Source organism: Lepisosteus oculatus, chromosome 4 (genome assembly GCF_040954835.1).
Source record: "Lepisosteus oculatus isolate fLepOcu1 chromosome 4, fLepOcu1.hap2, whole genome shotgun sequence".
Lineage (NCBI taxonomy): Eukaryota > Metazoa > Chordata > Actinopteri > Semionotiformes > Lepisosteidae > Lepisosteus > Lepisosteus oculatus.
Genome location: NC_090699.1, coordinates 51,803,809 through 51,947,987, shown reverse-complemented (window position 1 = coordinate 51,947,987; position 144,179 = coordinate 51,803,809). Strand labels below are relative to the sequence as shown.

The following is a 144,179-nucleotide window of genomic DNA, read 5'->3' as shown; positions in this document are numbered from 1 at the left end:
GGAATCAGTCTTACTTCCATGTTTTTATTTATAGCAAAATCTACTCATGTAACAGCTGTTAATAAATAAGGCACTTACCTTTTGTGCAAAAAAGCGGTCTTTAGGGGATAGCTGACCAGTGCTGACTTGCAATGTTTAATGCAATTTATATTTTTATTAGTTAACATATTTTATTAGTGAACATATTGTTCGAATTTTAAGTTCTGTCACTTATAATAAGCATAAATGTAGTCCAAACCCAAAACAGAGCAGATCCTGTCAAAACAATGTAAAGGTCAGCTTTAATGTGACACTATCCATCCGTATGTAGTAGAAAATATATTTATTTAATTGGAAGGGACACAGCCACCTCAAACTGTTATGAGATTACTAATAGGGATACAACAGTGTTATAAATATACATTCAACCAATCATGTTCTTTTTGATTGCTATTAGCTTATTGATCCATCTTATCATTATGGTGTTATTTAACAGAAGTGCAGAAGAAGGTCAAATTGTAATTTCCCTCTCCGGTGTATGCAGACTATCTGGCTGCCCACAGCCTTGTGTGTCCTTGTGCAGCCCTAGCTTTTTTGGTGGCTCTAAGGAAAGATCTTGAAAATGGAACCCCTCCACATCAAAATTTGTGCATACACTACTATTATCAACTCCCATCCCAAACTTACTGTATTATACTATTTAGAACAATTAAGCAGTACAGTAAGTAAATTAAGTTTATAACCAGAAAATGTTTATTAACCAGCTCTGAAGAGGACAAAATAAATAACAAGCATGAACACGAAGCACACATTTTACAAAGATAACGTATTTAATATTGAATGTAATGAGAAACCTTAATCAGTTAACTTATTGTATAACACCTCAAGTAGTCTGATAGTGTCATCTTACAGCAAAGATGAGAGTCATTTACTACACCAACACTGACTGAAACCACTACACTTACATTCACAACTAATAATACTAATGATATTATCATTATTATCAATACTATCAAACTTTAACAGCCTAGATTAGCACGTCAGCATTAGAAAGAGACTGGCGGGAATTTTTTATTCATATTTGAATGTACCATTAAAAAGTGTTGCATTGCACATTTAGGGGGCCTGCTGGTGGCCTCGGGGACCTATAGTAGGCAGTCATTGAGTTCATCTAAGACAAGGGGCGACACTGCCTCCTTTCACCCCAACTAAACCCCTGTAGCAGCTCCCTAGTTCATTCTTCATAAGGGAGGGGATGTGACACCTTTGGCCTTCTGCTGGCACAATAACTTCCTCAGCCAGAAGAGATAACATCAAAGCACAAGTACACTACTGTATTCCTTTGTAATCAACCACTTTTTTGTCATTATTAGACTGAACTATTGAGCCTACAGAACAGGCAATTGGTTTCAACAAAGTGTCTTGGCACAAAAAGTGTCTCCTTGTGTCGTGTCCTTGTGTTCTTGTTTTTCCCTCTAAAGTAATTCATTGTCACTACCTTTCACACATACTTTGTTTTAAGTACATAGGTAATCTTCTCTGCCCAAAACTGTAAACATTCAGTTCCTTTATTTACTGATGTGTGTGACACTGCTTTTTAGCACTGGAATTATTCATTCTGATCTTCTTTGAACTCTTTCGATAACAAGTGAAGGACAAAATCTGTTTTTTTTACAAAGGATCACAGGAATTTATTCCTGTAATATATTTACATTTCCAAGGAAAAAATATAACTTACTCTAGGTTATTGTCTCAAATTAATTGGTGACTAGATACTTGTTTTTCATAATTTTTCATAAAAAAAGAAAATAATCTTGTTAAATTAGTGTAATGTCACAATATGTCTGTGTGCTCATATTGGGTTTTAGTTGCCTTGTGCTGCTAAACATTCTAACAGAAGATTCATTATTTATTATATCATTAATCTATGAAAGACTACAGAATATTACTATTTTCCACACAAAGTGTCATAAATGACAGAATGCTTAATACTTAGAGCACTTTGTAATAACTCAAACTCAATGTCATGCTCTAGTGAAGTGACATCCAGTGAAGATTACAAAAGCTTGTAAAATCTACTTCCTCCTGCTTCATGACTATAGTGGGATTACAAGACTGCATGACGAATTAAAGAAATTATATTATGAATCTTTCTGGTCAGTTCTGGTCAGGTCTTCATTTGTATCATATTTTTTTTTTTTGAAAACATTCAAAAGCTAAAAATTGTCACCATGAGTATTCTGCATTGTTTGAAAATATACGCAAAAGTACTCAATCTTAAAATTATGAAACTGCAGAAAACGTTTTGCAGAAGAATGGAAATATAGTCAAAACAGAGCACATAAGAACACGTAGGTTCCTATATTTTTTACCTATATTTTATCTTTTTCAGTCAAAAAGAAGAGTACTAAGTATTTATTTCCAAATTTAAAAAGCTTTGACCTAATGCTCTTATCTCTTGGGGTGTCAGATACAGCCTTGTACAGCCTAAGCACAAGTCAAGTTACACAAGATGAGAGTCAGCCATCTAACTAACACAGGTAATACAAGTAGATTCCACCCCACAGATATGAGAATTTTATTTAAATTTTTATATTGCTATTATTTTGGTCAATAATGTTAATGTTAAATTAAAGATTGTGGTTTGTTGTACCGAGACAAGAAGGAAATGCGAAATAAAATCATTGGTAACTTGAGTCTACATCATCTCTTTCATTTTTAATCTATTTTTTAAATCTGCATACAATGTCACTCCAAATGGAACCGGAGCTTGCCAAGTCTCAATTTCATGCCAAAAATGCATTCTAATGAGTTCAATGACACAAATCTGTATTTGATAGAACACCTGTTTATGATGCTCCTCTGATTAAAAAGTTTGGTCCCAGAACACCCAAGAAAATCAAACCAAATGCAAAACTCCTGGTGGATTTGCAGATCTGCAGGGAAATGACTTCAGCTTCTCTACTGCACAGAAAGAGAAATGATTTCACCATCCCTACTGCACAGAGAAATAGATTGGGAAGACGGTCCATTTACTTTGATTATGAAGAGCAGTATACACAGTATACTGAATACACATCATTTAAAAAATACGTGTATTTTTTGTCAGGCACATTTTTCACATGAAGGAAGTACTATATTTAATATAATAAATTATAATAATAAATTTAAAGATTTTAATACAAGACATTGTCTTTTATTGTGTTCGAGGCTGTCTTTTGAGGGGTCTCTGAAAGATTAATATTGTAAGTCCACAAAAAAATTATGGAAACTGTATTCTTCTAACTGAATTGTAATCCTTAAGTAGTGTGATAGTGATTGTCTAAGATTAACATTATTGAGGGGGTTTGCAAAGCTGATTTAAAGAATTATGAATCTTGAAATGATTCAGTGCGGTACAGAAGTGCTGTTGAAGGGGCCAGAACTGATTGCATTACAGAATGGGCTGATTGAAGCAATATGGTACTCAAAATATGTGAATAGTTCCTTTAGAACGTCTTACTTATAGCAAACTTTAGGTTTTCTTCGCTTTAAGAAAAGATAAACTTTTTGCAACACATTACTTTATATATCATTTATAACGTATCATGAGCCCCTTATTACTGGAAAATTATATCTGCTTATTACTGCTTGTTATTTATATTGTGAATGTGTAATATACTGTATGAAGCATGAGCAAATTCAAAAATTAAACAAACTATAATTTAAAGAAAACAGGTATAAAACCAAATAAATCTTATAAACAGTAAAAGTGTTTGAGACTTTTAAATGAGAGGAGGGCATTCAAAACATCTTCAGTAACTTATTAGGTTTTTAGCAGCTAATTGATCTGAGGATCTTATCCAGCTGTTTCTTAAAAGAAGACTCATACTTACACATTTGCTATCCATGATGTGCCAAATATTATTATGTAAATAAATACCTCTTACAGTAATTTTCTTAAAAGCAATACCTAAAACAATGCTTTGGCAGTGCTTTTTGGTGCCAATTTAAACCTCAACCTCATACGTCTTCTTTTGTGTGCAAGTTGTAATAGAGATAAACAAATTAAATTTGCTTGCCTCAAGGAATTACATCAAGCAGGAACACGTTGCAGTATCAGTGCAACGTCTTGTTTCCTGTTACTCAGTTTCCAGATGAGTGAGTCATGAAAGCACATAAAATAGGTGACAGAACCCTTATTTCTCCTTTGCTTTCCTGACCTTCTTGAGTCCCCTTGAATGTGCTCTGTTGAAGGGTCGAATAAAACAGATAACAGGGCTCTTCCTTGATTGCATCTGAGAAAATCTGTCTGCTTGCTGTTTTTATGAAGAGCCCCATACCAACTGTGACTGATGCAAGTAACTGAAGCTGTGGTCATTCAAACAGTGAGTTTGATTAGCTTATTAGCCACACTTGGGGCTTTTAGAAAACAGCAAGCTGAGTGCCCAACTGAGAGGCTATAAAGGCTATGAGCTAAACCCAGGCTTTGGAACACTGTCAGCAGGTTTCTATGTTGCTAAGGCAGAGAAAACAAAAAAAAAGTTGTCATTATCTAACCTTGGTAAGGATGTTTTTTAGATAACTTTGTCCATACAAATGTAGCCATCTAGAATGTGTGAGGTGTCAGTCGCTATACTGCTGTAGGCACCGTAACATCATGGACAGCTGTGTGTCATGTTTTTTTTTTAATGATATTTGGCCAGCAACCACATCACCCTGCAACTCACAACTGGCTACCTACTGAAGCTAAGCAGATGCTGGAAGTGGTATTAGCTGGACTGTAGGGGGTGCTCACCCTATGGCCTGTGTGGGTCCTAACACACCAGTAGAGTGACAGGGACACTATACTGTAAAATGGTGCTGTCCTTCGGATGAGACGTAAAACCAAGGTACTGACTCTCTGTGGTCAATAAACATCCCAGGGCATTTTTCTAAAAGAGTAGGGGTGATACCCCAGTGTCCTGGCCATATTTTACATGGCCTTTATCAATTATGGCCTCCTTATAATCCCCATCTATGAATTGGCTTTATTGCTCTGTCCACCTCTCCACTGATAGCTGTTGTGAATCATAGTTTGTATTGGGGACATATCAGATACTTACTGTACTGTACTGTATATCACAGAGAATAAAACATTTTTTTTAAATCATCATATATCTACAGTACAATGTATTGCATGAAATGTACTAGGTTTAAGTTGCATTTTCCATTACACCTTATTTTCGCATTTTGACAACAAACATGGTTGTAAACTGCTCCAAAGCCTAATAGCTGGCTTTGCAGAAGAAATATCTCTTGGTTTGTGTTTTAGTTTATATAATGTTCGATTTAAGCCTCTGTTTTTGTTTTATTACTGTTACAGTTGCCCTGCTGTATCACAGTGGGGTGTTGTTATGCTCGCCCACTATACCACAGTAGGGTATGTCACAGCCTGCCATGCTTCTGCTCTGCCCAGATCACTGAAGAGACAGGATATGGGCAGAGCACCTTGCTGTAGTGAGAAGTCTCAGGGGTAGTGAAATCCTGCTAAGTCTCTTCTTGGTGATCTGCCACTGATGTTAACATCACTTCGCTCCTGAGTCACCTAACAGTATCCTAGTGGAGCCCTTCTTGTTCCTGGCTTCCAGTTTCAGTGCTGGGCTTCACCTGGAAGCTCTGCCCTTGCCTGTGCTGTCCAGAGCTCCTTCAGGCTTCTGAGCACATAAGAGAAGCTGGGACCCTACTTCAGATCCAAACTCAGCAGATGACTCTCTCAGCTCAGATATCTGGAGTGCCCCTGAAGTTCACCCTGACGGCATGTTGGTTTGGTCTCAGCCAGAAGGCTGTAAGAGCAAGGTGACTTTCTGCTCAATTAAATAAAGCTACAGTACAGACAAATTTTAAATTAATCAAGGAAAATTAGCTGTTTGTCAAAATCAGCTACTTTGCAAGCAGTACATGCCTTCTCAGAAGGTACCTTTTGTCTTTTGTGCAAACACACATGCAGTATATATTTTTTATAATTCCGAAATTTGAATGATATGCCTATTGCATTGTAGCAAATAAAGTTCAGGCAGGAAAATCAAAATACCATGGCCCCCACCCATCTCTGCTGGGTCTCACCAAAGGTTTCAAGTTATTAAACCAATCTATTTTTACTCATCTGGCTATGTAAAAAAATATAGCCAAAAGGATCACTGTTAATTGTGGGATGTATCAAGGGTGAGCAGGAGGAGGAGTACAGAGGACTGGTCAGCAGCTTTGTGGAGTGGTGTGGGGTGAACCACTTGGAACTGAATGTTACAAAGACAAAGGAACTGGTGGTAGATTTCAGGAGGAAAAAGGTCAAACCTACTCCTGTCTACATCCATGGGAGTGGCGTGGAGATGGTGGAGTCGTACAAGTACCTGGGAGTGCACATCGACGATAGACTGGAATGGTCTAAGAACATCGAGGCCATCTATAAGAACGGACAGAGCCGACTTTACTTCTTGAGGAGGCTCAGGTCCTTCAATGTGTGTAGTAAGATGCTACACATGTTTTATCAGTCGGTGGTAGCGAGTGCCATTTTCTACGCAGTGGTGTGCTGGGGCTCTGGGATTAGAGCAGTAGATTCCAAAAGGCTGAACAAGCTCATCAGGAGAGCAAGCTCTGTCATTGGGTCTGACCTGGACCCCTTGGAGGTAGTGGCTGAGAGGAGAATGATGTCCAAACTAGAGGCCATCATGGACAACTTCTCCCATCCCCTCTATGACAGGCTTGCAGGAATGAAGAGCACGTTCAGCAATAGACTGATTCATCCACGGTGCGACAGGGAGCGCTACAAGAGGTCATTCTTGCCGTCTGCCATAAGACTGTACAACGCATCCACCTTGCGTCTTGGCAGAGGCAACATCGAAAGTGACCTGTTTCTGGACTAAACGCATATACACATCTACTGCTACATCTGTTCTCTTTCTATTTCTTTTTCTTTTTCCCGTTTACAACCACTTTTGTGCAATATATGCCAGGGACCTGTGCAATACATTTATATTTATATTTATATCTTTGGTTACATCTATATTTATATTCATACGTGTGATACGATTTTCTGTGTACTGTTCTGTTCTAGTTTGCTCTTGTGTGTCCAGACTGTGAGTAACTCTTGTATTGTTTTGTATGTATTGTACTATTATTATATAATTTGTTACACTGTGGCTGTGTTGTGTGTGTTAAGCTGCTGTTGCACTGCAATTTCCCTCATGGGATCAATAAAGTATCTATCTATCTAAAGGTTAAATTCCAAGCCAAAAAGACAAGACTCAACGTGTCTTCTCTAACTCTTCAGTTTAAAGCTCGTCCATGGTAATTCGTTGTTAATATTGTAACGAATGGCAGGCATACAGATGGTACAAGCCGGCTGTAGCACGGTGACAGTACAGCCCTCTACTCCTGGGCATAACAGGGATGTTGGCTGCCTGGGTTGAAGGTCTTCTGTAGCTCAGCTAGAAAAACCTCTGTCGAGTGATGCAGGAGACCTGGTTTCGAGCCCATGTGGTGAAGGATGAAGTGAGACAGGAGCAGGAAGAGCACAGGCCCAAGAACCTGAATTTCTTACAATACTATTAATAACATATTTTGTATTGCATTTAAATAATTTATAACGAACGTCAAATGTTTCCAAAATGTCCTCTTGTGATATTTTAGCTGCTTAGTTACACGACTCCAAATTAATATTACTATCAAGAGGTATTAAATCAGTACAACTTTTATGAAATTCAAGTATTTTAAACGTTTAATTTAAAAGTAAAAATCATACAGCGTCCACAAAGATTCTGAGCTGATCACGAGGAAGAAAAGATAATAAAAACTGGTTTTTAACTGTATCTAAACCAGTTTTTACAGCTTTTAAAGTCATGCAATGTTTGAGTTTTGGCAGGAACACATCATCGTATCTTATTCTTTATTTAATTTGTAAAAATTAAAAAAAGCTGTTCCCTGATGACTGGCAATTGTAAAAATTAACCCTTCCCCCCTCCCTAGTTTAATTTAAAGATTTAAAGAAATCCTTAAACATAACACCATCATGTTTAATAATTCATCCAGCTGGTTCCCTGTTGAATGACTCTGTCAGACAGGTGGTGTACTATATAGTACAGCTTATTTATTTTTTTAATTCCAAATTGAAATTGTTAAATTTTAAATTGTTGGCTAATTGCTGGCTGCTAACATTTGGATTAAGACAAAAAATAGATTTTCTCAATTTGGATGTAAACCTGAAAGAAACACATCATGTTCTCAATAATCTATAATACTGGACTATTTTTATGCATTTGGCTATGTGAGAAACAAACCAAAAATAATGCTCTGATCATGCTTTGAACCGCCTGGGTGCAGCTCACCACATTACAGTGCTCACTACAAGGACAATATATTTTTTTTTTAAAGACAACTCAACATTTTTCCAAAAGTCCACTTGTGAAACTGTAGCTGCTTAGATATTAATATTAATATAACTCTCAAATCATGTTAAATCACAGCAACATTTATCTTTTTACAATAAAAGCAAGTGGTGTTCTTACTACAGATGCAGCCATTCAAAGTGCACGGTACAGACACGTACCGGAGGTAATTGGCTACGGCCTCGCGCAAAATACAGCGGTACGTGATTGGTTGACCAACAGGGGCACTCGTGGTCCATTGGTCGGTCGTAGAAAGATTTAAATGTCTTTACTGTGCCTGTTTTAGTATTGAATATTTATATGGAATTTTACCACTGTAGTGTGCTCTCTGAAGGAACCAGTTCTGTAGGGTTTGGGCATTTACTGGGACAATTATTAATTGTACCAGTAAATCACAAAATTGTTTCTTTTGATGGCTTTAGAATCCAACCATGCGATATAACTCAAACAACGCACAAACACAGGTACTAATACATGAGGATACATTTATTAATACATAAAATATGCATGTAAACCTAACAGATCATATCGAGAGGGTTATCAGAGTACAAAAGGTATATATTCAGTCAGTTACAAAGTGTTACACATATCAAGAGGACATACGTTCAGTATATAATTCATTTAGACCGTTTCATAAAGTGAACTTGGTTACAACTTCTACATTAGATACTGAAAACAAGTACATAACTCTTAGGAATTAAATTAATATCAACTGGTTGGGATAACAATTGAATTCTCGAGCGGTAATGCATTGAAGTTGAATACTCATCCAATCTCTGGGGATTCAGATCACCTGAGGGCTCTCTGGCTCCGTATCAGGCTGTGCGGCTTGCGACGGTGCGCTGCTGATGCTCACTGACCGGCTAGTAAGTGTTGGCTTTAACTAGCAAAGTTTGCGCACAGGAGAAAAGATGACTGTGGGTCCCAGCAAGCCAGGAAGAGGACCGGTTCGTTCCTGATGAAGCGCTAGTTCTGAATAGTGATTCAGCTCTCCACAGTTCCGACCTGTTCACGAGGCTTGCTGCTGATGCTAACCTCGGGTGGATCCTCTGGTTACTCTCTGGCAACTTCCGCTCTAGACTCTTAGAACAGAGGAAAGTTCTGGCACTCGGACACACTGGCCGTTCCGTGATTGTCCGGGCTGAGTCTCAGGATGGTCAGGAGGCGCGCTGCGAGAATGTCCTGCCCTTGGGAGCCTTCTGCTCCTGGGCCATCCTGCCCTGGAATTCTCCTTTGAGATTCTCTTTAGAAAAGTCCACAATAGTCTCCCAGGCCCTCTGTGTTGCCTGTTTTTACCTGGAGGAACTTCAGCTCATTCATCGGCTGAAAGTTCTATGGGCATCACAGTCCCACGTGGGTTACTCGGCCCTACCAGTCCCTGATTGGTTGATCAAGGTGAGATATGAGTCACTTACTCCTGACACTTAGGAATGCAGTCCAGATGTCCATCTGGCACTCCCTAGACAGATAGGCGCCAATGGATGACCATTGATCATGATAGCCAGGCTTAGCTAAGTACATCCCCATTTGGGAGCTGTCCCTTATCAAATTAAACCTTAAATCAGCCTGCATGAACAGAGAGATGGGGCCTCATTTGGGAAATCACAGCAACACTTAATTCTGTCTTATTAACAAGCATTGCCGCTACACCACTGAAGGGAAATCTTAGTGGCTGGGCATAAAAAGAATAGGAGCATACTATAACGCGTGTGAAGGCCATAAACGATATTAATTTTTATTTCAAATTTAAAGAAAAAATACACACCAGTATTCCATTTCTCCCTAAATATTTTAAGCATCGAAGTCTTTAACTGACGTGATACTGGAGTCAACAAGCATACTTTTAGAATTTGATTAAAAAGGGATTATAATATGGAATCGCGTATCTAAAGAAATTAATAACGATATAATTATATTCATGTACCGCAACACAAGAATAGTACACACTGTACGATGTCTGTTGATAATGTTTGTAGAGCTTTTTCAACAGTCCTCATGTGACCTTGCCGGGGGCGCTGTGGGTTAGGTTCCTGACTCCTACATCACACGTTGCGTGTTAGAGTCCAGCTGAAGCCATGACTTTTTTTTTACAAACATTTCTTTGAAAAATTAAACGATTCCCTGGGTTAAAAAAGATTAAATAAAACTTCACTTGCACCAAACAAATTTATATTTCTAAATATCACAACATGATCGAATAGTCACCTATGCGTTACAATATAAACATTTACAGTGCCTTGCGAAAGTATTCGGCCCCCTTGAACTTTTCAACCTTTTGCCACATTTCAGGCTTCAAACATAAAGATATAAATTTTTTATTTTATGTGAAGAATCACCAACAAGTGGGACACAATTGTGAAGTGGAACGAAATCTATTGGATTTTTGAAACTTTTTTAACTAATAAAAAAATGAAAAGTGGGGCGTGCAAAATTATTCGGCCCCTTTACTTTCAGTGCAGCAAACTCACTCCAGAAGTTCAGCGAGGATCTCTGAATGATCCAATGTTGTCCTAAATGACTGATGGTGATAAATAGAATCCACCTGTGTGTAATCAAGTCTCTGTATAAATGCACCTGCTCTGTGATAGTCTCAAGGTTCTGTTGAAAGCGCAGAGAGCATCATGAAGACCAAGGAACACACCAGGCAGGTCCATAATACTGTTGTGAAGAAGTTTAAAGCCGGATTTGGATACAAAAAGATTTCCCAAGCTTCAAACATCCCAAGGAGCACTGTGCAAGTGATCATCTTGAAATGGAAGGAGTATCAGACCACTGCAAATCTACCAAGACCTGGCCGTCCCTCTAAACTTTCAACTCAGACAAGGAGAAGACTGATCAGAGATGCAGCCAAGAGGCCCATGATCACTCTGGATGAACTGCAGAGAACTACAGCTGAGGTGGGAGAGTCTGTCCATAGGACAACAATCAGTCTTACACTGCAAAAATCTGGCCTTTATGGAAGAGTGGCAAGAAGAAAGCCATTTCTCAAAGATATCCATAAAAAGTCTCGTCTAAAGTTTGCCACAAGCCACCTGGGAGACACCCCAAACATGTGGAAGAAGGTGCTCTGGTCAGATGAAACCAAAATCGAACTTTTTGGCCACAATGCAAAACGATATGTTTGGCGTAAAAGCAACACAGCTCATCACCCTCAACACACCATCCCCACTGTCAAACATGGTGGTGGCAGCATCATGGTTTGGGCCTGCTTTTCTTCAGCAGGGACAGGGAAGATGGTTAAAATTGAGGGGAAAATGGATGCAGCCAAATACAGGACCATTCTGGATGAAAACCTGTTGGAGTCTGCAAAAGACCTGAAACTGGGACGGAGATTTATCTTCCAACAAGACAATGATCCCAAACATACAGCAAAATCTACAAAGGAATGGTTCACAAATAAACGTATCCAGGTGTTTGAATGGCCAAGTCAAAGTCCAGACCTGAATCCAATCGAGAATCTGTGGAAAGAGCTGAAAACTGCTGTTCACAAACGCTCTCCATCCAACCTCACTGAGCTCGAGCTGTTTTGCAAGGAAGAATGGGCAAGAATTTCAGTCTCTCGATGTGCAAAACTGATAGAGACATACCCCAAGCGACTTGCAGCTGTAATCGCAGCAAAAGGTGGCTCTACAAAGTATTAACGCAAGGGGGCCGAATAATTTTGCACGCCCCACTTTTCATTTTTTTATTAGTTAAAAAAGTTTCAAAAATCCAATAGATTTCGTTCCACTTCACAATTGTGTCCCACTTGTTGGTGATTCTTCACATAAAATAAAAAATTTATATCTTTATGTTTGAAGCCTGAAATGTGGCAAAAGGTTGAAAAGTTCAAGGGGGCCGAATACTTTCGCAAGGCACTGTATATTGATTTAAATCGCGTTTAAATCGCCTTTATTTAAAACCCATAAATAAAGCTGATACCGTTTAGACTTTTAATTATTTAAAACTGTATTACAGCACCACAATGCACAATGCAAGGTAAATCGCTATCTTTGTCTTCTGCATTATAATGTTCACCTCTCTGTCCAGCAAATTAACAATAGTAATACTGTACTAATGAACTTTATTGTATATGGTGCCTTTAAAGGTGGCTCCTCAAAGCGCTTTACAGGATAAAAACAATAACAACAATACTGTTAGGCTGGGCAAACTATTTTTTTTAAAGAAATACAAAATGAGATATAATGATGTGTTCCGGCTTAGACATTAACAAAGAGCATAACGAAGGTCATAAAGGCCATAAACGATATTAATTTTGGAACATCAACATATTATGTGAACTGTATGTTGCTGTTATTGGTATTTTAAAGAAAAAATACTGTAAAATCCTGGGTTCGGTACAATGATTCAGGCATTCATGTGAAGGACAACAGAGCTTTCAATAGCTCAAAAAGACAAAAAGAATAACGGACACAGCGCGAGCCTGCATTCTCTCCTCAGCCGTCCACACCACACTTTTCCCTGGGTCGGATTTTAAATAAAACTTCACTCGCACCAAACAAATTACCACACACTGAACACTGAACATGTTAACCCAAATCTGTCTCACAATACTTTTATGGTACATTACTTTGCTAAAATGTATTTAAAAATAAAAACGATTACAAACACCAGCAGAGAGAGAGACACACACACACAGTTCTTCATTGTCAAAAAGTAATTGTTTTTTACTTTGTCAGCACCCAAAAAAAACACAAACGCGTTATTAATGAAATGCTTTAATTCATTCTTAATCGAACTCACAAGTTGTCATCTGCTGTTGAAGCTGTGAGACTAGACTCACACATGGCTAGACTTGACTCGGCTCTGGCTTTCCCATCTACTGTATACCGATGCACTGCAAGTACAACCCCCCTCTCTGAGGGAGTGCTGGCTGTGACGATTTAAACCGGTTTCACAGGTATTTTCAAAGTAGAAGGGGGCGAGATTTCCAGCGAAAGACACTTCCCCCCCTCCAAAACCCAGTAAGTACAGTACTTACTAGTAAAGAAAGCTAGGCTTCTCAATGAAATCGCTTTAACATGCTAATGAGTTGGTGTAACAGTCCGGGGGTGGCAGGCTTCTAATGTCTCCCGACTACGGCGAAAGGAACTCTTCTTTCATTGGAAGACAATGAGCATATTCTACCCGTACATGAGAATAGAATAGAATTTTCCTTTGACAAAACAAGGCTTGCCTGATAATGTGAATCGAAACCTGTTTTTCTAGCTTTTAAAGTCGTGCGATGTGTAAGCAGGAACACATCATTATATCTTACATATGAAAAATACATAATATAGCTCCCAAACAAATGCAAACGTGTTTTTAATAAAATGCTTTTATTCACTCATAATCTGACAATTTCAGGAAGACTAAGGAAGGACTAAGGAAATTGTCATTCGTTGTTGAAGCTCTGTGAGCTCGGTGACTTTGAGACCACTTGTTATCCCAAGTTGTTCGCCACAATTCTAATAGAGAAAAAAGAGCTGACAGACAAGATTTAAGATGTGGCTGTCAATGTTGGATTAAAAAAAACACATTGCCCGACGTTAGTTGCATTGCTTGAAAAATAATTGTATTTCAAGAGACTGGATAAGTAATTCAAGTAATTCAAGTGTTTTTTTAACTTCCTGAAAAACAAGTAATAATTTAACAATATGAGCAAATGTTTTATGATATGTCGCTGTTGTGAATGTCTGTGGAGTGTATCTTATTTGCCTGTCTGTCCTGGCTGTGCTCTCTCGCTCGCCCTCCCCCCCCCCCTCTCTCAATTCAATTCAATTCAATTCAAGGTGCTTTCTTAGCATGACAGATGGGTACAATCAGTGTTGGGTATTTACTTTGTAATCTGTATTGCTTTGTGATGCCACTTTTAAAGGTGATATATAAAATCAAGGCTTTAACTTGCTATAACTCCGCAAGTCTGAGTTCTTGTGTCCGTCCTATCCGAGCCCAAAAGTATTACAATACATGTATGTATCTTTATAGCAGGTGGTGTACAGCTTTTTAGTATAGATTACACTTTTCTAAAATGTATTTAAAAAATAAAAACGATTACAATCTAATCTTTCCACGTTTGATCCCAGGATCCCAAGATCCCAAGAAAAATAAATCTAAACAGGGAGAAAGCTATGCTGAAAGTTTATTAAGATACTTAGAAGACTACACAGCCCAATTTATGTTGCGTTTGTCTGATTGTGAGGCGAAACAGCCCTACACAGCCCTGTCGCAGTACACGAATATAATCATATCGTTATTAATTTCTTTAGATACGCGATTCCATATAATATTAGCAGAAAAGCTTAAAACTACTACTTTTTTACACGCTATTTCACATGTTAGTAAAAGACCTCGATGCTTAAAATGTTTAGGGAGAAATGGAATACCAGTGTGTATTTTTTCTTTAAAGTACCGATTCCTGGAATTTGACTGGCTGACACCTTTCTGAAGTGGTTCCATAATATCTGGTATACGGAAAAGAAAGCGTTGATAAAAAAGCTTGGATTCTCATGTATCTGATACAAGTATCTTTTAATACAATCTTTGATGTGCTCTTGAGGATCCTTATGATAATTTGAGCTCTGGTTGAATGATAAGTGTCACAGTTTAAATAATTTCCGTAGTTAGAAATTATGAAACGCTCTGTTAAAAGCAAGGGAATTTTTATGTCCGTTGCAGTAAAAGAAAATGCCTGACAAAGTAGGGCTTGGACAGATTCCAAGTGCTTGTACAAATCTGCTAAAGAAATTAGCAAATAAAGTTGTATTTTATCGTATTGGCTAGCTAATGTCCTATCCTCGTTAGTTAGATCCACGAAATGCTGTGGTGTTTGTCAAAGAAAAAACTAAAAGTATTTTCGTTTAAAATGACGGTTAGAAAGAATGTGGACCAGCGTAATACTTTGAGTTTACAGCTTGTCCAAAGTCATTCATTATTAATACTATTAGTAATATCTTCGGTAAAGGCTTTGATGCATAAATATTTCTGATAAAGGTATGTTGTGTACTTTTGTCCAACTGAGCAATCTTGCTTTCATAAAATATACCAACTTTTTAATGACTGATGATTAACATGCTGTAATACACAGTTTAAATTTAAAAGCTCAAATGCTGTACATGAGAGGTAAGTTTTATTGGCTCCTCCTGGCGGTTTTACAAGGTGATTCCAGATACTTTCCGGCATGACGTCAAATGACGCGATACACCGCGTGATACTGCATGATACTGCGTTTTGATGCGATATGCCCACTGGGGTATACCGTGAAATACCCCACCCAATTTGAATGGCTGCATCTGTATGTATTCTTAGAGAAGGATAAAACCTTATAACTTTTTATGAAGTACAGAATATAAGCTTAATAATGTTAGAACAAGCACATTAAAACCAGAACCCACTGTAAGTTACCAAGTTAAAGACTTTGATGCATAAAATATTTATGCATAATTTAAATTATTTATGATGAAGGTGGAAGGTTGTGTACTTTTGTCCAACTGAGAAATCTAGCTTTTATAAAATATACTGACTTCTTCATGTTTAGTGTTTAACATGCTGTAATACACAGTCTAAAATTAAGTCTGAACAGTATACAACTAATTCTTAATTGGAAAAAGATGCCCCTCAGCAGTGACTGATATTTGAAATCGGGCGTTTTTTGGCGACAGCTCAAATGCTGTACATGAGAAGTTCAGCTTTATTAGCTCCACCTGGTGGTTTTACAAGGTACGTCAGGATACTATTATCCTATTTAAATACACATGCAGTAAGTTGCAGTATGTTGCACTACAGTATGTCCATAGCATATTAACACAACGTACCTTGCCCTTTTTGAATGGCTGGATTTGTACACTACACATCATTGCAGTAATACATTACTTTGATTGGATGACTAAATTTGTGGGAGGTAGGAAGGGGGTATATACTCTGTGCCATGAGCTATATTAAATATATATTAAAAACTACAACCCTTTCTTAGTGCTGGGTTTATTTATAATGCAATTTTTTTCCACTGCAAAGAAACATTATATATACTATATATAAATAGTATATATGCACAACAAATAATTTAGATTACTGATGTTATACTCTAATTGGTTTCACCAAACCAAATGAATCAGATTTTAAAATTAAAATGAAAAGAATCAAAATGTATAGTGAAATTACTCAGAAAACATCAAAACAGCATATTATAACTCATAAACACGATTATTTAAAACAAGTGCCCCAAAACTTAGTAAACGTAATCTTTTTTATAAGTATCCTCTGCTTTTCCAAATTTGTATTTATAGTTCAGTTTCTCCCTTCTTATCAGCAATAAGGATTGAACATCCCCAGGTATCTCAATTTTACCTCCTTCCCAAAATTCACAAACCGGACACCCCTGGACACCCCTTTGTATGAGCATGCAACTGTCTGACTACTTACATCTCGGCCTTTCTTGACAGCTTTATGAGACCGCTGGTTGAAGGTCTTCCTTCTTACATCAAGGACACCAACCACACTCTCCAACTTTTTAATGATTTACAATTTCAGGGCCCCAAATGCTACATTTTTACCATGGACATCACATCTCTTTACACCATCATTCCTCATTATGACAGTCTTACAGCCCTCAACTACACGCTGGACAAACACACAGTACTTGATCCACCCACCCACACCCTGGTATGCCTTGCAGAATTGGTTCTCATGCTGAATGCCTTTTTTATCAACATGTTAGTTGAGTCACCATGGGCACCAGAATGTGACCCAGCTATAACAATATTTTTGTCGGCTGGGTAGAAGAACGCTTCTTCGCTTCCTACATTGGTTTTGTCCCTGACCTCTACAAGTGATACATTGATGACTGCGTTAGTGCTGCCACATGCTCTAACGACCAGCTTGAGCACTTTCTGCATCATTTTACCCACTTCCACCTGTCCCTCAAACATAAAGTTAACATATCTTCCACTACTCTTCCATTTCTAGACATCAACTTCTCCATTAACTACCCCCAACTCTTTACTTCAGTCTATTACAAACCCACTGATCCGTACAACTACAGTATATCCTGTATAGCTTATTTCACCCCAAACACACTAAAAACTCTCTACCTTTTTCACAGTTCCTTTGGCTACGATGACTCTGCACTGAGATTTCCAGAACCAAGCCCTCAAAATGTACTCTTTTTTCATCAACAGAGGATACCCTAACAGTATTATTGACAGGGCCCTTGCCCGAGCCAAAAACACCCCTCGGACCATCAACTCGAGCAACTCCCGCCGTAACAACTCCATTTCTTTGGTGCTTCCCTACCACCCCAACACACTTCCTATCCCTAGAACTATTAATGACAACTTTTCCATCCTACAGGATGATCCCTCCATTGGGGCCCTCTTTTCTGACCACCCCATCATCTCATACCGCCGAGCACCTAATCTGCATAATCTTCTTGTTCACAACTCCCTTGACCACCCTCAGCAACCATCCACACCAGGCGCTTTCCCTTGAAACAGATCTTGCTGTATCATCTGCAAGTACATATCTAACACCACACTCATTCAAGGCCCCTCAGGAAAATTCCAGAACACTCAGATGACATCTTGTACCTCCAGAAACCTTATTTACTGTATCTCTTGCAGTAAATGCCCTGCCATCTACACTGGGGAAACAGGAAGGAGATTGGGAGACCATTTCAGAGAACGTGATAGGGCTGTGAAGATTAAAGATCTCTCCAAGCCCATTGTTTCCCATTTCACCTCTGATGGCCATGACCACTATAATCTCTCCGTCTGTGTTCTCAAAGACGGTTTTCCAAACTCACACATCAGAAAGACTACAGGAACCAAAATTATCCTGCAGCTAGGATCACACCTTCCCCCTTCTCTTAATGACAGACTTCTTTTTTTCTACATTTTCTCCATCCACTGGAGGTTTCATTTCACACCTCTCTAAACCTATTCTGACTTCACACCTCTTGATTGGCCTCTCTTTCTGTCCCCTGCTCCCACCACTTGCTCCTCCTATCTCCCAGCCTTTGTTCTCCCGCTACATTACCTTTGGTTACTGCCTTGTCTTTCTCACACCTGAAGAAGGCTCCACGGCTGAAACGTTGTGTTTTCTTTCTTCTTTTTTTCAGTATGGAATAAACCTATTACTTGTTCCTATATATTTTTATAAGTTATATTGTCAAGAAATATGATTATTAGGTTAAGAAAAAATGAAATGAAGCTACTGTTTCAGTAACACAACTCTAACACATCACATACTGTACCAATTCAATTCAATTCAATTCAAGGTGCTTTATTAGCATGACCGATAGGTACAATCAGTGTTGCCAAAGCAAATAAAAATAATAAAATTAACATAGAACAAAACAAAAAATAGAAGTAAAATAAAATCTACAGACATGTTACAGACATTTACAACAAAGACATATTATATAATATCGACATATACTGTAGGCGGCTGGAGCATTTTTGGGAGACGGACTCACTGTTCCTCCGGGTGTGACAGGAGATCACATACTGGGCTGCCAGATCAACTGAGTTCCCTCCTCCCTCTCCCAGTAGGATTGGGACCTGTTGTGGTTTTGGCAGGTGTGGGAACTCTGGGATTAGATTTCTGAATTTCGGGAAGAATGTTTCTCTAATCCCAGAGTATCTGTCACAGTGCAGTAGGAAGTGCACCTCTGTCTCTATTTCTCCCTGCTGGCAGTGGGAGCACAGCCTGTCCTCTCTGGGCAGCCAGGTCTGCCTGTGTCGCCCAGTTTCTATGGCCAGGTTGTGGTCACTGAGCCTGTACTTCGTCAGGGTCTGTTTCTGTTTGTTATTTTTTATTTTGGTCAAATATTCAGCTAGTGTGTATTGTCTGTTTAAGGTTCTGTAGCATTCCAGTTTATGTTGTGTTTGTGTGTGTGTGTCCCAGTGTGTGAGATATTGCTGTTTGATCTGTGCTGTGATGTGGTTGAGTCTGGGTTGTGGTGCTCTAGCAGTGCTGTCCTGAGGCTGGTTAGTGTTGGTGTGGCTCAGGTCGGTGAGCCTCAGGACCAGCTGGCTCAGGGGGCTCTGTTTTGGGTTCAGCTCTTGGCTGAGCAGGGCTTTGTGGTGGTAGGAATTTTGGTCACTGTTTTTTAGGTGTAGCCAATACTTTAATATTCTTTTCTGTATGTTTATCAATAGTGGGTACTGGCCTAATTCGGCCCTGCACCCGTTGTTAGGAGTTTTTCTCTGCACACGGAGGATGATTCTACAGATCTCCATGTGCAGAGTTTCTGTGGGGTGTTTGTCCCATTGGGTGTAATCCTGGTCTGTGAGGGGACCCCAAACTTCACTGCCGTATAGGGCAATGGGTTGGATTACACTTTCAAATATTTGGAGCCAGATTCTTGTTGGTGGGTTGATGTTGAAGAGCCTCCTTCTTATTGCGTAGAAAGCCCTGAGTGCCTTCTCCCTCAGTGCCTTCACTGCCAGGTCAAAACTCCCGGAAGAGCTGATGGTGAGACCGAGATATGTGTAGCTGGATGTGTGCTCCAATGTGTTGTTGTTCAGTGTGAATTTGTACCTGTTTCCCTGAGGTCTGGCTTTCTTCTGGAAAACCATAACTCTGGTCTTGTCCAGATTGACTGTCAGTGCCCAGGTCTGACAGTACTGCTCCAGCAGTGCCAGGTTCTGCTGCAGCCCCTGTTCTGTGGGCGACAGCAGGACCAGGTCATCTGCGTAGAGCAGGAACTTGATTTCTGTGTCGTGTAGTGTAAGACCAGGAGCTGCAGACTGCTCCAACATTCCTGCTAATTCATTGATATAGATATTGAACAGTGTTGGGCTCAGGCTGCAGCCCTGTCTCACCCCGCGGCCTTGGGTGAAGAATTTAGTCCTTTTGTTTCCAATTTTCACTGCACATTTGCTCTCTGAATACATTGATTTAATTATGTCGTACACTTTGCCCCCTATGCCACTTTGGAGTAGTTTATAAAACAATCTCTCATGCCAAATCGAGTCAAATGCTTTTTTGAAATCGACAAAGCAGGCAAAAATTTTTCCTTTGTGTTTTTGGTGGACGTGTTTGTCTATCAGTGTGTGTAGGGTGTAAATGTGATCAGATGTGCGGTGATCTGGCAAGAAGCCAATCTGACTTTTACTCAGGACATTGTGTTCGGTAAGGAAGGCCAGTATTCGTGTATTTAGGATACTGCAGAATACCTTCCCCAGGTTACTGTTCACACAGATGCCCCGGTAGTTGTTGGGATCGAGTTTATCTCCACTCTTATAGATGGGCGTGATCAGTCCTTGGTTCCAGGCCTCGGGGAAACATCCGGCTGTCATGATGAGATTGAGGAGTTTGAGCAGGGCTTGTTGCAACTTTGGGCTGCTGTGTCTCAGCATCTCATTTATGACTCCATCATGGCCACAGGCTTTGCGTGGTCTGAGGGCCTGGAGTTTGTCCAGTAGCTCCTGCTCAGTGATTGGGGAGTCTAAGGGGTTTTGGTTGTCTTTGATAGCCAATTCCAAAATTTTGAGTTTTTCATAAATGGTGTTTTGGTCTGATTGATTTGTATTTGGGAGCTTTTCATAGAGATTTTCAAAGTATGTTTGCCAGATTGTTCCATTTTGGATGGCCAATTCTTCTGGTTTTAATTTGTTTAAGTTGTTCCACTTCTCCCAGAAACAATTCTGATTTAGTGACTCCTCAATTTCTGCAAGTTGTTTGTCTATGTATGTGTTTCTTTTCTTTTTCAGCGTGTGTTTGTAAAGTTTTACCATGTCACAGTACCTGAGTCGCAGATCTGTGTTGTGTGGTTGTCTGTGTTTTTCATTTGAGACTTTTCGTAGTGCATTTCTGATGTTTTTGCATTCCGTATCAAACCACTTTTCTTTTGCTTTTGTTTTTTGGTAGTTTTTTGATGTTGTTTTTAGCTTAGATTTTGATGCTAGTTTGTGGAATAGGTGATTTAGTTTTTGTGTGGCCAAGCTTATGCCTAATTTGTTGGTTTGATACGGAGTGTTTAGGAATGTGTCCATCAGTGTCTGAATTTCGTCATGGCCCAGTGCAGTTTGGTATCTGTCTAGGCTGTCTGTGTCCCATCTGTATGCCTGGTTGAGGTCATACAGCTGGCTGGGCTGTGTCAGTGTGTCTCTGTGCTGGTGTGTTCTCTTCATGTAGAGTGTGATCTGGCTGTGGTCGGAGAGGGGAGTTTGTGGCCTGACAGTGAAGGCACTGATACAGGAGGGGTCCAGGTCGGTGATGGCATAGTCCACCACACTGCTGCCCAGAGCTGAGCTGTAGGTGAACCTGCCTAGAGAGTCCCCTCTAGTCCTGCCGTTGACGATGTACAGGCCCAGCCCTTGACAGAGCTGCAGCAGCTCGCGCCCGGTGCTGTTGACCGTGGTGTCATGGCTGCACCTGTGTGAGGTGACCGGTGTGTGGTACAGAGGGGATTGTCCGAATATGTGAGTATTTCCCTGTGTGCTGGTGAAGTCTGCCAGTGTGCCTGTTCGTGCGTTGAGGTCACCACAGAGCAGCACGTTTCCCTGGCCCTGGAAGTGACCGATCTCCGTGTGGAGACTGGGGAGAATTCCCTCACTGTAGTAGGGGGATTCTGAGGGCGGGATGTAGACAGCACACTGTACCATCTATTGATCTTCATTGAGCAGAGAAGGGCAGAATTCAGCATGGTGAACAAAACTGAAGATTACTGCAGATTGCTTTATGCTAATATGAATTGTGACATACATTCTAGATGGCTGCATCTGTACGCGTACAAGCTATAAGCTATCATTTTCATCCTCAGAAAAATAATTGGCATTATCCAAAAAAAGAATTTAAAAAATGATTCTTAAAAATGGGTTTTCTACAAAAACATCTGCAGAAAGACAAATACAGATACAGATACCTAACACATGTGTTTGCATTCCATTTAATCATAATTTTGCCTTTAACATCTGTGATTAAAACAGCCATTGTGAAATGTTGTCAGATTTATGCAATATATCTAGAAAACTTGCAACACCCAATACCTTACTGGAGAGGAAACACAATTTTTTTCTAAACCAAGGATAATAATGTGCACCTTTCCTTGCCATACATATCTACTGTGACTTGTCGAGTGGGGTCATACTGTCTTCTCATAACACTGATTGGTGACACCTGTCTTGCTCTGCTCAGACTAATGAACTCTCTGCAGCTGTGTTCCAGAAAAGAAAAAACAAGATTTTCAAAAGAGCAGGAAATAAGTGGTGCAATAGCACAAATCTAGGTACTGTACATACTGTATAAGGAAAGAATAGTCTATTACATTTTATCCCCATCAATTGCATCCTTTTCTTGAACATTTTCATGCATAGCTATGAAGTGTGCATATGCATACATGCCTATATGTATTAGTACCTTTTCTAATTCAGATGCTTTTGTAGCAAAAGACTCATGTTGGAATGTGGAGGCATTTGTTTCTCTTGAACAGGCTGACAGATGCCTTGAACTACCACCTGATATGTGTCACACGATGATATCAGTTTCATGAGCAATTAACCTGATTGCCTCTTACCTTTTCCCTCAACTCGAGCTGATAATTAAGTTTAATTGAGGTTTGGATACTTTTTAACTTTGAAAAATAATTATTTAATTTAAATTGTATTGGTTGCAGTGACCTCTAGTGGAAATGGCACTTTACTAACACTGCTACTGTTACTACTACCTCTGATATTATGACCAATGATATCATTATCATCATCATCATCATCATCATCTTCATCATTATCAGTGTTCCTCATCTAAGTCAGAAGCATGAGAAGCCTATATTATTTTGTTTTCTTAGGAAATAGTTGTTTCCTGTGGTAACGCCCTTAGTTGTAACAGTACAAGATTAATTTAGATGTGGCAATTAAGCTTTGAAGCAAATCAAATATGTTTTTATTTAAATAGATTAAAACAGTTTATTGACTCCTGAAAAATGGACTTCATACTTTTTAATTGACTTAAGGCGCTAACAAATGAATTGCAGTTTTAGCTCTGAATGCTATTCATTTTTTCTTCACAAATCCTCCTGTACAGTACAGTATGTATAAATGTACTGTATACCATACAGATCTAAAAAGTGTGCACAGTATTGAGATATACCAATGATCTGAGACTCACAATGCATTTGGTTAGAGCAGACTGCATTCCAGGATGCCAGGTGTAGATGTAAAGAGAATTCTTCATGATCAACAGTCGCTACTTATCTCCTCATACTGAAATAGCATCTAACATAAATCTTCAAGTCTTGTATTCATCCTGCAGGCATTAGTAAATAGAGTTTGAGCTGATTGAAAGGACCAATGGAATTCATGAACATCTGCGCACTCTGTGTTACTGTGAGTTGTACTACATAGTGTTCTTTAACACACATGAAGGTCAATGATTTACATTACATCATGATGGAAACAAGTCATAAATAAGAAAACCTTAATGTCAAAAAGACTTAATTCCCTTATACTCTTAGCTATGCAACTCTTTGCATTGGATGTGCACTTTTGAAATGCTGAAATACAAATCGTTCAATAAATCCTGGCACTGTTTTGCTCAATTAACTCTATTTATCTACATAATAGTGTTTTCCACCATACTGCCTATCCTACACTTTAAATTAATGCAGCATACATGTTTTATTGATATGTGACATCTCATTTTTTTCCACTTCTGCAGTAAATCAACATGAGAAAAAATGCTCGAGTACTCAAAGATTATATATTATGCCCATTAGCATCTATGGCAGTGTAATGAACTTCTTTAAAATTCACGGTCAATATGCAGCAAAAAAAAAAGTAATAACATCTTCATTTGTTGGTGGTAAATTATTAAATGTATATAGAGTATTCACACATATATTCAGGAGGTAAAATATGGTGTAGTATTTTGAATTGGTCATTGTCATCATGAAAAAGCCAGTACTGATTACTTTCAGTGATAACGGTTTTTGTCTGCCTATACACCATTTATTTTGTGAAATGATAAGGAAAATTTTTGACCATTGACAAGATAGTTAGGTGATGTTATTGATTTAGTAATAATCCTTATATGTTTATAGCACTTTTCATTCCAAAGGATCCCAAAGCACTTTACACATAGAAGGGAATCCATTTCATCTACCACTTCTGTGTAGCACCTATGCCAGAGATTTGTAGCAACTTTTATGTGCTATCAGCCCAACTACACAGTAGATCAGGAGAAGAACTGAGAAACTAAGGGGTAACTTTGGAAAGGATAGCTTGTGTAATCCCAGTGTGGAATAATGCCAGAAATCTGGAGTTAACTCTTTCAGAACTTATTCTTTCTAAAAGTGTCATGGGAACATTCAACTGAAGTAATGCTACAAGGATGTTTAAAGAGGATAACTCTTAAATAATTCACCAGTTCTTAAAATTGCCTTTACTTCATTACATTCATAGCTCTAGGCAGTGCTGCAATTTATTCAGCAGGGTGGAATGCTGCCCACATGATCAAATGATACTTTCAAATTCCCTGCAGGATTGTTGGATTAGGTCATAAAATTTAAATCATAAATTGTTTCTCTAAGAATTACTGCCTGTATGTATATTTTACTGTTTTAAAAAAGGGGTACTAAGCACATCAGTGCATCTTGCACTGATGTCAGGTTCCTTTCCTTCAACCAGGAGTGGTCCAAATGTGGTTCTGTTACATAGCAGTGTGTAGCAAATTGCATTTTGATTTTTGTGATTAAACAATTAAATACCTCTTCAAGCACATTTGAAGAAAATGTATTTTCTTGGGGAGTTTTTTATAGATTTAAATATTAACAAATAACAATGGAAGTTGCTTCCTTTTAAGCAATGCTCTGGCCTGTGGACTTAATAAAAAAATGTTGCTGTATTTATTTAATTATATTGTTTTTTCCATTCAGAACATTCTTTTTCTAGATAAACATAAGATGAAATGTATATTTTAATGAGACATTCAAATCAGTCTATTTATAATCCTTTATGAAAGAAATTAAACTTTGATTTAGAATTTTGTAAACTGAATTCAGAATCAGCTGTTTTTTTTTCCCCAGATAGTTTCTGAAATCATTAACAATAGAATTGTTTCAGGGTATTAGGGGCAGAACCATTCATTATTATGGCAGAGATGTTCACGTTTCTTTATAGTTAACAAACCACCTGTTTGTCATTAACCCCCAAGTAAATAAGGATTTATTGTTCTCAAATTTGTTATATTATGCATTAATTGATCATACTTGAAAACCTGGCAGCCTGTGACATTTTGCTAAAATATGGACTGTAACATAAAGATAGAAAACTGATGTACTTGATTTCAGTTTAAGAAAGACCTGTAAAGACCTGCATTTGAGACCATCCACTTTTGCTGGTTAGTGGTACACTGGTTATTTTGTGTATGACTTGTGGAAATTCTATACCAGGCTGACCTCTTATTAATGCATCTCGACCTGGTTTTGAAGTCATTTGGAATGATCACACATACAGAGTCACTACTCCATCTGTCTCTGCCCTAAGGGAGTTGTCCCATCTTTGGCTAGCAATATGTATCCTCTGTGGCCTAAATTTTCAGTACTGAAGTGGTTGTACCGTTGCTGCTACAAATGAAGCCAAGACAGGGCTGCCAGGTCTGAAGAGAAACATGGAAAGCAAAAAAAGTTCTGGAGCTGGGTGGTGTTATCAATCATTCTACACAACATCAGTCATCGCAGACACTTGCCCTTCTACTTCATTATAATATTAGGATTATCTAAGCCCCCAAACAGAAATGCATGACATTTTCATTATTAAAAAGTAGGAAATGTCTAGCATTTCTATTGATTACTGGAGCAAGGAAAAATATTCATTAAATTAAGTATTCTGCAGTTTATTTCTCTGTTATTCACTAATATAATACCCCTTAACCTATGAATGTGTTTGTGCATTATACAGTACATAAGGGAAATAACCAAGCTAAATCAAAAACATCAAAAATAATGAAGATGCTGTATGGTAATCGCATAGTTGTTTATAAATAAAGCAACATCTTTGCTTTATGTGTACAATCTGCTTTCTCTTAGCAGAGATATAGCCTCAAGTATCAAGCACTCAATGGACTAGAAACAAAGTTGATTCTCAATGGCAGCTGCTCATCCAAATTTCAAAAGTTAAAGAGCAGTTTCACTTCTACCTATCTACTGTACATTGACAACCACTAAAAGGCAGGTTCCAGGCAGGCCCATGGCAATTGACATGTCACAGTCCATTGGGGAAGCGTTTTCCCAATATATTTTCCTTTTTTCACATACTCTCCTCCAAGAGTAGTGTTGTCTCTTTCCCCTTGTTGGGGAACATCTTATACTCAAGGAGTACAACGCTTGGGTCAGATAACCTATGAAACATTTTCTTCCTCTCGTTCCCTAAGCTATAACTTCACTAAGGTACAGATGCAGCCATTCAAAATGCGCGGGCGATACCGCATTATTTTGCGGTGCGCTTTATGCAGTCTACCGCGAGTTACCGGTAAATACCGCTAGTTACCGTAAATTCTCCTATAATACCGCAACCAAAATAATAGTATCCGGAATTTCTGCAAGGTGGAGCTAATAAAGCTCAACCTCTCATGTTTGAGCTGTCGCCATCAAAGTCTTTAACAAAGATATTACTAATAGTATTAATAATGAATGACCTTGGACAAGCTGTAAACTCAAAGTATTGCCCTGGTCCACATTATTTTTTTCATTGACCGTCTTTGTAAAAGTAACACCACAGCATTTCGCAATCACGCATTTGTTTCCAATCATGCAAAGTACAGTAATTTTTGAGAATCGATTCACCATGCCTTTCACATGCTCATTAAAGAGATTGATGTTGTGTGGGAAATCTGTCTGAAAGCTATGGTTGCAGTGCAAGATGTACACAACCACATGGCGAAATATACACCAATCCCTGAAAGTTGGCGGAGCAAGAACTACAGTATGCATTTGAGTTTGTAGAGTGCATTAAAGATGTAGTTAACAATAATATTATGAGTGAACTGTGCAGCACCAATTTCCATACGCTTGTGGTAGACGGGAGCACCAACATATCAGAAACAAAAATGCTTATCTTATATGCAAAGTTTTGGCCTCATGACTTTTTTTATATGACAGTGTTTGCTGGGATTGCAAGTTTAACTATGTGTGACAGTAGTTCAGTAGCATCAGCAATAGAGAGGTTTTACAAGGACAACTCGTTAAGAATGCAGAAAATGGTTATGTTTACTTCGGATGGTGCATCAGTTATGCTAGGGAAGATCAATGGCATTGCTGCAGTGCTTCGTCGTAGCATTCCACATCTGCTAGAGCAGCACTGTGTACTGTAGCTCATTGCGAAGATTTAGGTATAGAAAACCCTTGCAAATACGTATCTTTAATGGCAGACATTGAAATGTTTCTTAGAACAGTTTATACGTTGTTCAGCAGATCGTCTGTAAGGAAAGCGGAGTTCAGTGAATAAGCAAAAGTGTTAGAATGTAAGTCCATTGCTTTTAGACCTTTAAACGAAGTAAGAAGGCTCCCGAGCCACTTTGCTTTATGATCATGATGATTAACATCCAAATTTTAGTTGAGTACTGCGAGGAGCAGGTACATCTGCATAATGATCCAGTCAATAAATACTGCTTTAAGAAACTAATGAATCCGCAGTTTCAAACTGCTTTTCTTGTGTTTGATAATGTGGTGTTACGACCCCAAGTGTCTAGGGGTAAAGGGGTGTAACATTTAGGATAATTTTTTTTCTGGTAAGGGACTAACAGTGTGATAACAAAAGTGGGTGCAAAAGTGATTATTTTAAATTGAATAAGTGACCGGTAAAACACGATAACACACGGGGTAAGGAACTAAAATGGTGCCAAAGAAAATAACAAACAAAATGGAGCTGGTAGGAACGTGAGGGAAAAGCTACTTACTTTAGTTTAGCTGGCAAACTATTGCAAACTTTCATAAAATCAGCAACAGCAATACATGTCATTATGACCCTTGGGCTTTGCCTTTGGTTTTTTCGGTCAAGCACACTCAGGCATGACAAACAGAATAAGCAACCTTGCAGCTCCAATACCCTGCTCCTTTGGCGCACCTACAGAACTGGCTGTTATAAAATTCTCACAGACAGATCCCCTAGCCAACCTTGTTTTTCCTCCAGCTTCAACTTTGTCTTGTTTCTCATTTTGGATTTGGATACTCTCGACCTGACTCTTGTGATACCTGACCTAGCTATTCTACCTCGACTACGACTTTTGCCTTTTGCCCTTGGGATTTGGACACCAAACACTAGCTGCCTACAGACTCAGCACCACATAGGGTCAAACCAAGTACTCTTAATGTCATCCCTTACACCAACTGCCTGGTGGATTTTAGGTTATGGCTCCTGCCTTTCAGACAAAGAAAAAGCATAATTTTTCTATAATGACTACTTCTGTATCCTGAAGATCTCAAACTTTTTCCCAGCACCACACTATCCATAGACTTTTTGTCTTAAAGATGAAAGTGGCTTGTGTCCCCCTTGACACATTAAACTTCCCTGTTTCCTCTGTAGCATTTTGTGAGCTGAACCCTGTCATCACTACACTTTCTTGGGGTTTCACTTGGAGCCAAAATCTGTTATCATTCACTCAGTAAATCATACACATTATAGATAAACAAATAATAAATAATAATTAATAAATAATAAAAAAATGATTTTCTAAGTTAACAGTAAAATCTAAAAATCACTCAATTTCACGTCAAAATATCAGATTAAAACAGAAAGATCCCATTAATACCTTAAGCAGAACTATTCTTGTGCAAGCTGAAGCCATTCAACTGATGTTTAGAGATGCCAGCAGGAAGAGCTTGACAGAAGGTCTACATAAGTTTCTCTAATTTTTCACTTACAGTCCCTTCAGGTGGCCAGCTTTTCATAATCTGTATGTTGACACCCACCTCTGTATTTTAAAATAAATAATGTAAATCAGATTTTATTGTAATTTGCAATGTACTGTACATTAAAGTGTGTTAGTCAAAAACAGAAGAGAAAGAAAAAGAGGAGTTTTGAATGGCTGCATCTGTACTTTATCAGTAGCAATTTCCCAAGCTGCCCATCTAGCGTTAGAGGTTGAATGCAGCCAAGCGATGAACCTTTCTAGAAGCAAAATATCATGAAAATCATAAACAAACCCAAGAAAAAAAATAGCAGGTTTTATTCAACTCCTTGAGCAGTCACTGCAATCATCACTAAGAAAACTTGCTTGTCTAACACTAACATAGTGTTAGCTGAGATATATCAGAGAGTAACATAATTCCTGGTAACTGGGGGAGAATAATACCTTATCTATATATACTGTAGCCCAAAACAGACCTTACATATTTCCAGAATGCGTTAATTTTGGAGCACTTATGAAACACGGGTAAATAAATGTCCATTACCATAGTCGAAAAGAACCTTAACTGAACTCTCCTAACTGGAGTATTATAGAACCTTAAAAAAGTTGTAAATGGCAAGTTTTTGGATGATACTAACATATCACTTCTGATCACCCGCTTAATTATTCCGCTTAATCAATCAGCGCTTCATTGTAAATTAATAACAGTTTAAAAAGGGAGGGGTATAATATGGGGAGAAATATATACTGCATATTGCTAAAGCAAACATACAATATATTTTTTATTGGAGGTATATTTAAATTGATCCATCAGTGGGTAAATGAGCAGAGCTAAATCTCAAGGCACACCAGAATTGGTGACAGAGCATATGAACTATTATATTATCAACAAGGTGTTGGCAATCACATGGAGCATCCTCAATGACAAATTTTTTGCTTAGATAGAAGAAGGAAAGGTCTTGTAATTGATTAGAACGGACTATATTATCCTCTATGGGTTTCCAGTGGAGGTGTGTACCTGGACAAAAACATAGCCTGTCATGGTCTTCATCCCTCCTCTAGAGGGCGGTCTGACCTTTTTGTATTTCAGTTTCATTATTACGTGCACCTGTCTCCTATTTTCCTGTCACTACTTAAGTTTGGCTTCTCTGGGCTTCAGGGCTCAGTTTTGGAAGATGGAAGCCACAAGGCCTGCCTATCCCCTGGGCTTGAGGGTAGCCCAAGGACAAGTCTTATTCCCCAGCGCCCTGACCATCTGGGTCCGGGGCTCGGAGTACACGGCTCTGTTATGATTTTAACTTCCTTGTTCCTGATTCCTCGCCCCCATTCCTGTCTGTTTGGATGGATCTCCCGGCAATGGACTTTGGATTGCTTTCTGGTTTCCCCTTCAAGATTGTTTTGGACATGTTTGCCTGCGCCATGCCCCCCGAGCACCGGAACACGCCCCCTTGTCTGTTATCCCGTCCTGATCCTGCTGTGTTTCCCTGTGTTCCTTCTCCAGTCTCTTCTGGATTTTACTGTTTGCATAAGGTCCTAAATACGCACTACACGGGAGTCTGAACCGTCTCCCGTTACACTAACAGTCTTAAGTTGAAATTCCAAATATTTATGTTTGAAGTTTGGCAAAAACAAGTCTCTCTGTTGTTGTGGGGCACTGAAGAGTACATCAAATTCTGGAGTACTTACCCCTACAAGCAAATTAAGAACATTGTGAGTTAATATTTAAGATGAATTTGGGACAAAGTAATAGCAGTAGCTTAGCAAACAGGAAGTCAACCCACAGCAAAGCATTAATTTTTAACCACTATTGTCCTACTGTGCAAGTTGATAATCAAAGCTAGCTGCATCTTGGTCAGCTTTGGAAGTTTCCCTTTTTAATCTTAGCAACTGGGTTATAGATTTTCATATCTGAGAATGTGAAGGTGTCAGCAGAGGTAAAAACAGAATACACTGAAGCAAAGGCTCCTACCTTATAAGGTTACTTCAAAGACATGTAGATTGACTTAGCCCAGTTAGCCATGTAACAGGAAAAAGAACCTATAATTTAAAAGATGTGTAATATGCCAGAAAGAGAGCTAAAGTATAAAGTTTGGAAAACAGCAATATTTTGACAATACACAGAATTTAGATTTCTGAGTCTCAGTAGGTATATACTGTACAGTAACTTAATGCTTTGCCAAGTAGCTTGTGCTCTAACGAATGCAGTGAAATGCTTATACTGTATGCTTGTGCAAAAAGTAAGGAGCTGAGAGGAAAATCTTTTCCTGTGCCCCCTGTCAAAGGAAATGCTGAAGAAATCATCATGTCTGGTAAGACACAAGCCTACTCCACTAGATTCATCCACCAAAGGAAATTACAGCTTTACTCACTTTTCACGTACTGTATTTAATATAAAATTTCCATTACAGAATAATTTTACTGTGGGACCCATGAGAGGATTTTGAGACTTAATGAACTGGGAAACTGGGGAGGAACAGGAATCCAGATGTTGAGTCAAAAACATTGCATAATTCTAGAATCTAGATGGCTTACCTTCACTCAGAAAACAAGATATCAATGCCATTCTCTGGTATCTATGAAATGATCCAATGTACAGTGAATGATTGATCGATTGTAATGTCAATATGTATATATATATAATATCTAGATAATAATATATTATATTATTCAGTATTGTACTATATTATAATCTACCTTATTATAAGCAATGTCTTGATTAAATATTTCGAAAAATGGAAGTAATTGTTTTTGGTTTTGAACAGGATGAATATCCTTCCCCAGTAATAATTCATAATGAGTCCATTAAGGAAGTTACAGCCTACAGTATAAAATCTGGTAATATGAATCAATGTTAAAACATATTGACTTTATTTGTACTAAGGTACACAGCAAATTTACATTCTTCACAGGTTACTGTTTTTTGTTTTAGTCAGATTTTGCCTTTGGTTTAATTTCTGTGGTACAAAGTTTTATGCAGTATTAAATAACTATCTGGTACAATGATCTTTCTGTGCAAAAATAAGTCAAGATATGGAGGATCTTAAGGATGTGTTCTAAGATAGTGGGACAGCCACTTGAATAGAGCTTTCAAACTGCTTACATTAAGAATATGTTGAGACTACCTGTTAGTGTCTCCTATGATCCCTCACACATTATGCATGAAGAAAACCCACTGATACCTTCGAACAGATGTTTTAGAATGCCTCAATACAAAATGATCAATTCCTTTATCCCACATTGCACACATGTGCAAAAATTAAAGTATATTGTGTAATAATAGGGGCTTAAGGTGATTGCGTGAGAGTAAACTTACAGGTTTTGATACACTGTGAGGATTTTTATAGAAGTGGTGCATAATATCTATTTATGGTTGACATCTTTTTATAGTGTCATATTTATTTTTAATCTAAGGTTAATATGTATTGTCTGTATGTTTTTTATAAGTCTCTGTGAGTATAAAACATAGCTGCTTGGATGCAAAACAAATTTCTGAGAAATCAGACAATATTATTTTATCGTATCAAAATAGAATTGGGCCAATTTGTTGTGAAATCACAATCAAAACATATGGATGCAAGCCACCCAAAGCTGGAGCTTGGCCCTTATTCATTGATTGCACTGCACCTTTAAGATCTTGTTGTGTGAGCAGTGCAGGTAGTTCACTGTCACTGTTAAATGGATAAATGTTTAATTTTAAGATGCTCAAGAATCAATCTATAATGTTGATATCTGCCTTTGTTCCAGATGCATACAACAAATATTAACACTGATACATCATGACAAACACATCCCATTGAATCCTTAGGCATCCATAGATAGCATTAGAATTCTGAAACAGAATTATGGAGTATCTCTTATTTCTTTTGGTGGTTGCCACAGCTCTGTCCTTACAGATTGTTATGAGTTACCCCAATTGAAATAAAACTCTATTTGGGAGGAGGTCAAAACCTAATCCTACCCCTATCACACTTAATACAAACTCGCTTGCTCATTTTCTTTTTGCATCCGTGCCTCTGCCCCATCTTTGCCCTTGCAACTATTACTTGGCTAATCCCTTATGTGAGAGGATTCCAATAGCCCCATCTTTATTGATGGGATGTTGTTCTCCTCAGTCAAGAACATTGGCACAATAAAGCTCTCTCGATTCACACCTTCTCCATCTTAATTAGAGTTTGACCAAACAACTGAATTATACATTGGCAATTGTATGTTTTTGCTTTACGTTAAATACAAGTTGTAGGCATTTTAAGTTGTTTGACAGGGGGAGAAAGGTTGATGAATTAACCTCCTATATAAATTGAGTTGCTGTCAGCATGAGAGACCAGTCCACTTATTAATTTTCAGAGGAAGTACTATATGGTAAGATAATTTCTTTTGATTTGCCAAAGTACTTCAGCTTTGACCGAGTAGCAGCCCACCAGAGACATCAAAAATGTTTCAGGGAAATGCTAAATTAGTCCAATCTTCCCTTTTGAGTTTTCACTCTTCAGTTATAGTGTAAGCCTGGCAATAATAACATTTTCTTTACTTCCATATCTGAAAGCTGCTTCACGGAAAGATACTTCACCTTGATAGAGTTATAAAGTATTCTAATAGTAAAGAAATTGCTATTGCACCAGGCATGCTTTGACAAGCTCTGTGAAGCATTATTCCTCACCTTGAATGCCTAGATGAAAAATAATGGAAGCCCTAATTGTACAGTACACGTACTGGTGAAAGTTAAATACAGTTAAGCTGTAGCTATCATATCTCACTGAGTTTTCATTACAAGGTTACTAACCTGTTAAACAACTTGTTAATGCGAAACAATGGTTAAGTACAAAATCAGGATAGTGTCTCTATAGCCCCACTTTCTACCCGTTCTGGAATCTCTGTTTAATTATTTGTTTCCTCATTCCACAACTTGAACGATTCCCCACCAGTTTCATCATCAGATTTTGTAACCTTTTCTTTATATTTTTTTCAACCACTGAACACTTTCACATAGAAAACACAGGCAAAGCTTATCAATGAAATACATAGTTTAATTTCTTTGTAAATAACAGCACAGTACATTTCATGGTAAAAGACACCATTTGAAAATGTGTAACATCCATGTTTATTTAATAACATTTAGGTGTTTTAAGACATGGTCAGCAATGTAACTTTACAAATGTCAGTGTACAAACTCTAAAAAGATGGGTCAAAAGTAAACTTGATGCAAGTTCAAGGTAATGAAAAATATATATAGTACAATTTATAACACAAATCATACTTTGGTTCAAAAACAGAAATATGTTTTTTTTTCCAGTGTAGTAATGGTGTGCAAAATACATACACAAAATAATTACATTACCAAATGGCAGCTTCACATATAATAAGCCAGTGAAATACTTCATAAAAGAAAAGGAACTGCATCACTTTTTAAATAAAGTTTATACAGGAAGTTTCTCAAAATAAATTTGTTCTATCATACCAAAACCCTAAAAAATAATATGAAATTAGTATTTTGTGTGCAACATTGAACATAACTTGCTCAAAAACGTAATCAGTATGTTAAGTATTCAGCAGTGATAATATGTTCAAGACAATTTTATTGTTCAGAATATACACTGAATTAAAAAGACATTATCATTTTCAAGCCACATCATGCACAGAATGTCACAAAGGGAATACATTAATGTTCAGTCTCAATTATGAGCATTATGAGACTTATTTTTTTGAATTCTCAAAGTTCAATACATTTACATTTCTGCTGTAGCAAATATAATTTGAAAAACTCCCACTTAAAATTAGCATCTTGTTCTACGTAAATCCATTAGGAAAACGTTCCTTTAGATTAAAACCAACAAATGATCATTGATGAATTTATTTTGTAAATAAATAAGGCATGGATGGATCTTGAGAAATGTAAACCAAACAGATTATTGACTTCCAGTCCCTGTATACTGAAGAGGTCCTAGTAATATTTGCCTTTGGGATGTCCCAAATTGAAAATCTGAGTATGCACACAACATTTAGAATGTTGTGTGCATACTCAGGTTTTAACATCATTGCTTGAACAAGAGCAACATACTTCAGTGTGGAGTCCTACAAATATTTGAAAAGAGGATACCCATTCAGGGCCATCCCCTAGAAAAGAAGTGTGCATTTAACTCTCAAACTTTAATGCGTGAAACAACCTCTAACTGGAGACATCTTGTGATTTATGCCTTGGGGTAACTCATTTTTCTTCTAAGGTTAAAGCAGCTATTCATTTCAATCCTATACTATGCAAGGCTTCATCAGGCCTTTTAGTCAAATGCCTACTTTGACCTGAGTTTTACATTATTTATAACAGTTTATGAGATTTAGATGAAATAGTGTAGAAGTGCTTTGTCTCCAAATGTTCCTGCACATCTCAAAGTAGACGGTTCTGAGTGAATTTCACCTTGAGTTTCAGCTGCTGTGACCTTTTTCTCTCAGCTCTTTTTTGCTCTCCAAAATGAGCTATGATACACAGGCTAGATCTAATTCATGAAGACATATAGTATATTGTATTTGTCCCAGTAAATTACACTAAGACAAAGTAACAAGCAAATATAGAAAAAAGTGCTACATTTTTTTCCTTCTGTGTAAATACTGTTCCAAAAATGTAAAATGTACCCATGTATTAAAAATCCCTAAGCTTTTTTTTTCTAACTCAGTAGTGTTGTTTCCAAGTTAGTCATTGTCAGTTCTCAATTTTGGTTTACTAACTTCAGTGAAAGACTTAAAACAAAGCTGAAAATAAATAATACAGACAATATAAACAAATATTATTGTATTATTGAATTCAGCATCAGGATTTTATTCAACTCTATGAAAAAACACATGAAAGATCACAATGTCTTCAAGTGGGTGCACAGACCTGAAATTTTACAATGCTGTTATCTGCTATTCTGTTGATGCTAGTATGGGCTTAAAAAAGTATGCTGAATTCATATGCATGACAGAAATCTAAAGAGCTTCCTTGATACAGTTTCCATTTTTTATTCAAAATTATTTTATTTAGTGCAACCTTTGTCAACCCTTATGAAAACAAGCTTTCTCTGTATTGGATCCAATATTTCTGCACACCAGTACTACAGAGGATTAACATAAAAACATACCAAAACCAACAGAAAGACCACTGCATACTATTAGCATACTTCAGATTTTCTTATTTATGAAGTGCAAGTGTCATTCCCCAACATAAATTCTTAATATTTATGCCAGCTGTAGTTTGTTAGTGACATTTGGAAATACCATGTCTGTTTGCCTGAATAAATTGATTTAGTAAAAGTTGTAAATGATAAAAATTAAGGTTTGTATTTTAAAGCAAAACACACCCGACCAACACTTTGTCATGCCTCTAGAAGAAAGGGTATATACTGTATACAAACTTTTCTTAAACACACAGGAAACAAATGGAAATGTCAAATCGTTGTGGAATTCTTCTGTTCTTGATGAACACAACTTTTTACATTACCTGAGGTCTCAATTTAGGAATACAAAATTTTCTATGGAAAGCCACTGAAGAAAGAGAGCTTTCCTGTGATTTGTACAGTATTTGTTTTCTAATTTTCTAAATATGTACTATAGCTAATTATGATATTTTTTTGTAAAACTGCTATTAAAAAAGAACAAGAGACACAAATTAAAAGAAAAATTAACAGTGGTTCAGATAAATATTATCTGGTCTTTAACACTAGGCATGCATTGCTTTCTCTAAAGTAGTTTATTTTTATCTCAAATTGGCTAAAACAAAATCAAATCTGAGGCAAGATTTTCTAGCAATTTTAAGGTACAATTCACCTTGGGCTAATGCAATATTCAAACATAAAAGGAATATCTTTCAAGAGTATTTTTTTATCTGTGTATTTATTATACTGTCTTTATTACCCTTCGTTCTAACAGTGTCTCATTCCATGTTGTACTATACTGTGAGAGATCAATACTGTCATCATATCTGTACACACACAAACATGCCATGAGTTGGAAATGAGATATCTGAAGCTGAAATAATGCCTGTTTTTGAGATACAATTTCTTGACATAAGATTACACTTTTTTTTGTACATACAGGTATATCAATGGGAGCTAATGATCTTTTTTTGTAAAATGGAATAGAATAGAAACAGGTGCTGCATATTCAGAAATGGCAGAAGCCACTACCAAGTACCTTAAATTTACCAAAAATATAGAAAACCAACCACAAATGTAAAAAATGGAAAACAATCACTATCCCATTACATTATGCAGGCACTTTGCCATACAGCAATGTTAAGGTGGCAGTGTAACTGATAACTATACGCCACTTTTCATTCAAATAAAGTTGTGCTTTACATACAGGTAAGCCATTTTTCCCTTCAGTACATTGCATTACAGTGCTGTCCTTTTTCTATACACTTAATTGTAAATTTGTCCCTTTCGCTTATGCTTGAATTTGATTAGTTCCTTTTACTTCCATTGATCCCCTGTCTTTGCGCCCAGCATATTCACCAATAAAAGACCCATCTTCATTGAACTGGCCAGGCTCATCTTCTCCATAGTCAACCAGGCTGTCTCCACTGTCAGCAGCTTTAATGTTCCCATTGAGTGACTGAAGGCTTCCCTTCAGTGGTTTTTCATCATTGTCACTTCAAATGAAAAAAGAGAAAATAGTTTAACTACTGGATTATTATATTTAATTAGTAAGCATATCATACACCGTGATTTATTGTCTATATAATACTATATATATAGGTTAAGTATATTGTAACGCCGTTGCCCGGTGGTAAGGAGGAAGAGCACCTAGGCACTCAAGGTACCGCGAAGCAGGCTGGGAGTTGTAGCCGGGGGAGTCTGAGGGTCACAACGATGACCAGCAGCTGACCCTGCTTATGTAAATAGTATTATAGTAGTTTTAGTGTCCTGAATAGCTTTATAAGTGTATAGCCAGTACTTAACGAGTTAACACCCTATCCATGTGTACATGTTCTGTCGGTCTCCTCATGTGTGTGTATATCCTGTGTTTGGTTTTTGTGTGGTTTCGATAGGAGAATAAAGCAGTCGCTTGGTTTACTATTACGTCTCCACTTGTCCTTTGTCCTGAGGGAACCTGAAAATGCTACAATATGATTTTGAATATTTCTGTCACACAGCTCCTCAAAATGAGCCAGGAGTCAATAATAATGGGGTGGCTAGGCCCCAACAAACTGAAAGGGAAAGCTATAAGAGTATAAAAAATTAACAGAATAAAGGTAGTTCTTGATTTTTCTTGGCAGCACTTCTCTTAGCACAGATGTTACACATTATGTGTACCCAGTTGATTGCCAGGATGAATAGAGTTACTTGGTTGACACACAGACAGCTGCTCGGTTTGTCTCAGTGTTCTTCCAGCAGCAGTTCATCACCTATTGTCTCACATTGTACATTATATTATGTATTTATAGCTTATCTATAAAAAGCTTTTATTGTCTTAGTCTGTATGTTCTGTTTATATTGTATAAAACAAAAGTAAAATCAATAACCCTAAAACAAACTATGGGAGTATTTATACTTAGCAAGTGGAGTGCAAAATTAGAAATTGACCTACTACTAAACTTAAACACCATTGCAGAAGATTTGTTATATTCTAATAACAAATAAATGAGACAACAAATACACTTCAAACTTTGGTGTTAACTTGCCTGGCTAAGGAAATGACAGCTTTTCAAAAAGGATCCCCAAAACACGATGAAGATTTTGAACATTAAGCAAGTCGGTTCAACTCGGTGCAGTGTTTTGGAGAGTGTATGAGGCAGGAGATGGAACACAAGTCAGTGAAAGGTGGCAGCACCAGCCTCAGCAGTGACTACTTTGAGACTGGAGCTCTGTGGTGGGCAGTGGAAGACATTGTGGTGATCTGGAAGAGGAGCGGTCGAAAGAACAATCCGAGGTCAGAAAGCCGTAGGTAAACTAGCCGGTGCTAAAGTACAAATAACCACAGGTGGATCCGTATTCCATAAGGGAGCCGAGAGTCAAAACCAGAATAAGAGCAAAAGACCAAAACCGAAACAAGGAGACGTAGAAGGAGAACAAACCAGGGTCAGGAAGCCAAAAACCAAGTAATGAATTATATAAGACTGGGAGTAGCTCTAGCCAGGAAAACCCTAATACTGAGCACCAGGAAGAATGTGAGGCAGCATTAAATAGGCTGGGGAAAAGGGCTAATTGGGAACTGTGCTGGAATGTGAGGTGGAATGCCAATTCCTCTGGGGTCGTGGCATAACAGTGTCAGCTACTGGAGGTACCCCTGGAACGTCAACGGAAAGAAGGACTGGGGAAAAGGGGAAAGACAAAACAACAAATGTAGGCTGAAGCCAAAGGCACATTGGGCTGTATGACTGACCAGAAAGGGAGCAAAAAATCGGAAGGAAAAAGCAGAGTGATCAGGATTAGGGTAAGAGAGAAGGAAGGAAATGTGGGATGAAGCTACAATGGTTCTGCTTTTAGGAAGTAATAAGATAAAGGTAAGGACTAATGTTGAGTGTGAAACATATACAGTATGTCTCTGATGAGACTGTACTGATGAGTGCTAGAAAACATGCATGCAGAGTTGTGGAGTATTTATGTATAGGCGAGTGAAAGTGTGATGTTAGAAACTGTCATCCCCCTAAATACAGTATCTGTTAAACACCAAAATAAGCAAAATAATCTTAATTTATTGAAAAAAACAACATTTTGACAGATTTCTCATGTAGCAGAAAGGTTTCAAAACATGCACAACTTGTCATCATCAAGTATCTAGTAAAATGTGTCTAAGGACAAGTGTTTCATTTGTGTGTAATGCTAAATTTTGCTAAGAAAAACTAAATTCATAACCCTGTTTCACAGAGATTCTGTTTCACTGAACACTGCACAGTTATTTAGCAGGAGCAAAACATGAAGGAACACATTTTCCTCAACACCTTCTTACTGCTAATTAATCCTTCTTTAATAATAAGTAATGCTTTATTTTTATGTTAAGGTGCAAAGGAGGCAGAGAAAAAACAACACAAACATAATTTTCAAAAGTTGGAGCCTGTGCTTAACATTCAGTAAACAAAACAATTAAAAAATAATCATGTTACTAAACAGCTGAAACACTAAATAAAGAAAAAATACATCTGTAATGCAAAATGTCATTTAAAAGGGCATAAGTTCAGTCAAGATACCTCTTAAGACATGTGACGCATGGATTTTCCACACCATCCACCTTTAATTTAACTTTAATATTTCAACTTCCTTTCAAGTTTCACATGAAACTGATAAACATTGACATTAAGTTTAAAATGAATTTTTATATAACTATACAAATCTTACATCAATAAATGTAATTATTTTCATATGGGAGTTCAATATCTGGTTGAGATTGGGTCCTGGATAGGGGCCCAGCATTTACTGTATAGGAATTATTTGGGGGAACTAGGTTTTATTCATAATAATAATTTGGGTGGAGACATTTGGGTGGAGGTCAAATTCAAAGTTGCACTTCCACTTCAAAACGTCAAAAGCTCACTGGCTGAATACCACATGCCCTCTCCAGAGCTCTGCATACCACTTTGCAGCAGAAGGGTTCCTTTCGCCACAGTTGAGTTGACATTAGAAGCTTGCCACGCCCGGACTGTTACACCAATGCATTAGCATGTTAATGCGATTTCATTGAGGAGCCTAGCTTTCTTAACTAGTAAATACTGTACTTACTGGGGTTTTGATGTTTGGGGGTGTCTTTCGCTGGAAATCTCGCCCCCTTCTACTTTGAAAATACCTGTGAAACCGGTTTAATTCATCACAGCCAGCACTCCCGCAGAGAGGGGGGTTGTATTTGCAGTGCATCGGTATACAGTAGATGGGAAAGCAAGAGCCGACCGCTATGACACCCACGTGTTATGCTCTTCATTAATGTCTAAGCCGGAACACATCATTATATCTCATTTTGTATTTCTTAAAAAAAAATCATTTGTCCAGCCTAACAGTATTGTTGTTATTGTTTTTAACCTGTAAAGCGCTTTGAGGAGCCACCTTTAAAGGCACCATATACAATAAAGTTCATTATTATTACTATTGTTAATTTGCTGGACAGAGAGGTGAACATTATTACACAGAAGACAAAGATAGCGATTTATGTTGCATTTTGCATTGTGCTGCTGTAAAACAGTTTTAAATAATTAAAAGTCTAAACAGTATCAGCTTTATTTATGGGTTTTAAATAAAGGCGATTTAAAAGCGATTTAAATCAATATAAATGTTTATATTGTAACGCATAGGTGACTATTCATTGTTATTAAAATGACTTAAATTTGATCATGTTTTGATATTTAGAAATATATATTTCTTTGGTGCGAGTGAAGTTTTATTTAATCTCTGAGCCATACTGATTCTTATGGTAGCCAATTTCCGCCAGGGAGTTAAAAAAAAACACACTATGGTATTCTCTCCGATGCAGTGCAGTTAAAAACAAATCTCTGATGCTGTTCCTAAATGAATATCGTTTATGACCATCAGACGCTTTATGCTCCTTTTCTTTTTTCCAGTGGATTGAACAGGGAGAGGTATTTCATGATGTACTTTTCACTGATGAAACAACAGTGGCTCTGGAACAGTTTTCAACCATGTCGTTTTATAAAAAGGGGAGATATGTGAACAAGCAAAACCCAAAACAAACATGTATGCTAAAAGTTTAGCCTTTGTCACTAATGTAACCCCTAAATAAAGAAATATAGAAATCCCTACGTTACAGACTGTATATGGCTGGTATTGGTAGTTTAAAGAAATAATACACACCAGTATTCCACTTTCTCCCTAAACATTTTAAGCATCAGAGTCTTACATGTGGTTATTTCGGAAACGTTTGTATGTGCTCCTTCTGACCATGTTACTGTTTACTGTTACTGACCATATTAAGTTTAAGGGTCTGTGGGCACTTTTCCTGTCCATGGGGGGTGGACCGTCTTTCATTAGAAGGTTAGTCTGTTCTACTCTGAGAATATAGAGGGGGTGGAAAGTGCCCGCGGTCATTTAATTAGTCATTAATTAATTAGAATTAAAATTCGCACTGATTCCCTTGCGAAGATATGGGCATAGGAATATTCGTGCGTGGTCAAAAAAATGGCATAAAAACGACAAAGTGAAGGCTGTGAAAACATTCACAATGTACTTTATACATAAAGCAACTGTTCTCACAACTCTAGGAGGTTTCGTGAAAATGCTACAGGCGTGCCAAAATAGTTTTTTTTTTAATTCAAGGTGACTTTACCACGGTTTTCATTTTCAGATTGTGAATCAAAAAAGGCATTTGATTAAACACGCGATTGCGATTTTAATCAATTACTATATTGATTGAAACACACATTCTGTACAGATACAGTACAGTCACATTCTCCTGTCGTCCAGTGGTGTAAAACGAATTAGCAGGTGATTGAGATAACAATGCACCACCCACTGAGTGGAATGTTCTCATTTGATCTCAAGTGTAAAAAGAGGTGATAATTCTTAATAATTTCATTTTGCATTAACTAACCTCTTCAGTTTATTCCGCCAGACAGTACATGAATATAATTATATCGTTATTAATTTGTTTAGATATGCAATTCCATATTATATTCCCTGTTAATCAAATTCTAAAAGTATGCGTTTGTTAGATAACAAGCAAATTCACAGAAAAGGTTAAAAGACTATCACTTTTCACAAAGTATATAATCCTAATATGGTCAGAAGGAGCACGTAAAAACGTTTCCCAAATAACAACATGTAAGACTTTGATGCTTAAAATGTTTAGGGAGAAATGGAATACTGGTGTGTATTTTTTCTTTAAACTACCAAGACCAGCAATATACAGTACAGTTTACATACAGTAATATGTTTATGTTCTTAAATTAATATCGTTTATGAGCATGTGACAGGCATGGTGAATCGGAGATTCTCAAGAATTACTTTGTATGATTGGAAACGAATGTGTGATCAGATCAACTAAATGCTGTGGTGTTACTTTTTGTCAATGATTAAATAAACTCTTTTCGTTTACAAAGACGGTTTGTGGACCAGGGTAATACTTTGAGCTTACAGCTTGTCCAAGGTCATTCATTATTAAAACTATTAGTAATATCTTCGGTAAAGACTTTGATGCATAAAATATTCCTGCATAATTAAAATATTTATGATAAAGGTGGTAGGTTGTGTACTTTTGTCCAACAGAACAATCTTGCTTTTATAAAATATACCACCTTTTTAATGTTTAATGATTAACATGCTGTAATACACTGTTTAAATTTAAAAGTCTAAAGAGTATACAACTTAAATTCTTAATTGAATAAAGATTGTCCCTCAGCAGTGATCAGGATTCGAAACCGACATTTTCTGGTGACAGCTCAAATGCTGTACAGGAGAAGTTAACCTTTATTAGCTCCACCTGGCAGTTTTACAAGGTGATTCCGGATACTATTTACATAATCTAATTTTCATACGGTATGATGCGGTATACTGCAACATGCCCACCGTGTTATACTGCAGCATACCCCACTTGTTTTGAATGGCTGCATCTGTAGTACCTGCTAACTGGTAGCTCTCTTCCTGTTTCCACATTAAACTACTATAGTCTTCCAGTTGATCAGAATCTTCAATGCTCCAATCCAATTCTACTAGTTTCATACCTTCTAACTTGGAGGAGTGTCTGATGTTTGCCCAGCACTGACATATGTAAATGTATAGTATTAAGCACGTTTGTTTAATCATTATTAGAATTTGATTATTAGGATTTGACCCAATCCCAGAATTTGGGATTCTGGAGCTAACTCCATTGTCTCTTTAATAGCTGAGGCACTAAATAAGTGCTTTAACAGCAAATGTTTTGCTCCCATTGATTGTGAAAAATTCAGATCCTAGAGATCAGACAAGCTTCAAGGTAGACCTCCCACTGAAGACCAAAATTTAAATGATATATTGGCCATACCCACTAATGAACCAAGTTTCTGGCTAGGAGAAGGAAATGTAAAAGTGGTGGACCTCAATAGGTACAAAGGAACAAGTAAAGGTTTATTCCAAGCTGAAAAGAGAAGAAAGGAAAACATGACGTTTCGGCTGTGGAGCCTTGTTTGGTGTCTAACCGTTGTGTTTCCTTTCTTTCTTTTCAGCATGGAATAAACCTTTACTTCCTTTGTACCTATTGAGGTCCACATACACACTAATGTTGCCAGATTCATTTTTTCACTTTTAAAAGTGTAGACATAGATTGTTTGGGATGCCTCAAAACGTATCATTATTTTATTAATGTTGAAACCCCAAAGAACACCAATGCATATTTCTTCTAACAGAGCTACGGATGAGCTGGTTCAGCTGCAAAGTTTCTCAGGAACCAAGGAAAACACACACGTAGCATGGAATAAAGCATGGTGGGTACACTGTTACTGCTTGCTGAAGTTTGCTAGGACTGAATGTACTGTATGAGGATTCGTTCGAAGTTGAACGTCCAAAAGAAAAACAGATATCAGCTATATTTGTGGATGGAAACTTTGGGAAGGGAAAAGGTTGAGGGCTGACATTACAACAGTTGGGAACCAAGGGAGGGGAGGACCAATTCCTGTAGCAGCCAAGGACAGTGAAGGCTATGAACAAGGAGACCCAAACCCTGTGCAAACTGACACCCATAGGGTAAACTAAGAGTTAAAGACTGGGGAGGGTCCTACAGGGACAGCAAAAAGAAGGATTGGAGAAAGGGAAAAGGTTAAACAATTAATACAAGCCGGGACCATAAACAGGGGGAGAGGGCCAGCCGAACTAGCAGAAAAAAGAGAGAAGGGTAAAGCGTGACAAAGCTGCAATGGATGTTTAGAGTTCCAGGGAGGGCTGATGACATTAATGGAACTGAAAGAAAAGAAAATAGCAGATACCATGGCTGGAGCACAGCCGGTTGTTGTACATGGAGAATTTGAGACTAAACAGCTGTTTATTCAAGAAAGTGACTCTAGTTCTGGGTTGGAAGAGGAGATCACAATAATGTTAAGTTCTTAGTAATGCAGAGTGTGAGAGATGTCACTATAAGACCAAAATGTCCAGTGCTACAAAAGATCAGTGCAGAGCTGTATGTAGGGCAGTGGTGGTATGGTGGAGAGCGGTGGTGTGATATTAGAAAACCTCCTCCTTAACCTCTGCTAAATAACACCATTAGCTGCAAGTCTTCTGTCCTGTAGTTATTTGTTTGCCTTTTATTTTGCATAGTTACAAAGCTGGGGAAAAACAAAGGATAATAACTGAAATGTTGTTACTATTTTGCCTTCTAAAGAAAAACTTGTTGAGTTTAGTTGTGTTTTGTAGCTTAGTTAAGGAAAACAGAAAGCCTGCTCACATTCCTAAAAATCCATATGAGAAAATTATTCAGGAGAACCTTTCAGAAGCTATCTGGTATCCATATACCAAACTTGGTTGTCAATTCTATTTGTTACCAAAACACTTTCCAGCAAACGAGTAACACCTTTTGAGTTATGTAAGAATGTATTGAAATATTTGGAATTGAGCTGAGAAAATGTGGTTTACCAGCTGTGATAAAACAGTAATGCTGTGCTTTGCATTCACAGCTGTGCTCTTTGTTCCATGTTGCTGTGTAAATAGCTCACAGAGTTAGATAAAAACAGATATTACTGCCCCAGAGGTTCACTGTTTACAATCGTACAGATGCCATATCTGCTGTGATTTAGGCAGCCATAATTTTGGAAATAATTTTAAAAATGCTTTTTTTAACTTGCATGTTTTTTTTTCCCCAATGACTTTAACTACCACTATCCACCGATTGCACAGCACAAAACAGACACATTCTAAAAACTGATATTTAAACAACAACTTTCTATACCTGGGTATCAGTTGTTGTTTACCACCTACATTCAGCAGCGCCTCAGCTGAAAATGTGTCTTGATCAATGATGCCTGTGAGGTTCCTTATAAAATTCATGCATATAAGGTTTGCTTTCAAAATAAAAGAAATAATAAAACAGTATTATGCAAAGAAAATGAAACACTTGTCAAAGTCTAGAAAAATGGCACATAAAAGGGTAAAATGTATGTAATTCTTACCTGTATTCACAGAAAGTATCATCATTCATAACCTGGGATTCGATGTCTGGATGTAAGTCTTCTTTTTCTTTGACTGTAAATTAAACACACATGCATGCATAATTCATACATAGAGTTGTGATAGATAAATGTATATAGCTTATTTTCCAAAAAATTGTATTACTAGAGAAAAATGATGACAAAATCAAGTGCACGAACATGAAACAGAAATGCAATGTACTTCACAAACTGCACAATAAAGCAAACCTGTTTTTTATACATTTTGCTCAAAAACAGGAATAATTAAAATAACTACTTTTTATTATTTGGTGAATTATCCACCTTACTTTGAAGAACATTTTCACAAGAAACCTAATCACACTGAGATGCAATTTTGTTTTTCAAAATTAACAATATAGCCACTAGAATGCTCACCAGAATCATCCATTATTTAAATCTCTTTTTATCAGTTCTGTCTTATTTTATTACATGATTATATTAAAGACTTGAATGACATAATACCAGTGTCAACAATACAAAAGAGTCAAAATAAGTGTTGATAATGTTTTAAGATTACTTCAAGGTCATGCAAAAATAATGAAAGATCTAGCTGCATATTAAACACAAATATCTTGTTTTTACCTTACATTTTAATACCTTGTGAAGAATATGGCAGATATAACAACAAAGGCAGAGAATGTAGAAAATAACTCAATTTAATTTTCATGTTAAGTAATTATCAGCCAAAAAATAGTGTTGAAACCATTTCTCCCAAAATAATTAATGTGAAATGAACACGAGTTCTACTCTTGCTCATTTCAAAGCCGTTGGCCACTATTTCAGATGTGCTACAATGACATAAGCTCAAAAATGTTAATAATGGTATTCTTCTTTTTGTAAAAGAAACCGTTCAAACTTACCTGAATATTTTCCTCCTTTATTTCTTTTCACAAAACATGCGATTAACATTATTAGAGTTAGAAGGGCTACCGCGCACATCAGCCCAATGAACCATCCTTGTGTAGAAATCCCTTCATAAATGCCTGCAAAACCTGTAGAATATAAAATTCTACAATTATTCCTCCAGCATTATTTTTAAGACACTTATTAAAGTGTGATCAAATATGCAAAATGATCAGATTCTGGTAACCATAACTTTCGTTGTGACATTTAAGAACTGATGTAAACTCATTAAAATGCCTCCATAATATGAGGCAAAGCTTTTAAACCTACAGAGCATTAAACCAGCATTTAATAGCAAGTGGATAAATTAAAATGGAGCTCCTTTCGCCTGTAAAAATTTATAGCTGACCATATTGTTATTGAGTTAAGTAAATCAAGAATTTTTTTTATGACATTGTTGGTTTTAACGTAAAGATTTCATGTTGCCTTTGAATTAACTAGCATTGCAAAAAAACTGCCTATTTCTAATATAGTCAAAATTCAAATATGCCAACATTTGTGATACAAAGATATAATATCATAATTAACACAATAGGAATGCCATGGAAAAAGAAAAGGGAACTACTGTAAGACAAGTGAAAGATATATAAAAAAAGATATATAAAAAGTCACTTTATAAACAGTGTAACAGCATTTTACATTATATTTTACATTTTACAACATGATTTTAGCACAAGCATTATCTTAATGTTATATTGATTGTATTTATTTCTACACACATATTAACATACATTGAATGAGCCATAAAAGTATGTATTGCTTTGCACTTAAGCATGAGATTTAAAATAAATATATTTTCTTTAGTTTGTATTCATTAGGAACCCAGTGATAATAAAAAAAAACAAGCAATGATAGTTCATTCATTTTCATAATGATATAATTAGTAACTGTTTTTTTATGAATCACATACAGTATATATGTACACTGTCTAGATATTCATGAAATCCAGTTGAAACTTTTCAGCAGCTTTACTTCTCACCTTTCCCTCTGGTCTCGATAACATCTTCAAAAATACTAGCATTATCAACCCAGTTCTTAGTCAAAAGGCGGACTGTGTATTCAGATCCAGGCTCAAGCCCCTCAATGATGTGGAAATTTTTTGAAGCATTAACTGCTTCTGAAATCTTCCAGTTACCTTTACCTATGAAAGGTGCATAATTCATTCAGTCATTATGCATAGATCACATTTCTGGGTCCCCCCACTAAGGAACAAAATGGACAAATGACACTTTGCTATTTGAAACAACATCCTTAATGTATCAATCAATCTATTTTAAAACAGAAGTGCCAGTAACCTGGTCTTTTAGGTGAAGTTAAATGTGTTTATTAAAACATCACCTGCTGAAAATCTCAAGATTGAAATTTGGGCATATTAAACTCAAATGCTTTTTTTCATGTTTTATACGTGTTAAGAATTTTCCTCTTATTACCTAAACAGTTTTATTACCGACCTTTTATTACATGAACAGTGTCATGTAAAATGTTTATTGAAAAAATTAATAATGCCTGATTTTAAGCTACATACTGTACTGTAGTACTGTTTTCAACGTGCTACAGTACATACTGTACTACAGTACATGATTGTTAGTGCCTGAGAGGCGATGCCATTCTTTGGCTACCATAAAAGGCAAACCTTTAAAACTGAAACTGTCTCTGTACCTAACATTCTAAAATACTTTCCAGGTATGCACAGTCATTTTTCAGTGTAAAACAGCTACTAGCAATCATGTTACAGTTGTTTCAGGTTGTACAATTAATCTACTGTAGCTGCATAAATATGCTTCTTCAAAATGACTGATAAAGTAAAAAACAAGCACCAGTATGTTAAAAATAACACACTGGGTAACATTTTAATGGCTATAGTCTCAAATCAGCAAAGTGCATTTTAAAAACCTAAACAAAATACGGTAAGTTTTTTAATTCATAAATACAAATTAAATATTTAAAGTGAAAGAAATATTAGAATATTAAATAGAAGTCACTAAATACTGTATATATTTTATATATTTACTCCTACAGTATTGGGGACATGCCATGTTGTCAGTTTGCATATGTTGTTTTCTCAGGTTAGTACAATTTGATATATCTGCATCTGGATTTACAGCAACAGATTTGTGTTATTTTTCATATATTTGACCTTTTACTTATAAAATGTAAAGTTTTCTTTTTTACAGGTATTCAAAATTTATATAAAAACTACAAAACATGGGAGTGTTGCTGCTTTACAAAGAAACATAAAATCCAATACTTTTCATTATTACCAGGAAGAATAGCTTACGATTATTAATATATGCAACATAAAACTCTGAGTCCTTCTGTTCGTTTCCAGAAATCCAGCTGATTTTGGCATAGGTATCATTAACAGAAGAGCTAATATTGAATAAGGCAGGAACTAATGAAGAGGCAAAGAAAGAAGAAGCAGAGAGTGTTAGTGCAGCATTGTTAACGGTAAATAAACACTGTTAAATCCTAAAATATTAAAATAAGAAGAAATGCACAGCAGGAACCACAGTCACAAAGAATTCCATTACAGTGATTTGATAGTTTTGCTCTGGCTAATATATATGTGAATTAGCTCCAGATTTCAACATTTTCTGAAACAATCGCTTTAGTTTACGCTCAATGGGAGAACAAAAATCAATAGTGTGCCAACCTTTCATTTGTGTGCAATTGCATTCACTGTAGGTGACACTTTCTTCACTTTAATAATGATAAATCGTGAAATAAACAGTGCAATCTCTATTTTATGTTTAAATGTGCTATCCCTAAAAATGTTTAGTCTTTATTATCCTCGGTCTTAAAGATGTCTAATGTTCTTGGGTTGCATTTTACAAACAATAGAATTAAACAATGGATAGAGAACTGAAAACACTTTGAAGTCACAGGCAACTGGCATGTCAAGGGAGCCACTGTTGAGTGTCAAGGTGACAATAACCTTGTTGACTTAAATCAGTATGGTCCTGACACTTACTGTAGTTTTAAGAACAAAAGGAATGTTACAAAGATGATGAAGGCATTTGGCCCATTTAGATTGTATGGTTGCTGTTTTCTAAGCGATGCAAGGATCTCACCCAGCCTTATTGAAAAAGGCTAGATTGTCAGCTTCAGCAACATGACTAGGTAGTTTGTTCCAGATTCCCACAACCCTTTTACAAAAAGGTGACTTCTATCCTCAGTTCTAAATTAATGTCCCTCTAGTTTATACAGTATGTGTATCCTCTGGTTCATTCAATTGTATACCACCCTTGAGACGTCCTGGTCATATTCAGCTATTGACACAGCACAAATTCAAAACGGAAGTCTCCAGACTGTAGGTTACAAATGAAAAGTTTATACTGTAGGTGTAGCCTACAGATCTCTCATACATGCTGTATGATACTACCTTGTGACTAATAAAGAAATTCGGTGATAAATGCACTACATTACAGCTCATTCATCATATCTCTTGGGTATACCATGCAACTGACAGCTCTCGCAAGTACACAAGTTATTACATTAAGTACATTTAATTAACTAAACGTGTATAAGAAATTGTAGAATGGAAACATTTCAAATTAGCATCCAGAGGAAATGTATTTGTATAGATTGCCTTATTACAAAAACTAGTTTCCTGTGTCAGTTAAAAACAGCTTTACTATCCTTTTGTGCTTTTCTTAGTTGTCTGGCTCCCTGAGGTAACAATGTCACATGTGGTACAGTGAGTGAAGTCTCACAGTCACAGCCCATGCCCTGAGTGAGGTACAAGCAGTGAAATGCAGCCTGACCCTCTTGGCACAGCCTACACTTGGAGTGAAGGACTTGACTGGATGAGTCAGAAAGCAGCACTGTACCTTATTATATTTTCTTAAACTTTGTTCCCATATTGAGCGCAGGCTTAAACGGTTGTTTCAGAACTCCTTCCCAAACACTGGCATGCAGTCTAATCAACCATTAAAAAACTAGTTAGAAATAGTTCAACGCAGCTGATTTCTACTGCTTTCTTAGTTTAGTTTATTTCACCACTGCCAAGTATACTGGATAAACATATAGTATAAACATAATGACTGTATTTCTTATAGTTCTTGTACAATAAGACAAAGAACTTTAACATTTTCAAGAATACCCTTAAAGTTAATTTATAAACATAAGTATTCATTCAGAACAACTATATGAAAAAAGTCTGCCAAGCCAAAAAGAATGCAAATATAATGCTTGAAACAGTGTTCAAAGAATTTTTAAAATGCCAAACCATAATGGTTAAAATTGTGTATCAAATGATGGTGAGCTGCAAGACATATTGAACTTCTTATTTAGCCAAATATAAATGTATGATAACTTTAATGTGGGTGCCTAAAAGCATCAGCATCCATAGATGTCTAACATTTATGGATATAAATCATTTGAATATTAGCAATATAAATGTATACATCTAATGACCAATGCAGTATAAAACATATAAAAACATTTCTGTGTAATTGACACAAACACCCCTCTGTCAATACTACAACTACTGCAGAAAGACAAAAGGAAATACATCAGAATCAGAATCAGTTAATGCATGTACTGTATTTACAAATGACAAGCTTGTGGTGCTGTAACATTCGTAATTAAACTCATCATAGGTTTCAATTGGGAGTTAGAAAGTACACAAAACTATGATACAGGACCAAAACTAAAAATATCCATCACAGCAAGTGTTTATCATCTTCCAGCACTCACTGATATTAAATCCTGCTGGAAGCAGCTGCTGGCACAGCAGGTTGCACTATCAAGAAGCGACATCATGAAAGATGTTAGTGTCTAGTGTGAGAAATCTGACTAATAGGAGAATTGAAACTACTAAAATATTCCAATGCACAGCTTTCAGCAGCCCACATTTAAATGTGGTGTAGTCTGAACAGGATGGGATTTCCACAGAGCACGTTCTTCAATGTCACTTTATACCACTTGAAAATATAATGTACAGATTAAAAACTGGCCTTTTATCTAAATGGCAAATGGAGTCTTGGATTATTTCTTTGCTGGTATTTACTTTTTTGACACAACCTTGTGAGTTTGGATAAGTAAAATCTAACAACAGTGCAGTTCTTAACACAAACCACATTTATAGTATGTGGTAAAGAGATTCAACCCATCATAAAGATATTAAATGTACTGTATATTTGCTCAGTTCATTTCAGACATTTCAGATGCATGTGATCCATTATTTATAAAACAATACAGTTTAAAATTACTTAATAAATGTTCTTTTACATGCATTGACACGGGAATGTACTATTTACTATGCATAGAATCATGATAATTATTATGTTTATTACATAAGCTAAAAATCTGGGATCATACACACATTTACTGTATGTGTGTGCTCAATCATTTGTCAAAAATGATTAAGCAATTTGACAGAGAAACTGGTGGAAGTGCTGCATAACTGTAATAGGTAAGTAGAATTTTGGAATGTATTTTATACCTATGGAAGAAAGGGTGACATTGGCAACAGGGGAAAGAGCAGTGCTTGGACTAGAAAGAGTGGTGGGCTGCCCTGAAAAAAAGAAAGATATATGTTGAGCATCATACACAGATGAATGACTTGACAACAGAAATGGCAAAAAGTCAGAACCAATGGAAATCCATTCCTAATTCAATTGGTTAGTGTTACCAGCATCATTAACAACCACACAATGTATCTACAGTATCTAATAAGCATGGATAAACACACAACTTAGTGTATTCTAGAGAAAAAAAAATCAGCAAGGTACATTCAATTTGAATACAAAATATTTAAGGTTAGGTACATAAATACAAGTTTTAGAAAGTTTCTTATTTGCACAGAAGATTTATACATAATACTGTATGTATTTCAAGAAAAGTTACAATACATTCCCAGTATAGTACAGGGGAAAAATACAGGTACATTATACAATTTTTTATAGTTGTTTCAGTTTTTTTCTTTTCCCTACAAGAGTTAGAATCTTATCACTGATGGCTTATATTCTATTATGTCTCTTTGTGTTATTACACTAAAATTAATACCGGATTTGAAAAAGAGGACATGTGTTCTAGCCAAGCATACACAATGTCAAATAACTTAATTTCCTGTATGGGCATTTGGCACAATTACATTTGAGCAATTATGAGACTAAAGCAAAGTCAGTAAGTATTTTTGAATATTTTAACTTTTTCAAATGCACAGTATGTTCAAGGGCTGTCCTCACCGAAAATGAATTTACAGGGTGAACATCGAGATTTGTTGTGAGATTAAAATTAAATTAGATGTATGACCATGCATTTCAATATACTGAATAAAATATCTTGAGCTCTTACTGTATGTGACATGTAGCAAATGACATATTATTATTACAATTAATGTCTCTAATATGTGAAAACTTATAGTAGCTTAGTCACATAGGACACATTTTACTTTTATGAGATGTAACCTCACTTTTCCTAGATGTAACCTACTGTAACTCAGCAACACAACTTCCAATGACAAAGCATAATTTAAATAGTGTCTCAGACCTTTTAAAATCACAATGGTTTAAGTGGAGATTAAATAAGAGTACCTGTTACCTGCATACAGGCAGTACAGGAGGTCTAGACTGCTGTGTTCTGGAAGAAACCTCATAATTGTATTCCCAATTTAAAATAAAAACACATAAATATGTGTTAAAAGGTGAAACTGTGTAGCTGCTATTTTAATTTTCCCACATAGAAAACATCTTTTTGCCAGCAAGCTCCCATACTTCATGTGTTATTTTGTGTTGTACTATGTTTAAGAAAACAAAAATATACAGTATAACCACAAATGTTTAAGGCAGAAATACTGACTATTAATATTTATTATCAAACATGTTTAAGAGAAACAACAGACACTGTCACTATATAATTCAAGGGCATTTATCAAATGCTATTGGGATTTGCTACACAGTTCTGAAATAGACTGTATGTTTGTATTAAAATATATTCTCTTGCAGAATACATAAAAAATAAATAGCTTTATAATGTAAGAAGCAAAAAAACAACAATGTAAATAAATGAAAAGGCAAAATTCTCAAAACATTTAAGATTTCATTAAATATGGGTTGGATCTCAAAAATTAAAATGGTAACAGTCCTAAGTAAGATACAGTATGCTTTCTTTTGAAGAAAATGTACATGCATTTTTCCCTGCAGTTCCGTCCAGTTTTCTAGTGATTATGTGATTTCTGCTGTCAAAGCAGAACACATCAGAGCATTTGCTAATCATCCCAGTGGAATATGACAGTCCACTCATCAGAGATGCACTTAAAGTCAGCAGTTTTTTTTTAAATTTGGGGCAACCACTTGAATAAGGATTATTTGAAATCCCTTTAAATCATATTATAAAGTCAAAGAAACCTTTGACATTATAATTAAATCCAATGAAAGCATGGTCAACCTGGAACAACTATTAACAGCGACATACCAAGTTGAACACACATGTGAATACATGATCAGAAACTACTGCTTATATACTATACTGCACTACCTATCATTTGTAAAATTAATTCACAATGAAGATTCTTAATAATTGATTGTCTTAACGTGTAAGAAAGCAGTTATTACTGTTTTACTGATATTAGTAATAAGTAGACCTGGATTAGTGTTAATTACGATCTGTAAAGCCAGTATCCTTTTTTAATTTGATAAGACATCTCTGACGAAAGCAGAACTGTACCAGAGGCCTGTATTCCAGAAAAACACAAAAGTTGCCTAGAAATCTGGGATGTTATCTACTGTTATGTTATTCCTAGACTACATTTAATGGATATATTCTATTTTAATTATACCACCAGGCATATTTCATAACTCAAACATTAATAATTTAGAGATCCAATGTAATAGTCCCATTTCTGTTTCTGAATGAATAGCAGTATTCGTTCAAATTTAGAACACACTTTTTCATCATAAATTAAAGGTGCATCTTAAATTGGAGGACATCCTAAATTTGAATGAATACAGTATTTTTAATGGACTTTATGGTGCCAGTAGTAGGACTTCGAAATATATGCATATAAAAATATAATTGTACAACCACATCAGATTCATTCTCATAACCTTTGGGGCTTAGATTTTTGCTTTGTCTGATGCTTATGTACACAGTATATCTAACCCTGGATAATGTCTGTGGATATAATTAAAACAGAAATTAAAAAAAAGGTTAAAAAGGTTGTAGCTGTTTTATACTTTAATTGTAAAGAATCTGAAAACTACATACTGAAGATCACATCAGCTGCCACCTCCGTAGGTGAAGTAACATCTTTTGAAAGAAAAGAGTGAAGAATGATATACTGTATTCTCAAGCATATACTGTAGGCTAATAGCACTGCGATGATTTTCACAAGAAAGAATAACAGTCATTTTTAATGTCATGCACTGTTTTCTGAATTAAACTAAAGAAATACTAGAACAGTATGTTTGAATACATGGAGGATGTAAAAACCTAAACAGAATTCCTTATAAATGCTATATTATATTTATTTTTCCTTGTGCAAAGCATTGTATTACTGGGCAGGTTTTCACTTCTTTCACAACATGCTTGCTGGCAGATCAATAATATTACAGTACTGCACAACACGTAAAACACGTAAAACATCCCTTGAGATCTTTTACAAATATGATTTTTTTATTAAAAAATGAATACAAGTTTTGTATTCATTTTTATCTGCCTTTAAAGAAAAGACTGCATTCAGTCAAGATGCTAAGATATTGCCATTATTGTAATTTAAGGAAGAGCTACTTAAGTAAAAAAATAAATGTGTAAAACATTATAAACAAGAGAAACCATATTTAAAGTTGTGTCATTTATAACAAAAAATGACATCTCCTATTTGAAAAAAAAGACCAAAAGAAGGATGAACAAAAGAAAAATAACAGGGTGTTGTAGAGGGAGAGAGCCTGTATACGTTATGGCACAGAATTATAAGTATTTTAAAATAACACTGTATTGTGTTCTAGATTCCAAGTACTTTGGAATTTTGTTTTTGCTTTCAAATCCATGAATGTGTACTTTCATTAAAAGATAAAGGAACCACAAACACACTCCCTTTATGAGATGTCTATGAATAAAGAGGTACAGTGATGATAATCTGAACAGCTTGGCAGAGTTTAAATCCCTGACCCCATACACATGCACACACCACTGACCCTACTCTCTCCCCTCTCTTTCACATTCATTCATCACTTACGTGTTTCCATGAAGGTTACTGTTTCCTCAGTGACTGCTTTGCCACACCCTGCTCTGGTACAGGCACTCAGGTAGAACTTGTACTTGCTGTGGGTCTGCAGGTCCTGGACCACCCACTTTGATGTGGTCGGACTGGTGATGTTGACTATGTACAGGTTGCCAAGATCATCTGTGTCATTGACTGAAGCCCAAAACAAGAATAAAAAAGTTTGATCTGGTTAGGCTTTCTTTCCTTAATTTCTAAATTCATATTGCATTAATATATTAAAAAACCAATAGTAACATGAGATGGTAAAACCAAAGTGCTCCTTTATGCCTGAGGATCAAACGATTATGAGGTTTAAAGGGAACAATTGGTTTGCGTGAAGGCTGATATTGTTTGTATTTAAGCTACAGTAGCTCCATTTTTCAGGGTTTCTGGTTTGAATTACAGTGTACAGTATGTACATAAAGTAATTAGAAAATAATTACTTTCTTTCAGTGAATAGTATTTTTACAGAAATTATAATCAAACTAAACAAATTTCTAAAATGGTGTTGTAGTTAAATGCATACCATTTTTGTTGCAAAGATACAAATGCACAAAAAAGCTTTAAAATGCAACAAATGCAATTGATTCTAAATATATATATATATTATTTTTGAAGTCTCTCAGTATATCTATTATGCAATGTTAAAACTCAGAACTAAAACCAACTAAAATATTAAAATCAAATTCACCTTAACTTCAAAGTAAACTTCATTTTACACCTCCTTACAGTGTCGTGACACTAACTCAATCAGTCTAAAGAGATGAAGCTCACAGTATACATTATCGTGCAGTGATATGAGATTTCACCTTCCATGTTCATCTAATGATATTTTCAGCTGTTCAATTTAGTCTTTTACCACCTGTGTGTCTGCATTAAATTCCATTGGCACTTAGATTACAATACAGACAGGTGTACACATTTTACAAAGGACTCCTTTTCATTAGTTCAAGCATCCATCCATCTATTTTCTAACCACTTTTTCCAATACAAGGTCACAGGGGAGCCAAAGCCCATCCTGGCAAGCAGTGGGCGAGCACAAAGCAGTATTCTCCCAGGAAGTCCATTGGAAGGTACACATAGACACAGACATGTACAAAATCACACCAAGGCCAATTTTTGGGAAGCCAATTAACCCATCAATATAGTACAATGTTTTAAGACAGTGAGAAGAAATCAGAGGACCTGGAGGAAACCCATGCAAACACAGGGAGAACATACAAATACAAGCAGGGTCCCAGAGCTGTGAGGCAGCAATGATACTGTGCTATCATGCCGCCACTAGTTCAAATACGTCTTTAGAAAGCACATGGTGCTGTGATGCACAATATCTTATTTAATTAAATACATTTAAGGAGTTCTTTGTTATGTTTTGGGAATTTTCTATCATATTGTATGTTTTATAACATACTGTATACTGTTGTTCTTTTTTATGAAACCAAAACATAAAAAGCAAACTCTATGATTAAGAGAATTTACAAGCAGTTCCTAAAACACTAATTTGCCTTATTTCCAACTGCAGCTCTTGTCTAGTGGTACTTTACTGTATTGTGAGATAGAAAAGAAACAGTTGCAAGTAATTTGAATGTAAATGCTGAAGAGCTCACTTTACATTATCACCAACAAGAGTGCTGATTATATACAAATGGGTCCCATATTATTTGTTACTGGTGTAAAGCAAAATACGTTGTAATTCCCAATGTAACTGTCTATGAATTTGAAACATATGCCTCTCCTTCAGAAATGTTGGTGTCCTGTCAGTGGTCAGCAAAAAGGGAAATCAGTGGAGCTGCATGTTTTGACCTGGCATCATTAGTGAAGTGCTATAGAAACAAGCCCTACATCTTGTTTGATGTGACTGATACTGTCTCAGGAGGCAGAAGGCTCCACTCACTGTCTCACTCTATCATTGAAAGTCTGTCCTAGAGGCAGAGATTTCCGCACTGGGAAAACCAGGCACAGCCCTCCGCAGCTCCCTGCTTATGTAGCTCTTATTTTGATCAGAATAAAAAATTGACAAGCAGAGGCCAGAAGGCAAACCTCCAACTCTTTCAGCTCGAGATGTCACTTCCTCCCTGGTAGCTTCTTCCTTCAAAAGTTTTCAGAGGAAATCAATATGTTTCAAGCCAATATAAAACAGGCTTGGAAGCTTAAAAGGAAATAACAGAACAAAACTGATTCCATTCATCATAGTCTTAGTCATCATAGTATGTTTCATGTATTGTTTCAGTATTATGTTTAAGAAGTTATGACTCTGTGTACATCCATTTTTAAGTGATGATAAAAAGTATATTGCTTATTTATGTACCCCGTAAGCCTCCTGTACTAAAACAAAAAATTTTCATGGCATGCTTAAACAAAATGTTCTTTCCCTACAGATGTTCATTGTCTCTGAAAATGAATTATTTAAATTAAAGAGATGAACTAGTTATCTGTTTATTATAATTATATTATAATAAAAATGATAAAGAAGTAAGTGGTGGTGCATAAAAGGTGCCACACATCACCCAGTTTGGTGGTGCACTTCACAGAATGATTTTTATCATTACTTGAAACATGAAAGAAAATATAACAAAATAGTAATATCATGTAATGGTAAAGTCTAAGCAATGGTTGGAATTCTTAATTGCGAAAGGGTAAATCAATACTAGCATAATGCATCAATCAAATTAAGTTTTAGTTAAAATTAAATAAAAACAATTATTACTAGCATCCAGTAGTATCATTCTTAAGAATAACAGCCAGCATTTAGTTGTCACTTGTAATTATTGCAAATAGATATTGAATGCAGAAACCGGTTTTGTTTTCATTAAGTTACAAAACCACAAGTATCTGGTAAAAATACTTCTGAATCATTTTTCATGAATCAGTGCTGAGGTTTGAGATTACAGAAGCGCATTGCTGCATCAAAGAAAAAAAATCACGAGTTATCAAGTAAGAAAATCTTGCAGTTATGAGATAACAACAACCATTTGAGTGTATGAACAACCTGTTATATTGTGCAATGACAGCACCTAGAAGCTACCGATAACTCAGTTAGAAATGTGGGTTTAGCATTCTGAAACATTTCGACGCTGCAGAATGTGCACAGACTTACTTTCCACTGGGGTTTATTCAAAGTGAAATGTTACAATTTCTACCTAATGTGAACATCATTTTAACAATGAAGACACTCACATATATCTTTAAACAAGAATGATTGTCCCGTGTAATCGATTCCACTGCTTAAAACTGAAAGTCATCTATTGATAATGTGGGTATTTATGACAATTGTGCTATCACATGATAATCACGTAATGTACGCAAGAATCTCCAAATTACAACATAATCTGCTGTCCCAGAATAACGAGATAATCTGCAACAGGTATCTCATAATTACGAGACAATCTGCTATCTTGAAATACAAGATCATTTTCTCATAATGACTATCTAACTCGTTATTTTTTTTTCTTGATGACAACAATGCGCTTCCATATGAAATAACAATGACAGTTTTAAATATTGAAAACATATCTGTTATAAGGATTGTGCTCCTTGCTAGTAATAGTCAGGAAAAAAGATAGAGACTGAGCTCTGAATGACTGAGATTAGTTTTGTTTATTTTTTACATACTTATCTGATACTGCAAAAGATATCCTGTGAGGATTCCATTTGGTTCCAATGGTGGGGCCCATACAAGAGTTATTGAATTCGTCTGAGGGCTTCCACGAAATATTTGGATTTTTTCAGGAACTGGAAAATAATTAAAACAAAAAATTTCTAATAAGTTAGGAACAAATATTTCCTGTAAAACCTTAATAAGAGAACTATTTTTCCATCACACTGCCACTCTCATGATGTGAAGCAATAGAGAGATTGAGGTACTGAGAAATTCTACAAGTTTCTCATGGTGAACCATGAGTTTTATTTATGTGGCTGGGCACAGATGACATATCTGGGCAATTGACTGGATTTCAGGCCAATGTGTACATAAATAAAAAAGTGGGAATGCATTTAGAGTGAAGGGAGGTCAAGGTGAGAAAGGGAAATGTAAAAGTCCTTTAAAGAAGAACACAGAAAGAATCCCTAGAGAATCAAGCAGTAAAGGCTTGTGTGGCTTGAGCTCCATGGAGGAGACACTTCTGGGTTCAGATTGGAACATACCATTAGATGATTGTGACTGGGATTCACAAAGCAGTGAAGAACAATTTGGTGTTTCATTGTTCTCCCAAATTCTGCAGGCTTGTAGTGTTGGTTTTTAATCTAAAGATACTGTGGACCATGTATGGAATTATGAATGACTTGGAAAGTTGGAGTTTCACCTTCATTTTTCTTTTGTATAGCATAGCAGGTTAAACCATTACCAATGTGTGTTTCCAAACACAGAAGGTATAAAACAGAAAACAATTCTGATTCTATTTTTAAAAAGAAAAAACATATGAGTAAAGAGGTTTTGTCCCCGGAAAGGAAAATATATAACATAGACACCGGGGCTGCTGAAGTAACAAGATATACATCAAGCCTCATTCATTTAATGATGTTTCAAAACTTATTTTTTGTTTTCTTTTATGACTGCCACAAGAACACAGATTGTGAAGTGTTCTATCCTTTTTTTGAACTGTTTAGAGAGAGCAGTCAATTTATGTACAATTTATGTATTTATGTATGTATGTTTATGCATTGCCATTCCTTTAGCACCACCATTCTTACCTCCCTCTGGAGTTGTGAATGTGGCAGGGAGGCTGCCTGGACCACTGCCCCGTCCATTGAAGGCCGTGACAATTAGAATGTACTCAGAGAAAGGCTTCAGGCCTGGGACCATTCCATGGTGTCTCTCCCCAGGAAATGTTAACATGTGTTTCTCCCCGTGGCTTTTCTTAGATTCTAACAAGCCCCTCATCCTCCACCAGCTAACCTGAAACGAAGAAAGCAAAAAATATACAATTAGAATAAAAAGAACATTTAAATCAAAACATGCAGAATAAAGATCATGTGGAAACATTCAAGGTTAATGTACATGATCTGCACCTGAACTCAGCCTATTCTACCCTTCTTGGAAGACTTAAGAAACCCAGACTTGGGAATGTAACTATTCTAATGAAAGGCGTTTGATTAAGCAGTCATGGTATTGTATTAAGTATGCAGAGCTCATGTAAAATACATTTGTAACTTTACAGTCTGTTACCTTCCCTTACACTCTAAAATTTAAATCCAATAAATATGTAAGTGCACTACCCTGCTAGACAATACAGATATGTCTTATATGATTATTACTATGATTGTTATTACTGGTGATTGTTAAGGGCTCTCCCATGCCTTCAAATTTTCTTATCTAACCTAACAGGATTCCAAGAACCAAAAATAAGAATTTATTTGATATACTGTACCTGCAGCACCCATCATTATATTGCCCCTAGCTACAGATACATTATATTGCAGCTCAGGAGTGGCCCACCATCACCCCATTTATTTTTTTATAGTACATTGAATCACACCACTGAATATTGTTCTCTGTGATAGAAATTGAACAATTGCCAGATTCATTTGTTGGAGCTCAAAGTAAAGACAAGAGGCTGAGTGATGACTGTATGTGTACAAAATATCAACAAAGTTGTGCCTAAAGAAGAGAAGCTTGCAGCTATTGATCAAGCAAAAAATGATGCTGAACAAGTTGATGTTGCTTGCAGTTTAAAATTTGGCAGATCATGGGGGGATGGATAAAAGATGAAAAGAATAGCTTCATAAAGAGGACAGCAAAGAAGACCAAAACAAACATCTCTATTACACCGTTATTACATTAACAACACTGAACTACTAAAACACTATGTCAACACTCATTGTTATGATAACATAGTATGTACTGCTGTTACAGATTGTAATTTTTCTCACATAATAGGTGCTGCCTTTACAGATTTTTGCTGTATTTTTGTTATATATAGTATTGTTGTTACAGCAGACTGTACTTTTTGTAATATAGTGTGGTAGGTAGTTTTCTTACTACTGATGCAGTACACCATTATTTTGCCCTTACTTCTGTAACACATTATTGTGTTCTTTAAATTAATTATCTTTAAAGCAGCATGGTATATTTAAATGCTTATCACATTTGCAAAAAACAAACTAGAGCATATATACAGTACATTTTCTAATACTTTTCTTTTACTAGAGATATGTGGGTTCTTGTAATAATATATTGGACTTACAATACATTGCATCTTGAAACCATGATAGAAAAAATAGGATTTTTACTTTTACTGTACTGTGTCTGTATCATTTGTATTAATCTTGTATAAAAGGTTTATAGTGGGCACTCACACAAGGAAGTAATTTCTTTAAATGATTTTGTTATTAATGTTTGTACTATAGTTTTAATAATTGTTATAATTGTTTCTAAAATAGAATTTCAAATGGCTAATCATCTTCTTTTCTTTTTCAATTTAAGGAAAACAGGAAAAGCAAAAAAAGCTTAATTATTTTGTGACCTACGTGTAAATGTTTTTATAATGGCAGACACTCTACAATTCTTAAAAATATATATATAATCATAGCCCCAAAAAGTTGCTGGACAGCATTCTTTACCTTATACCCTCCAAGGTGTCCATTAATCTTGTCCTTTGGAACTTTTGACCAGCTGACTTTGGCTAAAGTACTGTTAAGAACTTTTACTTCCACATTGTCAGGGGCAGCTGACGGAACTGAAAACAATCATAATCAAAAGTTATTATACTGTAGATTAATATTACTGATACCTTCATAGAGCAACTGGGTTTGCATGGCATTTTTTCATATTCTGCTTAATACTAAATTTTTTGTACAGTATTTTAATAATAAGCTCACTTAACTATGCATGCATGAAGACAGCTAAACAATCTGAGACTGTGTAATATTACATATTATTGAAGAATTTAGCTCCTTCTATATTTTCTTCGAATTTCAGATAGAACAGAACAGTCTTCTAATATTTTCATCATAGATGTCTTGCACAAATATAACTTGAAACAAGTTAAAAATCATCTCTGTCATCAGCTGACACAAAACTAAAAGCTTTCATTACCCTCAATACTATGTTACAGTATTTTCTACACTGTGGATGCTAATAATGTCTATAAACTGCCAGACACATTAAAATATCCTAACATAGGACAGCCTAGCACAAGGTTGAGGACAAAGCTGAGATGACTACATCTCACAAATACACCTCTTGGGAATATCCTGAAGTCAACTCCAAAAGAAAACCGAAGAAAAGGATATACAGTATAACTTTAAAGTAGTTACCTAATGCAGTGTGTTTGTTCTGTTTGAAATTATGGACATACTTGTTCAAGTAGCTCATCTACAGTATGTCACACATTGCATTTTGAGACAACATTGTCTGGTACCAAATAAAGCAGAATAATCTACACAAGCAGAGTACTGTAGATTAAATTGCTGACCTTCCTTCACAGGTAGTTTAAATGCAACTCACACTTTTTGTATAAGATGTTATCATTTAAGCAGGTGAATGTGAAAGGGAGATTAAATGTAAGGAACATGGGTTGATCAATAGTGTTTGATATTTTTGTTTTTATTCTTTTCTGTAAAACAAAACAACTCCCAATTCACTTTTTTAACTCTCAGGAAAACTGCATGTAATAGCTGTAGTTCAGTACTTATTATAGCCCCAAGAAATTGCACAATATGATATTTTGGTCAAAATGTTTGTTTTTTTTCAGTCCCTCACTGTGAGCTATTGACACGTTAAAGCCTGCCCTCTAGGGGCCGAAGTTGCTTTCTATAGTTTTACAAAAAAGCAGAGAGCACTTACAGTCTTCTCCAGAATAACCAGTTACCACTTGGGGTGCTGGACCCCAGCCGTAATGATTCTTTGCTTGAATTTTTATTTCATATGCTACAAATGTTGGGGTGTTTTTGACAACAAAGGAATGCCTTTTAATGAAGCGATCTGTCCAGTCTTCCTCACTCCCCTGTTGCCTGTAGCTCACTTTATACTCAAGCCCAGGGCCATTTTGTTCAATGGGTTTCAGAGGCTAGGAGCAAAACATAAAACAACAAAAGGATTATTGCTTTTTCCAATGAAATTTTCAGCATCCATCCCCACTACCTACAGTAATAGCACAAGTGGAGAACTTTAAAGGTAGACTACATTGTTCAGGCTTACTGGAATTTATACAGGAGACTGGGGTTGACACCCCTACTTTCCCAAACAGTGCCACAGGATCTTGGTCTAATATCCCATCTGAAAGACAGCACCTCCTAGAACACAATGTCACTGGTGAGCACTTTGGGGGACAGCCTTGAGAACTCAAAATTTGAGAACTGCCAGAGGGAGGAGTGCTACCTTCTGGTCCACCAATACCTTATTCCAAGATTAATTTGTTACAGCAATCCATTCTCTCCTGCCTCCCTCTAAAATGTGCTGAAAAATGTTTTTTTTAGCTCACACATAAAATCTGATAAAATACTGACAGTTTTTCACAGGCAAAAAACTCTCTTGGAAATGCTTTGGTTTATTTTTAAAACATTTAAAACATAAAACATGTATTTCTTCCAGAAAAGAAATTGACTGGTTGTGAACAATAAGCATATAAACAAATGTATTTTTGTTCTGATACAAACCAGGGTGCAGATTTTGCTCTACATTTTGGATATGATGTACGTGAGGTACAGTATGTGCAGTGCCAATTATTTCCAAGATTTTTCAAGCAGTAATGCACAATTGGCTAAGCATATCTGAGGCTGAGTGCAATTTATTTGTCCTGAAAGTCTTCAGTTTTTGGTGCAGTAGCAATGCCTAGGACCTGCTGGGCACTTGCAAGCTTGCAGTGATATATGAAAGATGTGCTCCTCATCTGACTGTTGCTCTCGATGCAATAAGGCACTATGCATAGAGCCTCAAATAAGTTGTCTTACAATATTTAGATCAGGTTTTATGAACTCTATACTGAAAAAAACATATAACAGGAGCTTTAAATACCACTTACAGGGGAACTGCAATGCTCTTTTCAGATTTCAGGGTTAGAAAGAATCAGCATTGATGATAGCATTTCAAACCGCAATAAAAGTTAAATGTATACAGTAACTTGTAAAATCTCCAATTTACACCACAAAATAAATGAAATTTCAAGTTATGTGCAGTGCCATGATTTTGCGATTCAGGGGTGAGTTTCCCGAAAGCATTGTAGCACTAAGAACATCGTAAACTCAATCTTAAGATCTATCGTAAATTTACAAGCGTTTCCCAAAATCCATCATAACTAAAGTAGCATGTTAAATCCTTCGTAATCTACGTGCTCCCCGACCCACTCGTTACTTTAGCGACAGAGATCGCCAGACAGACAACATTAAATTCACATCATGACAATTCTCTGGAAATTTAGAATACTAAGATTTCATATTAAGGATTTTTATATTTTGTTGTGCCATGTAAGAGGAAATTTGGAAAAAGTTCATTTATTTATACAGTAATAAATTTATTAGTCACCCTGGGTAAATTTCATATTCATAAGTCAAATGGTCCAATAATACTCCCTCCTTTAGTACTTTTGAGGTGGAGTTAAAATTTTATTTACATTCCATAAAGAACATAAAAAATGCTAAAGCAAGGAAAACATTTGATATATGTAAACACATAACTTGGTTACATAAATATTTACCCTCATTACTGCTGGCAGTTGTTTTTTTTTGTTCTGTTTATGTTTTCTTTCTTTTATCTGTATTTTCTCCTCTACTTGTATTTTTATAGGAGAGGCAAGAGCACATGCCCAGAGAACCCCAATCCGTTACAATACATTCAATTAAAAAAACAAAAAAAATTAAGTTTTATACTTGACTAGATTATATGATTTTCATGATGAAATGCAGTAATACACTATTTAAGTTAAATCATTGGTCCTAATATATATTTATAAAGTAATGCCACACTGGGCACTTAAGCCATGTGCATGCAAGGTGGGCTGAGAACAGGGTCTGGGGGTGGGACTACGGGACTGTATAGAGTGGGACGGAGGCTGGGAGACAGTCTCTTCCCTTCGTGTTAGTGTAGGTGCAGAGCTGTAACCCCTGTCCCTGTGTGTGTACCTTTCCTAGTTCCTGGTTATTAAATGTGTTGTTCAACCCCATTCTCTGAGTCCCACACCTGCTCCATTCCATACTGAAACCCGCAGTCAATACAATATTTAAAGTTCGAATACCGTTTTATGTTCTGTCATGATTGTTGATGGTAAAGCTTGAGACTTACTCGTTTTCAAATGTGATTATAGGTCCTGTATTTGTTGAGTGACACATGCCAAGCTTAGTAGTTAATTTTTCCAGATGTCAAGTTAATAAGACCAGTTAAAATGAAGTTCCAATACATCCAATAACAACAGTATTTTCTCATGAAACACTTTGATTCTTAATGGCAGCGTGCCAAAAAATATTGCTTTAAATCAAAGACGTGTAGGACGCATACACTGTCCACACAGTCAATCTTGGTTTTCTTTTACGGCATGTCAGTAATTTTTTTTATTTTCTCTTAGAAACAATGTGTCCCATTTTGTGCCTGTCTATATGCTTTCGCTTACAATAAATGGTTGTTAAATTATGATGTCATGTTGACTTCCCACTGAAGGACCAAAACTGACACCATATAATGAAAGTATTGTCAATTGATTGTTTTTCAATCAACTTGTGATGCTTTTTGCTAAGCGACTTCAGGGGCAGGGTTAACAAAGAAGTACTTTATACTTGCTTGTAAAATGACCGATGTTACAACCCCAAGTGTCTAGGGGTAAAGGGGTGTAAATTTTGGATAATTCTTTTGGAAGCAGGTGGGGTTTGGTGAGGGACTAGGAAGCGTGATAACAAGGGTAAGGAACTAGAGTGGTGCCAAATAAAAGAAAATAACAAACAAAATGGAGCTGGCTAGGACAGTGAGGGAAAGCTAATCTGACTACAAAAGAAAACCCGAAACACATGGTCTTCGGCGTCTTCAACACCCTAGCTAACCTGCACTGACTACCCAAAACCATACAAGACAAATGGCACTCACCCGTACTAAACTAGTGTACTAATGCAAAATCAACTAAGTGAGTAAGTGTACCCAACAACCTAAACTAACCTTATATACAAAAGTTCACACAAAAACACAAGTGAACCAGGAATACAAATAAGGGAAAACAAGAGTAATCAACAGGAGCAGGGTACAAAAGAACACAAAAGTTGAACATGTAACACGGCAAAGGTAATGGCAAAACAAGGATGAACACACAAACAAAAGTACAAAGAAACTAACAGAAAACCAACAAAACAACAAAGCCGAAGCTATACGAAAATACACACACACACAAAGCAAAACAAACCAACAAATGAAGCCGAAGCAATAACCAGAAGCGAAGCGAAAACCAAACGGGACCGAAGTCAAACGAAAGGCCTCTCCTTGATGAAAATCTCCATGTTAAGGTATATGCTGAATAAGATGTGTTTTGATTGGCTGACAGCTAATTGATGATGACGTCATACTGAAAGTGTGGTGTAATGGTGGGCCAACGGGGAAGGGAGAACAATCAAGGGTCAGCAGTGTGGACATAACAGAAAAAACACACACAGAACACACACTGGGACGTAACAACCGATTAAGAGGGGTTTTGGGAAACGCATGAAAAAGTAGCATGTACGTTACATACGTACATCGTAAAGTTGCTAGTTAGTCTCAAAGATAAATAGTTTTCGGGAAACTCATCCCAGAATGGGTCAACAAAACATCTGGTGATGTGTGCAGCTCTATGACATTGGAAACAAGCAGGCTTTTGAATACAGTACATCTCTTTAAATCCAACAGAAATATTGCTTTCGATTTTAATATGGTTTTGCCGACAAATACTACTTACTTGTTAACTGTGCGTGCAGATAATATTGGAATATTTCTGAAGTGAAATGGCTGCTGCACCACATGTTATTATTCAGTTGTACATCACAGTACATTAGTCATTACGGAGACTAGTGAGGAGGTAGGGCCGAATGATGTTGCAGTTCATGGGAACTTGAATGTGAGTTTGCAGTAACATGGCAACTCATAGTACTTTCACAAAGTTCACGTTTTTGCGCTTAGTTTGAACTCTGTACATTTTTTCTGTAACGCCAATTTTTGTTACTGAGATCTAATAACCGGTCTGATAAACTGGGACTGCAGTTCCCCTTTAATTATGTCCACACATCCTCATTCTCCCAGTGCAATACATTGATTAAACGTACTGTGAAGCCATGTGGACAAGCCACTGATAATTGCAAAATAAGTAGACACAACCCAGTATATTGCATTTGTGTAGAAAAAAAACTAAGACAATAAGGATTTCTACTTTCTTCTAATGACACACCACAATTTTATATAGAGTGCATGTAACATTCAATAGAAAAATAATACATGCCTCTTTACCAAAGAGAGATAGGATAAGATTTTATTTACTGTAAGAGGAGTGAGCTGTATTTTAAAACAAGCAATTATTTCAAGCTCAGGATCTTTCTTATTTATTTATTTTTTATTAGTGACACTAACAAGCTATAACTCTCCAGGGATGTGAGCTGAAAGCTGTGCTAGTACAGCCTGGCTTGAAGATATTAGAATGAACTGCAGCAAAGTGATATTCTACTACAGCATTGAAAGCATTCTATGAATCAAAAGAAGAAAGGCACAGCAAAAGATCATTTGGCATGCTTCACACTGGGATATCAGTGGAAAACATAATAAAATACAATTATGGTCCACAAAAATTGGCCATTAACAATGACAGACTGGACAAATCCAGTAGGTTCTTTAATATCACTCTGGGTTGAGAAATAAAGAAAAAAGGGTTCTCTTTGAAGTAAGACCAGACTGAATACATGAATAAATCACCTTCATATCACTTTCCATTTATCTTTTTAAAGCACTACAATGAAGTGTTAAGTAGAATTCAGTTACTTTACATCAATTTTTAAACACTCTGTATTCAAACCTGACACAAAGGAGTAAGAAACTTCTGCAGAGTACAAATTTCAAAATAAAGCTCCCATCTTCTGTTGAAGCACCTAACATTATAAAATATAACACAATTACAGAAAGATTATTTCTAGATTATTAAAAAGAAACATTTCTGTATTCACTATAGAAATATCACTTACCACTATAGTTGTTAATAGATGTATTGTGATAAGACATACTTTTTGTAGTAGGAAGAAAATGTACTTAGTAAAAAATGACCCAATTGTGTTTTCTTACCTCCCAATTAATATCTAATTCATTAGGCAAATGGCCTTCAATTTTGATATTTTCTGGGTTCTTATCAGGAGCTAAAAAGGAAACAAAATATGAAATTTGTGTTTCACCATAGCAGCAAATGCATGACTAGAAAATTGCATTGCCCATATAATGCAAGTAGAGTATGCCATTCAATTTTTTTTCAAAGCTCCCAGGAAATAAACTATTGTTATTCCTGTTTATTGTTATCTCAAACACAATCTGCCACACTGAACCACACAATAAGATGACAAAGTTAGTAAAAGGCCAGATACTATACACAAAAAGTTGCATGTTGTGAACACATACAGTGTAGGTAGTGATATACTGTACACATTCTTAGAAAAGTATAAATGTTATAACTTTTTATGCAGTACGGTATTTAAACGTTATAATGTTAGAACAAGCACGTTAAAACCATAACCCACTGTAAGTCACCAAGTTAAAGACTTTGATGCATAAAATATTTATGAAGAAGGTGGATTACTGTTGTGTACTTTTTATATTGAGCCATCACCTACCATCTACTGTGTGTACATTAGGTATGTATTACGCTATTCTACTGTTTTTATTTTCAGCTTCCAAAATTTACCTTTAGATTTTCTGTATGTGGATGTAAACCTAAAAGAAGCACATCATGTTCACAAGCTATAGTTTAATAATGAACCATTTTTATATATCCAACTGAATAATCTTGGTTTCATAAAATATTCTGACTTTTTAATTAGTTTAATGTTTAACATTCAGTCAGTTTAAAATGAATAAAAGTCTAAACAGTTGAAGAGATCCAAAGGGTTAATAATTTTGTGCTTTGAGAAAAGAACAACAGGCCTGTTCTCATAATTATCCTTATCCTTGGTGAGTAGCTGGTTGATAGCTGCAATCGCACATGACTCTCTTTTATCAGGTAATAGACATTCCATTTTGAAACTAAATGTTCTCTTGGTATGCAAGCAATTGAAACTACCTAAGAAAATATCTTATGTTTTTCTGTTGGAATATCTGCTATTCTTTTGGTTTCCTCTTATACAGTATGACTAAATTGGTGTGATTCTCATTGTATAAAAAGGGAAACAATGCTGTATTCAATTTGAGCTCTATTCAGAACTGGATTTTGCACTGTGCTCCTGTATGCATACATAAAGGTCTGTTTTCCTGCTCACTTCAAGAACCTGGTCATTCAGTGAGTTCTACACAGTATACAACTTAAGTTCTATAATTGAAAAATTATAGAACAGCATTGTCCCTCAGCATTGGCCAGGATTTGAAACCAGGCATTTTCTGGCGATAGCCCAAATGCTCCACATACCACATTAAGCTTTCACTGCTCCACTTGGCGGTTTTACACAGTAGTGCAGCCCCACAACTGAGTATTTCTAAAAAGCTGCAGTAGCCCGCAGCCCCTGAACTACAAACTACTGCAGTATACTGTATGTACTGTATTTCCTCTAAGCAATTATCAAGAGGGTATACAAATTGAATTGCAGTAGAAAAAGGTACGAAAGGAAAAAATATATAAATATTTAATCATTTGGAAATTAAATGTTGATTCAAAAGCATGCTAATGATGCTGAGGAACACAAACCTGCTGGAGGAGTTTTGTATCTCTCTGTTGGTTCACTTGGTTGGCCTCTTCCAACTTCATTAACCGCTAACACACGGAACTGGTAGTCTAGATGGCCATGCAGTTTTAAAAGCGCTGAAGCATGATTCCCAGGAACTCTTACCAATTCCTTCCACTTCCCAGGCTCCCATCGGGTTTCTTCATATTCAACAATAAACTCTATTTAAAGAATTACATATTAAGATTAAGTCCTGCACAGCACAACTTCCCTTTGGGCCTTCTAATTCTTTCCAGCTGTGACACAGAATGAAATTTGACCCTTCCTAAAGAGCATGTTATTTCAAAAGGTTCTTGGATCCAATAAAAAATACAGCATGCTTATACAGTATAAGTTCAAAGATTTAAAATGAGTATTAACAGTTTTGTGTGATTGCCTGGATGTAGAAGTACTGTACCTGTTATTGGACTGTTATGGCTATCCCCAGGATCCCACTTTAGTTTTACACTTCTGTTTTTGTGATCACTAAGTGCCAGCTCCACAGGAGGATCAGGAACATCTACAGTTTGTGCAAATACCAAAATATTCCATCTTTATATCAGAGATTTGGTGTGGTAATAACAACAACAACACACTCATAATTTGACTAGCATTCTTCCTTTATAAAAAATATAATTAGTCGTTCTAAAAAAAATGTTGATGTTATTTCTTTGTTGGGACCCCACAGCTTCAGTCATAGTGGATAAGTCAAATAAAAAAGTTTTATTTTTTACTTACCAAGTACAATGAGTTGTGCAGTTGCCTCATCTTGGTCTAAAGGGGTGATTGCTATACAAGTATATACAGCTTCGTCTTCATGGTTTACATTGATTATTTGCAACACCCCACTATCCTCATAATATCTAAACATTAAGAGGACAAGATTATACAATGCCTCTCGCAGTTGAACTAACAAGTTAGAATTTGCTAAACATTTTTATCTTTTTTATATCACAGTTTAAAGTAAATAAAAAACACTGTATATTGGTGCTAATGAATACAAATACTTAAGAAATATTTTCAAAACAACTTTTATAAGACACGTATCTTACCGAGTGCTTTCTGTATTGTTAAAAAATATTTCCTCTTGATCTTTTTTCCAGAGGGTTCGAAAGTTACTTTTGAAAGAGCTGTCATATTCTGCCTGGCAAGTCAGTTGAGCAGTGGTTCCTCTTAGCACCTTTAAATGCTGTGGAGCATCCACTATTTTTGTTGCATCTGTAAAATTATAAATTATAATCATTTTTAATTTTGTCAATCCCCAGCTGTAAAGGATGGTGTTAAATGTTTTAGTAGTTTTTTAACTTTTGTATGTACAGATACTACTTCATTTAGACAGAAAACAAAGTAATATTATTTTACATTTGTTTAATAAAGTGAGCTGATATTGTATAATAATTTGTTTAGCTAATGACTAGACTACTAGGGATGACAGTGTATGCTACAACATACCTTTTACATCTAATAATGTAGTAATTGCTGATTTTCCCTCGTTGTTGGTAGCAAGGCATATGTATTGGCCACTATCTTTTTTTACAACACTATGAATCTCCAACGAGCCATTTTTATGAATAGAAAATCTTTTGTCATCTTGAAGAGAATCAACTGATTCATCCTTTGACCTAAAAAGACATTAAACAACTCTTGTCAAGCATTTGTATTTATTGTATTTAAAAGTATTTGTGTGTTTTATAGTCTGTAAGGGTATATGCTACAAAACATGGAGGAGAAATAACTTTACAAAGAATGCTTTAAAAGACAGAAAATATAACAGGAATAATATTTTAAAAATCCTAAGAAGAACTGTTTGCATGATAAAAAATGACAACAGAAAGCCAAAGTGATTTTTTTTAAAAGAAAGATTCAAAAGCAGCAATAGGCTCAGTATTTCTGGTAGTTTTTTAAGAGAAGCATAAACCTGGAAGCCTAACAGAATTGTCTGTGACTGTGGAAAGGCGGTATTGATTTAGGTCCAACAACTAAGTAAAAGATGTGGCCTAAAGCATGTAACCTAGCTTAGCAGGTCAGCTCTTTCAACACAGCAGTAGTTCATATGTACTACAATCCTAACAACTTAGGTTCAGATCCCCACACAGTGCTCAGACTAGCAGCATCGCTGCATCCAGTGAAGACTACAGAATGTAATCAGAAATAAAGGCAGAAAGGTGCTCATTTCCATAAGATGTAATCAACCAATTTAATGCTATTTTTAAGCAGCCCAATATTTCAGTGGGAATTACTACAAAAGAAGCTGGAGAAAGAAGAATATGCTCTGAAGAAGTGCTGGTGATTAGTATCACTGTCAAATTCAGAGTACATTAGTAATATTATTAAACAGACAGCTGTAAGCAAAGAAATTCTAGGATAAACAACAGGCATTAAGCCACTACATATTACTGGGGCAATCAAGAAGGGGGAGATCTTAATAATCTGACATTGTGAAAAGTTCCTGCTTGTGGCCTCTCAAACACATTGGACTTCTGTTCAATCTTATCACTGATGGGGTTTTGTTCCATGATCATCACTTAACAAAATCACTTTAACTGATTTTTTGTTTCTTTTGAGGGGTTGTGTGTAGTACCCATCTTCATCCATTCAGTAGTATTTAACATAAGCAACTGGTAACTCAATGCTCATTCTTGTTCTACTTCTGTGCCAATGCATTTTACCTCAGCCTTCACTTAATACTGCTGAATATTGCCACCTGTTCATTGCCTCCATCATACATGTTTCACACTATGGTATTCCAAAAAGATGCATATCCAATTGGACTTGATCAAACAATGCTCATGCTCGACCCATCACTGAAGAAATGGAGCATCAGCATTTACGGGTTCTTTCATGAAAATGAAAATTACAGGTTCTGCGTTAAGTTTACAATCTTTTGGAGCATCTCCTGTACAAAACTCAGTTGTTTGTAAACTTGTCAGATCTTGGAAAAAAAACATTGCTTGTCGTAGTGAATTGGCTTGACATTCTGTATACATTTGCTTTGCAACAAGTTCAATGCCTGCAAAATGTACAGTAAATATTATTGAAAACCTAGGCTTGTATTATCAAGCATTTGTTTTATACTGCTATGTATTGTAAGAAGTTGGACTATACTGGAGTTTTTTAGATTTTATGAAGTAAAAAAATCAATTATGTGTTTATTGCATTTTCAGATTAATGGGAATGAAAAGATGTTTATGTTTTATATGCAAGGAAAGTACATTGAAGATCTCCACTGATATAGACGGACCTTAACTGTCACTTACCAAGATATCGCCGAAGTGGGGGAGCTGAATACTTTGCAGTGCATGGTGACACTCTTCCCTACCACAGCCGCATATTCCTGAAAATCCTCAGTTAGTATCATCGGAGGAAGGTCTGACAGGAAAGTTAACACAATACAATAATACATCTGGATTTTATACAGCTATTAGAGTGCATTGAATTAGGACTTATTATGGTCATGTTTTTAGTGGTATTGGGGTATTCAGGAGCAAACCTATGAAATGCTGATACTGTAAATAAATGGGACAAAGGTTATTTACTGTATAGGGAATAATAAAGGTCTGTACAGGACACACAGTGGGCAAACACTGAAAAACATGTGTCTGATGAACAAAATGTTGTTTTTCTCTATGTTCTATGTATTTGAAAGACATAAAACTTCACAAATTAAGAATGAAAGTGTCATGTTTCTTCTTTGAAGCATAATAGTTTAATGGTGGAAACACGTTTGCATTTAAAAGTAATCACATCCAGGTTCCATTGAGACAAAGGGTGCTTTAAACAGAGTATCCTAAAACAGCAGTTTTCCTCAGGCAGTAATATTAACTTAAGGGCACCCTTTGCTACACTTTAAAATTAAGGAATTCCAAGGAATTAAAATAATTAATACTTTTTTTCCAACTAACAAAGAAAACAGATGTTTACTATCCTTTAGCTATTTTATGATCACGTTGGTGTTCCTTTTTTTCTCCATAGCTAATACAATAAGGTTGGACAGAATGGTAAACAGTAGAAGCAGAGGCACTCATTTAAAAAAGTGATAGCAATACTGTACAGAACTTGAACTTGCATTTAGTCATCTGAAAAGTAATTAGGCCTGAAAGTGAAATGCTTTCGAAGTAATTCACTCTTACATCCAAAAGTACATGAATACAATGGTGTACTTACTCATTACCATGATATTAGCATTGGCAAGGATGGTCCCATGTTTGTTTGATGCTTGACATTGATATACTGCACTGTCATTTGGCTTTACATTATGAAGTATGACTGTGTCACCTAAAACTCTTCTGTTGGATGCAGGTACATCTGAAATAATCATTAATGAATTAATAGGAAATTTATAATACACTGAGAAACCACAGTAAAATGATTGCAGGGTCCTAACTGATATTTTGGCTTTAACATATTTTGGTTTGAGGCACTGCATGGTCATATTATCAAGAAGATGGAGCCCCCTACTGGTAAACCAAGAGGTTGCTGCAAAGGCCGCAGAGTAGGTTATGATAGATTGAAGATAACAGTGCTAAACGTGGCACACAGTGGTCTAGAGCCCTGTGTTTATACTCTATACCCAGTGATTGGTAGGAACTTAGGCTTTTCCTCCTCCTAAGCTTTGAACTCCTTTTAATTTAACATCAAGAAACCTGCTTTAAAGGTCTACACTCCAAATGTTAAGGTATTTTGCCGAAGCATTAAATTCTGATAAAATTAACTTTTAAACACTTACAGCTTACATTCTGTCAGAATGTAACCGTGCATTAAAACATACAGTTATCCTTGATTCTTTGTTAAAGGTATTTTTGTTTCAAGATAAATGCAAAATACTGTAGTTCTGAGAGTAGACTTTTCATGTATATTTCATAATGCAAGTCTTACAGATTTTTTTTTTACTTACCATGTAAAGGTAACCCATTTACTGTCCACTTTATACTTGGCTGTGGTTTACCTGTTGCAGAACATCTTATATGGGCTTCAGACCCAATGACTTTTATCTGGCTTTCTGGTTTAAAATCCCATTGAGGTGGTTCTGGGAAGAAAATAATTAAATTCATAGTAATAAATATATTGCTTAATAAGACTTATTTTGTACTATACTGTATGTGTTTTTGGTGACAATTTCAGAACACTATACTAGTATCAATGTATTAAACACAAATAAAGGAAGATAAAATACATGTAATCTGGTTTCCCTGTAATGATATTAAAATTAGGTTAAATATAATCATTTGCGTTTGCAAGTCTTTTCTCATAAATGATCATTTCTAAGTTATTTAGTGGAGTTCAAATCTTTAGTTGGAAGAAGCAAAGGTGTTTAACTGAAAACTGTGACGCACCATTGCAACCATTAACCACTAGATGGCGAGTTTTTCCAAACAAAATGATACATCCCAGGTGATCTACTGTATACTGTACTGTAGGTAGTTTAGAACAAATCACAATTATAATTGTGGGGTACAAGCTCTTTTGTAGAACTGTTTTGCTTATAGCTATGGATTGGATGAAGCAGTCATTCCTTTTCTTCTTAATACACCACAAATTTAAACTGCTTTAATTTGCTGGAAACCAAAATAATATTTAAATTTCATGACTCCTACCTGCAGAATCACTCACCTTCAACTGTAACGTGGAAGTAGTGGTGTACTTCTCCAAGTGAATTCTTAGCTTTGCACATGTATTTACCATCATCCTCTTCCTGCACATTAGGTATTCTTATAAGTTTGCCATGGTTTTCCTTTCTTGCTTGCTCAGGCATGTCGGCTCCAACTCTAACCCACTCATACGAAGGAGTTGGACTAACAGCATCACCAAACAAAAAAGATAAACTCTTTCCAGTTACTGTACAATTGTTAGTGACATGAAACAGTTTAAATGTATAAACCCTCTTTTTATCATTTTTCACCAAAATTATTTTCATAATATTTATTACAGTATATACTTTATTATTACACCATTACTGTACTAAATTGTATCCCATACCGCTTGTGGCAACGAAAGAAAGTTGACAAAGAAGCTGTCAATGGGTTACAGTGTTTGTTTAGACCTGGAGTACAGATAAGGGCGGCAAGTTTAGAAAATGAAGAGGAAGCACATTATAGTCGTTTTATAGGTCAAAAGCACAACTTTAAGAAGAGGGATTTTAGATAGTTTGTTTGGACATAACAAGCTGTATTATGGAAGATTAGAGAACATGTTACTCACAGTCCTTCTGCGATACACTCCAACTGAAGTAAATCTCCTTTCACAAGCTGGATCTCAGAGTGACCACCAGAGGGGGATAGAAGCCTTGGCTTTCTTTCTGAGATTGCGTTTGCTTTAAATAGAGGGGAGTGTTTACAATTAACATACAAGAAAATCTTGATTATTTTAAGTATCAAACAATATTTTAGTATCAAGTACACTGACTAGTAAATCAACTAATAAAGCCTTTTAAAACTTTTTTTTTTAACAGCAACATCTCACTCTACAGTAAGTTAAAAAAATAATCTATACTCTACAGGATTTATAATGTGTAGTTTTGATAAACCTGGTTACAAACTGTAAATATTAATTCCAAATATGAAATCTGTGACTTTATGTACCAGGAGCTGCGACAGTATTTCCAGATTGAGTTTTTGACATGTTTTACGCTGTACCTTTAGCTAAGTGGATTCAATTTCATGTTGGTCAAGCATGCTGCTTTTACTGATTGTGCACCTGCTGACTATGTAACAGGAGTTCAGAATTCCCATTCCATAAATGTGTTGGAACAAGATTAGATTGCTGTTAATAACTTAACTCACCACTAGCATCAGTGATATCACGTGACTCTGTACCATTGACAGATCTAACTGAAATACAAATGTGGAAAAGAAATGACAAACATGAAAAAAAAGCACACGGAAAATAATAATGAATATATGATAATGAATATGAAAATGCAGAACAAAAAATAAAATAACAGTATTATGCTGGTCTAATGGGTGTCACTATGCTTTGGTTTTTAATGCTGCCGTAGAGCCTTGGAATTGATTCTGGCCTGTTGAGTTTATATAATTTCCCCATGTTTATGTGGGTTTTCTTCAAGTGCTCTAGGTTCCTCCCACAGTCCTTACAAAATTATTATCAATACATTGTGTGCCTAGATCTTTATAGCATGAAACTTACTTCTGTTGACAATTAAAGACATTGCTGTTTTTTGTAAAATGGTTCGAATTCTTGGAAAAGAAGCAACACAACAGTAGTCACTTCTACTGTCCTTCTCCAGCGCATTGGAGAAGAAGAGGTCTCCATTTAGCCCCATAGATACCCTCTCATCCTGCTGGATATGCTGCAAACCTGTTGAAAGAGAAAGAAGGAAAGAAAAAAAGAATGTGGAAAGCAAAAAGAAGTCAGTGCAAAATAAAACATAGCTCTCTATAACTTGATAGCATATTATGCTGTATGAATGAATTCAGGTTAAAGCTCATTCCAGTCGAAAAACCCATATAACATATAAAATAATCAGTAGCTACTGATACTATAACTGGTTTAGACCCATAATTACTTTAATGTTCCTTGATCAAGACTTCCCATTGACTAGAGTTTCTGGCAATGACTGGAGTTCTATTGATATATTTGAGAGAGTTTGCAAGGTCCAGTACAATTTGTCTGTACAATCAAGGCAAGTAAGCACCCTCAAAATAATGTATACAATTAGTACGAATAACCACCAATCTATTTCTATCCATTCACTAACTGAGACAAAAGAATGTTCTACAAAAACAAGTTCACAAAACAAGTTCAGCAGGTTAAAACATTTAATTAAAAAAAACATGCCTTTGTCCTGAAACCTGTTAGCAAAATAAAACATTGACCATGTGTAACATCCAACAGAGGTCTGCTTTTTGAAAGTTAAGGCTGTGCATATTTTTCCCACTTTTTAATTCCTGAGCCTTTACAAGAACGAATTTTTTTTTATTGATATGATTCAGCATCGTTATAATTTCTTACCCGGTATCACTGCTTTTTAAGTTTACATTTAATAGGTTCATAAACTCCACAGCTTCAATAGCATTTTGTAAGGATGATTGTGCTGGAAAACTTTTGTGGTTAAGCTTCTGTTGAGCCAGTAATTCAGACACCAGTCAAAAGGTCAGTGAGGCAGCAGCCCCTCCCCTTCTTCTTGGCAATAAAGAGGGTGGGGAAGGGTGTGGGTAAGGACTAGAAACAATATGGGATGGTGAGCCATGTACTTAAACACATGGCTGCAGATTGAGCCTTCTAGGACTTTCCCAACACTATGATTACAACAAAAAAGTTTCTGAGATTCAAAAGTGAAAACAGTTAATATACTAATTGCCAGAGTTAACCAACAACAAGTATAGAGGATGCTCAGAAATTCAGTTGTGCTGATACAATACTCACCAATTGTCATCCAGTATATTTGCAAAGGAGGAATGCCTTTAGGTGGATTGCACTTCAAAATGACTGACTGCCCCTCCTCAACAATAAATGGGTCAATTTTTTCTTTAGGAAATTTTGGAATACCTAAAAAATGCACAAGCAGACAGAGTGCCGTGAAGGGACAATTTAGCTTCTTGTATTATTAACAGTGTAATTAGGTGTAAAATTTAACTTGACTTTATGTCAACATGTTAAACAGTGCATGTAACATTCTCAACTGCTCTTCTTAGCTAAAGCAATTGAGTTTTTTTCATCTGTAATAGGTTTAGAATTTGTGATTGACCATTTTTTTTGTAATATACAGTACAGCTGATTTGGACTAGCCAATTTTGTTTTTCATATCTCAGATCACAGCAATAAACACCAAGACCACAGAATAAGGAAGTGCAGGCAGACTCCTCCAACCCACCCACCTTCAAACCACTCAACGTTTTATAATGACTGGGGAAGATGGATATCTCCGAGCCCAGACTGACTAAACCCACACCAAGATCAGAGGAGCTCAGCCATTTGTGCACAGCAGCTTGGAGAATCCCCGTCACAATTGGCTACTGACATGATCCAGGCTCAAACCCGCAATCACAGAGCCCAGTCTTCGCTTGGGCGAATTCCTTAAACAGCTGAGCCATTCAGGAGACCCCCATATAGATTTTATATTCTATAAAATATATAGTGCGTGTTACATTTAGAAATAAACTAACTTCTCTGATCTGTACTATATGCATACAGGGCTCACTGTATGCATGTAGTCAAGCTTATAGAATTATACTACCACAATGCTTTACCTCTAAGTACTGAATCATATAAAATGACAGCAATCTCAAACTTCTTTGGAACATACTGTATATACAGGATTTGTGGAGCAAGATTACACAATATGCTAAATTCATAGTACTTCTGAATAAAGGAATAAGTGAAAAGAATTAAAAGATAGACATGTTGATAAGATATGACAATTTATGAAAGAAAAACAGAGTAATAAGTATACTGTGAATATTTCTGTGCATGTTTTTAACACCATAAAACTTTAAACTCTTTAAAACTTTAAAGAGTAGGTAGTGTTGTGACAAAAATATACCATCACAAAACATCACCCATTGTTACAACAGTTTACATAATGTGTGTAATTACTGTACGTAATTTCATTGTTCACACATTTAGAGCTAGAATACTTATATTGACATCACAAGTTAATGCTTACTGGGTACAATGAATTCAATCTCTTCCGAAACAGCTGTTCCCAATTTGTTTGATGCATAACAGCGATATTTGCCCTGGAATTCCGTAATGTTTCCATTATTGACAATGACAAATGTTCCTGAATTCTCCTGTGTTATCAGCCTGTTGTCTTGATCAGGAAAGAAATCCAGTCCATCCTTTGTCCATTGAAATCTAAAAGAGAACAATTGTGCCTTGAAATATTGAACAGGATAAAGTCAAATTAAAAAAGAAAAGGTTTTATCATTTAAAAGATTTTTCTTATTTCCCTATAAACTGAAAAAAACCATTCTGTATTATACAGTATGCATATCTAAAGTGATTTTTACAGTATTTTACTAACTGAAATACTTACTCTGGTTCTGGATTGCCTTTTGCTTCACACTTAATAGAAATGCTCTCATCAAATGGGAATGCTATTTGGGAAGTTGGGGACTGCTCTGTGATGGTGGGAAGTTGCTCAACTGGACAAGACAAATAGAACAATAATCACATATTTGCACATATAAGTATGTATTTAAAAAGAAGGAGTGCTCATCAGTGGGTGTCATAATATACTGTACACACAACATTAACTAATTGTCCAGCACAGTGGATTTCAAAAGAGGTATCATCACACATGCAGTTTTCACTGGTCTTATAAAGATCTTGAAAAACAGCTGTAAACACATTGAAGGTTATGTACTGTATATATACATACTTCCAATGAAAGGATTAAAAGGGTAGCCTACAAGCTACCTACACTAGGCTTAAGGTATCCTACAAGCTACAGTACATACTGTACTGTACACTAGGCTACATTCTGCAAGAAGACTACAGAAGAAAGTTACTTAAAAATGTTTACACACAACCTGATAAAACTACATTTCCTGTAATCTAGTACAGTACTGGTTTATTTTTTGTATTAAAATTCCTTGGTGAGAGTGTGTGGTTACCTCAAATAGCTGTCCCAGTGCACTGATTGGACAACACTTTCCAATTCCTGATGAAAGCTCCTTGAGGAGTTCAACACTGTAGCATTAGCAGCAGACACAGCAGGTGCTTGAAATCATATCCACAGAGTGCAAGAGCACTCTATGTGAGAGCCACTCATCTGAATTTGTGCATTTCATCAAAAAAAGAGCCTAAAACATGATTTTCTGTGTTATGGTGCACTTATTTGTCATACATTTTCTTCTTCTGATTTATATCTATGGAAGTGAAGTGTGATGGCTTTCTTTTTCCTTTTTTACGTATGCAATTACCTTTATTATATTTGCAACTCCCAATTTTGTTTTATTCAATGGGCTAGGATACTTTGTGGTGTTGATGTGCTAAATTGCTATGTTGAAGGGAAATAATGACTCTAAATCCTGCAAAATACTGTATGATCATTTAAAACAGCACAGGTAATTCCATGGATCCTGACAGTGATTAATACTGTACTGTATATGGTATATAATTCAGAACTAGAATACGTTTCTAAAATGCTTGTTTCAATAGCCTATAGTCCATAATATAGTAATTACCTGAATATTTCTCAAAAATATTAACATACCTACTGTACAGTACATAGACTGAAAGAGGCAATGGCGTGAGACTGAATCTATTCACAAAATGTATTTCTAAATGCTTATGCAAGTAAAAATGTAGTTGAAATGGGTTACGTTCTACACATCTTTGCCTTCTGCTGAACAGTCCCATATCAGTACTGATTACATTTTTTAATTAAAGAGTATCCTTAAGGAGTATCTTTTTCATGGAGGATAATATTTTTTTGTATTTACATACTAAATACAAGACGTTCAATGCACTATAATGCTCCAAATGACTTAACAAATTGAAGAACTGACCACAGTTAAACATTCTTTTATTGATATAAGTATCAATTTGCCCCAAATCCAATTTGTTAGTGAAGTCAAATTAGTATTGCATTGTAAAAAAGTGAAGTAATATTGAGATGGGAAAGAACTTACTGTTCACTTGACTTAAAACTAGAAAATCCAAGGAAGCATTAAAAAATGAAAAAGTGTTACATTTCATTAATTGTTGTTTCTGTTTACTTACATGCATACTATAAAATGTTATAGTAATTGTATATATATATTACTTATGCATATTCCATACTCATGGTTCACCTTCATTAAATTGACCAGAATTCTATAAAAAACATTAAGCAGTCATATTCAATCACACATGACGGGTAATGAAACATTTAGTAGCAGCCTTAGATTATTTTTTTAAGAAGACGAAGAAGACAAAGAATAATGCAGCTGTTTTAATGAAAACACAAGAAAAGCTGACATTAATTTTGGGAGATTTTAAAAACTGATTCTTCATATGGTAGGATAAAAAAATGAATTCACTGTTGAAACTGGAAAAGAATGCTCTTGTTTCCAAGGAGACGACAAGAAATCATTACTAAAATATCAGCTTCTTATCGCCTGTTATAATGATCCAAAGGATATCTTGATACTTGAGTACCAACAGGGATTTACATTACTGTTTTTTTAGTCATGTTTCTAGTCATGTTTCATCTTTTTTATTGTATGCGGTTTGCCGGTACAAAGGTTTCTTTGTTGCACATTAAGGTATGTAAATCATCTCTTCTTTAAAAAGTGGTAAAATACTTGGTACCTAACAAGGGTAATGGTACTGTACATGTGGTGGACACGGCTGAATTTGGAAATGTGGGAACATGTCTTGAACTACAATCATGAACATGATGTGCAGGCTTCATCATGAAACAGTGTTTGAAAGAAAGCTTCATTGAAACCATTCCGCTTTTCACATGATGTACATTATCAGTAAAAGACTACCATTAATAATTAAATGGAATAACCAAGTATTATTTTATCTAAACACATAAATTAAATCAATAATAGCAATATAAACAAAACATGCAGTTATAACTTACCTTCCAGTGGAATGTCGAGGGCTGTAGTCCACTGATGCAAACTGACCACCGTGTACAAAGTAATTAAAAGTGCAACACCTGTATTCCACAACGCCTTCATCACTTGACAGTTGATGTTCTCAAATATTTGCAAAGCAATGCCAATCCAATTCGTTTTCCAGCTTCAGTTCATCTCAGTAAAGGGTCCAGAAAGAGACACTGCAAGTGTAAAAATGAAATTTCCATTAAAACTCCCACACTAAGAAATGTAAATTAAGGAAAACCCCAGTGGCTGTAAAATGTGATGTGCCAATCGGCCAAGAAATATGTTTCTTTTTTTAAGGTCTAACATTGATTTCTTCTATGGCCATTTTAAAAGTATATATTTTCACTCCATTTGCAGGGTGCAGAGTTCTAAAACCAATGTGTGAGGTGTCATATTACCTTGAACTGTGTGTTTTTGCTGCACATTGTGATTTAATGTTAAATATATGTTCGTGTTTGTGTCACTTTATGTCTATATACTGTACCTTTACATTCCACCGTACAATGGAAGAAAATATTAGGTATTATATTATTATGACAGAGTAAACATGCTTTATAGTACACCTGTATTAATTTTAAATTGTGCTTGTTATCTACAGTACAAAGAAAAAATATAATTTTCTACATAGAAAAATAATGTTATTCATTGTATTAATTCCTGCTGTGTGCAAATGCTAGAAGTTCTTTATTACTGTATTTCCAATCATATTATAGAGCCTTAACTGCTCAATAGACTACTACAGCTTTGTACAGTATATTAGCTGACCTGGGAAATGAATTCTAACAGCAGCTTCTATGACTGTTAGGTCAATAGCCACATGTACTGTACATTGTGCATTTAGTGTAACCATTGATTATACATTCATTCAAGAAGTGGCTTTGAAAAGTACAGTTCAAAACAGGAACAAAACCTTTCTTCCAAAGTAAGATTGTGTTGCCACTGCTAACAAATACTTTTTTACAAAAACTAACATCTGTAAAACTTATTTTTTAGTTTAACTTGATTATATAATTAGCAAGGACAATCCCATTTCCCTATTGTAAAAGTGACAGTGATCTCCCATAATGAACACTACCAGACATGCTATGCTTGCTTCAATACTGTATGTTTAACTGGACCAATCTTGTATCTTTGGCCAGCTGTCATGCAAACAAATATCTTACACTATTTTTAAATTTTTTTTCTCAAGTTCCTTCTGCTTGTAAGCCACCATAAGACCTACGATAATGCACGGTTTCAGATAAGCTCAGCAAGTTTCCTCAAATCCGCGCCTGTGATTGATGTGCTGTTGACACATACTTCCATCTCCCACACATCTTCTAACTCTGACATTGTAATCTCTTAAACCCCTTTTATATTGGACTTGTCAGAAATCAGCTACACTACTCCAAGTAACCAACAACCCGCAATCTTCATGCCATGTTCACCCTACCATCAAAGACTATATCTATAACTGCGCAGTCTGGCTGCGTGGCATTTATTGTATTACAGTACACAGGTTAATTTTTTTTTTCTCTTGGAGCAAATGTTCTGATACAGTAGCATTTCCTTCGAAAACGTTTAGCTATTTTGACATCTCTCATTTTCAGTAGGGAAAATCTTTCTAGACCATGCATTACACTCTATAACAAATTTTACAAATACAACAGGGGGATTTGGTTTGAGTACAAAAAAATGTATCTTGACCGTAAGGGTCAAAGGATCACTGAATGACTTGTAATTGAATAATTGCAAAGGCAGGGAATGACTCAGTCTCTTGGGGTTCTGTGTTTGTAACATTTGTATTCTGTTTCCTATCTTTTGTATCTTCATAATGGAATTAAGTCAGTCAGTGCCTCATGTCTGAGCACTGCCTAGTTTTTCATGGCTGACATTGCAAATTATATTCCAAACTTTAAGTATGTGAAATTATTATATTTTTATGTTTTTCTGTTATTGTTTCCTTTAGTTTAAGTGGCAGTATGGCTTTGCCACTGCTTTGTGATTTTGTTTTTTGAATTTTGTTTTAGACAAACACCAAATTAAAAGTTTTTCTATAACATTATTAAGTCACTTTGTCAGTAGATTATCATTTGTGCATTTCACACAAGTGGTAGTACGACAGTATCCAAGAATAAAATCAAACATTTGTACTGATACGGTTACACTTTGTAAAGCGATTAAGACAGTTTAAGAATGAAAACAATCCCAGCAAGTAAGCATGTTGTATTTTCCCATTCCTATCAGCCCCATATTTAATCAGCCCAATGCCAATTAGAAGGTCTGCAGCTCATTCTGACACCATTTAGGCACTGCACTACCGAGGCAAAGGTACTATTTTCTTGTAAAACTTTTATTTTATATGGTCAGCCATCTGGCAGCAGAACAGACTTTTAGGAAAAACAAAAAAGAAATGAGATGACGTAAACCGGTTAGACTATTTTTATTAACAAAAAGTAAAATATATAAATTTCCATCATTCTCAGTGAGGAGAATATTGTCTTGATCATTTATTTATTGAACTAAACACACAAACAAAAAAGATTTACAAAAGCAACTGGAGATTTTGGTTTGAGTAAAAAAAAAGTAGACCTTAACTCTATTTCTTTCATTATCTTGAAATCTTGAAATTCTTTAACATTTCAAAATAATTTGTTTTTGTGCATGGGTTAAAATCTCTGCATGCTTAACATCTGTGCTAAGCTCTTTATTTGCTACTAGTCGCTAGACTAGCAGAGATAGCTAATTTGATGATTACCCAGCTTTTTTTCAAACAGCTTTCCTTTCTTCAGCAGCTTGGTTTTTGACTTGTCTCTGTAATAATACAGTCTGTGTTCCCTTTTCCCCTTTTGTGTAACTCAAATATCCAACAAAAAACAGAAAGGTCAAAGGGCTTGTTCTTGACTAGTAATTGAATAATTGACAAGCCAGGAAAAGAGTCAATTCACTTTTTTGCCAGAATCAGTCTCAGTGGGATTCTGTGTTTGTTACATTTGTACACTGTTTTGCATGACTTGTATCTTGATAATGGAAGTAGCTCTGCCATTGCTTTGTGTCTCAGTCCTGCTTAGCTATTACCTTACATTGCAGGTGATTTCCAAAACGTAACAAATATCAAACATGCGTTGCATTAATATTTTCAATTCAGATATTAGCAATTTTAATTTAATTCAGTGGGCAGTATGGCTTTGCCAAAAACTTTATTATTTTCTGTGTCACTAATTCAGAAGAAACACAAAATGCAATTTCCTACAGCTTTTTTATCATTTGAGTTCATTTCACTGGTGGATTTGCATTTACTCGTGTTACAAAATTGGAAGTATAATTGTATTGGAGACTAAAATCAAACATCAATACTAAATGGATTAATCTTTGTAAAGGGATTAAGACAGTTAAAGCATGGTTTTAAACAATCTGAGCATGTTGTGCTTCCCCATTTCTATCAGCTCCATATACCTTTACTGGAGTGCAGCAGTACAAGGATCTTTAAGCGTAACGTATTATTTTGCTGTAAAAGGTTTATTTTGAAAACTCATGTATCTGGCAGCTGAATGATATGCTAGTAAACCAAGGCAGAAACTGATACAATGTAAATTGCAATTTTTTGTATTTTATCATCAAGAGAGTTACAAGAGAGGACTCAGCATAGAGTCCTTCATTCATAAATGTGTATGACTTGAAACACATTTAAAATTCCATCCATATATGTACATACCGAACTTTAAGCCATCTTTGTATAATTATATCCGATTATACTTGTAAGATTTACTGCAGGTTTCAACATACTGAAGACTGGGTTTCACTGACATCTGACTTGCATCATCATGTGTACTCATAAAAGAAAATGTGAGTTCAGAGGGTAATGCACAGTTAAGCACTAAAATGAATTCCATCTTGCATTTCATATGCCAGACTACTGCACCAAAACACTTTTTTAATGGGATCCTTTCAAAATGTCTGTAAACTCAAAGATCAATATAATTATAAACTACAGTTTTTGTATATATTAGCAACAGCTGCATTTTATTACATCCTTTGTGAGTGAAGGCAAAGCTATAAGGCTAAAAAGAGCACCAGATACACACCTGCTTGTGATTTGTCATACAAATTCAAACAACCTTCACTTTATCTGCCTCTTGAAAAGGCTATAGGGAATCCATACTTTTGATGCAAAGAATGGTACTGTAGCTTATGAATGGAAATAAATAAAAAAGTCAAAGTACACCTCCCAATTCTAAATGTCACCCTATTGAACCTAGAAAACAATAACTTGCTCAGCAAGGATGAGTCATTGTCACAATGGTGGTATTATCAATCTTGTGTAAAAGACAGCTACCTTTGCTTTGCTGGTTGTCTTTCTGCTGCAGATGCGTGATACTAGATTTGGCACTGAGGAAACAGTCACAGAATTATTGATTGAAGCCCTTCATTTATCCTTCAATTATTAAGAGTACAGTAAGTGTGTGACCAATTTAAAATGAATTTAATGTAACTATCAACGTTTTTAAAATTAAAAGATTCAGGGATACTTCAAAGCAGCATAATTCATGAAAAGTTGTATTTCATAAAAATAATTTTGTAATTCATCCCAAGGAAGTGACAAAATTATTACTTTTTGGTCTCGTGACCTTTGGTGGTCTAACTGCATTTAAAGTAATTTCAGAATTATGCTCTCTCCCGACTTAGCCATTACAGTATTATGTGCCTTATGTTGCACAGTAGTTTTATCAGCAAGCCTGTAATAGGATTAAGGCGACTCTGTCTTGTTAGGGAGGATTAAAATGTCCTACAGTGCACCATGAAAGTTCTGCATTAAAAGCCAAGAAAAAATAGTCTCCAACCTTACTGAAGACAAGTAATGATAGATTTTAATAATACTGTAATGTACTATACGTACATCTTCAGGAAATATCTACATTGTTAATTCAAAGCAAAATTAATTGGAGAATAAACACAATGTAGCTTGAAATGACACAGTATAGAGTATAATGATGAACTCTGTTTCAGATGTCACTGGAACAGGAATTCCGTCTATCGTGTATCATTTACAGTATATTCAAGCTGTAGAAATGGTTGTTTATTAAGCTTTATTTAAAATTTCCAGTTTGCACATTATAAAAATTGTGCTATAGGGAAAGCAACACATGTCAATATGTTAAATGTGCTGTACAGTGCAGTTAACTGAATACAGCAACTGTACATGATAAAAAGTATTACCACCTAATTTCCATTTGTGTTTTCCCAGTGACCTCCAGGATACATCTGCCCTCTTCGATAAAAAGGAAGGTATGAAAAACAGTATCATTACCATAAATTGGTAATGAACTATCCTAGGTATTGTTTTAAAAGTTTATTATTAAAATGTACCAACCGACACACGGAAATAGACTTTAATGAGATTACAATGCCAAAACAATGTTAAATAATTACCTCTGCTAATGGTGATTTGATTTTTTCTTTCATGCAGGCAGCTGAAAAGCTTGGTTATAGGACCATACAGTACATCCTGCATTTTTCAACTCGTTTCTCAGGGCTGTGGAGTTTTCTTTTCAGTGCCTCAGCACCACATAAAGCTAGAGAACAGGTCAATTCCTTTGTTTAAAATATTTAATTTAAGTCATTATATTCAATGTATGTTTTGGTATAACATGATGAATTATAGTCTACATTAACAGTAAGGATTGTAAAGAACCATTATGTGCGAATTTGTTTATATATAATTCTTTTAGAAATCCACATATATTTTGTACACCATACAGTGTATTGTACACTCTTTGACATAAGAGAAAGACTCCATTTTCTACATTAAAAATGGCCCTATAATCTCCCAAATTGCATTTTCTCTACTTTTTTACACATTCAGCTACTTTAGAAAAACAATCTTGTCTTTTTCTTTGTTCTATTATACATTTTAGAAGACTATTACAACGGTGTCTGTTTTCTTCTTGATCCCTGGTTCGTCTGATATAAATGTTCGACCGTCAACAGTTTTCATTAGAACACTAGTGAGGTGATGGAATATTGTAATGGGTACAGTTAATTGACTAGATGTGAGAAATATCTGGAGTAAGCTAAATTGGCTAAGTGGACATGCTGTAGGTGGAAGTGAAATCCAGAATCACAGAAACCATTGTGGTGTCATTGTCTTGAATCCCCAGTGAACTGAAATACGCTTGCAACAACCCCTGGGTTTGTATGAGTGCTGGTATATTCTGAAGGACACATAATAAGGAGATCCCTGGAACATCAATTAAGCTTTATGACATCATATGTCAGAGACTTTATACTGGAAGACTGCATACTACATTTTGCTCTATGGATTCAACCAATGAAAAATGCTACAATATTAATTATTAGTGGTTGGTAAAATTATATTTTTGATATTATGAGATGATCACATACATTATGCAATGTGTGAAAATGGCACCAGGATTAAAATGTTCCAACCAAAACAAAATGTAAAAAAGAAAAAAGATATTAGGAAACAAGACAATGTTGGCCGAAGCAAAACAAAAAGAAATTCTATTCACCAATTTAAATTAAAGATTATTTCTAATCATGCAATGTTTCCTTTTTTTAAAAAAAAATCACAAACATGAATCAAATTGAAAGTTTTGTACTTTGCCATAGGGAATTCCTCAATGCACCTGCACAAAGCACTAGTCAGACCACAATATAATACTATGTGCACTTTTGATTACGATATCACAAATCAGATAATATCCTTCTCAATTCAGTCCAAAGAACACAGTTCTGGGTTTAAAGGAATGCCCTACTCTGACAGGTTAAGAAAATGTAATCTTTGTAAACAGAGGAGAATAAAAAGGGGATCACATTTGATTCAGGTAATCAAAATCCTCATGGTTACTGACAAAGTCAACCCATTCAGAATCAAAACTGAAATAACAATCAGAGAACACAGGAGGGAAGAACAGAGAGATGAATATAGAGGATTAATATAAAGGGTTTTTAAAAAAACTACACAAACATATTTTTGAAACAGAAGTAGTTCAGGTGATTAGCTGTGTCAGCATGCGTAGGCTGCAAAGGAACACGTAATAGGTTTATTCCATACTGAAAAGAGAAGAAAGGAAACACAACTTTTCGGCTGTGGAGCCTTCTTCGGGTGTCAATATATTTTTTAAACTGTTACCTTGGCTTCTTTCAAGAATTATGAATTATTTTCAAGAATAATTGAGGTTGGTTGTTCGAATGAAATCCGCTTATTTGCTATTTATTTTTTGTGTTTTAGAGATCCAAAAACCTCTCTTAGTGGTAGATGAGCCGAAGCACAGACAAAGGTTCTTAAAAAAATAACCTGATACTAATGACTGGCCTCGTGAAAGCCTTCTTAATTTGTTAGAGTATGAGTCAATTAGTTGCAGGACATCAGCTGTACTAAGCTGTGGAATGAAACACATTACTTTAGTCTACAGGTCTGCTTGGTTTTATAATAAATGTCATCTCTTTTTGATTGATTGACTACAGTTTGGGAGCTTGTTACACATTTAACCTTTGTTTTGTTAGAAGGCCTTATTGTTATTTAATTTTTATGTCACTCTGGCATAAGTCATTTCCCATTTTTCAAACTAAGATCCACATATTTCACACAGTTGTTGCTTCCTTAAACATAAATGATACCAGTCAGAGACAGTACACATCCCATTTCATTTAACAATATTACTATTAGTGTAACAGACGTAATATGCTACAGTACTGTAGCTCAGCCGGACAATGCATGCTTCCAGTAAAAAAGTGCCGTGTACAAAATGCTGCTGTTGGCATGAAAACGTTGACAATAACCAATTTGTAATTAAACAAAAAACTGAAATTAATAGTATACAGATTAAAAAAAAAAAACAGCAGGTCATGAAAAACGGTTATGTGCCATGAAAAATAATGCTGCTGTACGAAACCCATAACAAAGCCATATGTTCAGCCCTGAAAATGAGGTAGCTTTCATCCAGGGTGTGACAGCACTCTTTTCAAGCTGTTTAGAATGTAAGCATTGTTGGAGACTGAAAATTATTCTGCAGTTGCGATTGTACATTGATTCTACTCTATGTATATATTGTATCTGGATATCATACTTCTATTAATTCATTTTCAATAAAATGTATTTACTTTTCTTCCTGTCCCTAGCAGCTGCTAATATACTGCCTGCTGACAGCAATCATTTTGTCCCTGTCTCTGAAAAATTAGGACCCTGCAGTGCTTGTTCATTATGGCACAGCATGAAGGTAATTTGAATGTTATAGGTACTGAAATTTAGATCAAATATTAATATACTGGCTTAGTTTAACATCTTCAAAAACCACTAAATGTCATCTCAATTCAACATCTCACTGCAAAGGCAAAATTTAAAAAGCAGAGAATTCCCTTTCACAGATAACACTATGCATGTTATTTAAAGTTTATATGGCAGAAACGGTTTTAAATATTGTCTGCAGATTTCCATCTGTATAAAATCATAATCAGTTCTGCTACAAAATGTCATAATTACTGAATATGTTCATAATAATATTAAGCACATAATAATTATGAAAGTGAACAAGTAGTTTCTGTGACACTCAGAAAATATAGTAATGACAATGTACTCATAGCTACAGTAGTTATTCAAGTAAGGATGCAAAAGGTTTAATTTAATGTCAAGTAAGATGGTGAAAACCTCTTAAAATATTTACTTGCTACCTAATTCAATATTTTGAATGAGTTTTCTAAAGAAAATAGTAAATAGGATAAGATTTATTTCATGTCCTAAATCTTTAAAAGGAACACAAACATATTATATTAGTACATTAGGAAGTCTTAAGTCTTAAACTAGCATTTAAACTAATACATCAATGTATTAAGTATTTGATTAGGGGCTACAGAGAAAGGGACTTTTATGTGAGTAAACTAAAGCGGCATGTCCACATTCACAGGGGACTGACGGATGTTAGCAATTTCTAAGATGATGTATTACAGCAGGTTTAATGAATATGACTTAAGATTACACATTGCTTTTGTCGGGTGAGAACCCAAACCAATCAGCTTTATACAAGGCAGTTATATTTCATATCACTGTTAAGGTACAATATAATGCACATACTTCATTTTAAGGGCAGTGCTGCATTCATAACCAAGGCGTGCATTTTTATGTGGTACAGGAACTCCACTACATATTACAGTTTTTTCTTTTTAGAAACTATTAATACTTTGAAATGTTCTAGTTCCTTTTTAGAAACTGATATCATGACAAATTCTTATTTTCACATTCTCTATGTGTAACCAATATTCAGTAAAGATACTGAAGATCAGATGAAAGCAAAGAACACTGTATATACTGTACTGTTATTGCAGTATCAAATAAAAATAGCTTTTTTCTGCTTATAAAATCTTCAGTGTTCTTAAATCTACTACACTGTACTGTATATTAGGTTTTTTATCATGCTAATATTACAATCACTGTTGTTGCTAATGTTTCTTTAAACAATTCCTAAGATCAGTGAAACGTCTGATTCACTATTTAATTGCTTATCATCAATAATAAAATGATAAAACAGAAGGCATATACTGTAGAGAATGTCGGATGCTGTATAGCTGTCACTCAAAAGACAGCTCAGACAGAAAAAAATAATTTGTCTTTGGCATTTCCAAAATTCAAACCTGTTCCCCATTCTCCCTTGTATTACCAAGGGAGTATTAACAAGAGAACCTTTAAAGGCTTTCTAAAACTAAAAAATTCTAAAGAAGTCCTTGAGCAGGATTAAAAACTACTGTTTTATAACTTTATTTACTTCTAGATTTTTTCAGAATGTGCTTGTTTTAACATTATTTTTAATCAATGAGGAATAGCTTGAAAATGTACTGTACTTCACTAAAAACTGAAGAATAGAAACTGCCTAATAGAAAACTTTTCCCTTGATGATGAAGGTATCATTAAAATAGATATACAAGGAGATAAATTAATAAAGTGTTTCTACTTACAAGAAAGTAAGCTGACTTCTCTTCAGAAGATCCTCTACATGGTTTATACAATCTTTCAACTTCTTGCCTTGTAAGCAGTCATGCCCAATTTTAGGAAAATCATTAAATGTACTTTGCTTAGTATTACATACAGTATAGGCTGAGGAGATACAGTAGCTTATTCAAGAACAGTGACAGATCTAACACTCCTAGCAAGTATCAGCACATGACCAGTCAGCAGGAAGGAGATTCAGTGCAGAGACATATGTTACCAAAGCCATTGGCTTGGCAAAAAAGCTCATTAAGCTCCTGACAATCATTTGAACAAAGCCAGAATGAACGACTATTCACTGGTCTGTGTACAAATGTGAGAAAATGCCAAGGAAGAATGTTTAAGGTCTACCTCTGTGCATTTAGTGATGAAAAGTCTGTGGGCAGTGACTAGGGTTCCAGACTTTTTTCAAGGTTCATACCAAATACTGTCTCTGCTTACACTGTCATCATTTACTTACTCCTATTACTCAGTCAACCTTTTTGCAGTGTACCAACAAATCAGTAACAAATCCTCTCTCTCTGAGCACAAATCTCCTTGATCCCTAATGCTGGCATGTTTTTCACAGATGTGCAGATTGTTGTACTTTAAAAAACAAATCACTGGCTTTTTTAGTGGCCACTGTACATGTGTCTGACAATTTGTTAAAACACTCAACTGGAGTATTTGCACAAGTTAACATTTACTATGAGATTAATCCTTCTTCCAAATTACAAATGGGAGAGCCTTTATTTGCATTGCAATTTTTTCATTTACTCTTTATCATTTTTTGCAACAGTGTGTTCACTGATTCTTCCTGGCACTGGATGTAAGCACTTAACACAATGCAGTTCTACCATTAAAAATATCACATATATGGGAATCAAGAGACTGTTTGCATTGCAGTCTAAACATACTGCACCCAGTGTAGAGACAGGTTTCAAAACCCTGACAGTCAAAGAAGAGTGTAGAACCTGCTCCCAGACAGTAAACTGAGTTATATTTTTTCAAACTCAATATGATGCATTATATAGTCCAGTATTCTGGACCCCAAAAGGAAGAATAAAGGGAGGAGATCGGGGAAGTGGAGAAGGCAACAGCTCATTACTAAATATGTTAATAGGTCAGCAATACCAACAAAAATAAAAACTCAGGAATTTATGCGAAAGGACACTTTATACTCCTTTGCATTTTTTGTTAATTAGTTTTTAAGTAATTTTGCTGATATAATCATTTTTTATCTGGGAAATATCTGCATTGGCCCTCCTAAGAGGTGAAATGAACTACCTATTGAAATTGGAATTGCTCAGTCCCTGACCACTATTCGGCCATTCCTCCTCAAGACTCAGGTGTTTAGACAGCACCTTGACTTCTCTACCAGTACCATTAATTTTTATCACTTAGCAATACTGCAATCAACTCAAAGGCATTCCTTTTTTACTATAATTGATGATTCCTTAAATACACATTGTTTACCTCTTGATAGCTATTGCTTTTATTCTGTACTGTGCTGCATAGGCCCATGTGCCTGCATAGAAAAAAAGAGGAATTTAAAATCAACTCGAAATCTGACAAATGACCACCAGTGCAAGGAATCCAAAGCAGGTTCACTTAGAAATTCCTGCAAGAAAGGTATTACAATATTGGATTTTTGGGAAAAAAAAAACACAAATGCATTTATCACCTTATCAGCTACAGGGATAACCAGAAGAGGAAGAAATCTGGTAATATTTCTCATATGGAAGACTTTATAGTATCATGCGCATGAGGTTTCAAAGTCAATCCAGGTTCGAAGATCAACCCAACACTTTCTGAATTAAAATGCAAGCACTATGTGTCAATTGAAAGGATAACCACAGTGGTATCAGAACTTATTTGAGGACCTAATAAAATGACCATAGCGTTATCACAACCAAGATTCAAAATATGTTGTGTCATCCAAGTGTTTATATGAGAAATGAAATCATAAATTACTAAAACAGCCACCTCTGTGTGAAGTTAAATGGACATGGATTTGAATACAATCTTAATAGAAATGACAATTTGAGTATTTGTTTAAAAGGGAAACGTACAGTAAAGTGCAGAATAGTTGAAAGACCAGTATTAAGCCTTGTGGAACACCAGGTGTAATCATCCCAACCTTAGAATGAAAACTACAAAAATAAATAAAATATTGGCACACAACAAGATAATATTTAAACCACTCAAGGTCAGTACCAGACTTGACAAACAAACTCACCGTCCAAGCAATTAGAATATCACGCTTTTATGTAATTCTGTCACATTCTGAACCAGGTGCTACAAGAAAACCATTAGCAACATTAACAGGAATAGTTTCAGTATATTTTGACATCTTCAAGAAAAGGCTAAGATATAGAGTGCAAGTATTTAAATTCAGTAAAGTACATTATTTATTAAAACATGATCTAAGCATTCTTTCTTAGATTTAGCATGTACAGTACTAAAACATGTGTTACTACTCAAAGTATACATATTGGTTTTTATCTTAGAGCATATATTCTTAATAGCAATTAATGTAGCAAATTAGCAGGGATGATTTTGCCAAGATACTTCCATCTTTTTTTTATTTCATCCTCTGTGAATTAATTTTTTTAAGGATGTATTTTTCTAGGATTTTCTCCAGTCCTTGTTAACTAATGGTCCATAGAAATAATAAGTAACACATGATCAGATTTTATCGTTAGAAAATCATCAAAAACTATTGATCATGTTTTTAACTAATGACTGACTTAAAAACACATTGTGAGTTGAGTACAGATGAAATCTACTTTTTGTAAACAAATATATAATATTACAGTAGACTGTGCTACCCATTTAAATAAAAAAAATTAAGTAAGCAATGTATATTGAACGTTTTAAAAATGTTAATACCATGAACTGTACGTAGGTCCATTGCTGTGTAAAAAGCAATTAAAAGTTCTAATTAATTGCTTTTGTTTTGTATTAATTGGAGAATTAAAGCTTTGAGCACTCTCAAGTACACTGCTCTACAGTTAATATTCTCATTTCACAAAGACCTGCAGAGCTTTTCTTCAGGAGATGGAGGATAAAGTGGTTCCTATTAGGAGTATAAACAAGCAGAAACATTTTGAACTTTGCTCAAAGTATTAGTGTTGGGGATAAGAATGTTTTGTGGGGAAGTTTTCTATGTGTAGAGGTATAGCGGCAAGCTGCCAATTTTAGTCCCAGAAAGCCCAGGTAATAAAGACACTATGGACCCAAGATTGTTCTTCAGAAGACCAGGGTAATGCCATCCCACCTTTTCACTAAGAAAAACAGCCTTATGCTGCCAGAGCATTTTAACACCAATTTCAGTTTATTCAGTTAGTCAAAGATGTCTGGTAGTTTTACAGATTCCCTTCAAGCAAGAAGGCTAACAAAGAAAAGCATTTATCAAAGCCCAATTTTTTTAAATTTAATTTAATTTATTTCTCACCATTATAATCACAACATACAGAAATAAATATAGTTATTATATACCTTTGTAACATACTGTATGGTAACTGTATTGCACTAATAGCAAAGAAAGAGTGATGAGCATGTAGTTGTATTACCATTACTGTAACTGGTCTGAAATACAGTATACATTAATTGTTATATTATATGTATCTGTGATGCTATGAAACTGAAGAAACAATTATGATTTTTTTTCATCCACCAGGGGACATGCACCATGTGACATAAAATGTAGTGAAGAATAATGTGGTGAATATTTACATCTAATTCTACAAGCAAATGACACAGGCCTGAAACAGCAGTGTGCAGGTTACATCTCTGAGTGTTTCAGTTGACAGAATTTATCAATAACCTAACAAGAAATAGTGAACATTAAAAACTGAAAGATGAGGAGATTCATAAGGCAATCCTGTTGAAGCTAAGACTGAAGGATTGAAAAGGGGGATAAATAAAATTTTACAAGATGCAGAATCACCACAGCCTAGAAAGCTAAAATGTTACAGCATATTTCATCTGAGCCAGTAACTCAAAGAAGCAAGCTATATCTTGTTTAGGTAAGAACAATAAACCTGACAAGAAATACATTTTATTTTGTCATCGGACACACCTAATCCTCCTAGTTTAAATGTTTTGACAAGAATTCAAGAGTTCCTGTAGAGAAAACCTCTTTCAGAAATATCTGGGTTGGTGTAGCTTTACATGATAAAGATCATGATGTTCTCATTTACATTTACAGAATCTTCACCAGAAACAAGTGATATGTTTGTAAAACATTTTATATACTGCATGTAGCTACAGTACGTCTTATAGGATTTTCACACAATAAATGTACAGGAATTATTTAACATACCAAAAAGTATTAGATATGAAACGGGATTTTTGTGAGAAAATAACCACAAAATCACAAAATAAAACACCTTTTAGAATTATGCCTAAGTATTCAAGATATCCTAATCTTCATAAACATTTGCTTTCTTCACAATATTTAAACAACAATAGTTACTATGATATTATCTTACATTTTGCACCAGACCAAAAAGGTGAAATCTATTTTCAGACTTCAGAGGAGCAGAAAAATATTTATGCTTTTTCACCTAAGTACAGATTGGTGTTTTTGCCTTAGTTGTTTCAGAGATAATGGAAAAAGGCTCTAACAAATGCCAAGATATTGCGGAAGAAAAAGGGTTTATGAATCAACAGTCTTAGTAAAGCAGACAAAATGTGTACCCATGAAGTCATTGATTATTGGCCAATATTTCCTTTAATTTTTTGTAATGTCAATATAATTTATTAGATGGCACTAAGAAAAATGGAATTCGGAATACTTTTTGATTAAGAAAAGTAATATGTAGCCTTTGATGTTGCTTTAGCTTTGATGTTGTTTGTGTAGATCTGAGTCTATGGTGAACTACTTAATTACTTAATGGGCAATTTCATGCTTTGTATTCCACTAACAACAAACAGATCAATTTGGAAATACCTCTATTCAAATTATCCAAGATAATGTGTTATTTTATATTATCTCTGACACTTTGATAGTTATTTCAATTTTGATTAGGTTTACTTCCTGTTTTGTGCTTTTTTGACCAAGCATACTGATACCAGGTTTATTGATAAATAAATTGAGAAATAGTGGACTTTTAGAAAGATATACTGTACAGTATAGGACAAATTCAAAACAAAACCAGTGTACCGTGCACAGCTCCTGCCAGGATTTGATCAAGGTCTGTCAGGAATGCTACTGACACACAGTGCCTCCTTTAACAATGGTAAATTCCTTTACACCAAAACAGCTAGGATTCATGCTTTGGGAAAATACAATGCCATCTACTTTTCCTAGGGGTTTGCATCACTATGTAAGAGGCTCCACAAGGACTGTTACACCAGTACATAATATTATTTTTCCAAGCAACATTTCAGTAAAAGATTTTTTGCAAACCACAGTGCTTTGCAATTTTGAGACATAAAGAAGGATTTGAGTACACATTTGTCATTTTTTTTAAGTTAAGAAGGTAAACAGATAACTGTGAATGGAGCCACCCATTATTATTTCCTTCCACTACTCTAGCAGCATTGTATTTCTATCTTGACATCTGAAACATTGTAAGTGTAAGAAATAGAGCATTGTAAACGCTGAATTTTGAAATGTGCCTCAAATCTACATTGAGCAGAAGATCTCTAAATAAGAAATGAGTTCTTTTCTTTTCCATACCAGACCGATGCTATCATTCACATATACTACCAAAAAGACTCCCAGATGGCACATAATATGATCGTGCCAATTTGTCTATGTGATAATGCTCCTATCTAATTGCAAAAACCATTTTCCCAGCCAAGTGCTTGTTCACAAATGCTGATATACTAATGATATACTAAACACAGCATACTAAATTAAAGCGTAGATTTAATCTAATCCGCAATGAAACTGCAGAACAAGCACTTACATTTTAAGGCATAATTGGTCGAGTAAAACTTCAGTTGAAATCAGTCTCCTGTCGAACTTTATTTTGCTCTCCAATTAATAAGGTATTCAAGAGAGTACTGAAACTAATTTCTTATCGTTCCAATTATAGTTCATTAATTATAGAATATTTGAACTTGTACAGTATGTACTCTCTTGGGCAGCACAGTGACACAGTAGTTAGCACTACTAACTAAGTGGCCGCACAGCAGTGGAGCCCTGAGTTCAAATCCTGGGGTGCTATCTGTGTGTGTGTATGCTCTCCCTGTGTTAGGTACATAAAATGGTTTCTGGGAAAGCTGGCCATGGTGTGAGTGCGCAACTGATGGTTGCCAGGATAGGTTCTGGCTCCCCTGCAACTCCGTATTGGATATAAAGCTGTGACAAAATGGATGGATAGAGGGATGGATGGATAGATGCATATACAGTACTCTCTTACCCTCAGCCGAATCTCACTAAACCTAAATACTCACCTAGCTGTAGAATTGGCAACTTGACTGTAAGGACAAAACTCACTGGACCACCCTCTCTTCATGAAGTATGAGCCAGGGAGCCGCTGTAAGTGTGGAGGTGAAATGGGGGGTGAAGTGTGAGAATAATGTAGATATCCAAAGGGGTGCTTAGAAGGTGAAAGTAGGAGAGCAGAAGTGAGCGAGATTAAAATTTGACCTCCTCTCATACTTTTTTTTCATGCAGCAATTCCTGCATGAATTGCTGCATGAAATATACAGAACACAGCTGAGAAAATAAAACAGACCAACTTCCTTCGACAATCTAAGTGTTTCTAAAGTCATTCAGTCATTAAACCGTGGCTAGCAATTAACGTACAAATCCTTTTAAGGAAAATCATGTCTACTGTCAGTGTACTGTACATGCTCTAATGCTTCATCTCTTGTATCTTAATTTAGAGTATGTGTAAATCTGGCAATCACAAAATGTCACTAAGTGATACACTTCGGAAGGCACAAGAGTCAGGCAGCCTCTTTGGATCGAGGAATGAGGGATCAAAGCACCTGCCATGCAATATCTAAAAATGGTCATGTAAGCAGGGCATTGTAATTCTTCCAGAAGCAGGAATGTGTGATGGGTGCATACATTGTGATGCGTAGCATGAGGTACTGTCATGTTCAAAGAGGTTCAAAGCTGCACTATTAGACTTCATTAATTCTAGTGGAGCATGGCAGCCTGGGTTAGAGAATAACTCAGTTCTGATTTTCTTTCTGCCCTCACTTCAGCGCACATGCTGTGCATTGAAAAGTAAGAGAATAACTACTGCCGGCAAATTCCTCTTCTTTACTATTTCAGAAAAACGAAACATTTTACATTTGTATACATATGGAGATGAGTTTTGTCCAGTCGAAGCCTTTATCAATACAATACATTTTGGGAAATTTGCAGTTGTCAGTCATATTCTGAATAAATTCAGATACAATTCAAATGTTGTTACAAGAGATTAAGACCTTTCTGCAGCAATTGCAAATGCAGTGTTGTTCCTGACCAGAATATTTTGATGACGGATGTTACACATTCAAAATGTAAGTGTTCTTCAGCTTAAATGCTGAAAGAACTTGAGCTTATTTTAATTTATTTTTACACTGTTAAAAAGGTACAATGGTGTGGCAGACCTCACATAATTTCTATCACTTCTCATAAGTGAATAAAATAATCCTTCAATTAATTATATATAAATATCCAGTTACTTTTTTTCTTAATGTTCCTTTCCATAATTATCACCTATGCAATTTACCTTGAAAAACACTATGGCACCATGGACTACTGAGTACCTGCTACAGAAAACAAACTGCTTACTTTGGGCTCTCAGTATGCAGCTGCTTTAACTTCCTATATGCCAATTAGCCAATGCCAGGTACAGAAGCCCAGAGGCAAAATTCTATAAATTGTAAGCCTACTGGAAAATTACATTAGTATGCAAATGCTAGTTCTGGGTATATGTGATTGATTATGTAAATCAAATTCTTCCAGTGAGAAAGACGCTGCACCTGATAAAAAAATAAATTTTTAATATGAGTATTTCCTAAGTACAAAGCTAATGGGAACAGAACCAAGAGTGCAGATATTGCCTGCAGTATAAGCAAAAACATGGTTAAAGGGAAAACACGATCCTTTTTCTTAACCCTGTGTTAGTCAAACTATTTAAGCTAGACTACTTTTTCGCCAATACGCTTTGTCTACTATTTTATTCATTAATTTCATGCTGTTGATTTTTTTGTTTAAGGAAATATTTTATAATGTATTATAAAATAGGTATTAAGGCATTGCAGGATGTAAATTATTTAAGAAACAGGTATAACAAAAGAAACTGTTTTGCTTCAGTGGTCTGCGATATATTGTAAAGAAAATCTATTAGTGTATTTTTGCTGTCGGAGAACAGTACACAAAAAGTGCAAGTATGAGCAGATCTGTCATCGGCAACAAAAAACTTACCTCTTCATCACCTTAAAGGTAAAATTGTAATAACATAAAAAGTATAAACAGTAAGTATGCAAGAAAACATAAATTAAATGTCAATGAAATTACTATCAGTTGGAATGGCATTTCCATTCCATCAATGGCATTGATATTAAAAAGGCAATAATACATTTAATTTTATTGTACTTCTGTTGATTTTTGAAACTACATACCATGAATACCTACAGAAATGATGCGGAAACAGAGGAATGCTTCTATCATTATTTTGATAGCATGAGAACCCACACGCAGACATTACGTTTTCAATTGCCTTGATCCCCCAAGTTCATTTCAAGACGTAAGGCTTGGCTCATTAAAAAATACACCACTTTGATTTATTGTACTATGATCAGTAAGATTTGTTTAACTGGTCTACACTGATTCAATTCTGGTGCACCAAGAGAAACAGGAGCACCTTTTGACAAATGTGTTAGACAGTACACATTAGCGAATGGTAGGGATGAGTACAGCAGGGACAAAACTGAAATTGAAATAAATGTTTTCAGAGGAAAATTGCATACAGTACAAAGCAATGTAGACCAACAAAGAGACTGATTGTAATATATCAGGCAACAATAATGTCTAATTTCTTAATAAATCCTGTAGAATAATAACCCTGTAGAATAATAAAATAAAGCGCATCATATTTTATACATTATTGTACTCCACTGTAAAGGATTTACTTTTTGTTAAAGATTTCCTTCTGTATTGATTGGGTTCTTTAATGAAACCAATACTGGAAACTGTCCATAATTCTGAGTAAGCAAAGAAGTCCTTAAAGTCCATTGGTAAAAATATTGGGATTTTGTTTTAAAAGGATAACTTAAAATTATGTACCTTTGCCACTTCAAATTTACAGTACAAGCTCTTTATAATAATAATAATAATAATAATAATAATAATAATAATAATAATAATAATAATAATAATAATAATAATAATAATGATAATAATGATAATAATAATAATACTCAAGATGTTTTTCCTAGAATGTAATAGCCTTTTACATTAATAGCTTAACATTAATAGCCCTATTACATTCATTATTTTACTAAATACTTTAATCTAACAGTAGATTTATGGACTTTAATAAATTCCATAAATCCATAAAACCAAAAAATAAAACAATAACCCTTAACATTATTATTTTAGGCTGTATTTTCTAAATTGTAGGAAATCCTTATGATTAATGATATTTTAATACAGAACCAGTGCAACATTACTAAGCATAGAAAACCATTTTTAAAGTTTATCTAAACTACCTGCTGTCAGAATAGGAATTATTGTTACTACTTCTTGTTTACAAAGAAGAAAGATTATGCTTTATATGACTAGACAGCAAAAGGCAACATTTAAACTCCCAGTCAGAGGGTTTTTTCATGCGATAATTTTGTCAAGCATACTGTACATCAAACATATTGTATTCAGCTCAGAACGATTTGTACTGTATGAAGAGAAGGGTCTTTGGGAGTTTTATTTTAAAAATACCTCTTGTTTCACTTAATCTGCTACTGCAGAATCTACTCTCATTTCAAGAATTCAATGCTCAAGAAAACAACATTCTGAAATACAGTCTTACCTCTTAAGGCAGCATTAGTATACATTCCAAATTTTCCTCAAGTACTTGAAGGAGTAAAAAACTGCAACTATAGGGACTAAGATTTACTATAAGCCACGAGACACAACCACCCAAACCTGTATTTCCAGTATCATTAAATGATTTCCAACAAGCAGCAGGAAAGATTATAGAAGCATGCTAATAGACATTTTAAAAAACTGTCTGTTAAAATATCTAAGAGGCAGGTGAGAATCAAAATATTATGGGAAACACATCTAGAGTGATTTTACAGTAAAGGTTTGTCAGTACTCCATAGTACAGAATAATTTAAGCATTTCACATCTGGCTCATCTTATTGGCAAAAGTCTTATGATAGTTGGTGTGCTGAAGCAACTGCTTGTCAATAATTTGCACCAATCATCCATTGCAAGGCATCTATCCAATCTTTGGGTAAATAAGTCCCAATCTACAGTAAGTGGTTAATTAATAGAACTCTGTATGTAATTATTACTTATCAGTATCATTATTAATTCCACAATTATCTGTATTTCAGACCATGATTTCTAAAATCTCTGGAAAAAAACATATTCAAACAATTTCTTATTAGACATGCTTTGACAAGCTTAATAAAATATACGTACTACATATTTAAGCCCAGTTTTTCACCCACCTGTTGTTTCATCCATAAAATTAATTAATAATAGAGTCAAAGTGGTCTAGCACATGTATTATACATTGCTGATACCAAGGGAATTCAAGAACTAACAGAAAGGTTCGCAGGGTTAAGTACACTGTTAGGACTTGTTTCCTCGAAGCAGTAATTGAAATGCCTGAAGCAGAGGTTTGACTGTTGCTGTGACATATTTGGTCATGGAACCAATTTTGTACCTCATTATTAAATTGCAGTAACAAGGTGTGCCTAGTTCTGTTAACAAAATCACAACCAAACGAGGGCTAATAGTTTTATGTTTACACATTCATTCATATTTGCAGCAGATTTTTTGAACAAATAATAAAGTTAAACAGTTATACAGTATGGGAATCTCATTATACTTTTCAAAGCTACATAGGCACCAATCTTTAATAGTTTCTTAGTTACTATTAATCAACATTTTTGCTTTGATAAATACATTTACATTGATTTTATGAATTATGAGCTGCTCTTACTTCCCCATTTAACCTGGCAGGATCTTATATTTAATACCTTAATATTATGACAGAAAGTCTAGTTTTGTTTCCCAAAACAAAACTTTTGTTTGTTTCCCAGAGTTTTGTTTCCACGGCCGAAACGTTGTTTTCTTTCTTCTCTTTTCAGCATGGAATAAACCTATTACTTGTTTCTTTGCATCCTACGCATGCTGACACAGCTACCTATCTGAACTATTTTATATACAGTTGTTCATCTGCCATAATATCTATGCTGTCATTGTACAGTATCTTTCAGAATATTTATGAAAATACAACAATCACAATCAAAGTTTTTTACTCCAAATTATAACACTGGGTAAATTGGACCTAGCTATAAGAAAAGTGTGCAACCAGATGCAGATCTCATTGTAAATAAGGATTTTCTTTTTTAAATGAGCAAAATAAGGTGAGGCCTTACATTCAGAAGAGGAAGATAGACAAATATTGAATGAGGTTAACTCCAAATACTACACTGGACCTATCCAGTGCATAGGTCACTGCACAAAAATCTGATAAACAGCCTCCAGACATGCAACTGAAAGTGAATTTTGGTATTTTATTATTTATAGGCTTGGTTGTAAATAATTTTCATTTTGCATTACCAAAATCTGGATTACCTTTCTACTACAAGGCATAACGGGAAAATACATAAAAAGTTTGAGGTCAAAATGTGGGGTCAGTGGAGATGGCATCCACATTTAAATCATTTAAAAATGATTTTGTGAGCAGCTGTTCTGATTGAAATGAAACTTGACAAATGTCAACAATAACCAAAATCTTTCCAAATTTTCACCATATTTTGTTTACCAGATACCATACCTGTAGGTATAATTCCAATCCTAATAGGATTAAAATATGCAGGAAAGGGATCCCATCTGGGCCCAACTGGTACACAATCAAAGCAGTGATTCAGACTATATGGAGTTTTTAAAGAATGTTCGGAAGGGATGACAACAACGGAGGTATCATTCACCTCTGCTACTCAAACTCTTAGTTATCCATGAGAACATGTCCTGAACAAACTATAAACACCACAGCAAGACCCTGTCTTTTTCTGGCATTCATCTTTCTTTATCCCTCCTCCATCACATGCCTACCTTTGCAGTTATCCATTAACCTCTCTTTATGTATGGGGTCCTCACATCTTTGAACTACATTGATGTACAGCAGTTGTCCAATGGGTTAAACCAAAGCTTCTTATATCCTACCTCCATAGTAAGCATTCATAAATGTTCAGTATATTCTTATTTGATTATTGTATTCCTTGTGAAATTCATACATAAAAATCATATAGTACAGTTCACAAGAGTGGGTATGTTAATTAACCCTGGTGTCCTAGTTCAATTCCACAATGGGATGGCTCCATCCAGCCTCCCTACAGTTCCCTCTTATTTCCACTGACTCACTTTTCTACCTGATCTGCTGTGTAGTGGGGCTGCTGCCACATACTTGTTACCACACATCATCTAGGTATGTGCCGCACTTCAGTGGTAAATGAAGTGATCCCCTACTATTTATAAAGTACTTTGGGATCTTTTGTGGTAAAAAGTGCATATACAGTATATGTAATTAATAATTAAATCATAAAATGATGCTCTAAAAGTTCTACAGCATATCAGCCCAGATTGCTGCATGACTGAAATTCCCTCTACCTTTATAACTTGAATTGAATTTGAACTTGGCAGATTTCTTCAACAAACAAGACTGCACCGAACTTGCACTTCACAAGTGGCTGAGATCATTTTTTCGCCCACCAGGTCATCAAGTGCTTCGTGAGCTGCTCCAGTTCAAAGACTGTGTGGCCATGAACATTCATGTCAGTTTGGGATTACGCAACATCCCTTCTCTATTTGTTTGCTGTGGGGGCGTTAGTTCTCAGGCAAGAAAAAGGTACAGTACAGTATGTAAGTGAAGCAGTAAACCAGATAATTAAAGGGCCCAGAAAAGGCCTGTGTACTCCCAGCATAATTATAGGAATTATTTATTATTACTGAATTTCTTATTATGAATGTAGTTCAAACAAACACGTCAATTTGTTTCCATAATAACTGTAAGTGAATGTGTTAATGAAATCAACGCAGATGTTAACAAGAAAGTTGAATATGTTACCACTACCAGCTATATAACTAGATTATATTTAGATCCATAAATTAATATTAATTAATGTATTTTCCTAGTTTCGGCTACTAAAATTTCTTTAGTTACAAAACCATTTAAAATTTTTGGGACTCCATCAACTTCGCAACAATAGTCTACATATTGTATATGGAAATATTCAAGACCAAGGTAACTCTGCCCAAATTTCCTGCCAAAATATCCCCAGGAACAACCTAGAAAATCATCTACTGTAGGATGTCACGAAGAACAAAAGAATAACATCTAAGGATCTGCAAGCCTCTCGCACTGCAGCTAATGTTGGTGTTCATGTCTCATCCATCTAGAAATCACTGAATGTGAATGGTTTTAATGGGAGGATGGCCATGAAGAAATGATTGCTCACTAAAAGAACATCACTGCCCTTCTCAGGTTTGCCATGTGCCTCTGGACAATCTATGAGACTAAAGCCAGAATATTTTTGGACTCAAAGAATTTACAACAACCACAACAGTTTCATCTTGTCGTTTCATGTCATATTCCAACTGAGTATTTACTGTAGTGCTGTTCATCTCTTTTAGTGTTTAATATTTACAATTTATCACTGTAATATCTATGTTGTAAATGTTAATCAGTTTCAAAAGCTTATAAAATGGCTTAGGAAACCTCTCCAGAAACCGTATTAAAAGCTGAAACATTTTCATCACAATAGGTAATATTTGGAGTTCGCTGTGAGCCTGCAATGCTAACTGCAGCATCACCAAAGACACAATGGTAGGTTAATTGGCCTCTGGGAAAACTGTCCCTAAAATTGTCCCTAGTTGTGAGTGTGTGCATGTCTGTGCATGTCCTGCAAGGGACTGACACTCAATCCAGGGTGTATCCTGCCTTGCGCCTGTTTCTTGCTGGGAAAGGTTCCATCTCACCACCACCCCTATCTCCAGCACGAAGCAGTTAGAAAATGAATGGATAGATATTACAGTGATGAATCATAAATCGTATGCAAAATCAGATGAGCTGAATATTCTGTTAGAACATACCATGAAAAGACAGGATGGAACTGTGATGGGTGATGAAAATGGGTTATGTCCCAAGATAACATTCATAAAAATGTATGCATGCTAATAAGAAAAGCTTTGAAATCTTTAATTACGAAACATTAAGCCTTACTTCAAATTACAATTTTAGAAGAAAAATGTGTTCCATTTATTGAAGAAGCCTAAAATTCTTATATTTAGGAATATTTGACAATTGAGGCTTGTGTTCTGATAGAACAAAAATTCAGAGGCACAGATTTATATACCTCATGATACAATTAGGGATCATCTCACCAAGCGTGATTTTCAAATGATCTGTCAGTGTGATCCATTTCTCAATAGGCAATTCTTTTCTTTTTTACCAGTAATGGTTGAAATGCCGCCATTAATTTAATCTAGACAGTTTGGCTTATTTTCATCTGCGGTACCTGAGTATGCATTCTTTTACACGACTTAAATCCACATTCATCTGTGTTTAGTTTATCAGCACAAAAGGTAAAGTGAAAATGTTAACAGACTCAGGCACACATAGGAGCACCCATTGCTTGCTTGAGTTATAATAATGATACTACAAGAAATATCACGGTTTCTGAAGGGATAGCAAGCAGTTAATCAAATAAACATATTTAAAATGGAAGCATTTTTACCCTCTTTAACTTTAAACCTGAAAAATACATGACATTTATTTCCTAGTAGAACATCTGTCTTAAATCCTTAATGTTAACACGGTCTGATCACTATAAATATTTTGAAATTCCATCAAATACTGAGATGCCACTAAACATGGGCTAATGTTCCTTCAGTTTTGGAAGGCTTCTTATGACCTAGATAGCATTGCTGCAGTTTCAGTCTTATCCATGGATTTCTATAGCCCCAGATAAGGAAATAATTACTTTCAGATGCCTCCTACTACTGTCCCAGTTCCTTTGTACTCATTAGTTTGCTTAAAATCTATCCTCCAGACATCCTCTTTTTTTACTCATTAAGACACTGAAATGGGGAAACCTAGAATTCAATTTTATCCCTGGTAACTGCCTCAAGTCAAGACAGCAGCACCTGTTTCAATTTTGCTAGAAGTTCCCTGTTCCCCTCTAAACAACACAGATGGTCACAAATCCTTTGAAATAGGGGCGTTGTTATAGCGACACGTCTCTCCATGAGAGCAGTCTAAAACTTTGTCAGTATGATGTATTGGGCCAAATGTTACAGCTATAGTGATTTCATTTTTCTCCCCTCTTTGTTTAACAGGAAACAAAAACACTGAAAGTACTGGTGAGTTTATTGGATTAATATAGTTAATTTATATGTATTCACCCCTGAATGACAAAGGAGAACTTTTATTTGAGATTTTCCAGTTCAGTATTTTCTAAAGTTAAATCAATTCTTAACATTCTTTTACACAGGAGTCCCACACCATGAAGCATACCAAAGTGCTAGCAAAATTATGCAGTTATAGAGTTACAACAATCTATCTACTGTTTATACAATATCACAAACTATCTGGTGTTTCATCTGAATATAGTGTTTTAAATGTCTTTTGTCTATACATTAATTACAATATTAAAAGTATATTACTCTCCCTCAATTTGAAATGTGAGCTATTAGAGTCAGTGATAAAATAAACATTGCCAGTTTTACTACTTCACCAGAAAGTAAGACATGCTGTATACAAAACAGCATTCTCAGGAATATACATTCTTTCAAGAAAAGCTGGGGAACTCTTCTATCATTCAACAATTATTTCACTCTAAAGTGTGGATGTGTTTTATTCTTCATTTCTAAACCATACACGTTCTAAAAGGATAAATAAAAGGAATCTTCTGAAAGTAGTAGGATTAAATACAAACATTTCTGAAATTAATATAAATATAAGAGACTGTAAGCCAAAATGCATTGTAAATGAAACATTATTAACAATAAAGTTCTCAAAGTGTTTTTAAAAAATGGCTAGCAAAGACAAACATGAAATCACTGTCAAACTGCATAATGTTTCGTAACTGCAATCTACTGTATAACCTATAAGCAAGCAAATCAAATTTGTTCACACAGACTTGCCCCAGCATGCACGAGAGTAAATGCTCTTTGACACCTTCCATTTGACCATTTTCTTTTATGGCATTCCAGAAATATCATGACATCTGCCAGCTGCAGCGTGTTAGAACAATGCTAGATTCCACAGCTATTGAGCACATAAACAGGATCAAGGGCACAGCAGAGCTGTAATTCTACATGTGAGATAGCAATCAACGTTCTTGGGTTAAAATCATAAAGCTTCAAAATGATACTTACCGACTGAAATCATTAATATAATTGCAAAAGCATTTCACTGGGATGGTCTGATGCCTGTCCTTGACCAGACCTGCTCATTACACAGTATTAGATATAACAAAATAGTCTTGATAAGTGATATGCATTACAATGGAACGCTTTAAGTTCCATAAAGTGACATAAATCAATCAGTTCATGTTTCAGTGAGTCTTAATTTAATGTGTGCATTTTGTTTAGGTTAATATGTACTGTACTGTATATCTACATAGTGTACTGCATATTGCCAAGATTATTGTGTAATAACAAATGGATCTATGATTGTGAATGGAAATATATATAGTATATACTGTTGAAATACAATGTAAAATACTTTATTGTGGAAACTAAATCAATTTAGAAAATTGTAATTTTAATTTAAGCTTTGTAATACAGTATCACTTTCATTCACTGACATAATTAGACTCCTCCTAATGAAGCATACTGTACTGCTGAGATTGAACATTTGAAGATGACTGGTGATTAGACCCCTGTTGACAGAAAGCAATTAAATCTCTAACTTCCTTTTTTGCTGCGACAGTACATTTTTTAATGCCCATGAAAGTCAGACTAAAAAACCCAAATTATAAACTGTAACAATGTCAGTCACATTCAGAATGTCTAAATATAGGGTCTTCATATAGTGAACTTAGACATACTGTAGATACTAAAAAAACAGGGCAAATAGGGCAAACCTATCATTTGAAAATAAACCTCAGAGTAATTGTCATTTAAAACACATATTACATTCACGGACAATACTTTACAGATTTGCCACATACTAAAATAGGTGGATATGTCAATTGTTTTTCAGTAGCAGGTAAGCCGTTTGCAATGGTAAGAATGACAAAAAATCTGTTGGTTTAAATTATAGGTTTGCATGGAACATATTATTTTAACATGCCTATATGGATTAAATCCATGTTTTTCAAAATATTTTAATCTGTTATGCATAAAATTAAGATATATTCGACCATAAATACAGAGAGCTAATATATAGTATGTGAAGTTCAGGCATGCAGATGTATACCATCTTGTGGCTGTCATTGTGGTTTCATCAGCTGCAGAATGACATGGGAACCCCTATAAAAGTGTTAAGAGCCAGCAGCATTAGCATTTTGGACACAGATGAATGAAACCATTTGTTCTCTGCTCCCTGCCCTACTGAAAGAGTCTATTAATGAGAGTTTTGTAGATCTTTCTCCCTTGGTCATTCTAAAATTTAGATTGCTGGATAGAAAGGAATTTTAAGCAAAAGAGTGAGTTACTCTTGGATCTCTTTAGACGTCATATTTTACCTTTTTATGATTTCTAAAACAGATGTTTAGAAGCCTACCAGAGTAGCCTACCAGATTGCTTGAAGGTTTGTCAGGTGGGAAGTGACTTACATTTTAAAAAACTTCTTTCACAGTCAATTCACTTGTTGTCACTTCACATTTAAATGGCAACATGATTAGTGGGACATATTTGCTGACACCATGTCAGACGTTTTAGCTTCACTGCAGAATGGTGTCATTTCCCCCCAATCTATGTCATGCCTGCAGATCTTCTGTTGAAAATTAAATGAAAATCATAAACAGATTTTCTGGATCTGGATCAAGACTGGATCTTTACTAATCCCAGGTGTAAACCATATTAGAATAATATAAGTAATTGTTTAGTTGATCAATAATAACATTCTTTATAAACTGTGTATTGCTAGCCATGGCATATTCGCTTCCCAGCAAAGACTCACTGCAATGAAAAACTCTTGTCTGTTAGGGTATCCCCTTGTATGGATTAGTCCTTTGCAGACATTGTGTTTTATTCTATGAATTCTTTTCAGGAGCTGGATAGATTTGATACTTAAATTGGAATTAGCTGGATTTAGCTAATTCTTATATTCTTATTTGATCAAAGATGGGAGTTGAAGGCCCTTTCTGTGCATAAACCATTCACCAGCAGGCATAGAGTAGGTGGGGGAACTGGGCATTTTCTTTGAATTATCCTTCTACTCAGGGATGGGGGAAGGGATTGGCATCATTTCAAGCCACAGTTTAGCACACATTTTAAAAAAAATAATTTTGTGAACAACGAAATATCCTATGAGGCTCCCCCTTGCAACATTTTTGCTTTCCGTGGGAGGTAGGTCTCCACGTGTCCATTTTTGCTTTTCTTCAGGCGGAAAATGAAGACAGGCACCACATAAAGAAAAAACAGAAATTACACTCAAATCCAGGAGCTCTTCAAACAATGTTGAGAGACATAAGGGCATTATACTCCTAGGAGATAATGGAGGTGTGAGCTATCGATACATCAGTATCAGGAGTCACGACTATTTACTTCACAGTAGACAATAATGGATTTTTTGTTTTTGTTTCAGACGTTTTAAATCTTATATGCTTGGTCAGAATTACACCCAATACATTTAAAAGACAGCCCTGACTGTAACAATAATGATTTTTTCCATATTTACAGTACACTACTTTCCATTTGTGTTCTGAACATTTCAGGCACTTCAAGTGCCTTGCTTACAGAGGAAAATGAGTCCTCACCCTACCACAGCATTGTGATCTTAGATCTCTTTACTACAGACATCTGCTGACTCTGTCGGGTACCTTATTAGCAAAACAAGCATTTTTTAAATTCTCTATTTCCAGCAGTTCTCAAATAGTTTTCACGCCAGCCACGTTTGACACACAGTATTTTATGTTGCACCAATTGCACATCCTTAACGCTACAGGGTGCCTTCGATGTACTATTTATGACAGATTATTAGCAGTTATTAGTAAAAACATCTGGGTTGTTGATGACTTTAGAGAGGATGTATGGCAGAACCAAACAAGGTAAAGGGAGGAAATGGAATGTTTACAGCCACATGTACAGTATTGTGCAATTTGCCTTTTGAAGTATCTTTTGTCTCTTTGTTTGGATGATAATCTTGGGATGTTTTGTCTTATATTTGCTTATTGAGGATTAATACAAGAACGCTCTATTTTATCTGTTTTATTTTTCCTTTTGGAAAATAAAAAAGCGCCGAGCTGTCCATTACTGATATCAGCTGAAAGCCAATGTACATACAGTACATACAGTACCTTTTACTCTGCCCCTTTCTCTTCAAAGGTTATAACACAAAAATATTTGTATTATACAGTAGTATATAATAAATATAACACAAATAAACAAAAAGACAATTTATGCACATAGATAGTCTTTTGTCTACTACATTTTTAAGTGCAGAACTACAGAATTGGTGAGGCATAGACAGCAAGTTAACCAACAGGAGCACTTCCATTTTATTCTTTGACAAACTGTCAGACTTGAAGCAGCATCAAAGCATGCTCACATATTTCTAATATAAGGCAATATAAGGTTACAATACTTTAACTGGTTAACATAATTGAATAAAATTGAATAAAAACAACAAAACAACCTTTTAAAGGTCAAGTGATCTGATATATACAGTACTGTATATAGAAAGGATAAAGTATAGCTGGATATTATACAACTACTGTATATACAGTATATATATATATTATACAGTTTCTAGTGATTTTAAATACAGAATATTTATGAATGTATACATGCACTGTGGACAGCAATGCTAATTGAAACCAGTGTTGTTATAGTGCAGAAACTATCAACTGGAATACAAATCTGTTAGACAACATGTTTTCTGTCTTGTTTGTGCTCTTATTTTTCTATATGAATTTGTGCATTCAGAACTACCTCTTTGTTATGTTGTATTTTGAGTAGCCATTGAATATTGGTTGTGAACCAGCTTTTTCAAAAGAAGCTCCTTAACCTATTGAACCATGACTAGCAAATACGTTAAAATAATAAAAGAACAGCAAAACTATGAGGGTGTCTTTCAAGATCCGCGCATGTAAAATAGTCTATTAATATACCACACTCTCCAATTTTCATGTAGATTACTGTACTTCAAAATTAAAGTACATTGTAGAAGCCAAATCTCTACCTTTTACTAGATTTTAAATAGTTTATTTAAATATATTTTAAATATATGATCTTAAACTATGTTAATGTTAACACCTTACTGTTTTCTTATGTTCGAATCTGTGAAGCATTTTATTTCCTTTTTTCTGATCAATTTCCATGGAACACAAGGCACAATTTATCAAGCTGACAGATAATGGAAAAGAGTGTGACATAAAATGAGCTTTGTGATCAGAGGTTCACCGTAAAAATGACAGTAAAGGAAGCTTCACACATAATTTCTCATGACCTAAGCTTAATGCAGTTTTCCTTGTAACAAGCAAACATCCACATTCTTTTATGCAAATATGAAGATTAAAATTTGATATAGAGGACATTTTTATGTCGAAATGATAACTTCTGTGGGCATTGGCAAGTCCGGACTGCTTTGTTATTCAAAGGAAATCCTTATAGCTAAGTATTATTCAGACAATCTGGAAATGAACATTTCTCAGCAACCAGTACACAGCACCGGTTTAATTTCCTGTAGTCTCTACCAAAAAAATTTGAAAACAAAATGCCTAGAGGATCATGTGCTTTAACATCCATCCATCTTCCAACGGTTTTATCCAATACAGGGTCTCAGGAGAGCCGGAGCGTTTGCAAGCGATGGGCAAAAGGCAGGATACCCGTCTATCACAGAGCACATATAAAAACACACACACACACCAGGGCCAGTCTTGTCACGATGGTCATCCCTTCTCTAGAGGGAGCTCCAACCCTTTTGTATTTTAGTTTCATTATCACGTTCACCTGCCCCTTGTTCCATCCATTATTTATACCCAGTGCACTGGAAGCTCGGGGCTCTGCATTTGAAGACGGATGCCCCGGAGGCCCGCCTAGCATCAGGTCGCCCTATGTCCGCGGATTGAAGGCTTAGGCTTCCGATCGGCGTCCTGACCTACAGTAGCTGAGTCCGGGCCTCGGAGCGCCTGGCCTTGTCATTCTGTTTTTAACTTTCTGTTCCTGTTCTGGATCCCATTCCGGATTTTAATCTGTCTTGGATGGATCACCTGGTTTTGGATTTTGGACTGCACCTGTTTTTCCCTTTTGGACTCCCACTGGACTTGTTTGCCAGAGCTCCCCCCTTGCACCTGATCACTGTCGGCACTGCCCCCTGTTCACCATCCGTTCTATTCCTCATCTTGTTTTCCCTGCAGCCCTTCTCCAGTCACTTTTGGATTTGACCGTCTGTATAGAGTTCTTAATACGCACTACAGGGGAGTCAGAATCGGCTCCTGTTACAGTCTACCAAGAAGCTAGGAACTGGAACACTAGATATAAACTCACTATAAACACAGGGGGAGGATACAAACTTAACGTAAAAATCCACCACAGGAATTTACACAGGGCCCCAGTGTCATGAGATGGCAATGCCAATCACTATGCCATTAAAGCTTTAACATCCACATGACTAAACCAAGAAGTCTTCATCTCTGGGTTATTAGCTTTGCATTCTGGTAATAAACAGATTAGAAAAGCCTGATTGATTTGAAAATGTTTTTTGCATTAGCTGGAGCAAATTAGTAGAGCAAAGTAACTGTATATCATTCAAGAGCCAGTATAAATGATACTTTGTTCTAAGCATTTTCTGTGGCATTCATGTACAGTGCGCTAAAAAGCACATTTGCGTTGAATTATTACATTGTAATAACAGATATTGTAAATTAAAGAGTATTTCTTATAGCGATAGATTATGACTTGTCTTATTGCTTAATTTTACCCAAAATGCTACACATTAATGCTGTTTTGCACCAGATTTGTTTCAAACTAATTGGGAGTCTAGGGATAACAAAACTGCCCACCACACACCCCTATTATGCTTGCTGACATAATTTCAACACAATTTTGGTATCAGTAAACAAAACAATTTCCATGCTATGGATTTCCCATTTCAACCTTAAATGAAGATAAATGAGGATGGAGACAACAATTAAGATCACTTTGGGAGTCTGTAGAAAAAATAAAATCATATTTCCCTACACTAAAATATTACTCTTTAAAAACCCTGTTTAAAATGTCTTCTGATGTGAAGTAGAAGGTATTAAAAATATTAATTACATTTATTAACTGAACAGATGGCATGACTTTTTCATTGAAAACTGTAACCTTTTCAATGAATGCTATGGGAATTGTCTGTTTTCATCTGTATGTTTTGTAGAATGTGCATCAAAACGGCAGCACTCAATCGATTCTAAAAGGAAATAATTTACATGGTCATTAGCCCAGGAATAAAACACTATTCTTTTCACGTCATCTACAAATGAGTCTGTCACAGCAGAAAAACAGAGGGTGCCATTTATCAAGGACTATTACCTAAGTTCAGTCTGCATTATAATAATATCCCTTTCTCTTTCTGCAGTGATGGCTGTCTGGTGCGGTGCATTGACAGTATGACCCTATGAGTATGTTATGTATGTGTCACTCATGCTTAGCAACAGTTTGGAAAGAAAGCATAAGAACAACCTCACAGTATTATCTGACACAATACAGAGAATTGAAAGCTTTGTACACTATAGAACGCTCATGAGACATCTAAAGGTCAATACGTAACCAGTCAGCTTAAGAGCTTGAGTCGGCAAAGGAAATTTCTGTTTTTTTTAACAAATCCTCAGTTTCATTATACAGTACTCCTGTTTAGAGTCTACATACTGTATGTGACATCTAATATGTCACACATTCACACTTTACCTCACCTTATACCTTAAAAGAGCAATTGCTTTTAATACATTTTACAATGATTAGTTTTTAAACTTTATAAAACAGGAAACATTATAAAACATGGATATCTTAGTGTTTGTCATACATTATAGTGACTTTAATGTATTTGGTAATGATCATTTTGAAAGATGACAGCAGTTTCTATTTCATTAAAATCTTTTACACATATTCTAAAGCTCAGCCCCCAACCTTGGGGACTGCTCTGCCCTGAATGGTCAGCATTCTCTAGCATCCATTTTTGACACAATAATTAATAATAAAATTTAAGAAAGTGTCCCTTCTCTAGCAAAATTCTACCACTCCTTTAAAACCAACATATTATACAAAATACTTGATCTTCCACTCCGTTAATTTAATTACTCCTTTCTTTCTTATTATGAGATGCAATTATCTGAGATTCCCAAGAAAAATTTGCATGTTTTAACTCAACGACACTGCAAAGACAGGGTTTTGTTATAGTTAAAAAATGCCCTGTAAAACAAAGTACTTTGTCATGTACAGTATCTCATATTTATAAAATTGTTTGTGTGTATAGCTAAAACAGTGGTCTCTCTTGTCAAATCTGTATGCATACGGATAGTCAATATTCTGTATATTATAGCATTTGTAAACACTAGATATTACTTTATATAACTCTCCAAACTAATACAACACAAATTCTGTAGACAACTCCATGCATACTATTTCACTCATGAAACATTTAAAACAATTATGTTTATGTACATTTACATAACTTTCAATTTCAATTGCCTGTAATGGCTATATAATGTTATAAATAGATGCATTCATGAATACAGTATATGTCATTCAAGCTACAAAATGAACAGATGTGAAAAAAACGGAACTGAAGTACTTGTTTACTTCAAGTCCATGTTTTTGGGGGAGCATTGTTAACTGGAAACATATTTAGTCCATGCTGCTGTACTGTTGCCAAACTTTCTTCACTTGTTTTTTTGGGGGAAACACTGAGGGCACTGTTCTGAAAGCAGGCCCAGCTGAAAGTAGTGAAACACACTTCAAGGGGCAGTAAAGCATGTCCATATTCATCTGGAAGAATTGAGTCTGTTCCCTAATGAATGAAGAAGTGCTAATCTGAGTGTCATTCATATTGGAGGAAGAAGCATTTGGTGAATGAATACATACTCAGTTGCAATCAACTCAAAGGCATGTTCTCAAGAGCCATACAGTATGTGGTCCCAGGGAAGAGCAGTAGTGTTTGCCCTAATTTATTAATTTAAAAGAAATATTAAAGCTATTTCAAGATGTTTTATGACGTAAAGACATTATATACTGTATGATACAGCAGGCAAGGTGGATGTCTCTAGACTATACACGTGCTCATAAGGAAACGTAATGAGATTTTAAGACACATACAGTAAATGAGGGGACCATACTAAGATTAGGATCCAAGCAACAAAGGGCAAGCAGCACATTGTATTTGAAATCTCATTGGCTATTTTGAGCGCGCATCTTGCGAGTAATAGGCAAGAGAAGAAGAAGAATGCACTACATCCAGAAGTCTTACACACATAAGACAATTAAAAGCACAAAGCAACCCCCAGAGACATCAATGCCCATGGACAGGTTTGTGTAAGAACACGTATACCAGTGCCAGAGGCAACACACAGTGGGATGATTTCATCAAAGCAAGCCCCCTGAGATACAGGTTGCCAATGGAAACTGGTACAGATTTAACCAATGATGTTTCAGCAAACATAAAGAGAAAATGTGTTAAATACAGCAAACCTGTGAGGGTTGGGGAGATGAGGAAAGACTGAGGCATAATTTCAGATATTGCAAATTACACCTGGGTAATTTTCCACATAGAAATTAACTTTCCTAAACAACTTTCTTAGAAATCAAAACATAATCTACTACAACTCCTTTTGTTGAACACTATCACTGTGATTACATGCCAGTAAACGTATAGTGACTGCCCCTTTTTCATATTCAGTAATTAGAGTTGTATCACTTTTTACCATTAATCTGCAAAAGCACATACAAGGTGTTATTCTTCCTTTTAAGGATTTAATAATTAAGTGTTTTCATTTGTGCAAAACAATGTAAAGAAGAAAGTATTCACATGTATTTTAAAATATTTTTACATGGACATATTTTATTTTAAAACAAAGAAAATTAATTGGCTTCATTCATTCTCATCCAGGGCATCATCCTGCCCTATGCCTCTGAGACAGGATTCAATTTACTGTGATAACTGCCACAAATATATGACTTTCTATTAATAGATGGACAACAGGTTCACAGTTTTTGTTTATGATTACAGATATGTTATATGTAGGAAATGAAGATACAGTCTGTGAATAAAAGATGTCCTTGAAATTGAGAAAATCAGTCTCAGATGTTAAGCTTACACAGGAGCAGAAATTCCTTCATGTGAAATGCAAGCCAAGAGGACTATATTTTAAAGCTAAAGAGGGCTAAGGCACAAAACGTGAAATAAATAAAAAAATATTTAACCATAATATATCACTCCTGCATATTATAATGGAATATTTTGAAGAGACTTGGGGTGGAATAAACGCTAAGCAAACATATGGTATTCATGAATGTGGACTCTAAGGCTCTTCATTTGCTTCAATCACGGAATCCCAGATGGAATATTAGAAATAGGCACTGTGGATAGAATTAATAGTAGAATAACAAGTACTTAGTGGCAAGTACTGTAAGTTAAAAATTGTGACCTGAGCTAGAGTATTTCTGAAGTACAGTCAATAAAATTACAATACTTCTGAGCATATCAGGTGTTTTAAACACTAAACTGAAGTTTACAATCAGGCTAGGTTTATTGCTTATATTGAAAATATCTACAATAGGTTTTAATGTCTCTGTAGACTGATGTACATTTAATTGCTGGAGGATTGCTTCAAAATAGATTTCTCTAAATTCAAACTCATTTTTCAGCAACAAAAGTCAGATCAAAATATAGACACTAATTATTGCTTTACAGTAAATCTTTTAAATTATATTTGAATTCTTAATAAACAGGCAAAAAGCTGAAAACACAAAAATGTAAGTGATCATTTAAAAAAAACAGATATGGCATTTTGCAGATTACAATTAATAATATTTGCAATTACTTTTTTATCTTCTTTATTTAACAATAATTGTTTTGTTGTTTTATCTTCTTTATTTAACAATACATTAATAATTATTTAACAATAATTTATTTACACAATGTGTCAATAAAGCAGTTAAGCAAGACATATATTTGATAACATTTTCTAAAAATGTTATTATTGGTCTTGAAAAGTACAGTATTAATTGTTTTTTTGTAAATGTGAGTAAAATGAGTACCTTGACAACAAGTGCTGGACTACTTTTAACTTTATTATCATGTATAAAATGAGCCATGCACTGCAAGAGTTCCAAACTGTTCCAATTAAAAATGAAATATGCCACTTACTTTGTTCAGTGCAGTAGAAACAGCACGATGAGAAACTTTTAGAGCTGTCGAAAGACCTGACCAAGAGTATCAGCTTTATCAAAAACATTCCTTCTTGCAAAGCACTGATGGGAATGTTTCCTTTGCCATGGCTTTAGACTTCAAAGCTAGATTTCTCTAAGACCTTCTCTATTGTTTATTGATTTACTTCGTTTAAGAAAGAAATTGCCTAAAGGCTTGAAGTTACAATGAAGTCTAAAGGAATATGAGTAAAATGGACTATGCAAGGACTGTGTGATGCTGTTGATTGTGTACTTTTGCATACAGTATGTGATTTAGAATTTCTTACCTTTAGCAAGCAAATACTTCTTTAGTGATTTACAAAAAAGCAAAAAAACAACACCATTTTTATATTTTTATTTTACTTTGTTTCATGTGAAAGTGCAGCAGCCCATAGATTTTTAGATCTTTGTTTGAAGATCAGCACAATTCTACTTATGGATCCATTTGCATTTTATACACTACAACAGCAAACCGTATATAATGTCTCACCACGTCATCAAAAAGATACAAGCTTTTGTTTGCCTCAACTGCCTTTGAAGGTGATTGTTAAAACTGAAAGGGGTCTTTGTCAAAATGTATTTCTGTGTTGTGACATGAAAAGAAAATAAAGCATCATTAGCAGTTCATTGTTTAGTATTAAAACCTTTATACTGTATCATTTCAGAAGTCTCAGCTAATGAAACATTTCCAGAAAAAGCAAATACAGTATAAAGTACTGAAACTGCACAGAATCAAAAATAGTCTTGCAGAGTCTATGTTTTATTATTTGTTGGTTGCATGTTCTGCTTTGTGCATACAGTATTATTGTCAAGAATGTGAAGTGGATATTATTGACATTTCCATATTTTTCCTCAATTAAATTCAAAGTAGACTCAGTGTGGTGCAGTGTAGCACTGTGGTTACAAAGTGTCTGAGAAGCCTAAGAGATTTGGCATTAACAATGCAGTAATATAGTTAAAATGGGCAGGATACATTTATGAAATGAAAAGGAACTTTTCTAGAAATAATAAAATTTGTGGATGATTTCATTCTGCATAAACAAACAACAAAAACCTTATTTTGTTTTCTCAAAAAGGTCTCTTAAATACAATGTGCTATTTTACTGTATATAAAATGTGAATATACTGTATGACTGCATATATTGGAAGCTTAAACTAAGGTTTTTTATAGCAATGTATTTTTAAAGTACTGTATACACCAATCACATGTTTGATAAAGAAGTGGGATTCTGAGACAAATGCCTGGTAAACTTATTTGATTTGGTGTAATGCTAAGGTTACAAAGGAAATTGAGATAATAGAAATAAGCTAAAGTTGGACAGAAATGCACTGATATAGTTTGACTGCATATTAATTTGCAGTGCAAAGGCATGAATGCAAAAGGAATGATAAAAAGCAAAGATTGTATCAATGACAGTAGGAAGGAAAAATGTTTCATAAAAGCTGAAAGACATCATATGGAACATTTTTAAATGTTTAAATCCAAAATATGCTTGTTTGGTTGTCTGCTTTTTGCTTTTCCTTTGTCTCTGGCTCTAGGCAGCCAATGTCTTAAGTGAGAAGACAAGACAATACCCACATGTGCTATTCTCCATGCATGAGGCAGTTTATTTCTTCGTGCTTAGAGTTCAAAGCTCTCTAGATAAACAGTTAATAGCTAAATCAGTGCCACTAAAATGCTATTAAAGACTAACAAGGCAAGTTATCTAATTACCTTAAAAAGTCTGTATAAAAGATAGGAATAAACAGTGAAAAGAAGCAATACTAAAGAAACAATACTTTAAAAAGCAGTGATTTGCTATCTTTTATACAGTATACTGTATTGTCAGCATGAAATGTCTTTGAGCATATTTTCTTTTCCTTTATGTTGTACTCTGCCTTCTTAATTATAGCTGACATTTGTATTTGTATAACTAATCTACTCTGAGTCTACCATGTAAATAGTTTTTAATTATTATTTGCAGCTCATCTCAAATACCACTTTAATCATGATCCCATTGTAATTCTAATAGCAAAATAACCAAAACAAGACAGATGGGTCAAATGATCTCTGATTTGCAACCTTTCTTATTTTCTTATGTTCTAGTTATCAGCAGCCAAGACTGAGTAAAAGATTTTCACCTGCCTGCCAACCCTCGTTGTAAACTCAGCACACGATGCTAGCTTTCTATCTTTCTGTGATTTTGACCTGCCTGCCAATCCTCATTGTAAATCAGCACACGATGCTAGCTTTCTATCTTTCTGTGGAACCTGTATTTGATTCTGAGCACAGAACAGGGGGGCAGCAAAGCTGCTCTTGACAGGGCAGAGTAATGAGAAAGGGCGACCAGTTCCCTTCCTCACAGGGACAAGGGACTTAACCTCTAGAAGGACACTTTGAAGTAATTGATCAAATCTTTCCTGCATGGCCTTGAGAGGTGAGAGGAAATCATAATTCTCAGGCAATATACAAGCGAGCATGAGGAGAATATGCAAACTCCACCCAGATAAAGTAGGTATCTAATGATAGAATCAAACCCAGGGATATCACATTTTTATGTAGCAGCAGGAACCCACATGCCAACTCATGGGTTTTCTCATAATAAGACGGACGGTAAAGTAAATACCCAGTGGGTTTCCATCATAACATCAGATACTGTATGTGATTTTTTGATTGATGAGGGCATTTGATGATTTTGTGAGAGAAATAACTAGCAGAAACCCAAAACACCAGGGCACCAGTCCTATTCTAGGTTTTATTTAATAAGAAACAAAATATATCTCCACACATACAGTATACAACAATTAGCTAGACTGAAACATGTAGCCAACATGAAACCTGCACGCCCCATGTCCTAGGATGACTTTCTGATTTTCTGCAGTGCTTTTTGTTTCATTTGGTTTACTTTCAGTAATGCTAGGTATTAAAATAAGAGAACAGTACTTGATTACCCAGTTTAAGAACATAAATCTTTAACTTTAGAACCTAGTATTATTTTTAAAAAAGACAATTCTAAATGTCAAAGAGACATCTTGTGAATGCAATACAAAAGAAACTATACCCTAGGGCTTCCTTTTAACCTCAGCATTATTGCGTACATTAAAACCTGCACCGCACTGATTAGCTAATGCAGCCTGGCCCATCAGGGAGACAGATTTCATTATGTTCCTTTATCTGTTGATTTATAATTAGAAGAATTAGTCTGAAAACCCAATGAAGATTTACCGCTGTGCAAATTTGTTTCCAACAAGATATGCATGAGAAATATTATCTTTGTGTTGTTCTTACAGGACAGTGAGTCCCTTTTCTGGTCTATTTTTTTATGAAAGACCATACATACTGTATCTAGCTGCATTTTTTATTAAATTTCAAATGCATCAAACCCACCTTTATTTTTAACATAATTTTATTATGTAATTTACAGAGCAAAATATGTTTTATTGAAAGATAATAAAACAATATGGATCATTTTGAGAGAAGGATGCTCATTTTCGTTCCATTAATGCCTGATGTTAAAACTGTTTATTGGGTAGCAAAAATTGCTACTGTGTATCTGCCAGACACTGTGATCATATGCTTGCATTGCTGTTGCTGTCAAAATCCTAGGAGGATTGAAAATGTATGGGAAAAAGCCGTGAAAATGTTAATGTTCATAGTTAAACAAGATTTTTCTAGATTAAGGTCCTAAATTGGCTATTCTCCTTTTCACTAAACAAGATATTCCAGTTTATAGGTACTGTAAGTGTTGAACATGCCCACTAGAAAATAAATCACTGCACATAATGAATGTTGGTAATCCTTATATTAAAAACTGCAGGTGATAAAAAGGAGCTGCCCTATTTATTATTCGGATCATGTATTTTGGGCTAATTGGATTAAGAGTTACTTTCGCACATTACAGTTCTCACCTTTGTAGGGGATCATCAACAACAAAATAAGGTAATTTTTTATTGTAAAGTGAATCTTAAAACTGACCATTCATTTAGCTAGAAAACCTAATTAATCAGAGGCTCTTTTCTATATTCTAACAATATGATATTATGTTCTTTGGTACTTTCTAAATCATCAATAATATGATAAAGAAGACAGTCAAAATATTTTTCAGTCCATAGAAAAATAAAGGTTATGCTTCCTTTGAATTAGGCTTTGTGTAAGTCCCTCCTTAGAGGTTGCATAAGATATAACTGTATAACAACATTAATAATCCTTTATAACTATCATGTGTAAAGTGTTCATAACATTTTTAAAAATGTACATTATGTTTAGAGCTATGTTTAGGGTAGGAATATGGTTTTCTCTGAAACTCAGTCTTTGAGCAAAAGGATCATTCAATACAGAGTTTTAAAATTATTAGTAAATAAACAGATTTTGATTTTTTGGATTTTACATTACTAAGCCTGAGTAAGGGTGAGCTACACAAAATTAGATCGAATTTCCTGATGAAAACATTTTGCGGTACATTTGGTTTAGAAACCGATCTTATCCTTGCATTCCTTGCACATGATCTTGAACTCAACAGGATACACAATATCCCAGCAAAGAAATGACTTGTGAGATTAATCTTAACAGCCAAGGTGGCCACTGACCACAATGAAGTGTTATTTAAAAATAAATATCATACTCCAAGTAAAGTCCTAAAAACCATAAGGCAAAGACATTCAATATCCTAGAACGCAATATTAAATATAAAAGGAATTACAGAAGATTTCTGTTAAATATAAAAACTTATTGAGTGACACAAGACATTTTAAATTGAAGAAGGGCAAGAGCAGAGTGCTGCGGGCATTTCCTAGAATTAAATTAAAGTAGATGGGGAAGAGAACAGCCTTCTAGCACAAAACTGATGGATGGTTTGGGCCCCAAACAGTTTGGCATTACCCTTGCACAGCACTTGTAATTTATAAAAAAAGGTGGAATTCTTACAGCTTTCACTTCCTCAATATCAAGGACAATTTTTACGACCGATGTGTTTCAGCCAAGATCAGGTGTGATTTTTAAAAGTGTTTTCTTTCTCAAAAATTCATTTTAAACATGGTCTGGTCACACTGTTCCAGCAAGAATAAATCAGTATCAGAACATATAGTTTTAAATTGAAAATATAACCTTGGCATATACTGTGCTACCTATAGATAATGAGTAAAAATAACTTGAGTTCCAAAGAAAGCCTTTACACCCTTTCTCCTGGAATACTGTATGCCTGTTCCTAGCAAAATGTAAGCAAAACTAAATTATGTCTAAATCATACACCATACTGTATATCTTTATTCCAAAGGGCAGAACAATCCACTGTTCACATGCTCAGGTAATAAAAGCAGAAAATATACAAAAATATAATGATCAAAAATGATTTTCATATTATGCTGCTACTCTTATTACATCCATAAACTGTTTTATTGACATTTGACTACAGTAAACTGGTCATGCTTCTGTGGTCTTAAACAAAGGGCATTATAAGTGTTTTATGTGCTACACTGCTCAAAATCAGCTCATCTAACTTACAGTACATTGCAGAAATGTCTAGTTACAGTAACATTAACAACATTCTTACTAAATTCTTGTTAAATCGCTGTTGAAGTAATGATCATTCATTTGATATGGTTTGCCTTATTATTGAAATTCAACAGCTTATGATTCTGATTCTCAAAAATAAATGCAACTACGAATGCCATAAAAATAGTTTTGTTAAACAAAACAATGTACTGAATAGCCATCTGAGCATCATATTATAATTGTGTTAAAGATGTGATGCTGAAGTGCTAGTACACTATTATCTATATTCATATGCAAAGCACAAGCAAAATCTGCAACACAAAAAAAGGAACATCAGTTATCCAACATAAGCCAGCTTGTCAGGTTACATGCAGCAAGGCTCAAAACAGCCTGTTCACTACACCCACAGGAACAACAAACACCTTAATGAAGTCCCAGAGGAGCCTCCTACTCTGACCTCCTGTTCTTTGGACTATATTGAACTTCAGATTTTACTTTTCTTTTTTCTTTATCTTAGTAGTAATCTATACTAACATTATAGATTAACTATAATGTATAGTATAGTTAATCTATATTAACTACAGTATATCATATTACCTTTCTCTTTCACAATTTAAGACTACAGTACTTTCTGAAAACATACCCATAAACTGCTGGGTTCAACACAATCATACTGTACCATTAAGTATTTTATTTAATATGAAAACATTGAAATACTGTACTTTTGCAAACAAAGACTACTGTCACTTATAACTGAACACTGGAGTCCATGTTTGTTTAAAGTATCTATTAAAATATTTAAGAAAATGACAAAACAATAAACATTCCATTACAGGTGTCTGCATGCTCTTGTAAAGTAGAGTATAAAAAATGCAAATGTCCCTTATCAGCAATCCGTGATAATCAAGATCGCCCCCTCCTTTGTTTCCAGTTAGTTTGAATACATGGAATAACATTCACCTCACCTCCAGATCGTCCTTGAGCCCTACCTTTGCGAATTAATTGCCCATGCAGCATTAATGTAATTGATCATTTTCAACTACTGGCTGTACTAATGTTCCGTTCTGTTATATTTGATATGATGGGGAATCTCAGCCCCAAACCATTATGATTGCAGTAATTATTGTCCTGATATAACATAAAGCAAATCAATTTTTTAGCAGAAGAAAAAAGAAATGCAATTTTTTTGTAGAAGTTTAAAAATGTTACAGTACTTAACATCTTCATTTGTGAGGAAAAAAGCAAAACAGGAAATTGCATAAAATACTTAAATGTTTTAGAAACACTGCACATACTGTACAGTATAGTAACTAACCAAGCATGCTCATATGAGAATGCATATCTTTCATTTTTCATAAAGCTTAAGTAGATGTAAAAATGTTAAAACCTTAGGTACTTTAGCAGCATTTTTATGAGTGCCTAGAGGAGCAGATATGGATTCATCACTATAATTGCTTGCACCAGTGAAGATTTATGAGAAGTGCAATTAGCCTCACTGTGCCAGGCGGCCACATACTGTAGGTTCTATTTTAAAAGGGCCATATTAAATACAATGTGGTGTAGTGTAATTTTCACAACATTAACCTGATGTGTTTTAACAAAACACATCCTGTAGATCTACTGTATTTGTTACAAAGTCTTGAATTTATTCCTACTTTTATGACAATGAATGCATTTTTATCTGGTCAGGACTCTTAATTGAAAAGTCCTGTTACAACGTAAGTTTATTTGAGGGCTTTGCAGATCCAGATAGAGTGATTTCAAAAATTTTGGGATGTGCAGATAATTTAAAATTATCATCTGAACTACACAATCACAGATTTCTGAAAAACTGAAGTAATTCTGCTATCGTGCATGATGTGTGCACTTCAATGAAGAAAAGTAGAAATATAATCTGGCAGTGTGTTTAAATATTGTCTAAAACATTACAGCAGGGAGTTTATAGATACAGTACCTGCCTTGATCAATTATCAGATCTCAATCCAACTGAGTAGCAATACGACTAATTCAACCTACTACTTTCTGCATCACAAAGTAGGATCCACATCCTTAGAAAGAAGCTTTTGAAGATGAATGATGTTGTGTGCCTAAAGAAATGTGTCCTATATCATGAAGCTGACTTTGGTTTAACTTTAGAATGTGAGCTCAGTTGCCAAGCTCAGCTTGTAATACATTTTCGGCTCTGGTTATAAAAAGTAAAAATGATAATGATCCTTACAAAACTATTTATAACATAACAATTTGTTTTATTATCAAATTAATATCTCCATATTTGAAACACCTTTGTTGGCACCATTTTGTTTGATAAACATTATCTGCATCTACAGATGCAGCCATTCAAAGTGCGCGGTACAGACACGTACCGCAGGTAATTGGCTGCGGTGTCACGTATCATGACGCAAGATGACGCTGGGTACCTAACCTAATCGCTTTTTCTACATAAACACAGCGTGATAGCTCTCTGAAAATGCTTTTCCTTTATATTTAGGCTCAAATTTCAACTATAGATCGTATTATTATAAACTTTCTTGGAAAAATGTATTTTATGTAAACCATGTTTGCTATTAATTCATTTAGGGCTAAAATACGTTCATTGTCTTCCAATTGAGTCGAGTTGACATTGGAAGCTTGCCAGACCCGGACTGTTAAACCAATGCATTAGCACGTCAAAGCCCATTGAGGGTATTGAGCCAGTATTGGCTCAATACCCTCTCCCCTCTCCCCTCAATTCAATTCAATTCAATTCAAGGTGTTTTATTTGCATGACAGATGGGTACAAGCAGTGTTGGGTATGTATATTGTAACGCTTACGGCCGACAGGCACTGTGTAAGAGCCGGCGTACCAGAGCAGCGCACCGAGGGAGCGTCTGCATTTATAACTTAGTTTTTAAAATTAGTCAAGCAATATGAAGCATCTCCTTTTACTTTTAAGTCCCTTAAATACATTGAGCACAGCTTTCTCACCACTTAAGATTGCTTTTGATACCATCCTTACACAAAGCAGAAGGGAAGTCTTAATGCCTGAGCATAAAAAGAATAGGAGCATACTGCAACGCGTGTGAAGTCCATAAACGATATTAATTTTGGAACTTAAACATACAGTATATGGCTGGTCTCGGTACTTTAAAGAAAACATACACACCAGTATTCCATTTCTCCCTAAACATTTTAAGCATCAAAGTCTTTAACTAACGTGATACCGGAGTCAACAAGCATAATTTTAGAATTTGATTAAAAGGGAATATAATATGGAATCGCGTATCTCAAGAAATTAATAATGATATAATTATATTCATGTTGCAAAAGAACTGCAACGGACATAAAAACTCCCTTGCTTTTAACAGAGCGTTCCATAATTTCTAACTACGAAAATGATTTAAACTGCGACACTTATCATTCAACCAGAGCTCGAAATATCACAAGGATCCTCTAGAGCACAGCAAAGACTGTATTAAAAGAATCGCGTATCCCAAGAAATTAATAAGATATAATTATATTCGTGTAATTCGTATAATTACATAATGCCAGCGAACTCTTGTTTTTATGTCCACTATAACTAAAATGAAAAATATATTCCTAAAATGAAAATGATTTACTTTATTTCCCTCACGGGATCAATAAAAGTATCTATCATCTGTCTAAACTCTGGGACAGAATTCTGGGGTCTCACCATACCAGAGATTATGGTAGGGCTTCAGAATGGTGATTGGCTGACACCATCTGACACCCCTCTGATTGGAGAAAAAAGACATGCTGGTTTGCTATACATACAGTACTGTACCAGGAAGAGGATTTCTGTCTGTTCGAAACGTGTATTTTAAAAGTTTGAGAAGTAAAAACCTTACAGCGTACACAGATTTCGTTATCTTTGTCTTATGCATAATAATATTCACCGCTCTGTCTAGCAAATTCATAAAAAACTTTATTTTATATAGCGTTTTAAACGTATATTTTCAAAGTAGGAAGTACAGTGTTAAGTGGTAGCTGGGCTCCTCCCTCAATAGAATCCCTTTAACATGCTAATGCGTTGGTTTAACAGTCCGGGTGTGGCAAGCTTCCAATGTCAACTCGACTCGATTGGAAGACAATGAACGTATTTTAGCCCTAAATGAATTAATAGCAAACATGGTTTACATAAAATACATTTTTCCAAGAAAGTTTATAATAATACGATCTATGGTTGAAATTTGAGCCTAAATATAAAGGAAAAGCATTTTCAGAGAGCAATCACGCTGTGTTTATGTAGAAAAAGCGATTAGGTTTAAGAGCAATCTAATTACCTATTCGCTTAAAACGCTATATAAAATAAAGTTTATTTAGAGATGAATGATCAGTGTCGCAGTTTAAATAATTTTTGTAGGAGGGCTTGGACAGATTCCAAGTGCATTTTTGCAATTTACGTTGCATTGTCCAATGTTCTGTTGTAATACAGGCTAGAATACAGTTAGTCTAAGCTTTATCAGCTTATTTAAAATAAATTTTTTGAATCCCCGGCAGAACACACTCCATAGGAATCAGCGCTTTTATACAGTATATCGCCATTAAACACATATATTTAAACATGCGTTTACGATTTAAATCAAAACGCGATTCAAATCAATATAAATGTATATTTTGTAACGCATAGGTGACTATTCATTGTTATTAAAAAGACTTAAATTCGATCATGTTGTGATATTTAGAAATATAAATTTGTTTGGTGCGAGTGAGGTTTTATTTAATCTCTGACCAAGGGAAACGTTTCATTTTTTCAAAGAAATGTTTGTTAAAAAATAAAGTCATAGTTCCATGGGATTCAATCACAGACCATGTGACATGGGAGTCAGGAAACTAACACACAGCGCCACCGGATTTAATAATGCAATAAAAACGCTATAAAATAATGTGACTAGGCACAGAAAAAGTTTACAGCACAGTACAATAATAAATGCCGACCATGACTTTAGAAGCATAAATTACCTTACACTCAATTTAAACACAAGCTATCTTTCTGTATGAACCTCTAAGCTGGTTCATACAGAAAATGTAGAAATGCATTAGCCTGATTATGATTAAAAAACACATAATTAAACACGCGTTTGCGATTTAAATCAGAACACGATTTAAATCAATATAAATGTTTATATTGTAACGCATACTGTCCAGCCTCCATTTCTCTATAAAAATTAACTCTGTTGCACACACACACACAATAGAAGCAGGAACCGCTGTCAGAAGGGAAGAAGGTGACTATTCATTGTTATCAAAAATGACTTAGAATCGATCATGTTGCGATATTTTGAAATATAAAAGTCAATTGATTGTCCATAATATCGCTATTCTATTTTTTCGAAGAAATGTTTGTTAAAAGAAAAGTCTAGCACCTGCTGGATTTGAACACACAACCCGTGCATTGTTAGTCACGCACGTAGACCGGTAGGCTACAAGACAACTTGCATGAACAGGGAGGCGAAACAGCCCTACACAGCCCTGTCGCAGTACACAAATATAATCATACCGTTATTAAATTCTTTAGATACGCGATTCCATATTATACTGGCAGAAAAGCTTAAAACTACCACTTTTTCACACGCTATTTCACATGCTAGTTAAATACTTCGATGCTTAAAATCGTTGGGAGAAATGGAATACCGGTGTGTATTTTTCCTTTAAAGTATCGATTCCTGGAATCTGACTGGCTGACACCCTTCTGAAGTGGTTCCATAAAATCTGGTATACGGAAAAGAAAGCGTTGATAAATACAAGTGTCTTTTAATACACTCTTTGCTGTGCTCTTAAGGATCCTTGTGATATTTTGAGCTCTAGCTGAATGATAAGTGTTGCATTTTAAATCATTTTCGTAGTTAGAAATTATGGAACGCTCTGTTAAAAGCAAGGGAGTTTTTATGTCCGTTGCAGTTCTTTTGCAACATGAATATAATTATATCGTTATTAATTTCTTGAGATACGCGATTCCATATTATATTCCCTTTTAATCAAATTCTAAAAGTAACGCCATGTTAAAAGCAAGGAAGTTTTTATGCCCGTTGAAGTAAAACAAAATGCCTGACAAAGTATGGCTTGGACAGATTCCAAGTGTTTGTACAAATGTGCTAAAGAAATTATACTTTGAGTATACAGCTTGTCCAAAGCCATCCATTATTAATACTTTTAGTAATATCTTCAGTAAAGGCTTTGATGCATAAATATTTCTGATAAAGGTAGGTTGTGTACTTTTGTCCAACTGAGCAATCTTGCTTTCATAAAATATACCAACATTTTAATGACTGATGATTAACATGCTGTAATACACAGTTCAAAATTAAAGGCTCAAATGCTGTACATGAGAGGTTAAGCTCCCCCTGGCGGTTTTACAAGGTGACACCGGATAGTTTCCGGCAGAGCGTCGAATGACGCGTGATACCGCGTGATACCGCGACACGCCCACCGGGGTATGCCGCGAAATACCTCACCCATTTTGAATGGCTGTATCTGTATTTCAGTCATTCATTTAGATCCTAATGACTGCCATAGAGAGGTGAAATGTTTGGAGGGCATTTGATGTAACTTGCCTAACTGAGAGAAAGGAAGCTTATCTATGAGCATGAGGCTGCCCATACCCTCCCTCACTACTGCAAGAAGTGAGCTAGGGAGTTGCTGCCAGGGTGTAGACAGGGTGCCAGAAGGGGTGAGACAGAGATACATGAAGGGAAGTCCCAGGTGCAAGATGTTTATACATGTAAGAGAGCAGAACCAGGAAGGATTAGGATCTAACCTTCCTCCCAAACTTCTGTTATAAAACGTCATTCACTGAAAAGCACTAAAAACATCATAAAAATGTAATTTAATCTATTTTTTCCCTTTCTTCGGGGAAATTGTTTGATAGGGCATCACAATGGTGTAGTGGTTAAGCACTGCTGCCTCACGGTGCTGACCCCTGGGTTCAATTCCTGGGGTGCTGTCTGCGTGGAGTTTTGAATGTTCTTCTCATGTTTACAAGAGTTTCCCCCAGGTGCTCTGGATTCTTCCCACAGTCCAGAGACATACTGGTGGGATAATTGGCTTCTGGGAAAACTGGCCCTGGTATAATTTGGTGCTTCTTTGTGTCTATTTGTGCACTGTGATATACTGGTATTGTGTTCGGGGTGTATCCTGCCTTGTGCCTATTGCTTGCCGAAATAGGCTCCAGCTCCCCCATGACTCTCTAATGGATAAAGCAATTAGAAAATAGATGGTGTAAAAAAATTGTTTTGACAATGTATTGTACACCAGGCCTTCATTATGATTCAGCACAGAGAGTAATACAGAATTAATGGTAGATGACAGAATTATTTTGCAAAGCAGGAAATCTCTGACTGCTACAGAAAACCACAGAAAATGCTCATGCATTCCACACACATGCTTTTCAAAACGGGCATGTCATTTTACCATGTTACTGTACATTGTCATTCAAAGTTTTTTTTTAATATTTACCTATATATAATATTGTTAAAACTAGTCAAACAAAACCATACCCTATATCCTAATAGAAAATGGTGGAAAACTATTAAGTAGTTCATGAAATGGTGTACAACATCAACTATCAGTGATCATCTGCACAGAAACATTAGAACACTTAAATTAATATGAATCAATAGGATTGAATCAACTGCAGCAAACATGTACAATGCTAGAAACTTGTGAGTCTGGGGCATTGCTGAATTGGACAGCTCACTGGTGTAAGCCCAGGTTCACAATCTAAACTGATAAACAACCTCTTACTCTGGCTAATACAAGGAACTCTTCCTAGCAGCTGGTGGGAACCAATGTTACTATCATTGAGAATCTGTCTGAAGTATTCATTTTTGTTGGTGCAATTTTCCACTGGGTCAAGTGAACTAGTGTAAGATTGTAACTAATGTTCAATAAAATCTATAATAGCAATAGTTCCTTTGTCTCTTCTGAGTCTACACGAGTGGTTGAAAGGACTACAGCTGGTAAGAGAGAAGAATGAGGCTTTAACTTTGCCCAAGCTACAGCAAATGACCATAGTCATCATATCATGAGGATCCCCAGCTCAGCAACCAGAGCACAAGGATCTGCAGGATTGCCCAAGGCTCCCACTCATTCTCAAGGAAGGCGATCCACATCAGGAGGCCTGCCATGACTGCCCATAGAGACAGTGGCATCAGCACCATGTGTCAATAGGTACTGTAGCAGAGAGCAAGTCCCAAAATACAGGCATATTCATTTAGGTCCATGCAAGTTGCTTCTAGGAGGAGCTACAAATCTAGATTCTGCCATAGAAAGAAAAGAGCAATTATTTCCCCCTTTCTTCTGAGCCTACACATAGTAATGACCATACAACATGAGGAAATGAAAACCATAACCACTTATACGGGCTCTATGGTTGCTCTGACTGGAGAAAAAAAAATACTTTATTCAAATGATTACTTGCTGAAAATAGAAATTGTAATGTCTCACTGGTTATTATGAAAGATTAATACGAAGATCTGGAGAAACCAAAATTAATTTGGTAAGTATAATAATACTTAATAAACATTAGAATAACTCATTGCATTTTTATAGCAGTTGCCATCCTAAAAGATTGCAATGTGTCTTACATATGGAAGGGAACCCTTCTCATTTACAGTACCAATGAACTGTAGCATGCACCTGGGTGATGCAGTTCATTTAACTCTCAAGGTAATACATTCTTTACATTAAAAATAAATTAGATTTTAAAAAGAAATAACACTTTAACAATATTCCAGGGTCTCAATAATTTCTAATCTTTATGAGTACACATATTATCTACTAGTTAAAAAGCAAAACATTTACAGCAGAATCCTTAAAATCCGTCCCAGGATTCAATATTTTCATTGTATATCATTTTTAAATACTACAGAATCCTTGAAGGACTGATTCTCAACACAGGAACGTATAAAGTAAATGAGGCATACAAGAAAATATGAAAGTGAAAGGCATGAAACACAGCCTTCAAAATATTTTCCCTCTGAAGCAAAAACTTGGATACTACAGTTCCAAAATATAATAAACTTCCTGACACTGAAAATTATAGTGTTCCAGCTACCATTTTACAGTGGACTGTCAAGATTAACGAGCTGCATCACATCATTATGGGCACAGAAGCAAGCAATATATGATTCATCACACAGATCTTCTTTCTCATGCACAGTGATCATAGTAAGACCCTTGCCATCAGAGAATAATACACTTAAACTTTTAACAAATGTTCAATTCCTTTACTATAACACAGAAATATAATTACTACATGTACAGTACTGTACCTTTCACACCTTTCCCGTCTGTTATTTCTTTAAAAATAAATTTCTAAAATACAGTAAATGCAATTTAGCAAGATCCAAGTGTACCTTTTAGCTTTTCCCCATCATTCATACTGAACATCAAACAAAACCTAACCAATGTGAAATTATTTTCAGCTAAAGCAAACCTGAAAAATGCCACAGTTCAATGTATTTGTAATATATTTATATTATATGCATTTAACAAGCTGCTTTCCAATGTGATGTAATAAGAATGAGTGCCATTTACTGTACATTTGTCCATAATCTATACAGCATTTACATACTGGCATGCAATTAAACCAGGTGGAATTTTTTTTTTACAAAACATTTTTAAATGTAGTCCAGTGCTCCAAGTGCTCCAAGTGATTTTATTTTAGTGTTTAGAAAAATCACTGGAAGCAGACCGTTGCCATATCTCCAACTCGTAACGTAGAACCATTGTATCACTGAAAACAAAGAAGTCTTTTCAGCACTACTGGAGTCCCTATTTCCTAACATGTTCAGACCACCACAATTAGTAAAATATCAGACTGAACTGCATGTTACTTAAATGGTATACAATGTGATTATTTGTAAGATAATGACCTTCATTTTCTGTCATTTCTGGGGTTACACAAATACTCAAACTGCATCCCCTCCTAAGTATAGAAGTACACATGTATTTTTCCAATCTATTTAACACAAGTAAAAAAACAACAGATACTAAGCATTAATTTAAAATGTATTTATGATGTAATAAATCAGCATAAGTCTTTTTGATACCTAACTTAATAGCATCACATCTTCTTAAATGTGACAGAATTCTGTGCATTACAGAAGAGGTCCTTATATACTGTATCTCAGGTCTCATTTAAACCAGCAAATTTAAACAGATTAAATGATATGGCATGCATGTCCCATCAAGGATGACTTATGACCATGATTATTTGTCCTATATATTTATTGAACATTCATGGACTATGACATGATTACATTTAAACATATTTTAAAATGAAATTTTACTATGTTACATTTATGCTATGATAACATTGAATTTAAATGCATAATATTTCATTTCTTTTTCAGCTTGCCAAACAAGTTTACCCTCACACAGCATTTTAACCTCACAAGCAAGGTCAGAGCATGGAAAGCCATGTACTGTACTGTAGGCTTACTGTATATCTAATAACTATTGAACTGCATTTTTATTTTTCGTTATGCAATATGCAGGAAAAAAATCTAAATGAGCTGGAATGGATGTAGTGGGACTATATATTTAATGTCTCCTTAACAGTCAGACACTTCACACACTTTTTAAAAATTCTTAATACTGTGATTCAAGACAGTCTATTCAAGCATTAAGGTAGTCACTGCATACTGTTGGATTCCTGTTTTCAGCTACAGTATGTGAGCTGAAAGACACTTTCAATGGCATTTTTTAGAAATGTGACATTTTGACATCTCCAGATCATCAGGTTATTATCAGATAATGAAAATCCTGGTTCTCAATTATATGAAAAAGCTGGAAGATAGGTGCTACAGATCACAGGACAAAGGTAAAACATTTTCTAGATTACAATCCTCTAAAACCATTCTGACAGCTTCCACTATATGATGCAGGGCAATGGATGCTGGGAAAAGCATGCTAAATCAAGATTATAGGAGTTAAATACTGTATATCTCCTAAAATCCAAAACATTTAAAAAATAAGCAGATCAAATAGCTGAAGGAATGAAACGTTTCAATATTGACCAAACACAGAGAACACAGATGCCATTACTATAATTTCCACCTAAAGAAGAAATTGTTTTTTTCACGTTTTCCTCTTCTCATACGTACTTTGATGTGTTCTCAAGTTAATACTGTCAATGCTAATTACATGTTGCCATCCACTCACCTGTACATTTTCAGCAGAAACAAATTCAAATTCATCTTCATGAATTCTGTGATCAAAGAGCTCATCATCAAAGAGTTATGCGATCCAGAAGTATTGAAAGTTATTTAAAATCATCTATAAGCTCATTTGACTTCAGTGTAGTTAATATAAGTAATGAAGAGAGGAAAGGGTCATTATGTGCTGTGTTGGTAAACATCTATGTTCAAGCAAGTCCATTCCAATATAATCATTTTTCATCTGATTTTCATTGGATCTTCAGTGTGTTTCAGATCAAAAGTACAGTATTGTACCACTAAGCCTATAATGATAAGGCTACTGTGTTTGACAAACAAGAACACTGGGTACATTTTTTGCTAATAAATGTTGTTAGCCATTTGTGGTGTGGGAGGATGAAATAACTTCTAATAATCTGAAGTAAGTTAAATGTCCTTTCTCAGCATTTACTAAAGCACTTCTACACTGTCTCAAATAGTGTCTGTGCATTTCATTTGGTATGACAGAGCTGTCTATGTAGAATTTTAACAATTACCTTTAGATAGCAAGAACTTTCATTAGCACAATAAGATATAATATTAATAATAGATCTGATCTCTGTACAATACTACTATCCCATAAAGAATCTGATACAACATTTGTGTTTTAAAGGTTGATAAGCCTTTTGCGTGCACCTTGCAGATGTACAGTACATACTGTACACATGCAAGCATGGACAATGCCAGACACACCTGGTTGTTTAATCTTCAAAAATAAGCAAATATATACCACAAATATCTTGATTTATTTTGAGACAGTACATACAGTAAAATCCAAATCAGTGTATTTCAGCATAAAAAGATAAGCAACAGACCTACTTTTTTCTTTTTCTGTTCATTTCTTGATGGTTTCTAGCACTGAAATGTCCCAAAGTTGATAAGAAGCCTCTATTATTCTACATGTGTTACCAAGTGTACATGTGTTACCAAGTAGCAGAAAAATGGATAGCACTCATCCATATGAAGTATATCACTCCTCCCACATATTAAATCCAAAGTCAATTTATGGGTATACACCAAGAGCATTTTTTTAAATTAAATTTAAATTGTAGAAAGTAGTTCCAAAATAATCTAGAAAACAAAGGTGTAGAATATAAAAGAAAATATTATACTGTGTTCTTCATTACATTATTGAAGCTATTCTAACAGCTTATATAAGACAGTTAATATACAATAACTAATCCTACTATACAGGCATGATCACCACAAAAGTTGATTCATTCACCATTGGAAAAAAAACAGATTTGGCACTACTATTCAGACATGCTTTTCCTTACAGTCAACCTTAATATGCTTTGACATTTTTATACAGTTAACTACTGTATTAGGTTTCTGAAATTACTCGTCTGATAAAAATAGATTTTGAATTGCGAAGAACAACACCAGTGCACGGGTGGACTACAAGAAACACCAAATATTGAGATGTCAAATTTATTTGAAAGAGACTTCGGTTTCTTCTCTTGTAAATACTGTACAGCAAAAAACGATAAGGCTAAAGATGGTGTTGCTATGCAACATATTGGTATTGACTTTTATCGCGTTCGTTCCTGGGTATGCACGCATATACTGCAGTATTCCAAATATTATATTGCTGAATACATACGGTAACTTTAAAATTTAATAAAACAGAATGCTTAATGGAAATAATTATTTAAAATAAGCAACAAAAGGTTGTTTTTAGTTCAGTTTTTAAACTATAAAGTTTAATTTTGAAAATGCATTTGAGATGTTACTCTAAAATTGTATTTGAGTGTACACACACAAAAAGTAAATATCAGGCAAAACATTAGACAGAAGAGGCGCTTGTGACTGACAGTTTAGCAAACATGAACTTTTAAAATCTATCACCGAATCCGACTGTCACATGCAGCACAAAACACCAAGTTATCAAAAGTACACGTTCAAACACTGCTTAACGCTTTAACCTGCATTCAAATCGTAATTTATTATTTCCTCTCTCTATTAAGATATACATTTTCTTGATTCTCAAGGAATACATTCTGTTTTCACCTTTTACCTGTAGGTTTCCTAAACAAAAGCTTATGGAACCGAAGAAAAATGTAATTTGAATACCTGTCAGCTGAAAAACACTGCCAACTTTTAAAAAGAAATCACTTTTCTCAATCATGCATATACTGTAAGACGTGATTTCATCAAAGTCCCGAAAGAAATTATACATATCGATCAACAGGAAAAGTTTTGAATCAATGAGCACAAAAACAACACGTAAAACGGTTAAAAAAAACACTTTTCTTACCTTGAGGGAATGTTAATTCCACCGCAGCAACTGAGAGCACGCTTATCACTTCTGTTTTCTCCCTGTAGCAGAACACTAGTAAACTACAAAATGAACACAATTGGGCAGGAGGAGCTACAGTATGACACATGAATGTGCTTCTCCCCAGATGCTATCACACTAGCACTAAAAAATTAATCAGTTTCCCCCTACAAAGACGTTAAGAGGAAGGACACCAATCGTGACCAGCATCAAGAGCCTTACGGAATCCATAGCAACTAAGCAAACCCTGCAAAATTTCTCTAGAGAAGCAGACTTCACAACAGCAATGATTTAACACTCCCATAAGAGAGCAGCTCGTTCAGAGGGTAGAATAGGAACTGGTGTAAAGCACACATATGTTGAGGATTTCCCTTTGCAAAACCAAATACAATGCATTTTTTTCCGTTCTGTGGATTTGAAAACATGAACAAAAAGGCTCACATTTATTGTCAAAAACAATACAATGCGTGTTTTAGCAGGGTGAAGGGCTATCTGCGATTAAACATGTTTTTGCTAATGTTTTAAAACGCATTATGAAATATTTCCAAAACAAGTACGATCATATCCTGTTCACAGAGGCCTCTTATGGTGTGGTACACATGGCAAAGCAGCGTGCCTTCCCTTGTTATTCTCGTCAAGTATAAACATTTTTAATTTTCTTTCTTTGTCATGGTAATCAGCATCACTCATGAAATGAGAAATAATTTCTGGGATAAAATGAAGTACAAGATGAACTGATCAAGTATGAGATTTAAAAAAGTGTACAGTATATCATTCTGTTTTAGAACTTGCGAACTTTTCTATGTGTGAACACACCAGCTATGTGTGAATGGCAAATCTTGTTTCCCAGAAAATTTATGAAAATAAATAAAGACTAGAAGACTAACTAATGTGGACTATTCTCTGAGCTGAGAATAATATTTCAGCACCTTAGACAGCAACATCATAATTTTTATGCACTGTCAATAGTGTTTAAAATGAGAAAACAACATGGAAGTAACTGCCCCAGAGCAATATGTATCAAAATAACTTTGTACTGTGAATTGACTAAAGTCAATGTAACGATACTCTGAGATACAAAGTATTATTTTTTCCATTCTCTGTAAAGCATAGAATTTTTTAGAGGGGCAGTCCCCAGTGGTGCACCTCCGCAATAACAAATTGTCGGATGTCAAAATTGATTAAGCCACAATGCCTAGTGTAAAAATACAAAATCATCATAAAGAATGAAAAAGTAATAAATGTTCACATTTTATTACATTCCAATAAATATAAAAAAAAACATCTTTGTCAACATTCTTTCAAAATGGAATCTTAAGTGATATAAATAAAAGAAATTTCTACCTTTGCTTTAAGAAACACAAGATTCTTGTGTATTTGTACTGTAAATGGTAAAAAACCTTTGTTTTATACATGTATCTTGTTCCATCTCCTGTAGCTGTGTACAGTAGCTACTGTACATTTAGAAGACCAATGTGCTGTAACATTTCATTTTGTAAGTTGTGAGAAATTGTGCACAGTATGTAATTCTGGATTCTCCTATGTTTCTTGGTTGCATTTGAGATGATGAAATCATATTATCGACAGCTATTTCCATGTATGGTCCATTACGTCAGATACAGTTCATTATTCAGCACAAGTGCAAGACTGGTCTTGGACACAAAGCCATGGTCTTCTAAGCTGTGTGGTTATGGCTAGCTGAGCATCTTGAATTTAACTAACAAGATCTAACTATAAATCTTGTCTCCTTTTATAGAGAAGAATGACTTCTGACATGTGTTTATTCGATATTAAAGGTTATATGCAATGTGCCCAATCTAAAATAAGAATGCCTTTGTCTCCTAACAGGATTTCAGATGAAAATCACCTTCATGCTCAGTGATTTTAATATAGTGTCAACTGTATTAGCAAATATAGCTATGGGAAAACCTAAATTACCTATGGTTTTTTTCAAATAGAATGTCAGGTTTGTATGAAATCATTCCAGATCAATATTGAAGTTCATTTTTATGGTGCCTTTCTGTAATTGGTAACTCAGTAATAAAATATATCTTATTATACTCGAACCTGTTCTATCACTAAACAAAACTTAAATTTAAAACTAAATTAAAACTTAAAGTTTTAATCGGTGCTACTGTGTCTCTAATAAAATATAGATACTGTATATTCAGATTGGAAATATTGCCATCAAATCTTCAATTCCAATTATGTTTGGAAAATATATCCAATCTTCACCTACTTACTGCACATCATTAAACCACTTGTATTTTAATCTAATTTAATAATAATACAGTTTGTATTTTTGAACATGTTATTATCTACTTTTTTACTGTGGTATTCATGAGTAAATCATTGAAAGCACATTCACTCTATACCAGATAAAGCTATAGGCAGCATTAACATAATTTAAGATTGAGTGAACACAATTCTACAAATTGTCATTATTGACAATCATATCAATCTAAATGGACATTCTATTAGTTTCTATTTTTAAAAAGAATCAGTTAGATACTGTATGTCATGTTTCTGTCATATGGGTTGTATACAATGTGGGTTTTAAATTACTCACATTCTATTTTCCTTGATTATACTACTAAATGGTTAATGCAAAAAAGCAATTACTATATATGGAAATTTAAATACCTGTATGCATCAGTCACCATACAGCATAATAATTGAGCTGCAAAGTTTATTATTTAGTTTTACCTGAACTGTAGTTTTTTTCTTATGTTATACTCATTCATTACTGCATCATTCAATCTGACTTTCAGTCTTACCTCAGAATCACACATGTCTCAATATTGAATAGTCATTACTTTTTTGTTTATCATCCCACTTTTTATACCACATCTTTAATGTAATTTAACCCCTCTGGACTGGTGAGATGTGAGAAAGTTTAATTTACAGTTACAAGCAATTAGTGTAATCAAATTGTCTGAGGTTGTAAACATGCCAAGTTTACCTTTGTACATGTACTGTACAGTTTTAATAGCTGTTAGTTGTATCTTGTTAAAACAACAAGTTCGAGGTAAGCTTTTTTGCAACTATATTGAAAGGTACAGTACTATAATGTACTAATAAACTATATTGAAATTGAAATGTAGGGTGAAGCTGTGGCACTGTGGCTAAGGATCTGCACCTGTGACTAGAAGGTTGCTGGTTCAAATCCTGTGGCTGGCAGAGGAATCCCACTCTGTTGGGCCCCTGAGTAAGGCCCTTAATCCCAACTGCTCCATGGGTGTTGTACAATGACTGACCCTGTGCTCTGACCCAAAGCTTCTCTCCCTGTCTGTGTCTCATGGAGAGGAAGCTGGGGTATGTGAAAAAATGAATTCCTAATGCAAGTAATTGTACAGTATATGGCTAATAAAGTGATCTTATCTTATGAACACCTTCATTTAGATGTTGTTTTCATAGCAGTTAAAATATATAGTCAAGTAATGGATTTTAAATTTACTAGCCTTTTTGTAAATTCACATTCTGTTAATTGCAAAATCCAGATGTGTCTGGACTGTATTTAACCATGCATAACCCACTAAAGTATGCCCTACATTGTACCAGGTGTTCTGCATGAACAATTTCTTTCAGGATTTTTCAGTAGTCGTAATTAATTTCCCAATAGGCAAGACATTTTACTCCAACGTGAACACAGTGCTGTTTCAGCAAAAATGCTGTGATATGGAAGATCCTAGACAAAGAAAAGGTTTCCAGTGTGGCTACTAGCTGACTCAGCTTATTTACCTCATAACAAAATTTTTCATGAACCAGCTTAAGGACTGTATCAACCACTAGCTGACTAGTAATGATTATTTGATTTATTGATTTTTTTTTAATAAGAAGGGCAGAAATCCAAAAATGTCACATCTTTTATGTAAAATAAATCACAAAAATGTGAGCATTAAATGCCTATACTAATCATCTTTTTTAGTTTAGTGTTAGGCATTTGGCAGATACATGTGTCATAATGTTTTGACTTCCATGGTGGCATACTGTACAAAGATATACATTTATTGTAGTTATTCTAGAAACTCCATGCATTTTAACCCTGCATTATTTCTTCTCCTGAGCATTATATAGTTAGTGTGATGATTAAAAATAGCAAGTAGGGAATTCTTAATTCCAGTTTACACCTGCATTAGTTACTAAGTGAGATATATTACAGTTACCTATTTATAATAAAGCATAACTTTATTTGGCAAAACTTATTTGTAATATAAGTAACGCTACTTTAAGTTGCAATGTTGGAAACTCACTGCCTCTTGTCAGACATCCTCTTGTGTGGTTATATTTCGCACAGGGCAGAATTTGTACTATCGACATGCTCCAGGCTGTGTGGTGAGAATAAATGAAGTGGAAGTAAATATTCATGGCTGTTTTCAACTTGGCGCTAGTTTACTAATCAACGCTGTGACTATCAACATGATATTATGATAAATTGTGTTGCCAAAAGGTTTTAAAGCCACATATTTTCACATTTCTTCTGGAAGAACAGGCAAATTTTGTCACTCCTTTGATTTAAGATGCAAAGTGAAAACTAGTAATTCATCCATGCACAGCATAAATATTTATGTCACAGAGATCACATGAAAAAGCAAAAGCCATTAGCACAGAGTGCTGCAATTTTTTTCAGTGCCACAATTTATTTCAGTTCTTCACAGCACATTCTAAACTAATATAAATAATATGTATACTGCAATTTCTAATTGTTAGTGAACGATTACCAGGAGAAACCTACTGTATAT

General features: G+C 35.2%; 1 protein-coding gene across 16 annotated transcripts; it reads right to left on the bottom strand.

Annotated features, from left to right (window-relative positions):
- Window positions 1-34,207: 34,207 nt before the first annotated feature.
- Window positions 34,208-139,736, bottom strand: chl1b (cell adhesion molecule L1-like b). Of its 16 annotated transcripts, none has more exons than XM_015347239.2 (31): window positions 139,417-139,726; window positions 83,763-83,960; window positions 82,822-82,839; window positions 81,222-81,330; window positions 80,850-81,040; window positions 79,610-79,732; window positions 78,371-78,541; window positions 78,007-78,054; window positions 77,426-77,537; window positions 76,838-77,019; window positions 76,122-76,253; window positions 75,392-75,532; window positions 74,485-74,596; window positions 72,680-72,849; window positions 72,280-72,445; window positions 71,966-72,090; window positions 71,646-71,747; window positions 71,212-71,409; window positions 69,609-69,679; window positions 64,179-64,401; window positions 62,954-63,069; window positions 61,085-61,289; window positions 60,008-60,127; window positions 56,369-56,548; window positions 55,399-55,440; window positions 52,634-52,705; window positions 49,466-49,579; window positions 48,167-48,328; window positions 47,145-47,276; window positions 46,246-46,318; window positions 34,208-37,821 (listed from the first exon to the last, which is right to left on the bottom strand). In XM_015347239.2, the coding sequence occupies exons 2-31, from the start codon at window positions 83,860-83,862 to the stop codon at window positions 37,617-37,619; spliced, it is 3,915 nt and encodes a 1,304-aa protein (XP_015202725.2). In that variant the 5' UTR covers window positions 83,863-83,960; window positions 139,417-139,726; the 3' UTR covers window positions 34,208-37,616. The 16 variants fall into 16 exon arrangements, with proteins under 16 accessions (XP_015202725.2, XP_015202729.2, XP_015202726.2 ...); XM_015347243.2 differs by lacking the exon at window positions 139,417-139,726 and adding an exon at window positions 120,454-120,474; XM_015347240.2 differs by lacking the exon at window positions 139,417-139,726 and adding an exon at window positions 103,732-103,818.
- Window positions 139,737-144,179: the final 4,443 nt, after the last annotated feature.

Bases quoted from the DNA above. Each gene is read 5' to 3' on its own strand.
- chl1b (XM_015347239.2), bottom strand. From the start codon at position 83,862: ATGAAGGCGTTGTGGAATACAGGTGTTGCACTTTTAATTACTTTGTAC. The intron at 77,538-78,006 runs GTGAGTTAAGTT...CTCTATTTAAAG, and splicing joins TGATATCACTGATGCTAGTG to CAAACGCAATCTCAGAAAGA. The intron at 71,748-71,965 runs GTAAGTAAAAAA...CACAAACTGTAG, and splicing joins TGCACAACTCATTGTACTTG to ATGTTCCTGATCCTCCTGTG.